Consider the following 121,896-nt stretch of genomic DNA (forward strand, 5'->3'; position numbering starts at 1 on the left):
TTCCATTCTTTCCCAGAACCCCAGGTTTGGACCCCTTCAAGCAGGCTTCTGTCTCTAATATCAAAATGGCTCTTAAAAAATCACAAGTGACACCCTGCTTGACTGAGCTTCTGAAGAAGGGTTGCTGGGCTCAAAATGTTAACTCTGTTTTCTTTCCACAGATGCTGCCAGACCTGCTGAGTTTCTCCAGCTATTTCTGTTTTCATTTTCTTTCTGTTTGTCCTTCCCAATTTGTCCACAGTCTTTGACATAGTAGACCACACCAGTCACCCACAACACTTCTACACTGTTATCCAGTGGGACTTCTCTCACATGGTTCCATTTTAACCTACTGAACTACAGTCATACAGCATGCAAACAGACCGTTCGGTCCAATAGTCTGTGCTGACCCTAATCCCAAAGTAAACTTGTCCAACCTGCCTGCGCTTGGCCTATATCCCTCCAAGTATTACTTATTCATTACAGCGGCACAGTGACTCAGTGATTAGCTCTGCAGCCTCACAGCGCCAGGGACCCAGGTTCAATTCCAGCCTCAGGTAACTGTCCGTGTGGAGTTTGCACATTCTCCCCGTGTCTGCGTGGGTTTCCTCCGGGTGCTCCGGTTTCCTCCCACAGTCCAAAGATGTACAGGCTACGGGCCATGCTAAATTTCCAGTAGTGTTCAGGATTGTGTGGGTTATAGGGAAACCGTCTGGGTGGGATGCTTCAAGAGGCGGTGTGGACTTGTTGGGCCAAAGGGCTTGTTTCCACACTAGAGGGATTGTAATCTTATCCAAACGTTGTAACTGTACCTGCATCAATCACTTCCTCTGGAAGTTTATTCCACATGTGAACTACTGTCTGTGCAAAAAAACAAAATTGCCCCTCATGTCCTTTTAAAATCTTTCTCTTCTCACCTTAAAAATATGGTCCCGAGCCCTGAAATTCCCAATCCGAGGGATTTCTTCAGGTGTTGGTTAAGAAGTTAAAAAAGAACTAGCCAGCACGTCAAGCAGAGCTCCCCTGCTCATTTCATAACAAAAATGCAAAAAAATTTCGTGCATCTGCCTGTGACAGTGAACAGGGTTCAGTTTAATGTCTCACCTGGAAGGCATCCATCCTAACACAGCAGCAGTCCTACAGGACCGCATGACGATGCTCTTAAGCATTTTAAGAAGGTTTTGAAGCTACAACTATTTCCCTCAGAAGTATGAGTGGACCGCTTCAGATTCCAGCATGCTCTAACATCCACCTATTCTCCAACTTGAGGGAATAGGGCTCTGGCTTATTCACAAGACCATAACAAATGGGAACAGGAGTTGGCCATTCGGCCCCTCAAGCCTGCTCCCCCATTTCTATAGAATAATGGCTGATCTGACATTTCTCACTTGCACTTTCTTGCCTTTTCCCCACAATCCTTGATTCCCCTATTGATCAAGAATCTGCTTGTTATAGCCTTAGACATATAGCCTTAAATACATATCATCTCTTTACAATTTTGGTTGCAACTGAACCTCAGCAACATTAGGTTTTGATAATCTGTTTGCATTCTAAGCCAGAATCTCATCAAATTCTAAATTTTATGGCTGACTATTGAATAAATTACAGTAACTCCACTTTAGTCCATCACTTTGCCATCAAAATTCCATTATTAACTTAAAGATATTCCTGCTTATGATTATAGCCATTGTCCAATGGACGATACTATTGACCAGGTATTAAGCACCTTTTCTTCACATGTTACTCAGAGAGGCTTTCTTCACAAGCAAAGCTAAAATGACACATCTAATCGATTTTCATGTGGCCCTCTTGCATTTCAGCAATGAATAATGGTAATTTTTATCTTTACAAACAAAAAAGAAACTCTCATGATGCTATGGGTTAAGATGAAGGTTCCGTTGCTGCTGCGCAGGGAATGGATTATTGTACAAAGGTTGAAATGTGTCATCACTCATCAACATCCTTTTTTGCCCTTAACTTTAACAATGATGGATGGCCCTACATTTAAGTGTGCTTCTTAACACAAAGATTGGAAATCCCCCATCCATTTACTGCAGCCCTTTAAAATTTTACTGCTGATGAGTACACTGCGGTCTTAGGCTATGGAAATACCAATAAAACTGTTAAAAGAGATTGGACAACTTGGTATTGTTTCCTTGGAGCAGAGGAGGCCGAGGTGGGGTGTGATTGAGATGCATAAAATTATAAGGGGCGAAGGTATGGTAGGCAAGGAGGAGCTTATCCCCTTAGTAGAGCTATGAATGGCTAGGGGCAGCGTAGATTTAAGATGAGGGGCAAAAGGCTTAGGGGAGATGTAAGAAAAATTGTTTTTTACCCAGAGGACGATGGGAATCTGAACTAAACAGCCGGAAAGGGTTTTTGATGCAGAAATCCTCCTAACATTTAATAAGTATTTAAATAGGCATGCAAAACCATAGATAATGGGAACTGCAGATGCTGGAGAATCCAAGATAACAAAGTGTGGAGCTGGATGAACACAGCAGGCCAAGCAGCATCTTAGGAGCAAGAAAACTGACATTTTGAGCCTAGACCCTTTATCAGAAAAGCTTGTTGTTTTTTGCACAAGAAAAGTGTTGTTGGATTACAAGCCTTGGGCAGATAACCATGCAGTGATAGTGTTACCTGATGGGCCAAATGGCCTTACTTCCACTCCTATGTCTTACTGGACTAATAACCCAGTCAATGAAGGTTCATGAAAAACCCAAAGAACTGCAGAAATCAGAAAAAACAACTGAGATTGCTGGAAAAACTCAGCAGGTCTTGAAGTGAAAACAGAGTTAATGTTTTGGAAAGTTCTGAAGAAAGGTGACTTCACCCAAAATATTAATTCTTTCTCTCCAATGAAGGTTCTGAAGTAGTGGATTCAAATATTGATGTGGTAACAGGGAGGGGGTTTTAAACATCACTAACATCTGTAAATAGGAGCTCACGAAGCTGTTTTGTTTTGTCACAAAATCCCCCATGTTTGATTAATGTCTTTTAGGGAAGGAAATCTGCTGTACTTCAGTTTTCTGACCTACAGATGACTCCAAGCCCATAGCAATGCATTTGACTCTTAATTGCCCTTTGAAATCGCTAAACAAGCCATTCCACACCAGACCAACTGAGAGGAGCAACAAATGCAGACCTTGGCAGAAATGCCCACATCCCAGCAATGAGTAAACAAAAAAACCTGAATGAGTGAAAAAAACCTGAGTGAGGCGGGTGAAAGTGCATTAAAAAAGTGGACTAAGAAATTTTGAATTAAGAGACGCAGACTATACATATCGTAGCAAATATGTTGCCTTGAATATGTCTGGGAATTCTGTGATAGAGTCGAACAGTTTTGTTGCTAATATCAATGTATCATCCATACCATCAGTTTGAAGGCAGTTGCAAAAATTAGATGTCAGAGCAGGCTCTTTCTTGAATACAGTAATGAAAATCTACAATAAAAAATAAAAGTTTTTGGAAAGCACCTTGCACAAAGTAATTTGCATTCAAAAAAATTATCAGGCGCCGCTTGGCACAACATGTCAGACATCTTTTGTGGTGCTTGGTGAAACCAGTTATCCGTGGTGGCTTGGACTTATCTCCGAAGGGAAGCCGCGTGCATTTTAATAATAAATGGTAGATGCCAGATGGACAGACAGCAGAACTTCCTGCAATACCAGAGGGCTGATCATTAATCTCTGATATTCAGCTGAATCTACTGCAAGTCTAGCTCAAAGTGATGAAGAGGAATAATACTTTTTCAGGATAAACTGAAGGTAATACATACAAATCGTGGCTGTATGGATGTAAGCTACTGCCATTGCAAGATATTAAAGTTCTTATCATCCTTCATTAATTAACTAGCTCTTTGATATTGATTCATTTATGTCAGCATTTATCTCGTCCAAAGCACCACCTTGATGAAAAATAATCGGATAAATATACAACAAGATTATCTTTCGTTATTTATAAATAACACTATCCACTTTTTAGTCTCAACCATTAAAACTGTTTGACAATTTGCAGGCACATGAAGCCTTCTCTAAGTACAAGTCCATTCCACATTAAAAAAAAATTCATTTGCAGGACATGGGCATAGCTGGTTGGGTCAGCCCTTACTGCTCAATGCAGTTTCACTTGAAATATAGAATCCCAATGGTGTGGAAGTTGGTCATTCAGCCCACCATGTCTATACTGACCCACTAAAGAGCATCCCACCACCTCTCTGCCCTTCCTATGGCTAATCCACATAACCTACACATCCCTGGATACTGTGGGGCAATTTAACATGGCCAGTCCACCTAACCTGTGCATCTTTGGACTGTGGGAGGTAACCAAAGCACCCAGAGGGAACCCACACAGGCACAGGGAGTGTGTGCAAACTCCACACAGACAGTTGCCTCGGTCCCTGGTGGTGGGAGGGTAGCAGTGCTGACTACTCAGCCGCCATAACACCCCAGTGAGAAGGTGGTGGTGAGCTGTCTTCTTCTACCGCTGCAATCAATGCTCTGTAGGTAGATCCACAATGCCCTTAGGGAGGGAGTTCCAGGATTTGTACTCAGCAACACTGAGGGAACAGTGATATATTTCAAAGTCAGAATGGTGAGTGACATGGATGGGATTGGCAGGTGGATGCGTTCCTATATTTTTGTTGTCCTTGTCCTTTTGGAAAGGGAAAAATCAGTTAAACTAAAAATGTAAATAACCTTAAGCATCTAGAGCAGTAATTTAGGTTAGGATACAGCTAGAAATGCAGGTTCATTCCAGGATATCTGACCAGCGGCGAGTTCTTCTGGCTATGAAATGTGGGAGAATCAGGTTGACTTCAGACAAGAGGAGAACCATAAGGGTAGGGCAGGTAGTTCATGAGGTGAGTTTGGGATAAACGCTCAAGAAAGCTTGCTCGGCCCCACGGAAGGAAACCCTTTATGAAATCCGACAAAAATGACACTTTGGCCTGAATCTTCCCAAAATGTAACATTGTGCAAAAAAGTTCCACAGGTATTTCCATGTGCTGTTCCCAATGGTGATATTCAAACTCATCCTTGCCTTTACAGCCATCAATTAAGGTAAAATATCTTCATAATTTTCACTTCAAGTGTTGTTGACAGTTAGAGTGTGCATGCAGTGTAAAAATAAGCTCCCGATAAATTGTCATCATTATGTCGCTCAAGGTTTATGGAACTGTTTGTTATCGCCTTTTGTTAGAGAGAGATAATTGGCAATATAACAAGAAAGACACCATTCTACATTAAACATGGGGCAAGGAGGCATGTATGGATTGTCCCTATAAAAGATCATTTCATTACAGTCTTACCAGACCATAGGGCTGCTCTCCCATTACAGAGAGACAACTGGCTAAACCTGTCGTTTAATCTGAGACTCAGCATGTCTTAGATAAGGGGAGAGATAGAGAAGGAGAATTCTTTGTGATAAAACCTCAGCTGGTACAGGAATCGAAGCCACTTTGTTAGCATTACTCTGTCTCAAGAATAATGTCCAGCCACCTGAGTACTAGCCCACTTTTTGAATAACCTAACAGCGAGCGTGAAATTACATTTAAGAAAGACAACATTCCCCGTGTTGTCTGAGGGTGCAGTATGATGTCAGTGGGAAACTAATTAATATATTTTAATAGAGTCAAGGCAACTTAAAAAGAAGACATGTTTTTAAAAAATAAGGAAATGAGACATTTGTCTCGAGTGAGCTGTTCAGGAATCATACTGTGTTACACACTTAACACAGACCAGAGAACGGGCCAGGTTTTCCCTTAATTCTCCTGCTCATGGAGATGAATTACACTCAGTCATGGATACACAGAAATTGGGAGGTGTCCCTCAGCCAAACATGTCAGCGAACATCAGCAATAACATCCTAATCTTATACATTCAGCACACATACTCCAGCAGAGAACAGGAATATGGTTGATCTTAAATTCTACTTTCCCTCCCTCATTGCTGAGACTGGAGATATAATGTTCCCAGTTGATGCTTGAACAGAAATCGACAAAGACAAGGGTTTGAAGCCAGAACTCTTAGCCTGTAAGTCATTCAAAATCAAATCAGGTGAGATACATAAACCTACAAACCACCAGAGGTTCTCTGAGATGCACTTCATCTAGCTAACAATGCCTCCTTAGATGTGTACCCTGAGGAAAGTCAAAAATAATCAGGGAATGCCAGCCACACATATATTGTGGGTGAACTATTCTACTCTTCTTCTATTCTTATTACTGAGAAATGGATAGGGCAATAGGTTTATTGGGCTTTACTTATAATAGCCCATTATATGCATGTGAGCAGAAATGTACAAGTCTCAAACTTAATCTAGATGTTCTTTTAAAGAGCCACAGAGTCATAGAGTCATACAGCACGGAAACAGAGCCTTCGGTCCAACTAGTCCATGCCAAACATAATCCCAAACTAAGCTAGTCCCATCTGCCCCTGGTCCATATCCCTCCAAACCTTTCCTATACATGTACCTACCCAGAAATCTTATAAATGTTGTAATTGTACCCACATCCACCGTTTTCATTCCACACTGAACTGCGCTCTATATAAAAGAAGCCCCTCATGTCTTTTTTAAATCTCTCTCCTCTCACCTTAAAAATGTGGCTTAGAGTTTTAAAACCCTCCATCCTAAGGGAAAAGACAACCATCATTAACTCTATTTATACCCCTCATTATTTTATAAACTTCTGTAAGATCGCCACTCAACCTCCTACACTGCAGTGAAAAAACGTCCCAGCCTATGCAGCCTTTCTTTATAACTCAAACCTTCCAATATGCAGCAACATCCTAGTCAATCTCTTCTGGACCCTCTCCAGCTTGATAACATCCTTCCTGCAACTGGGTGACCAGAACTGGACACAGTATCCTGAACAATAAAACCTTGTTTGCTAAATGTTGCTGTGCTGAAGTGGGATACTATTGAAGGCAGGTGAACAGGTTGAGGTCAGCATCCTTTTTAAACATACAAACTGAGATCTAAGTTTTGAACATCTGCAATGTGAGTTCGCCTCAAGATTCCTGATGATAACAAAAAAAATCGCTTTCTCCAATGTATCATTAGCCAAGCATATGCTGAAGTAACAGCAGATGATATTTTGAAATTACATGGGTGAATAGCAACTTAGAAAATTATTCAATGCAGCTCAAGTAGAAACTTAAATGTAATCAAGTGGGGAAACAAAAAAACACCATCTGTGACATAATTAGCATTTGCTGCACTGACAAGGGGAAGTCGTTCTGAGCAAACTCCATTCTGTCACCTGTAACTGTTGCCTGGGGAATTTGGAGCTTAGAGACTTGAGTTCAATATTTTATTAGTTTGTAATTATGTATGCTGGAAGGAGAAACATCTCTCTCTCTCTACTTCGCTATCACAATACAGTTAGGCTCTTTCCTGCAATCCTTGTCACATAATTTACAACAAATACCATTTGGGGCTTTCCAGGAAGATTCAGGAAGGCATGACTCAACTAGATGATGTCAACTGTTTCTTTCTCATCCCTTGAAAGAGATTTTAATTTGATATCCTGCTGCAATAACTTGGCTCAGAAACAAGGAGACAAACTTTGCTGAGCAAAATAACATCCACTAACCGGAAACAAGGGGATTTAAACTTGCCACATTCTTGTTTGGTACTCAAGTCTTTAAGTTACTATATCTGTTTATTCTTAAAGCCTGTCATGGCCTGAAGTAGTTAGTCTAGATAAAGGAAGACAATTGATTCAATGAATTGTTCCTCCAATTTTAAAAGTCTCATCTTAGGTTTCAAATCCCTTAGAAGCCATAGCCCTCCTTATCTCTCTAATCGCTAACATTCGGAATGATATTGCATTCCACCAATTCAGGCCTCATGTCCCTTATTTTAAATGTACTCCTGTCATCTACAAGCTTTGGTTCTCTCAGCCTCAAGCTCTGGAATTGCCTCCTGCAATTCTGCACCTCTCTTTCCTCCTTTAATGCCTATCTCTTTGTCCAGACTTGTGGTCAGAGAAGTTAATATCTGCAAATGTGACTCAATGCCATAGTCCATTTTATAATGCTCCCATGAAACGCCTTGGGACATTTCATTCTGTCAAAATTGCTATATAAATATAAGTTGTGTTCAATTTAGAAGCGCAAATTTCCTAACGATTATGAAACGGAGGGGTCATATATCAATTTATATTTTCAATACCATATGTGATCTGCTTGATTGTCTTGCTGGAGATGAGATCATAATGAAAAGAATACTAAGTGCATTAGGTTAAGACATTATCCTGACACCTTTGGGATTTAGATGCTCATTGGTGAAATAAAAGTGTTGGTGCTCCACTGAATGTAAAGGTCTTAAATGAAATGATTTGTGGACATGTCATGGACTGCTCTGTGGATAAACATTCACATCATTTCAGTGCATTCAGCTTTGAATGCCAGAACTACACAATCCTATGTTTGGGCAACTGTTGTCACCTCAATCATACTAGCCAGGTTTTCTCCAAATTTTAGAAAACCACCCTGTATACATCATGATGTAGCTGACACTGGACACAGTGCATGCGGTGTTGTGGAGAAACCCAGAACACACGGTGCAAATGTGATCAGTTTAATCCAATATTTATGACTGGTGACATTGCCTTTTCTAATATGCTTCAGGAATCCATATTTATACACAAACAACATTGCTGGAAAAGCTCAGTAGGTTCTGAGGAACCTGAGGAAGGCTTACCAGACCCAAAACGTTAACTCTTTTTATTTCCTTCACAGATGCTGCCAGACCTGCTGAGCTTTTCGAGCAACTTTGTTTTTATTCCTGATTTATGGCATCTGCATTTTTTTTTGATTTTTATCCATATTAATTCCTTGGATCTATCTTGTGTGTGACAGCTATTTGAAACCTCAATTCAATTAATTCACTATCCCCTACTCCTTCACCTCAGCTACCCAAATGGTTCCTTTACAAATAACTATCCAACTAACCTTTTTTTGAAAGCTATTAAATCTGCTTCTATCACCCTCTTACACAATCGCAACCCACTCTGCAATAATATATTTCCTCATCTCCCCATGGTTAGGCAATAATTAGGGGTGGCCAATTAATTTTGGTTCAGCCAAAATTCCATTAACAAAAAAAATTCTATGCATATGCACGCGCACACACACAGACACACATACAAACATACACACACCTACACATATACGTACTCACAAACACACACACACACATATACATGCAGATACACATAAACACACACATACACATAAACACACTCACAAACACACACACATACATATACGCTTGTACACACATAAACACATACACAGATATACACTCAAAAACGGACACTCACAAACATACACACACATATACACAGATATATATACACACACAAACACTTATATACACACACATGAACACCCAGACATATCCACACACACACACACACACACACACACACACACACACACACACACACACACACACACAAACACACACACAAGTAACAGTCTAATTCCCACCAGGGGTCACATGGTGACTCAGTGGCTAGCATCACTACCTCACAGCGCCAGGAACCTGGGTTTGATTCCAGCCTGGGGCAACTGTCTGTGTGAAGTTTGCGCATTTTCCCTGTATCTGTGTGGGCTCCATTCGGGTGCCCCAGTTTCCTCCCACAGTCCAAAGACATGCAGGTTAGGTGGATTGTCCATGCTAAATTGTCTGTGGTGTCCAGGGAACAAATTAGCCATTGTAATACGTGGGGTTACAGGGCTAGGGTGTGGTGCTAGGTGGGATGTTCTTCAGAGGGTCAGTGTGGACCTGATGGACAGAATAACCTCTTTCCACACTGTAGGGATTCTACGATGTGATTCTAACAGTTGGCTATTCTGAAATGATCCATTTATCCTGACTGTTGGTGTTCTGTTAGCAAGTCAAACCTCTAAACATGCTAAAATAGCATGACAAAAACTATGAGCCTGTCCTTCTAGAGTAAATGTTTCATGAAGAACCTAATCAAATCCCTTTGGAAATTCAAATACATTACATTTACAGGTATTCCCTCATCCACCTTGTTATATCCTCGAGGAGCTTTAATGAGTTGGTCGAACATGATTCCCATTTTACAAAGCCATGTTAATGCAGCCTGAATGCTGCATAAAATGTCCTGCTACAGCCTCCTTGACAATGGATTGGGATACTTTTCCAATGAAGTAATGTCAATTTATCATTTTCTACTTGCTGTTCTGCTCTCTTCTTGACCATTGGTGTTATATGGCCAGTTTTCCAGTCTAGCTGAACCATTCTAGAGCCCAGGAAATATGGGTAGATTATATCTGTTGAGATTGCAACTAAGCCAGCCAGCTTGACTTCACAGAATGTAAGTTCCTTGAGTGGGGCTGTTAGTCTGGTCCAATCAGGAAGCCCTGGCTGAAAGATAAAAATGAGTGTGCCACTCTCAAAGTTGACTGTGAATAAGGCAGTATTAAATTCAAGGACTGTTCATGTCTAAATCAAGGGTGATTTGGTGATGAATTATCAGTTTCTGTTGAGTTATTTCAGTCTCCACTATCTCTACAGCTAGGTCTTTTAAGGCCCTAGCATTCAGGTCATCAGATCCAGGTTTGGTTTGTTTGGTATTTATTTTTCTGACATTCATGATAGTTCTAAGTTTCTCACATTCTTTTCTCTTGTTCTTGGGAGGCTTTATGGGTCTGAAGTCATGTATAAAATCATATAACTACATGGGAAGAGGCAACGGCCTAGTGGTATTATTGACTGACAATCAATCAACAGGCCCAGAAATGTTCTGGGAACCTTAGTTCAAATCCTGCCACAGCAGATGGTGGAATTTGAATTGAAAATGTTTCAAAAAATCAAGAATTAAGAGTCAAATGATGTCCATGAATCCATTGTCAATTCTCATAAAAACCTACCTGGTTCACTAATGTCCTAAGGGAATGACATCGTCTGCCATCCTTACCTGGTCTGGCCTACACATGACTCCAGGCCCACTGCACTGTGGTTGACACTTAACTGCCCTCAGGGCAACTAGGGATGGGCAGCAAATACTGGCCTAACCAGTAACATCCTCATCCCATGATTGAATTTTTAAAAATTAAAGTTTCTGCCATTTCCTAGCTTTCCATTAGCAACTGTTCAGTCTTGTACTTTCATGCTCCAATGCACATTTCAGTTATCTTTGTCATTTTTGTGTACTGGTATAAGTTTTCACCGTTTTTATGTATCTTGCTATTGTTGAAGCTTTCACTGGTTTTCTATTTCTGTTTTTAAAACCTGGAATTGAGCTAGCCAAAGTGCGACCATGCTGATTGTCTTAAAAACCTGTCGATTGACTGAGGTCCTTTGGAGAATGAAATCTATCATCTTTTCCTGGTGTAGCCAACATGTGACTCCAGACCCACAGCAATGTGCTTGGCTCTTAATTCTGTTTTGAAATGGACCTAGCATACCACTCAGATCGGGGGCAATTAGGGATGACAATAAATGCTGGCCTAGCCCATGACACCCATATCCCACGAACCAACTCTTAGAGAAAAAAAGACCCTCTATCGTAATTAATATTTTCTCATGACACATTATCAGGTCTGAAATAACTTCTTGCTTGCTTAGTTCTGGAGCAGATAATGCCCATACCACACACTATGTATTCATCCTCTAGGCTACATTTTCCAAATTAATTCATCCAATCGATATAAAAATTAAGTTCACTCCCATTGCTGGACCTTCTTCACAAGAATGATGTTTTTTCTGGATGTATACTGCAGTAGCATTAGTAAAGTCACCATAGCCCACTCTCTCATCAGGCAGAATTGACTGGTAGTGAGTTTAGCCTGAAGGTTAGCACACCTCGAGCAAGAGACAAAGCTGAGAAGTTGGGGTGCTCATGGTAACCTCAGCCAGGAGCTGAACCTGCGCTATTGGTGTCACTCTGCATTGCAAACTACCTAACCAACCCCAAAGTGTCCAGGGCTGTAACTGCAATTCCCAGATAATTTATTGCTTGTGATGCCATTTGCAGGGTCCTATTTTCTTGCCATTCATTCATGCCAATTGTAACTGTGCACCATCAGTGATCATGCTTTAGCAACTCAAGCCCTAATCTCTGGAATTCTTTTCTTAATACTCGCTCATCTCTCTCTCTCTCTCTCCCCCTTTAGGCTACTTGAAACATGCCTTCGACCTTGTTTTTGACCATCATGCTAGAACCTCTTTGTGAGAATCCAAATTTCTTATTGTTAGTTGCATCTATTAGGTGCCTTACAAAGTTGAATTATGTCAAAGGTACTCTGGGAAGGCAAGTTGCAGTTGTATGCAAATACAAATCCTTTCAATCTTCTCTTAGGCATTCTAAGAATTCCATTTCCAATATCCCTGTCTTCCAGTTCCAAAGTAATCCTTTGCTCCCTGGATATATTGAGTCTATTTTTGGGTGGGCCACACAAATAAAGCAGCAGCCCCATCTGCTGGCCAAAGGTATGAACATCATTTGCATTGGATTTTTCAGAATCGATGGTGCTCCATTGACCTTTTTGGCACAGCCTGCTTTTGGTGCCCATCTGCCCACAGTGGCCCCATTTGTTGTCTTCCTGAGACCAGAAAGTAAAGCAAAAATGTTAGAAAACAGCATTGCCAGCACTGATTAAATTGGGTACCATTTGCTGTCAGCAGCTCTTTAAGTTTTCTGACTGACTTTAATGCATTCAGAGACAATAATATTTACACTAATCACGCTTTGAGCACTTTCATTAAGATTAAAACAAATTTTCTGGCACTACTTTAACCAGCATTTTCCAGACTTTCTGCCACAGTACAATTATAATGATGGAAAAATAGAATGAATCCCACAGAAAAACAAATGATAAAACAGTTTGTATCGCAATTTAAAGCCGCTTTGCCCCCCCCAATCTTGTCTGTTTCTTTCGAGTGTGTATAGTCTGAATTTCTGCGCCATTGAGTTTGATTACATTATATTCTTTAAACTACGCCTCAAATGTGGAAATGCTAAAATCAATGAAAAGTGACAGGCTAAAGGCAAAAGCAGGATGATTTCCAAGTTCACAGAATCTGTATTTGTGTCTTAGGAAGACAGGGGTATGCAGGAATGAAAAGGATGACTGCGACGAATCAGCTGGCAGGTCAAAGCACCTTAGAACTATCACGTCCTGCATCATTGATCATTACAGTCTATCAAATGATTCCCCAGGCCCTTATCCAACTCACTCTTGAATTTCTGATGCAATCAGCCCCCTGCAATCTGCCTTTGGCAGTCCATTTCAGATGTGCACCACCTTCTATGCAGTTAAATGGAAACTGTCTCTTTACCCTCTCTCTTCGGAGCTTGATGATACACCCTCAAACTGTTTGTAACAATTAAAATTATTGTATTCTGGGATTGTTATGTTCTGTCCAAGTTATCATATAAATCAGCCATGTTGCACAGTTCAGTACCTGGATCAATGTGAACAGGTCCAGAAAGGCAGACTATTGCAGTACTGAGCTTGTGGACACTTGTCAGAAATAAGGAGACACCATACCATTAAGAATCTACTGAGCGAGTTATACATTAGATGGATCATTTTGCTGATCAAACATTGTGGAATCAAAGATTCATAAAACTGGAGAAGGCCATTCAATCCATCATGTTTGTTCTCACTCTTTGGAAGAGATGTTAGAATTAGCCCCAACCCCCCTGCTGCCCTACAATTATTTCATTTCAAGCACGCATCCAAATTCTTCTTGACATTTATAATTGATTCCACTATCATTGCCCTTTCAGGCAGTGCATTCCACATCACAGTTATTCATTTTGTAGAGTGAATTCATGGGCTTCTTAGCTTTCCCAAATATTCTCAATTTCCATGCCTGGAAAAGCTAATGCAGGTTCTTTGTTCAATGATGGATGCATATTTCACAGCTTTGTGTGCACTTGCAATGTCAAAACAGCTTCAGCAAATGTGAAATGTGGAGCCTTATTCGACAGTCAAGTCCAATCAGAATCTAAAGACCTAGAGAAAGTGCCTCAGCTAAGGAGTCTCAGACATTTAACTGTTGTCAAGTTCAGACTCTGGATTCAGACAGTATTCCATGAATTGTCACAAAGATAGTAGGAAATGCTGATGCTGGAGAATCTGAGATAACACGGTGTGAAGCTAGATGAACACAGCGGGCCAAGCAGCATCAGAGGAGCAGGAAAGCTTAACGTTTCGGGTCGGGACCCTTCTTCTTCTCTGATGTTGCATGGCCCGCTGTGTTCATCCAGCTTCACACCGTGTTATCTCGGCATTCAATGAATAGAAGTATTGACAAAAGTAAAACAGCTGTGTAGCACTGTAGTGAGAATTTACCATTAGTGAGCTACAAATTTTTCCCCCTTCTCATGGCCTTTCTTTCTCAATGGAATTTATCTTTGCTCACAGTTATGAAACATCTCCTTAAACATCTGCAGCTGCTTCTCTATTACTTTGCCTTTTAATGCATTATCCCATCTCCATTAGCTGTCTCCATACATTTGTAGTTACCTGTATTTAAGTTTAAGGCACCAGTCTGGGACCCACATTTCTCACCATCAGACAGAGTGTGAAGTTTGATCATTTATGATCATTCATACCAAGAAGGTTCTTCTACTAAGAGGATGCACTCTAACGCTGATGATTCACTAAGCAGCAATTTGACACTTTAAAAAGGCTCCTCAAATGCTTCTAAGTTACTTTTGATTGTTTCTTTAAGGTACGTATGTAAAACCTGTTCAATGCTGCTGTTAATTAATTTCCAGATACACTGAAATCTTCTGTTTTATTATTCATCACAATGGATTTTATCGTTCCTATCAATTTTCTAACATACCTGGAGCCGTCCTTGTAAGTCTTTTCTGCATCATTGTTGAGGCTTTCACATTCAGTGGCCAGAATTCTTGAGGAATCACTGGCCAGAAGGCATGTTGAATGCACAGAATAATGTAATTTAGCCCTCCAGGATGAGAAATGTATCTACAGCTAAATGCTCTGACACTGTAGCTACATAATTTCCGGGCATTTCATAGACAATATCTGTCCAGGAGCCCTGCAATATCTCTCATGTCATCTTACACTCATGGGCTTGTTAAATACACCATTGGTCTCCACAGCACCCTTCTCATGGAGCTGCGCACTAACAGAAGCAGACTGTTTCTGCTGCTGGGACCATCTGGTGTAGATGCTGTGTGAATGCCATACTTAAAGATAAGCTGCATATCATTTCAGACATCACCTTCCAAACCCACAAACACTTCCATCTAGAAGGAAAAGGACAGCAGATACATGGGAACACCATTCCCTGAAAGTTCCCCTCCAAGCCACTCACCATTCTGACTTGGAAATATATTGCTGGTCCTTCATTGTCGCTGAGTTAAAATCCTGGAATTCCCTCCCTATCAGCATTGTGAGTCAACCCACAGCAGGTGGGCTCATCACCACCTTTTCTAGGGGCAACTAGGGGCAGACAATAAATGCTGGGCCCAGCCAGTGACACCCACATTCCACAAATGAATAAATTAATTAATTAATTTCAAATGTCATGAGCAAGAACCTACCATTTGATGCCTTCTGCGACATTGCATTTCTCAAAGAAATGGCGGAGATAGGAAGACCGTTTTGCCATCAAGGGCTTGGAGTTCCTGGTAAGCATGTGGAGTGATGGGTTGTATATTTCCCTCAGGATCCCAGATCAGGTGACGATGACAGCAAATGCTGCCTGCCTGGCTAGAGAATGCAGGGGGTAACCAGTCCATGGAATATGCAGCAATACCACATGAAGGTGAATGGTCTTCTGTATTTCACAAGAGAAATGCCAGCATCTTTATTCTGCTATGCCACACTCTCTCTAACACTGCCATATTACACACCTGTCACCAAGTCCAATGGTCTCCACATTGGGCTCACCATCTTCCTTCAGGGACTCTCACCCACCTCATCTGTTTGAACTACTAACCCCTGAACCTTCAGACTCACAATTTCTTCTCTTCGCTTCTCCAGATACCAATGGCACCTACAATGGCACCTGAAACAGACCAGTCACCCGCTCCCCCACCCCCGGTTATCAGCTCCTTGTCCAAGGATGAATCCACAGATTCCTCAGAAGATGCACCAGCAAGGCTGTCTCCCAAACCAGCTCTGATACTTTCACCTCAGTAAGCACTTTATCTAGATCCAGATCTAGCTCAAAGTCATCATTGCTGCCCTCCAAAGTTTCCTATCCCTCTCTGCCAGCTTCTCAGCATTCATAACATCCTCTCTTTGTCCGTACCAGTTGTGCAGGGCACAGTTTGTCCAGGATTGTGCAGTACACTTTTATTTGAACTTTTGTGACCTTAAGATGCTGCTTGGCCTGCTGTGTTCATATAGCTTCACACTTTGTTATCTCTGACTGTAAAAGCCCTTTGGTTTGAGCCAAGCATTAGAATCTAATCTTGTGCAGTCCCATTATCTGTTCCACGATGACCCTGAAAAATACAGTCGCTACATTTTAATTGCCTTCTGCTTCAGTCATGGCTTTCCTCGAAGGCTCATCAACTATGGTTGGTGAGAGTAGGCCTTGTCTTCCAGCAACCATCCTCACATGGCAATCAGCCCTTTGAATGAGATAGAAGCTCCAGAATTAGCAAGAATATCGACAACACGACACTGCCAGAATAGATTGTTATGGTAACGATGATGGTAATGGAGTGGAACTCTCTACTATTAGTGAATTTGACAGCGTTACAATATCACACACACACGGTATGATGTGTCTGTAGTGCCCTGACCCATGAGGAAGAAACAGATGTTTGCAAATCCCAATGCCCATGTTTAAGCCCTGGCCTCAAGGCAGGTGAAAGAGGTAATAATGTGATCTTGCACAAATTACATTGGTAACATAGAATCCATACAGTGCATAAAGAGGCTAATCAGCCCATTGAATCACCAATCCTCCAAACAGCAACACATCCAAACCCTGACCACACATGCAATTCCTGAAACGCCACATTTTCCAGGGTTAATCCACCTGGCCTACTCATCCCTGAACTGTTAGAGCAATTAACATGGCCAATCCGCGTAGCCTGTGCATCTTTGGACTGTGGGAGGAAACAGGAACACCCAGAGGAAACCCATGCAGACACAGGGAGAATGTGCAAACTCCACACCGTCAGTTGCCCGAGGTTGGAATTGAGCCCAGGTCCCTGGCGCTGTGAGGCAGCAGTGCCAACCACTGAGCCACCGTGCAGCCCTTTGACCCATTTTTGATATAGTTATGAGTTGGGGTTTGGGAGATGCCATGTAAGTTGTTCATGGATGATTGGAATAAGCCAGTATCCTACAATGTAACAGCTGCTGGGATAGGATGACCATTGCCCACAGGTTGCACAGCTCCATTGAAATGTCCGGACTGTGCTCGCACTGAGTTTCTGGTGGAAATGATAGCAAGCTTGGTAGACTCTTGTCTGGCTAAGCCTCCTCTGCATCCCAGGAGGATATTTTGCTGTGTCTCCTTCATTTGGAGGATGTTCAGTATCTGTTGGCGGTTGTTGCTAGTCCTGGGCTTTAATTCTCTTCAATGCCTTGACCATATCTTTGTTTTGTTGCAACAGCTGGCTATAGCACTTCCTGAGGCTGGATCCATGTGGCATGGATCAAAGAACCCAATGTGGGCACTATCAGAAATGTAGCATCTTGTGAGATCAGTGAGCAGTCACATCAAACACAGGCACAGGCTAGGTCACAGTGGGATACGAAGCCCCCTCAGAGAGGGGACCCTGAAAGTCTGTAAATCAACCTCTCAGATATTACACACTTGGCAACATAAACCTTGTTACACATTTGGATCCTGTGTCTGCGCAGCAGTACTATTTCTTTGTCTGCAGGCATTAAATGCAACATTTAAGGTTATGTTATAAGGAAAGATTGTATAAGTCAGGCCTGTTTTCTCTAGAATAGAAGGGTAAGGGTGACCTGAGAGAAATCTTCAAGATGTTAACAGGAAAGGCAGGGTAGGTTTAAATAAACTGGTTTGGGATTCTAGAACTAGGGAGCGTATTCTGAGAATTAGGGGTGGATTTTTTCATTACAAGAGCTGCTACCACATCCAACCCATTGTCAGCCATTAATGCTCCCCATTAGCAGATAGTCATTTTCCCAAGCTGACCTTTTCTGCTTTTCTCTCTTGCTGAGCTCCACCTCCATGTATCATTTACTCCGCCCCCCACCCCATCCCACCTGGAAGTACATATGCCAACCTCTCGCTGGCTACAATCAGTTCTGAAGAAGGGTTGCTGGACCTGAAATGTTAACTCTGCTTTCTCTCCACAGATGCTACCAGACTTGCTAAGTTATTTTTCTGCAATTTCTGATTTTCTTTCGGATTCCGTGCATCTGCAGCTTTTTTATAATTTTAAAGACATTTTTCATCAACTCTCTTTTAAATTTGGTTAGCAGAGTAATGGTGGAACAGGCTCTAAGTGCCAAATGGCCCACTCCTACTCTCTATGTTCCTATGCAATATGCGTGGTTGCATTATTCAAAGAACCAGCACAGATATGACGGGCCAAATGGCCTCCTTATGTATTTTAACTCATTACAGCTCTGATTGAGAATGATATTTAAGTCAAAGGATTTGCTGAAGAGAGAAATCTGCCTGGTTCTAATGGATATAAATTAGCATGACACACAAATAGTACGAGCTGCTGCACGTTTCATTCCACACATCATTTATTATCGTTTATTATTTGCCAGACGTATATTAACTATTTGATGTGTATAGCCGTGCATGGGCCACAAAACTCTGACACTGCTAACCTTCCAATCAGTTGCTGAATTAAAGTTTCAGTATTCAATGTAACTGCTTGTTTGGATAATTTTTTCAGTATGACTCAGTTTTGAGCTCCAGTCTGAGCTACTGCTGCCTGAAAAAGACATAAACTACAAAATAATGCTGTCCTGCCAAAAGATAATTCATAGGATCTTTAGCTTCTTCTATTTGATTGTGAGGACGTTATTCGGTAAAGGAAACGAGCAGGTGTGGAATGATCGAGGTATATTCAGTTTAAAGTTTCAGTGAAGTTTGGTAACAAGTTAAGTCAATTGCCAGGAGCGGATTCAAGCCATGTTCATTGTGTTTCTTTGTAGCATAATGCAGTAATCTGCCATTTTAATCGCGGCAAGCAGAATATTCTGATTAAGGGCCACACCTTTTTCCTTTTGTCAATTGAGGAATGCAAGATGCTAAAGGGGATTGGCACAGGATTGTGCTTTGTTAAGAAGTGATGGAAACATAGAAATATAGAAAATTGGAGCAGGAATAAGCCATTCAGCCCACTGATTCTGCTGTACCATTCATTATAATTGATCATCCAAATCAATAACCTGTTTCACCATTTCCACCATTCCCTTTGACCCCTTTAGCCCCAAGAGCCGTATTCTACTGTACAATGTTTTGCTCTCGGCTTCTTGCTGCGGCTGTGAATTCCACAGGCTCACCAGTCTAACCATCTCAATCCTAAATGGCTTGTCCTTAGACTGTTATCCCTGGTTCTGGACTCTTTGGTCATCAGGAACAACCTTCCCATGTCTATCCTGTTGAGTCCTGTTAGAATTTTACAGGTTTTAGGAAACCACCTGCCCTTCATTCTTCTGAACTCAACAAACGTAATTCTAACTGATTCACCCTGTCCTCATACATCAGTCCTGCCATCCCAGGACACAGTCCAAGCCATCGCTGCTGACCTCTATAGCAAGAGCATGTTTCCTCAGATAAGGAGATGAAAACTGCACACGACATTCCAGGTGTGGTCACACTAAGGCTCTGTATAATGGCAGCAAGACAGTCCTCTGACTTGAGCTCAAATCCTTTTATCATGAAAGGCAATACACTATTTGCCTTCTTCACTGTCTAGGTTCACAGTTCCTTAAAAGTGGTAGGCAGTGTAATGAGGAAGGTGTTTGGTATGCTTACCATTATTGGTCAGTGCATTGAGTTTAGGTGTTGGCAGGATCATATTGCAGCTGTGCAGGACATTGGTTAGGCCTCTTATGGAATACAGCGTTCAATTCTGATCTCCTTGCTATTAAAAGGATGTTGTGAAGTTTGAAAAAATTCAGAAAAGATTTAGAACGTAGAACATTACAGCACAGTACAGGCCCTTCGGCCCTCGATGTTGTGCCGACCTGTCATACCGATCTCAAGCCCATCTAACCTACACTATTCCATGTACGTCCATATGCTTGTCCAACGATGACTTAAATGTACCTAAAGTTGGCGAATCTACTACCGTTGCAGGCAAAGCATTCCATTCCCTTACTACTCACTGAGTAAAGAAACTACCTCTGACATCTGTCATATATTTTTCACCCTTCAACTTAAAGCTATGCCCCCTCGTGCTCGCCGTCACCATCCTAGGAAAAAGGCTCTCCCTATCCACCCTATCTAACCCTCTGATTATTTTATATGTTTCAATTAAGTCACCTCTCAACATTCTTCTCTCTAATGAAAACAGCCTCAAGTCCCTCAGCCTTTCCTCGTAAGACCTTCCGTCCATACCAGGCAACATCCTAGTAAATCTCCTCTGCACCCTTTCCAAAGCTTCCACATCCTTCTTATATTGTGGTGACCAGAACTGCACACAACACTCCAAGTGCGGCCGCACCAGAGTTTTGTACAGCTTCACCATAACCTCTTTGTTCCGGAACTCGATCCCTCTATTAATAAAAGCTAAAACACTGTATGCCTTCTTAACAGCCCTGTCAACCTGGGTGGCAACTTTCAAGGATCTGTATACATGGACACCAAGATCTCTCTGCTCATCTACACTGCTAAGAATCCTACTATTAGCCCTGTACTTTGCCTTCCGGTTACTCCTACCAAAGTGCATCACCTCACACTTGTCTGCATTAAACTCCATTTGCCACCTTTCAGCCCAGCTCTGCAGCTTATCTATGTCTCTCCGCAAACTACAGCATCCTTCGTCACTATCCACAACTCCACCGACCTTAGCGTCGTCTGCAAAGGATGTTAACAGGATTGGAGAGCTTGAATTATAGGGAGCGGTTGAATAGGCTGAGGCTATTTTCTCTGGAATGCCACAGGCTGACAAGTGACCTTATAGAGGTTAACAAAATCATGAAAGGCATGAATAGGGTGAATAGTCAAGACCTTTTCCCCAGGACAGGGGGGAGTCCAAAACTAGAGGACATAGTTTTAAGGTGAGAAGAGCAAGATTTAAAAGGGATCTATGGGACACCTTTTTTCAGGCAGAGAGTGGTGGGTGTATGGAATGAGCTGCCAGAGGAAGTGGTGGAGGCTGATACAGTGATAACATTGGAAAGGTATCTGGATGGGCATATGAATAGAAAGGGTTTTGAGGGAATATGGGCCAAATGCTGGCAAATAGGGCTAAGTTAATTTAGGATATTTGGTTGGCATGGAAGAGTTGGGCTGAATGGTCTGTTTCAGTGCTGCATATCTCTAGGATTCCACAGCGCAACCTGCAATCTTACCGTCAGAGAGTGGTGTACAAAGGCTCACAGGACCCATTACATATTCCCATTTTTCAATTAATCGCCATTCACATAATAATCTTCCTTGTTGTTGCTACCATAGTGGACAACCTCAGCATTTCTCCACATTATAGTGCATCTGCCATTGGATTGGGAATAACACTACTTACTGTATATCATCAACTCAAGCACGAGAATAACAAATAATATAATGACTAATATATCTGTAATTTGGTCACGTACTGTAAAGTAAATGAGCCCCAGCAAACCAAGTTCCAATGGAGTGTGTGGACTAAATATCAGATTTAAATTGTTGGCTGAATTCTACCTTTTGAAATATCACCAATATTATTATCTAAAGAGATGGATTCTATTGGCTCCTTTCTAATTTTCCGCAGTTCACAGTGAGCGGCTTTAAAAGTAAAACTTTGCAGAGATAATACAGTGAAAAAAACAAGTGGTTTATATTTCAGTTGGCTGTATCAAAATGAAAATCCAGTGAATGAACTGAAAATGAAAAACTCATTCAAAGCATTTTTCATTCAAGTTCTTTGTGTTCTAAACCTCATCACAGTGTGACTCGCTTTTAATGCGTCAGATTTCAATAAACCCCCAGAGTCAAAATTTGACTGAGGCCAAGTTTAGACATAAGGAAGCCATTCTTCCACTACGGCCTTGTCAACAATGATAGATGTCCTGAAGGTGGCATTCCAATGCTTGGACTAGTCTCAGGGTACCTTGCAGCAGGAGTTGGGACGTCATGTTGAGGCTGTACAGGACGATAACGAGGCCAGTTTTGTAATACTGTCTCTCAATGCTAGTCTCCCTGCTATAGGCAAGATGGCATCAAACCTTAAAGGGTGCAGGAGAGATTTACAAGAATGTTGTTGGGGTTGAAAGGTCTGAGCTACAGGGAGAGGCTGAAGAGGCTGTGATTATTTTTCCTGAATTGCTGGGAACTGAGGGCTGACTGTAAAGAAGTTTATAAAATCATGAGGGGAATGGATAGGGTGAATAGCCAAGGTTTTTTTTCTCAGGATAGGGGAGTCCAAAACTAGACAGCATAGGTTTAAGGTAGGAAGGGACTGATTTAAAAGGGATCTAAGGGCAACAGAGGGTGGCGCATGTATGGAATGAGCTGCCAGGGGAAGCAGTGGAAGCTGGTACAGTTACAACATGTAAAAGGCATTTGGATGGGCACATGAATATGTAGGGTTTGGAGGGATATGGACTAAATGCTGACAAATGGGACGAGATTAATTCAGAATATCTGGTCAGCATGGATGTGTTAGGCCGAAGGGTCTGTTTCCATGCTGTACAACTCTATGGCTCTATTAAACACTGACACTGTGGGGTTCTCTTGTACCAAGGGCTGAGAAATCCTCTGACTGCCAGTGGTCTGGGGTTTCCTTAGCTAGCTGTGGAGATGCGCTGACTAGAAATGTGTTCCCCACTCTAATCTAACTAAAGTACCTACTGAGTGGAAATGACCTGAGCTTCGGGACGATGCACAAGGCAAACTTCCTCTTGCTTCGTCTAGAGGATTATGGCCTCTTTCTCAGAGGTGAAGGAGGAGATGATGTCTGGAGAGGCTGATCTTTTCCAGTGAGAAGATGGTGTGGTCCCATGTGAATGAATAGGAAATACAGGTGGGCAGAATGGGTTTGCAGTTTTGAGGGATGGGACAGTTAAGGACCATTTAGAGAAGATGCAATAGTGTGATCGGTAGACCACTTGCCTTGATAGGAAGTGGGTGAATTTGTGTAGCTAGCCTGAGTGTAAGCCTGCGTGCATAGCTTAGAGAGAATATTGCCAGAGCCCAAGTCAATATTTATCTCTCAACCAATATTACTAAAAAACAAACATTTAGACTGAATTGTATACAAATTAGCTAGGTGGCACATTTCATGGAGGTTTTCCCTTCACTAAATGTGGGAATAGGACCCAAAACCCAGAATTTTATGACTTGGGTAGAAGTGCTACCAACCAGCCATATAACAGCAGAATCAAGAACAGCTTCTTCCCCGCTGTTATTACACTTCTGAATGGGCCTCTCCAATTTTAAATCTAATGCTGATCTTGCTCTTTGTGCACCTTCTCTGCAGCTGTAACGTTCTATTCCCCGCTCTGTTCCATTACTCTCAGACTCTTTGTATAGTGTGATCTGCCTGTACAGTATGCAAAACAAAACTTTTCACTGTACCTAGGTACATGTGGCACTAATAAATCAAACTTCTAAAACTGGCCACTATTCACTGGCTAAATTTCAATTCCATCTATATCTATGATGGGTTTTGTATCCATAGCCCCAAGCAGTGATCTGGGTTTCTGAATTAACAGCCTAGTGACATTAACACTACACTATGACCTCTTCTCACTTTGTTCTATTACCCTAGTGTACATTGTATGTTTTGAGCAGACACATAAAGAACATTTCACTCTACCTAGCTACACAAGATGATAATAATTCCAATCAAATCAAAAATTATTTTGACAGATCCTATCGGAATCTAGGAAGTTGAGAGTGACTTTTGATATGGTTGGGTTTGCAAGTGCTGACAAGAAGTTCTGTTCTTCAGCCGGTCAAACAGGTCAATCAATCAGTTATGTAATAGTGCACACAAGTTGTAGAGTCATAGAAACAGACCCTTCAGCCCAACTCATTCATGCTGACCAGATATCTTAACTTAGTCTAGTCCCATTTGCCAGCATTTGGCCCATTTCCCTCTAAACCCTTCCTATTCATGTACTCATCCAGATGCCTTTTAAATGTTGTACCAGCCTCCATCACTTCCTCTGGCAGCTCATTCCACACACACCTACCACCCACTGTGTGTAAAAGTTGCCCCTCAGGTCCCTTTTAAATATTTCTCCTCTCATCTTAAACCTATACCCTCTAATTTTGGACTCCCCCACTCTGGGAAAAAATCTTGACTATTCACCCTATCCATGTTCCTTGTGATTGAATATACCTCTGTGAGGTCACCGCTCAGCTCCTGACACTCTAGAGAAGACAGCCCCAGACAATTCAGCCTCTCCCTATAACTCAAACCCTCCAACCCAGGCAACATTCTTGTAATTTTATTCTGAACCCTTTCAGGATTAAATATACCTTTCCTATAGCAAGAAGACCAGAAAGTAAATGCAATATTCCAAGAGGCTGAACCAATGTCCTTTACAGGCATATGACCTCCCAACTCCTATATTCAATGCAATGACCAGTAAAGGCAAGCATACCAAATATCTGAGATAACAAAGTGTGGAGCTGGATGAACACAGCAGGCCAAGCAGCATCTTAGGAGCAGGAAAGCTGACGTTTCAGGCCTGGACCTTTCATACCAAATACCAGTCCTTGTCTTTTTCAGAGCAATCTTGTCTGGACTCCTACCAGTGTTACTACAGAAATCAAGCAAAATACCCAAAGAAAATCATTGCCAATTTAGCCTGTAAGTATGAAGCTACAAATGTAATCTTCATTGTGATGTTCAGAAGCAATAATTCGACTTTGAGCTTATTTGATCTGTCTCACAATGTGCTTGAGCTCCATGCTTTAGAAAATTACTCATTTAGCAATCTGGCTTCTTCTAACAGATCACTTTGAGTAGGACTTAGATATTGGATTCCTACCCACCAAAGTTTATTATTATCATCTCATTTCTAGCTCCTCTCATCCAGAGACCAACATTAGGTCTGTGAGGGGAGCAATAGTTCATGGTGTATTCAGACCATATCATTAATAGTGCATTTAATTACTAATGGCTCTTCGACTTTGGTGCATCATTTAACAGCTGAATCCCTTTCAGGTATTTAAATTGTATCATTTCTCAGCTCCATCATGTAACATTTCCCAGAGATCTCTTTGGCGATGGTACATAATCAGATTCCTTGGTGCAAAATTGAATCTTCAAGCTTTGCTGCCTTCTCTGTCATACTGAAAATAATGGAACAGCCAGTGTGGGAGGACAATTGGTTAACTTCTTCAAGACACATGAGGTTATTGCTTTTACAGCTTCTTTTTGACCTCAGGAAAGATGAGAGTTTATTGAAGTAGTCTATTCTTATTGAAATGAAAAACTGTTTTCTAATGTGGTCATTTGATCTGAACGAGAATGCTGCCCAATTGATTTCTATCCTGCCCTCTAGCATCTACTGGTCTCCTTTATTTTATTTGCCAATCTTTCCTTATCGGGTTGCCTTAGCAATAGTTCTCTCACTGTTGCAGTTTGAAGGCCTAATTCCAGTTTCCAAGCCTTATGTGGGCTGGCACTTTGTTGCGAATGTAGAGGGAGCACTCCATTGTTGGAAACGCTGCCCTTTGGATGAGATGAGGCGCTGAGGTCTTGGCTGTCCATTTAGTTGAAAACAGCAGGTCCCAAACAACCTTTGCTGTGGAAAGCACACATGACACACTAGCCAACATTCACCTCCCATGTTTCACCTCCAAAATAGACAAACAGGCTACTTACTTAAGTTCACCAGACCCGAAACCTTAACTCTGGTTGCTCTTCACAGTTGTTGCAAGACCTGCCTGGCTATTCCAAGCAAATTCTGCTTTTGTTTCTGACTTACAGTGTCCACAGGTTCAAGGTTTCCACTTATTTAATTGCTTGTAGTGGGATTTTTGCAGAGTGCCAATGGACTGTTGATTTTGCCAAAAAATTGCAACAGTTATCTACAGCTTAAAAGTGATATATTTACAGGGGTAATATGGGAGGACGTGAAAGGTGTTTTAAAAATGCAAGTACTTTTATTAAAGAGGATGCTGACTGGAAATGACTGAATTAAATGTTTGTATCAACCCGAAAGGAAGCTCAAACAGTACATGATATCTTGCCAGGAGAAGAGGCGTATCCAAAGATGTGCAGGTAAGATGGTTTGGCCTTGCGAAGTTGCCCTGCAGTGTCTGGGGATATGCAGGCTAGGTAGGTTAGCCATTGTAAATATGTGCTTATGGGGATAGGGCAGATCTGGTCTTACTGGAATGCCCTGAGACGGTTGGTGTAGGACTGGATAGTCTGAACGGCCTCATTGTGAACCCTACGGATTCTATTAATCTGCCCCGTAGCAACATTAGAGCCTAGGACAACTTGCTCTTTCCTGAATTTGAACAAATACTTTGGTTGGGGGGGGGGAAATAACTGTTCCCTGGCTCAATCTCCATGGTAATGCCTCAATCATTTTCCACATGCCAACTAATCATGTAACAAAGGTTGTTATTCCCATTGAAAATTGGCATTCTTGCATCTGTCCTGATGAATGCAAAATGGAAACCTTCAACATTTTTTTTCCAAACAATAATTGAGCTCAATAAGTTATATCTTTTCTCCTGTTCACAATTGTGGTAATTGAACAACCTATCTTTGTTGAGTGAGCCTTCAGCTTTATGGTACTTCCTCAGAATCTAAACAGACTAGCTTTTTAGTCCAGACAATAGTAGACCAGATATTTGGCTCTGAACTCTACAACGATAGCACAAAGAATACTCACCCAAACGAATATGGGGACCATACCCCATTCCCTCACTATTGTCTGAGCTTTAGGAGCCCATTAATTCTTGCAGACATATTTACCCAACTGCTAATGGGAAGTTGGTCACATCCACAGAAATGGTATTCATGTCATGGCCTGTGAAACTGTTATTCTGTATCCAAATATTTCTGCTAGGTCATACCCCTCTCCTAGGAAGGAATGTGGAATCACCAAACAACTTTTGTGTCCATAGGAATTCATCCATACTGTTTCCAGGCCAGCCATAATATAATGGATCACCTTCTCCTATGATTCTCTATGGAGGAGGCATGTTATAGCTCACTCAGTGTCCACTTTGTTGCATTAACATGCAGTTTTACTGGTGTACTATAGCCTGGAGTAATCAATAACAGTGGTAGAGACTCCACCTCTCTTTCCATCACCCAGCTGACCATAGGAATACCTCCCCTGCCATTGGCAAATGTTGGAAGGATGTACAAACCAACATAAAAGTTAAGAGCTTGTACGCCACTAAGTCCCTTGAGCTCTCCTAGTCAATAAGATCAAGGTTGATCTACTTATCTCTGTAAAGCAACATTTTCACCTCCCCTTGATATTTATCCCCCCTCCCCATGGTTATTAAGAATAGGCAGCACAGTCGCTCAGAAATTAGCACTACTACCCCACAGCACCAGGGGCCTGGGTTTGATTCCTGCCTTGGTGACTGTCTGTGTGGGGTTTGAGTGTTCACCCCATGACTGCGTGGGTGACCTGCCACAGTCCAAAGATGCACAGGTGAAGTGCATTGGCCATGCTAAATTGCCCCACAGTGTCCAGGGATGTACAGGATCAGTGGGTTGGCTATTGGATATGCAGAACTGCAAGGCAGGGGGCTGGGTTGTCCTTCGGAGAGTCGGTGCGGAATCAATGGGCCAAGTGACCAGCTTCCACACTGTGGGAATTCTACGATTCTAACAACCTATCAATCTTTTCCTCAAAAATGTTCAAACCCTATCCTGACACCATTGCTCTTTTTTTTAAAACAGAAGGGAGCCCCAAAGACATAAACCCCTCAAAGAGGAAAAAAAATGAAGTAGCCTCATATCTACTTCAAATGGATCATCATTTATTGTTAAACAGTGTCCAGTGGTTCAAGGGGAGGCAATGGCCTAGTGAAATTATCATTGGACTGTTAATCGAAGTGACCAGGATAACAAGCTGGGGACCTGGGTTTGAATCCCACCATGGCAGATAGTGGAGTTTGAATTCAATACGAAGTACCTGGATTTAAGAATCTAGTGATGATCATGAATCGATTGTCAAGGAAAAACCCATCTGCTTCACTATTGTCCTTTAGGGAAGGAAACTGCCATCCTTGCCTGGTCTGGCCTACATGCGACTCCAGACCATCAGCAATGGGAGCGACTCTGAACTGCCATCTCGTTCATGCTGCCTACCAGTGATGTCCTCATCCTGTTAATGAATAAAAAAAAACTGATTGTCCCACAACAGGAAACATCCTCTCCACATTCACCCTTTCAAAATTTTGAGTGTTTCAATCAAGTCACCTTGTTCTCTGCTAAACTCCAATGAATAAAAGCACACTGACACTTAACTGGCTCAGCTGTCTTATGATCATCTTTGGCCACCGAAACCCAAGATGGGATCTAAACCCTGAGCTTTTGGCCCAGAGGTAGATGACTTACCACCGTGTCACAAATATCCCTCGTGGGATGACGCCTGCTCTCAATCTCCATCTCTGCCTGACAGCCCATTTAGCATTTTTAATTATTGCACAGTAGATGCTATCCACCCCAACAGAGCACTCACCACTTTGTAAGAGACAAACTCTCTGCAGGCACTCATGACAAGCCAACACAAAGAGCAGGCCAAGGAGCAGATACTGTCAGCACTGTGGAAACAGGGTCTGTGCAATCCTAGAACCAGGCAGTAGCAAAAACTGCAAGGCAGGTTATTATTGGAATGACAATATACTGGCAAAGTGGAAGGTACAACAAGACTTGGGTATCTTTGTACACCAGTCACTGAAAGGAAGCATCAGAGATAGTAAGAACCGCAGATGCTGGAGTCTGAGATAACATGGTGTGGAGCTGGAGGAACACAGCAGGCCAGGAAGCATCAGAGGAGCAGGAAAGCTGACATTTCGGGTCAGAGCCCATCTTCAGAAAATTTTCTGAAGGGTCCCGACCTGAAAAATCAGCTTTTGTCCTTCTCCAATGCTGTCTGGCCTGCTGTGTTCCTCCAGCTCCACAATGAAAGGAAGCATATAGTTGCAGCAGGTGGTGAAGGAAGCAAATGGTATGTTGGCCTTCATAGTGAGAGGCTGAGTGTATAGGAGCTGGCATATTTTGTTGCAATTGGACAGGCCCTTGGTGACACTATACCTAAAATAGTGCAGACGATTTTGGTTCCCTTATCTGAGGAGGGGATTCTGGCTATGAATCATGTGCAACATTGTCTTACCAGGCTGATTCCTGGAATATGTGAGAGGGGTTAGATCAGTTAGGACTGTATTGGCCAGATTTAAAAAGAATGAGGGGAGGTCAAAGAAACCTATATAATCCCAACTGTAATATATGGGTAAACACAGGAAGGATGTTCCTGATGATTAGGGAGTCACAGTCCAAAGACAGAGTAGGCCATTTAGGCCAGAGATGAAGATAAACTTCTTCACACAGAGAGTGGTGAGCCCGTGGAAATCTGTCTCAGAAAGCATTTGAGGCCATAACATTTCAAAGAGGAGAGCGAAATGATTCTTAAGGCTAAGAAGGATCAACCGTTATGCAGTGAAAGCAGAAGCAGAGTACTGAGTTGGTTGATTAGTCAGGATCATTTTAACTGGTAGAGAGGCTCAAAGGGACAAACAATGTATCCCAGATCCTATTTTTTGTTTCTGTTTCAGGAAACACTGAGTCAAACCATTTATTGTATTGTGCTTGTGCTGTCTCCTTTACCGTGATATCTAATTATTTTCATTCCCTTAATCTTTCTCTGCAGCCCTGCAGGTTTTTCATATTCATGTATATATTTAATTGCCTATTGTAAATTACTAATATTCTCATGCCGCCTTCCAGATCATAACAATATCCTATATTTTTAAAAAAATGCCTGCCTCATTTCCATCCTCTGGCTTTTTTTGCAAATTACCTTGCCTTTGTATCTATACTTACCAGACCACCCTGATTGTTTAAACAAAGTGCCTCTATCTGTTCAAGAAAGACCATTTAGAGTTATAGTCATAGAGATGTACAGCACAGAAACAAGCCCTTTGGTCCAACCTGTCTATGCTGACCAGATATTCTGGATAAATCTAGTCCCAGTTTTTAGCATTTGGACTATATCCCTCTAAATCCTTCCTATTTATATAGTCATCCATTATCTGCTAAATGTAATTGTACCAGCCTCCACCACTTCCTCTGGCAACTCATTCCACACACGCACCACCCTCTGTGTGAAAACATTGCTACTTAGGTCCCTTTTAAATCTTTCCCTTCTCACCTTAAACCTATGCCCTCTAGTTTTGGACTCCCACCCCCTCCAAACATCACCAAACCAGGGAAAAGGCCTTATATATTTATCCTACCCATGCTCCTCGTGATTTTATAAATCTCTGTGAGGTCGTTACTCAGCCTCTGACACTCCGGGGAAAATAGCCATAGCTTGTTCAGACTCTCCCTATAGCTCAAACCCTTCAATCCCAGCAACATCCTTGTAAATCTCTTCTGAACCCTTCCATGTTTCACCACTTACAACTTCCTGAACTCCTCCAGTAAATATTCTCTTATCGTAAGGAGTTTGTTTCTGAAAGAATTAATGTTGAAGTTGCATTAGACTTCACCCAATCTGATAATGTCTAGCTTTTCCACCTTATAAACATTCCCCTCCATGTCAACTAGCTGTTACCTCCGTCCTTCCTCGTTTTAATCAGAAAGGATCACACATTCAAAACCAGTAATCAATCCATTGTATGTATGCAACTCGAAGAGTCCATGTCTATTTTTGTGATACGTTGATTGCATTTATCATGTTCTATTTGATATCAGTGCTTCACACTATGAAAATTTGTACTTAAAGCCTGCATACCTGTAACTCAGTTTTTGCGGGGCTTTGGATGCCTTCAAGGCAGCGATCGACAAATTCTTGATCTCACAAGGAATCAAGGGCTACGGGGAGAGTGCAGGGAAGTGGTGTTGAAATGCCCATCAGCCATGATTTAAATGGTGGAGTGGGCTTGATGGGCCGAATGGCCTTACTTCCACTCCTATGTCTTATGGTTTTATGGTCACACAGTGAGTAGAAAATCAGGCAGTAGAACACAAGGTTTCTACGGAGACAGATGCATCATCTCTGGCTCCTGATAATAATTGTGTAATTATGCTTAGCTGGTTGATGTAACTTGTAGCTATTGACATCATACAATAAACTACATTTCTGCTGTTAAAGTATGCTCCTCTTCGTGTCAAGGTTCAAGAATAGTATATCCTCTGTCACTACTAATTAGATAGGCTCTTAGACTCAGCACAAAAAGACTAGTGGCAACACTGTATCCCAAACTCAAGCAAACAGCGCTTGGGAAAACATACTACGTGCATAAATACCGTGGGATAACAATGGTGAAATAATCCATTCAACCAGAACAAAAACATTTCAGGAGTGAAAGAGAGTTTACTAAATCTTAGAACGTTACCATTTTAAGTAGGTGCAGTTAGTGATCAGCTACAAGGAAGGGACAATCGGCAGCAAACATGAGAGCTGCAGCATGGCTAAAGGCAACACTCCCAATGGGCAAAGAGGAAATGCTTGCAATAATGGCACAAGAGGTATAGGCCAAGAAGAATAGGCAGGGAAAAGGGACATTTCCCCTTTGATACTTGTATCACTACTATTGAAGTGGGTGACTCTAGGCACAACTTCAAATGATGTAGACTCAATTCCCACTGGGTCTACAGTATTGGAAAAACGCAGATAATATTTGAGGTGGCTAAACAGTAATTTAAAATATCTTGAACAAAGACGCTAACAAAAAATATAATAAATTGCAATATGACTGGGGTATTCATAATTTAAACATTAATTTCATCAGAAAGATTTATTAAGGTTGCAGACACAGATTTATTTTAGAACATTATGCGGAGGATGAGTGTTGTGTGCCAGACTGTAAAAGTCAGAAAAATATCAATTTTCCCCCTTAAGGGGGTTTGGAAACTTCCATGTTGCTGAAGAATGTTGGAAAAGTTTCAGAAGATGGGACACCACCATTTTATTTGTAAAATGCAGAAATATATGCAGTAAGCTGTTCAGAGATACAGTATTACAGAATTTAAAGCTTTATTGAAATTATATACCACAACAGTATCTTAAATACAGTTTCAAAGCTGCAGGCAATGTAAATACAGAAATAATATAAAAAGCTTGCAAACAAAGAATAATTCAATATGGCTACTATACAGCATTTAAAAGTTTGAAGTTACTTTGAGGAAATGTAATTAAACAGTACCAATTTAATGCAATATTACAAGCATTGAAGTTATCAGAATCTATCCTTGGCAGATTAATTAAATCTCAGGAGGAGACAGAGCAAATGGCATGGAGACGCTACAGGTTTAAAAGATGTTTATAATATTAAGAATAAATGTGTACATTAAAGAAGAAATAGCAAGACAAACAGCACTACCATATAGATTCCATGTCAGAAATAAACCAAAAAATAATACAGGATTGGAAACTCTGAGAAAACAGTTCATAAGATGCAAAACAGAATTAGGCCCGAAATCTCAAATTGAACAAAAACATTATATTATTCAGTAGGACCTGCAGCAGATAATGTTATAAATCAACAAAGTATAAAAGAAAGCACAAATACTTTAAGAAATTACTAAAGCTTCTTATGATAACAAGTAACATAAAACAAAAGGAATAAATATTTATTTATTTAAAAGCAAAAGTCAAGAAAGAGACTGGAATAATAGAAGAGGTCAACACCAAGAAAATTCTTTATATAATGTCAATAATGACCTCCACTGATTAGTGGAAAACTGTGAAAATGGAGCTTTGAAATCAGAATACGTAAGAAACAAGCCCGAAGCATCAGCCTTCCTGCTCCTCTGATACCGCTTGGCCTGCTGTGTTCATCCAGCTCTACACCTTGTTAGTTCTTGCTGTTGGAATTATCGGCAAGTCTTTGTCAGATTTATTAAAGTTCAAGGAACATTTGGAGAAGGCTAATCAAATTGTGCTGGAAATGTAAACCAGAAATACAGGACAATGTGGGATGCTGGATCATTTATGATTATTGAATGGTGGAACGGACTCGAGCAGCCAAATGGACTACTGCATTCCTTTTCTCTATGGTCTTAAATCTTTACAGGAGAAAGACACCCTTACTACAGAATAGAACCTATCCGTTTTATAGTATATACATCTTTACAGGTAGAGAAGACAAGCCAAAACAAAGGATAGAACTAAAGGTCACTTCCTGAAAATGCGTAGGCATGAAGGATACAGTTTCATGGCAGCAAAAAAAATTGGCAGGAAAAACCCATCTGGTTCACTTATGTCCATTAGGGAAGGAAACTGCTGTCATTACCTGGTCTGGCCTACATGTGGCTCCAGTCCCACAGCAATATAGTTGACTCTTAACTACCATCTGGGCAATTCGAGATGGGCAATAAATGTTGGCCTAGCCAGTAATACTGTCATTCTGTGAATAAGCAAAAAAAAAGACACTTATACATATAAAGAGATTAAAGCAGTAGAAGGTTGTCCTTTAGGAAACAATACCTGCATTAGTTAACGAAGCTCTGTTTGAAAAGGTACCTGAGAAATTCCTGGGAGAATTGGTGATCCAATTGATTTGATACTAACAAAATTCATACATGTCAATGGACATCTGTCAATTTTAAGTTTGAAATGGGTGCGAATGACACCGTCCTACCAGATCAAATACAATGGTTGATGTAACAGAAGCTACAGCCTACAGAGATAAAATAACATTATGCAAAAATAATTCCTTCATTTAACAAGGAAAATGTTATATAAATGCAAGTCATTCTTCGCTTTCCTATTAACATAAAAATGCTACCATAGTGCAAGCCACATTCTGCAGCAGTCGCTTACAAGCTGCCAAGTCTCGCCTGAAACAAAACAGTTCCCTGTTCAACACTAACATCTAAGCAGCTATCATTTTAAATCTTTTATTTGCTGTACCAATGTTGCTGAACTCACTCCCCCTGAAACTACTCATTACAGTCCCTTGTTAGTTCTATTGAAAGACTGACAGCTGGCTTCTATTTGAGCAGAAACAAAGTGTGGGAGTTAGTGGAAACCTATTTAATAATTTTCCGTGTTAAGTATTATAATTTCCATACAAATTTATCCATATTGAGAGGTATAATTTACTATTTGTTCCCAAATACCCTTATCAAAAAAAAATCCTCTCTAGTTTAATTACACAAGTCAGTCTTTAGTTCAGGCTATTAAACATATAATCTACTCACTATGGAATTCCCAATTTCATTTTTTTAAATTAAATCTGTTTTTCTGTTCTACAAGAAATAATTGTCTATAATTTTTCAGCAAAATCAACCTCACCATTTGGTCGTTATGTATAATTACATCCCTCAGAGAGCCCAGGGTAAAAAAAACGTCTTCAGTACTATATCTCCCAGATTCTGATTATCACCTTTTTAAATGTCACTTACAAAATCAACATCACATTCCAAAATGCATAAGCAATCGAGTTCCTACCGCATTCTTGCATCAAACTATTGGTCAAGTTCACAGAAATTGAGTTGTTCTTAATATTTTGCTGTATGCATAAAACATTAACTAGTGTGTTCAAGACAGTAAGAGAAAGCTAACATTGGCAGATTGAGGATTTGATTAGTGTGGGCTTTAAGGTATTGAACGTAGGTAGAAAAAGCATTGAATCCAGAGAAAAATGCCTTCTCTTTCTGCCTCAAAACAGCAACTCCTAAAACATTTTTCACGGTTCAGTCATACCACTGGATTACATTAGACTCAATTCATTGAGGTATTCAAGAGGGCATTGGATGGTCTTTCGGATGGCAATGGTGTGCAGAAATATGGAGAACAGGCTGGAGATTGGCACTAGATATTAAAATCAAACTAGATGATGAAGCCAGACTAGATAACTTCAGGCTCTACATTCATGGGGAAGGAACTGGCCTTGTGTTGTTATTGCTGAAAACTCAGCTAATGCTGTTAGGAATAATGGGAACTGCAGATGCTGGAGAATCCAAGATAACAAAGTGTGAAGCTGGATGAACACAGCAGGCCAAACAGCATCTCAGGAGCACAATGCTGTTAGGACCCAGGTTTGAATCCCACCATGGCAGATGGTGGAATTTGAATTCAGCAATGAATCTGGAATCATGGATCTAATAATGACTAATGAAACCATTGTCAATTGTCAGAAAAACCCACCCGGTTCACTATTGCCCTTTGGGGAAGGAAGGATCCTTACCTGATCTGGCCAACATGACCCACAACAATATGGTTGATTCTTAACTGGCCTCTGGATGGGTTAGGGATGGGTAATAAACAGTGCTCTGGCCAGTGATTCCCACATCCTGTGACCGAATTTTTAAAAAAAGTACACAGTGGGCCAAAGAGCCTCCTTCTGAACCATAATAATTCTATGATTCTGTTGTCATGGGTTCAAAGCTCATCCCAGAAACTACAGCACCTAATTTAGGGAACAAGACTCCAGGTCTAAGTGCTTACACTGGGAGGTGCTAGTTTCTGAATTAATAGTTAAATTGAGGTGCAGTTTGTTGTAAAGATCACATCTCTTTTTAAAAATTCTTTACTTTTCAATTATGGGCCAAAATGGGAAAACAACACTACTTTAAACACAGGAAACTGTAGTTTGAGGTGGTGAAGTTTTAAAACTAGTGACTGAAACTCACAGAGTTGTATTTCCACAGTTCCCTGTTCAAGCAGTGTCAGGGAGTGGCGGTTGGAGGGGAGATGCTGAACACTGATTAGCACAGTGTATATTCAGAGCAGTTTTGTCTAGAAATAGGGTGGTGATCGGTTTCTCGGTCAGGACAGTTGTGTGGGTCAAGAGTCAACAGCATGGTAACATTTCTCTGATTGGCTCCTGGGTAGGCGAACAGCTTGTGTGTCAAAATACAACAGTACCAAGGCTATGGGCTCTGAAAAGATAGCAATTCCCTATTCTTGTGGAAAAGTAACGAAGAATTGGAAATACTCTCACTCACCATTTGCTTATTAGCTGCTATGTTTAACCAGTGACAAAGACTGAGTAATTGGTGTGCTGACTGTCTTGAGTCTGCTGAAAGAACTAAATAGACTTGGAAAGAAGAGAAGGAAAATTGAAGATCAGAAGGACTCAGAAGAACAAACAAAAACTTCATTGAATTCTGTGAACTGTGTTTCCCTAGCATTTTTTTTTCCCCAAACCAAAGTACACCATGTAAATTGGTTACTGGGTTTCCTATCTTACAAAAGTGACAAAATGCTAAGAAGTAGATAATTGGCTGTAAGACATTTTGGGAAGTCAGGGAAATTAATTATGTAAATTTAATTTCTTTCACTTTACTTTCACCATACCAACTTGGAAATATATCGCTGTTCTTTCAGTATCATTGAGTCAAAATCCTGGAACTCCCTCCCTAACTGCAGCTCACCCACAAGTTCTTAAGGGGAAAGAGGGATGGATAAAAAGTGCCCACATCCCGTGACTGAATAAAAATGAATCCTGACTTTAACTTGTGACTAATGGATGTAATGATCCCACAGTACTTTATATCACTAATTGATAATGCAATGGAGTCAAACACTGTTAGCACTGCAGCCTCACAGCACCAGGGACCCGTGTTCGATTCCAGCCTCGGGCAACTGTCTGTGTGGAGTTTGCACATTCCCCATGTGTCTGCGTGGGTTTCCTCCGGATGCTCTGGTTTCCTCCCACAACCCAAAGATGTGCAGGCTAGGTGGATTGGCCATGCTAAGTTTCCCATAGTGTTCAGGGGAGTGTGGGTTTTAGGGGGATGGGTCTGGGTGGGATGCTCCAAGAGATGGGGTGGACTTGTTGGGCCGAAGGGCCTGTTTCCACGCTGTAGGGAATCTACTAATTAGACAAGAGTTGTTAGCCCTGTTGTGTCTTCCAATTACTGGCATTCAACTCGAAATCTTGTTTATGTCACCATAATGTAAGGATAGAATTGGGATCATCTGTGACAGCATTCATACATTAAATGCCCTTCTCAACTGAGATTAGCAAGCCATACAGTTGGACAAAGTACAATAAGGTTGACTTTGAAGCTGTATCTAAATCTGATTGTATTGTGTGAGGGCTTAATCCAAATGGATTATTTTCTTCATGGAATAAGGGAGGAACCATAGCTGTTGCCCATCCTTTGTTGGCCTGGAACTGATAGACCTGCTAAATCCATTCCAGAGAGCAGTTGAGTCAACCACATCACTGTGGATATGGACTCATGTCGATCAGAACAGTTAAAGATGGCAGATTTCTTTCTCTAAAAGACACGAGTGAAGCAAGTAATTTTTAACAATAAAGATAGTTTTAAAATAAAAACAAAAAAAGGTGCTGGAGAAACTCAGCAGGTCTAGCAATACCTATATAGAGAGAAGCAGAGGTAATGTTTCAAGTGTAATATTACTTCTTGAGAACTAAAACAGAATGGCACTTAAGCTGTTGTGAAAGAGGGAATTGATACACATCATTAATGAGAACCAAAAGAACGGCAGAAACAAAAACAAAATTGTTGGAGGGGCTCAGCATCTGTGAAGGAAAAAACAGAGTTAACATTTCAGGTCCAGTGAACCATCCTCAGAATATATAATTAAAGGAGACTAGCTTTCCATTCCAGATTTTATTCATTAAATTCAAATCCCATGCACTCCTGAACTGGAGTTTGAACCTATGACCACTGGACACTAGCTTGGTCCTCTGGATTACTAGTCCAGTGGGATTACCAAATACACCACAATGAAATTTGCACATGCTTAGCCCATCTCAATGCACTTTGCAGGTAATCAAATGGCTTTATAAGTATGAGACAAAGTGTGGAGCTGGATGAACACAGCAGGCCAAGCAGCATCTTAGGATCAGAAAAGCTGACGTTTCGGGCCTAGGCCATTCAGTATTGTAATGCAGGGAACCACTGCTGTATGAAAGTAGCACTTTGGCCTTTACATTGCATTTATAAAGTAAGGAAATGTTCAGTTAAAGAAAACAGAAGCAAATTAATAGTCCTTTTGCTCAAGCCTATTATCTCAATCCAAAGAACAAAAGTGGCTTTAATTAAATTAGCATGGTTCCACTACATTACTAGCAGAGGACTGTATGCATCATTTGATTTTAATAAGTAAACATTCTTCACAGCATGGGAGCTCTGCTTATTATATTAGTCATGCAAAACTAGCCACAAGGGATAATTATTAAAAGTCATTGCAAAATCCCTTTAGCTATCTCCTCCAAGATGAAAGATTCTCTTACCTGCCTTAATTATAATTGCTTCACAAATTTGCATTTCATTTATTTCAAGTCAAAGTGATTAACAACTCAAATTGCATTAACCCCACAATAAATTGTCAATAGGCACACCTCAAGTAGCCCATTCAGTCCCCCAGGCTTGTTCTGCCATTCAGTGGGATCATAGCCAAATGTGTATCATGCCTCCATTATTCTATTACCATCCATCATTATTGTCCCTGGTCCCGTTAAACAAGCAGAGGTAACATGGTGTAGAGCTGGAGGAACACAGCAAGTGAAGCAAATCAAAGGAGCAGGAAGGCTGTTGTTTCGGGCCTAGACATTTCTTCATTTTCTGAAGAAGGGTCAAGGCCCAAAATGTCAGCTTTCTTGCTCCTATGATGCTGCTTGGCCTGCTGTACACCTTGTTATCTCAGATTCTCCAGCATCTGCAGTTCCTGTTATCTCTTAAACAAACAAATGTTTTGGAGCCATACGACTGTGGAGATGTACAGCATGGAAACAGATCCTTTGGTTCAACTCATCCATGCCAACCAGATACCCTAAATTAATCTAGTCCCACTTGCCAGCATTTGGCCCATATCCCTCTGAGCTTCTCCTATTAATGCACCCATCCAGATGGCTTTTAAATACTGTAATTGTACTATCTTCTACTTTCTGAATGAAAATGTTGCCTCTCAGGTCCCCTTTAAATCTCTCCCCTCAAACCTATGCCCTCTAGTTTTGGACTCCCCCTACCCTGGGAAAAAGACCTGGATTATTCACCCCATCCAAGCCACTCATGATTTTATAAAGCTCTATATAGGTCACCCTTCAACCTCCGATGCCCCAGAAAAAGTGGCCACAGCCTATTTAGCCTCTCCTTATACCTCAAACCCTCCAAATTTCCGATGAAGGGTCTAGGCCCGAAACGTCAGCTTTTGTGCTCCTCAGATGCTGCTTGGTCTGTTGTGTTCATCCAGATTCACACTTTGTTATCTTGGATTCTCCAGCATCTGCAGTTCCCATTATCTCTAATCAGAATACAGGACATTGAGTAGGGCAAGATACCAAAACCTACAATGGATTCTGTGTTTCATTTCCCTGCAACACAATCACTGTGTTTATGGAAGAGCTCCGCTACTTCTTAGAGCCTATTTATAGTTCTATATAAATGCAAATGCTTCTTTCATGCCGCATTAACTCCATGGTGACAATATCATTGATGCTTTTTTTACCTCTGGTTTGTTATACCTACACAAATCTAAACTATCCAAGATAATTAGATAATCAAACAGCCTTGAAAGAAAGCAGAGGATAAATACCAAACATCCGTGGAAATGTCCCTACATCTGAACCAGGAGGCCCAGATTCGACTCCTACCTGCCATATCTCCAAACAGGTTGAAATTTTCTTTCAGGAGTAGAGAAGGTTCTCTAGCTGGTTTGTTAAATTGTCGCTCATGTTTTCTTTCCAAGCTCCGACATTGTGCCTATTTTGATTTTCGTGGGTGGGACACTGTTGGGAAGATCGATAGAGACAGGATGGGCTAAATGAGAGGTTCTATGATTGTGATTCTAGGGCAGGGCCAGAGAGCGAGAGAAACAATCAGAGCCCAATAATTACAGCCTAGAGGCCCCTAGTGTGCCCACTGTTTGGATCAAGGGTGGGGCCTCTGCCCGGCGTCAAGGCCTGGACCCTCTGCCCCAGCCAGGAGCCACTGTCCTGTGTGTTGCGTGTTGTCCGTGGTATGAGGGCAGGGGATGGTGTCCAGACCCTGATCAGAACCTGGACCCAAGATGTCATACCCTGTCCCTACTGTTAGCCATCAATACACCACTGTGCAATCTCTGAGCACTGAATAAAGCAAAGCCTTGCTCTGTAAATATGGAAGAACTGGTACCCAAAACAAGGACAGAGATCAATGTTGTCAATGATGCATCCACTGATGTAGGCTCAATCTTGCACGCATTTCTTTGAGCTCTTTCCCACAGGTATGAATATCACTACGAAGGTCAGTATTTATTTCCCTCCAAGGCAAACAGCACCACCCCACCCCCGCGACCTTAGAACAATATTACCGCTCCTTCACAGTCACTGCATAGAAATTCAAACTCTTTTTGTTCACCAGCACCTGGTTATGGACAGTTAATGATGGGATGCTAACCCATTAACAACACCTACATTCTGCAAAACGATTGAATGGAAAACTTTGTTGTCCATCCCTAGTTGCCTTTGAGAATGTGGGAGCAAGCTGCTTTGTTGAACTGCAAAAGACCTTGTGTGTTGGCAGGCCCACAGTGCTGTTAGGGAGTCCTAGGATTTTACCCCAGCAACTGTGAATGATGATATACTTCCAAATCAGGATGGAGTGTGCTTTAATGGGGAACTTGCATGGTGTGGTGCTCACCTGCCCTTGTCCTTCTGGATAGAAGTGGTTGCTATCAGGAATAGACTTGGCAGATGCTGCAGTGCACTTTGTACATGGTACAGATTGCTGTCACAATACAACATCGATGGGAAAGTGAAAAAGCAGATAAACTGGTGGATGCCTTGTATCAAGATTCCTCTGGACAGTGTTCCATCATACTTCTGACTTTGTGGATAGGAGAAAGGCCTTTGCGAGATGGCAGATGAGTTACTCACCATGGAATTCCCAAACTGTTTGAAATCAAAAGGAAGTGAAGAAAGAGATAACAAAGTGTGGAGCTGGATGGACACAGCAGGCCAAGCAGCATCTTAGGAGCACAAAAGCTGATGTTTCGGGCCTAGACCCTTCATCAGAGCAAGAGAGAGTTTACCTATTAGGACTTTTATCGAAGGCCTCTGCACCAAATTTATATTCACTTGGCTGAAATGACAGCACAGATGATCAGATCACTGTAGATGATGATTTAAATAATCCTAATTGGTTGCATAACACTACGGCTGTTTAACTGGCTAGGCCAGCATTTATTGCCCAACCCTAATTGACCAGGGGACAGTTCAGAGGACAGTTAAGAGTCAACCACATTGCTGAGGGTCTGGAGTCACAAGTCGGCCAGACCAGGTATGAATGGACAACCATGTTGAATGTAACTGTCTGATAAACAAGTCTTCATAAGGTAGGTCATACCGAAAATTGAGCTTTTGACGGGCTTTGTCAATAGAGGCATAGAGTCCAAAATATGCAATTTCATTAAATCTACAAAAAATACTCTGACCTCACTGTATCCATCGTTTCCAACTCTGGGAACCCAAATGTGAAGGAAAGGGCTAAAGTGTGGCTGGGGAAACATTAGGTTATACACATTTGTGCCAAAAAGCTGATTTGCCCCAGTCAGGAACATTACCATTGCAAACAAGGTCCCAACTGAATCTCTGGCTGAAAGGGATAATTTTCTGAAGAATGGTCTAGGCCTGCAACGTCAGCCTTCCCGCTCCTCTGAAGCTGCTTGGCCTGCTTTGTTCATCCAGCTCTACACCTTGCTTTATCAGGGATAATTTTCATGCTTTCAACACTTATTTGCCTAAACCTCCTCGAAAACACAAGGCAGTTGAATAATGATTTCTTTTTCATTAGATGCTTGACATTACTGCCCTCATTAATGCACTGTTCTTTACTAACATGGAAATCAGATATGTACGTTTTTCATTGTACTTGTGAGTTAACCAGTGCTCTTATTACAAAGGCTTTAATTAATGATCATGGAATTAGATTGTTCATTTTAGAGGCCTGTTCTCCCTCCCTCATTCATTCATTGTCAAGAACAGAGTGCCACTATCACTGCAAATAAACATTATTATTGATGGTTCAGCCTTATTTATTGATCCTGTTTCATTACCCACTGGCAATAGCAGTTAATACAAGATAACTGAAAACTCCAGCCACATTTTTCATTCAAAGTGCTCCAACATTTTAGGAGCAAAGAAACTAGAACAAGGCCATTTCTGGCAGTTTTTGTTTTATAAACCGTATCACTGACAGGATCCTTTCAGCACGTCACTTTCCCCGGCTCGAGCTGCAGATCAGGCATGGAGATTCAAAAATAGCACTGACAGAAAGGTATTAAAATACACAGATATAATATTTGTTCTCTGCAGTAGAAGCATTTTAACCAAAAGTTAATGATGTGCAAAGTGGGGCTTTGGAACAAGAACTGAAACAGGTGAGTAAATAGTGAAGGGAGAGGGGAAGACGGAAACGGGGGAAGTGGGGGAAAAACAGGCAGCGCAAGAGTTATACGTGAAAGGAATAGACAGACAAGAGGGTGACTGATGGCTGGTCGGGACAGAAGAGAAGCTTTGATTACTAGCATGGAGAGAAGAGGAGGATGGGTTGGCTATGCTGAGAAAGTAATCTATTTCAATGACAAAAACAGAAATTGCTGGAAAACATCCACAGCATCTGTGGACAGAAATCAGGGTTAACATTTTGAGTGAGTGACCCTTCCTCAGAACTCAATGTCATGACAGGACCAGGGTTTTGGGGGTGTTGCGTTGGGGGAAGGGGGAATGTTAAGCACATGGGTGTTGAGAATTAACACGGAAGGGTGGAATGAGATGTTCTTCAAATTTGTGCTAAGGTTCGCTGGAACATTACAGCAGGATTGCAGGAAAAAGGTTGGTGTGGGAGTATGGTGGTGTGTTGAAATGGCAGGTGACTGGAAGCGCATGAGGGTCTTTGGCACCATTCATTCACTTTTTGTGGACATGTATATCAATGTCCTTTTGATCCTCTGAACTTCGTAGGGTTCAATCATACTCTGTGCTCCATTGCCTTGTTAGTTCTCCCAAAATCCATCACGTCTCACTTTTCAGGACTAACTCTATTTGCCACTGTTCCAGCCCATTGATATTGTCCTACATTTAAAGGTTTTCCACCTAGTTATTTACCACGCCACCAATTTTCCAATTTGTGGTCATCAATGATAGAATCCATGTTTACAACCACATCTACCTACAAGATGAGTCACAAGCTAGGGGAATCATAGAATCCCTTCAGTGTGGAAGCAGACCATTTGGCCCATAGAGTCCACCCACACCCACTTCCCTACCCTATCCCATGGCTAATGCACCCAGCCTGCACATTCCTAGGCACTGCAGGGCAATATAGCACAGCCACTACACCTAAGGTGTACATCTTTGAACTGTGGGAGGAAACCTATGCAGACAAGGAGAGAACCTGCAAACCCACACTATTGCCCGAGGGTGGAATCAAACCAAGGTTGCTAGCGCTGAGAGGCAGAAGCGGTAACCCCTGATCAGAAGTACATAGGGAAGAATTGGAGAAAATTCACAGATTTGAGTGAGACTCAAACCTACCAGTTATAGGGCGGGAGGCCTTCTGGCCCATCGTGCCTGTTCTGACTCTTTAAAGGAGTTATTCACCTCTCTTTTCCTTTTTCTCTTGTAGTTCTGCACATTCATCCTCTGCAAATGATAAGGGCTGGAAGAAGTCAAGGAGAAGATTTCCTGGATGTACTTTATATTACAGCAACTGTACTAGATAGATGACTGTTTAGTGAGACAAGCCTTTGAAAAGGAATGTGTGGCAGTGAAGCATTGCTTGGATAGTTCCTATTAGCACTTCCCTCTTCCACTATGGGAAAACAAATTGTGTCTGTCTCATGATCATCTCACTCCACTTTAGTGATTGAAAATCTATATGTTGAAATGCAGTTGCTATTGTAGCAGACCAGAACGTACAGGTCAAGTCCAAGTCTCCTAGGAATAGATACTTCTAAAAATGAAAACATTGTTACTTAATATAATACCTTTCCCAATGTCTGTCTATTGTGGTTTTCCTTCAAAAGAAAGTTAACGTACCAAGTGCTACCCCTGTAGTGTACTGAAAGTTGCAATGTGCATACACACACGTACACAGCACCAAAATGCTGCTCCGAAAAGATAATGGATCTCTGTTTACCAGCTTGAGCATTTCTAACTAAGGATGTTGCCAGGGTTGGAAGGTTTGAGCTACAGGAAGTGGCTGAATTGGCTGGGGCTATTTTCCCTGGAGCATCTGAGGCTATAGGGTTACGTTACAGTAGTTTATTAAACCATAAGGGGCATGGGGTGAATAGGCAAGGTCTTTTTCCCCCGGGTAGGGGAGTCCAAAACTAGAGGGCATAAGTATAAGGCGAGACAGGAAAGATTTTTTAAAAAAGGAGCAACTTTTTCATGTAGTTGGTGTTACATACATGGAATAAGCTGCCAGAGGAAGTGGTGGAGGCTGGTACAATTACAGCATTTAAAAGGCACCTAGATGGGTAAGTGAATAGGAAGGGTTTAGAGGGATATATGCCAGATACTGACAAATGGGACTAGATGAATTTAGGATTTCTGGTCAGCTTGGACGAGTTGGACCAAAACGGTTTGTTTCAGTGGAGTGCAGCTGTAATGACTCAATGATAATTCTAAAAATCTCTGGATGAGCTTAGCGCTATTTCTGTCCCGAGTTCTTCACATCTCTTCATGCCAGTGACCACACCCGAGATTCAGTTGATGGTACATTTAATGGTGTGGAGCTTGTCAACCTCTGGACTTCGTGTTCATCTTGTCCATTATCAACTCCAATTAGGGAATTTAATCGCACACTATTTTTTGCTGTGGACCTGTATTTTTTTGGGTGGGGGGGTATTAATGTCCAACTCTGCCATCATAAATACAAGATAGCCACTCGTGATCCAAAACAGGATTTAAAGGGGGATATCTTCAGCCAGTGTGCTTAGAAAGTGAAGCCTGCTACGTCTGAGTATTTGGGATGAATAACATCGACACACTGAAGTGGGAGAACATATGAATTAGAAGCAGAAGAAGCTGCTGCTCAGAGATAAATCTCCTGTAAAGACTAGGCCCAAATCCACACCACGCTAGATTTATAGGCTTACCAGTCACTTCGTCCCTTCCGGCTGTTGCTCCTCCAAGACAAGTGCCCTGTAAAGACTAGCAAATATGATAGATACAGGTAGTTACAACATTGAAAAGACATTTGGATAAGTGCATGAATAGGAAATGTTTGGAGAGACGAGTCAAGTGGGTCTTGAAGTTTGGAAATATGGTTGATGTTGACCAGTTGGACCGAAGGGTCGGTTGTTCATACTCTATGACTCAGTAGGCCTAGGCAAGGACAGATTGGAGAGAGTGAAGCATAACCACCAGTTTGTACAGTTAGCCTATTTCTATACTGTAAATTCGAGGTACCTTTACATCCATGTAACTGTTTCTGCAAGAATAAAAATCCGAGTGTAGTTGTCAGCTTTTTTTGGAAAGAATACATAGCTGTTAAAATAAATCAAACACATTTTATACATTAAGATTGTTTTGATAGTTATGTGCTGTGTCTGTTAAATTGGCAATCTACAGGCTATGGTAACCATCTCTGGCTATCTCTAATTCAAGAAAACATCTTGATCCATTGTGGGAATAAGTGCAGAAAAATTGCACATAAAAAATCCTACTCCCACAACTAGCAGTTTCTATTCCTATATCAGAATGTCTATGAAAGATATATACATGCAAAGTAATGGGATTAAATAATAGTAAAAATTGAGATGGAAGGAAGGTTGAACATTAATATAAAGAATCAGTTTAAGATGAGGTTTCAAGTTTCCTATTTTCCAACCTGAGGTTTTGAAATAACAAATGGTGCTGCCTTTGTAACTGTGTTAGCAGGAGAGGATAAAGAGGTCATGAAATAATCGGTCCATTTCAGAACATTTGTCATTTTGTGGATCATTCTTGCACTGGTCTGTCAGGCAATCAGCAGCTGCTAGACAGAAACAGTTAGGTTGAATGGCAATTTGATGGAAAGCTTCATTTCCTGAACCATCTGAAAATGAAACTGTTGGAAGCACTAAGCCACAATGGGGGCTGCTGGGCACCAATACTGGGGTACCAGTGGACATTTCCACTCCACTTTGTAAAAACAACAAAGTGCTTTGCTGTAAAAATAGATAATGATCGGGCACTGAACAACATTCATATGGTCAATTTGAAATGAAGGATACTTTCAACACCTCTGCAGAAACTCTCATGCTTTGAATACTGGAGAATCTCAACAGGAGTATGACTGTGATTTGTATATAGAGGGTGCGCATGAGCAAAGAGGAAGTCAGCATCATTGACAAGTGACGGAAAGAAACAACTGGTTTCAAAGGGACAAGAAGAGTGCATTTAGAAAAGGTTCCTGATATTTTTAAAATATTTTTTTCCCCCATTTATGTCTAGTTTGGTAAAATAGGAAACTGAAGGCAGGCTGTGCTGTTAATAAGGCTATAATCCTCTTTCACTGGCAACTCAATTACCTGGCAAGAATTCACCTCAAGCTTAACAGATGTATAGAGAGTGCAGCATAGAGATGGACCTCATTAAACTCATCATCCGATTCTGACAAATCCTGCCAATGTCACTGCTGCTCGGGCACGATAAGATGCCATGCAGTGATACCAGGGCTTTATAGGCAACTTACCATGTTACACTGCATAAAAATAGCTGGCACTTAAAGGGCGAAGGATTGAACTAACTGAAGTATCGAGAGGCTGAACAGGCTGGTGCTACTTTCTCTGGATCTTCAGAGGCTAAGGGGTGATCTTATAGAGGTCTGTACTATCATGAGGGGCATGAATTGGGTGAATAGTCAAGATCTTTTCCCCAGGATAAGGGAGTCCAAAACTAGAGGGCATAGATTTAAGGTGAGAGGGGAAAAGATTTAAAAGATACCTAAGGGGCAACTTTTTCACACAGAGGGTGGTGCGTGTATGGAATGACCTGCCAGAGGACGTGGTGGAGGCTCGTACAATCACAACATTTAAAAGGTATTTGGATGGGTATATGAATAGGAAAGGTTGAGAGGGATGTGGGCCCAATGCTGGAAAATGGGGCTAGATTAATTTGAGGGTATCTAGTTAGCATGGAGGAGTTGGACTGAGGCATCTGTTTCTGTGCTGTACACCTCTGACTCTACAAGCGAGGCAAATGCAGAGGAAGATGACCACAAAAGGCAGAGGGATTGATAGCAGTAGAGGAAAGCCAGGTGTGAAGAATAGGTGTTAATGCTAATGAGAAATAACAGAATATAGGTCAAGTCTGCTGAGAGAAAAATTGCATAAACAAGATACTGGAGAAGGTATTACAATCATGATGGGGATGATGGGAAGTTGTTTTAACTCAACATTGAGTCCATATCCAAGCAGAAAAGAGGAATTCTTCCTTTTGCATTGTGCTTCCCTGGAACCCTGCACCAGATCCAGGAAAGGAACGCGAGTACAGGAGTGAGATGGGGTATCCAATTAACAAGCAACTGGAAGACTGCGGATACGGCAAATATGTTCCATAGTCATCACCCAGTTTGCAATTGGTCTCCGTAATGTAGAGAAGACTGCATTGTAAGCAAACACAGTAGAGACTAGATTGGAAGTAGTGTAAGTAACTCACTGTTTTACCTGGAACAGGTGTTTGGTGGCTTGAATAATGTGAAAGGAGAACAGAAAGGCAAATATTTTACTTTCTGCATTTGTATGACCATTGAAGAATGAAGAAACATTAGGACTGCTTAAGGTGTGAACCAGTAATGTTGTTAGAACAGTCCCTGTGGAATGTTGACAAGGGACAACAGGGAAAGATGTGCTTGGCATTGCCATCATTGCAGAAATGGTGGAAAAAGGTGGAGGACAATCCCAGGAACACAGAGGCTGCAAAGTGGGGTCAAGAGGAAACCTAATGTTTTTCCTGGAAGGGAAGGGGTAAGGTGAGGACAGAAGTGCGAGGAATTGGTCAGATGCCATTGAGGGCCCCATAAACCAGCGAAAAGGGGACTGGCAGGTGCATCCTTGATTGAGCAAAGCAGAAGCACCCCTACAGGAGGTAGCATCATCAGAACAGACGGACGTATTGGGAAAAAGCACCTTTCATTCTTCATCAGTTACCGGGTAACACAGTCCGATATATCCATTCGCCAAGTCAATGCCTGGAAATGGACTGTGAATGCTGATCTGCCATGGAAACAAATAATTATGTGCACCTTAGATCCATTTAACATTAAAGCGCACCATTATTGCAGACAGTGAAATCAACTTCAGAATTCTGAGGGATGAAATGCAAAAGACTTACCAGATAGAATCTTTTAGATAAGTAGCTAACTTCTTTTAGTGTGACAGCTAACAGGAAATATTGAACCATTGCTTCGCATCCACACTCTCCACTTAAGAGTGCTGAATAACACATGCCACTGCCAGATGAGTTTTGGGCCGAAGGTGGCATACAATTTAGGTTCTGCGGGTAATACCCTGCCAAGAGCTCACATACAATATACAAGCATCAAAACTTGCATCCTGCCCACCATATGTACGTAAATAAAGGATCAAGTTGAGCGTATTAGTTCAGTGAACCCCATCATTACACTGCCCAAGTCATAATACAGTTAGTTTGGGAGGAGGGATCACATTCCACCTGCTCCAGAGATGCATTGTAACAATGCCTGAAAAAAGTTGTTGACAAATATATACACATTTGATGCGGATGTTTGGGTGGGAATGAGAGCCAAAACATTTTCATTAAAAACACTTAAAATAGTGGGGAAGGAGGGGAGTCTATCATTGCAGGGTACCCCTTGAAAAGTGGATATTGGAGAAGGTAGCAATCCCCTTTCTTTCCCACCTTCACATTCTTTAAAACTCACCGCCCCAACTTCCTTGAGTTGCCCACTTCCACCCCTCTAAAGAGAAAAGCCCCGCTCATACACCCCCAGAGTGGCCGGGTCATGGGAGTCAATGTCCATGTGGAGAGGAAACGGCTTAGTGGTATTATTACAGGACCGTTAATCCAGTGCCCGGGCAATGTTCTCAGGACCTGGGTTCAAATCCTGCCGCAGTAGACAGTGGAATTTGAATTCAATTGAAACAAAAATAAAATCTGGAATTTAAAAATCGATGGTCAGGAAAAATCCATCTGGTTCATTAATGCCCTTTAAGAAAGGAAACTGCCATCTTTACCTGGTCAGACCTAGATGTGACTACAGACCCATAGCAATGTGGTTGATTCTTAAATGCCTGATAGGCAATTAGGGGTGGGCAATAAATGCTGCCGTAGCCATCAATGCTGCCCTAGCCATCAATGCTCTTATCCCATGATTGAACAAACAAAAAAAAGTCTTGCCTGAAATCCAGGCAACTCCACTACAAACCTCTGGCATTGCCAAGTCTGTTGGAGCTGCTGGCCTGGTCAGCTGGCAGCTCCCACGAGTGGGACTTCTGCCAAGCGAGGGACAGAGTTCCCAGGAGGTGTCAGCCCAGATGGTTACAGGTAAAAGACCTAAACACTGGTCAGCTGGCCACTGATTTTTCTTCTGGAGCCAGCGTCAGCCATTCAACACCCCTGCTCTTAAGTTGCCACACACTGAGGGGATGTTGAAATTACTTAAGTACATAAACTCTTGCAGATGTATGCATCGAGATGCCCAGAGTACCAATCTGGAAGGTGATAAATTTCCCAGGGTTGAGAGATAGATGTCTGTCAACATTGCTTTATGAAAAATGCTCCAGTCATAACAATCTTTGGAGAAGTTTTAAGCGTTAGTGACCTGATCGGGACAGCATCAGTTTTGATTACAATGCATCAGAGTACCATAATTACCAGGAAATCTGCTGTTGTAAAAGTTGAGTTAGGAACAATTTTGTCTCAGTCAAAAGATAGCACACCTAACTTGTTATTAGACCTGTAGGGTCTCGTTACCTGGTACTACATTTAGTGAAATGTCTGCAGGCATAGCGTATTATAAAATAAGGTGTGACAACAAACCACAAGGAACTATGAGAAGCACTGGATTAAAAGTCTGATCAGACATAGGTTTTAAGAAGCATCTTAAGGGTAGAGGGGTAAAAGAGTGGCAAGGTTTAGCAAGGGAACTTTAGAACTTGGCACCCAGAATGCTGGCAGCACAGCCTCTTACTGTGAGGGAATTAAAAACTGGAGATGGGAATCGGAGCACAAATATCTCAGAGGAATGGGTTGGAGGAAATCACAGAGATAACTGGAGCAAGGACACAGAGATTTGAAAACATGGGCGAGAATTTTTAAAAATGCTGCTTCACCATGAGCTAACACAAGCTTTCAGCCTGGGTATCTGATCCCAGAACCACGCTTGGAATAGAAAAGGGTGAGTTAAGATGGCGATTTTCTTCCTTGATAATTTATAATTTCAGCTTCTCACATCTGTCTGAAGCAGTTTGCATTCTTTAAAATCACATCTCGTGTAAATTTCAAAGCATCAGACTGTTACAGTGAACAGCAGGAAGTGAAAGGATTTGGAAACTGTTGAGGGCTTGGAATGGTCAAGTTTAGACATTATGTAGGAGCAAAATACTGCAGATGCTGGAATCTATACTGAAAACAACCTATGCTGGAGACCAGAGTGAGTAAGGCAGTATACATGGAGAGAAAGCAAGTAAACATTTTGAACCTGGATGACTGTTCATCAGAGCTGATGTTAGAGTTTAGATTGGAGTGGTTCCTTGTTTCAGTGAATGGAAATACCTCAACACCTGATTCAGCTTGAAGTTGTTGGCATGGAGAAAGAAGAAACAATTCAAGAACAAAGGGCAGCAAAACGGTAGAAGCAGCAAAACATCCCTCTTCTGTTTTTGAGGAATTCCCCAGCTGTGTTACAATGGAGGAACCAAACAAGATAAATATCTTCAGCAACATTGTCCCTGTACATCATCTGGCAAGAATCCAGTGGAATTGGAATAGGATTATTTTCTTTTTCTTGAGAGGAGATACAATTGATTCTGCTTTGGAAGGAAATAAGACTAAATAGCTGATTTCAGTGAAGAGCATTGGTTGAGAGAAGATTGAGCAGGTTAGAGTTATGTTTATTACAGTTTAGAAGAACGAGCGCTGAAGGGAGGTGATGGCCAAGTGATATTAAAATCGCTAGACTGTTAATCTGGAGACCCAGTTAACGTTCGGAGAATCTAGGTTCAAATCCCACAATGGCAGATAATGGAATAAGTATTCAATAAAACATCTGGAATTAAAAGTCTCATAATGGTTGCAAAACTATTGTCAACTAAAGAAAAACCTATCTGGTTCACTAATGCCCTTCAAGGAAAGCAAACTGCCATTCTTAGCAGGTCTCGTCTAAATGTGGCTTCAAACTCCATAGCAATATAGTTGACTCAATAGACCTCTGGGCAATTAGGGATGGACATTAAGTGGTGGCCTCGCCAGTGATGCCTACATCATGTGAATGAATAAAAAAAGAAACCTTACTGAAAGAAACGTTTCTCAGCAGACTTGGCAGGGTAGATACTCAGTCTTCTTGAGATACCTAGAACTAGGAGACACAATCTAGTTCAAAAAAAGTCTATCCCTCTCCCCACCACCCCCACAGGACTGAGGTATTTTGGAGTTCTCATTCCAATTCAGCAGTGGAGGATCATTGATGCATCATGGCTTGGTATGGCAATTGCTCTGCCCAGGATCATAAGAAGCTACAGAAAGTTGTGAACACCGCCCAGACCGTCACGCAAGCCAACCATCCATCCATTGGTTCCATTTACACTTCTCAACGCCATAGAAAGGCAGCCAACATCAAAGACCCCTCTCACCCAGTTAGATTGTCTTCCAACTCTTTAGTCAGGCTGAAAATAATAAAGCTTAAACACACGGACCAACAAGTTCAAGAATAGCTTCTTCCCCACTGTTATTTTGCGTCTGAACGGACCTCTCAAAATTTCAAAATGGAATACTGATCTTGTTTTTTATGTACCTTCTTTGTAGCAGTAACGGTGTATTCCTCACTCTGTTCAATTACTCTATGATCTTTGTATGTTACGATCTGCCTACACTGCATGTAAAACTTTGTCACGTACCTAAGTACAGTGAAATCATAATCAAATCAAAGGATTGACAGTTACATATATTGAACTGAAAGTTGGATATTTGATTAAATTAAGGGAAGTGAAAGGTGATGGGAGTCTACGCAGAAAGTGGAGATAAGGCCACGATCAAATCAGCTGTGATCTGAGAGAAAGCTAGTGTCGGCTCAAAAAGGACCAAATGGCCTAACCCTAAACCCTTATGACTTCATTGGTTCCATATCACTGAAGTAGATGGCTTGAATTTTTAAAACTATCATATGTTGCATTGGCCAGGCACATAAAAAAATTACTTGTATTGAGTGGTTTAAAGCCTGTTGATGAGAAAATGCTGCACACTGTATCATATCTTTCTGACATGTCTAAATTGAAAACCCAGGGGATCCACAATGAAGTTATAAATTGGATTATTAATTGCCTAGATAAATGGAAAGCAATGCTGCTGTCAATGGTAATTGATCTAACTGGGCTATAGTGATCATCTGAACCCGGAGGGACTACACATCTTATCCTCACTTTTCAGAATATTTTCGAACTGAATGATAATATAGAAAAATGTCAGCATTGGTCAAATTAAATCAAATTGAAAAGTTGAATGTTGAGAATAAGGATTTCATTAAAACAAATCTACAGGAATCCAATAACTGTATAAAACTGAAGTTCTTGTCAACATCTACACAACAATTAAGGAAAAATTCACAAGTAAAATTACATCATTTCTCTATCCAATGAAGTACCATCTTGCCAGCCGAAGTATTATATTATAAATACAATTTCAGTCACTTATGTAGATGTATAGTAACATTTATGCTGTAACTTCAATTACCTTAGGAAACACCCAAGCACTTTTTAGCCAATGATGGAATTTTAAGTACAGTCACTATAGCGCAAGTCTATATATTTCAATAGTTATGCCTGCTTCCAATGAAATCATTCAAAATCATATTCCACCAATAACATGCCTACTTATCATAACAAGATGTGGCTTTTGAGGTGTTGTTTTAAATGTAATTTGGGTAGATCACACTTGAAATACTTTGTGGTAGTTGCAAGATTTGCATCAAGAGGACCCTGGTTAAGATGGTTACCCTTGTTTTGTTGCCAATCCAAAGCTTGACAAACAGTTCTGATTGTAGGACGGAGCCAAGTTCTTCAGTATGAAGGTGTTGTTTTAACAACAGCTCTGGTTATTAGAGCAACGTGAGTTTATAATGCTGCTCATGTTTGACAGGGCAATGTAATTTGATTTCATCTGGTCCTGGTCAAAAGAATACCAACGGCAGATCTCAGGAGACTCCAGTTCTGGTCGTACTGTTATAGAAAGGATATTACTAAGCTGGAGAGGATTCAGAAAAGACCTCAAGATATTGACAGGAATGAAAGATTTGAGTTATAAGGAGAGGCTTTTTTCACTGGAGTGTAGGAAGTTGATGGGTGACTTTACAGAGACTTATAAAATCATGAGGGGTACAGATAAAGTGAATGGCAGGCGTCTTTTCTTTATGGATGGGGATTTTAAGATTAGGGAGGAGATTTTTAAGGTGACAGGAGAGAGATTTAAAAGCATGAGGGGCACTTTTCTTCTCTTAAAAAGAAAAAAAAAGTTTACTGGTGTGGAATGAACTTCCAGAGGAAGTGATGGATGTGGGTACAGGTGGAATGTTTAAAACATATTTGGATAAGTGCATGAATAAAAAAGGCTTGGAGGGATGTGGGCCAAGTGCAGGCAGGTGGGACTAATTTCGTTTGGGATTATGGTCAGCAGGGCCGAGTTGGACCAAACGGGTCTGTTTCTATGCTGTATGAAGAAGTAGCTGTGAAGTAAATTAAACAAGGACCCTCATTAAGTTACCCTTAAGGGTTCTCAAGACAATTTTCTCTAAAGATTATTAGCATAGCGTATTTTATTTTTATATTAAAATGAGGCCTACGTTTTGCACCAATTTGAATTTGCTGTATTACCTTTGCTAATAAGCTTATTGCTAAAATAAAAGGGATTTTATGTGAAACAATTATGAAGGAGAACTGAAATCAAGACCTTGTGACTGTTCAAAGAGGCATGAAATCAAATTCATCATTTCAGAACTTCAATATTTACTATGCAAGTTACAACAACATTCAGCATCCATTTGTAAACATGCACTAAATATTTCCACTCAAGCAGAGTTTCCTCACAAAGGCTAACTGGTTCTGACAGGCAAGTTCTTTGATCTTCCTTGAAAAAAATTCACCACAAAGGCATCACTCTCTCCACAAAGGCATCACTCTCTCTCTCTCCCTCCCCCACATCTTTAACTTTGAAAGATATCAGCAAGGGATTTAAGAGTATTTGCTACATTTTCAACACTGTCACTCTTTTGGGTTGGCAGACCAATCTGTCTGCTCGTAATTAGAAATCACTCCTGAAGGAACATCAATTTTCACAGCTTAGAAATTGGGGCCTTTTTCTCTCCCAAAGTTTGTTCCATTATTTGGAATTCCAAAATGATATCCCAACCTAGGAATACCTGGTAACGGTGCAATTCTTAATTAGTTGATGCAGCAATAAGTACTATTTTGTTTTTAAAACAGAGACAGAAATGTGTGTTTGCATTGATGAGATGGGAGTTGGGATTGGCAGAACAACTTCAGAGACAGTTCAAGATAACACAGGTTTTATTATTTATTTGTCCAGAATGACACTGACACATTGATGTACTGAAATGACAATGATATAATTTCTCAATAGGAAAAAAAAGACAGGCATGATTTAGAAGAATTACTGTACTGTACAAAGTAATAAAATAATGCAGACAACACTTTATATCTATATAGCATATATATCAGCAGAGGAGCTATTAAACACACAGTAACAATTCTTCAGCTGTTTTTGTAGAAATGCCCTTATGTTGCAGAGAGTTAACAAATTGCACTGTGCAGTTAGAATGACAGTAACTTAGGAGTTAAACAATAAACCTGCAACTGACTGAACATCAGTACCAAATTAATAGGGGTAAACCACGCATCTATGTTTTGCGTAAGATTATGACTCAAATACAATAATACAGGTTCACTCAGCAATAGTACAATCTGGTTCAAACCATAATTCATAATTAAAAATTAAACACTGAATTAATCTCAATGCCTTGACTGTATCACCAAATTCCAGAAGTCACCACAGATACAAATTTCTATATAACCATAGTACACATCAAATTCTTAATAAAGCACAATTAATATCTTGCTACTTTTAAAATATATTTACAAATATTCAAGTGTTTTTGGATGGTGAAAATTATATAGCTGAATGGTCAACATTATTCACTGGAAACCTAAATATGGCAGCTCCAAGGTTTTAAAAAACAGCAACTAAATTTTTCATATTGTGTCATGATTTCTTAAGTTTACTTAGTTTATCTTGATCCTCTGCCTGGGGTCAACCCAGATTTAGAGTTCAATTGCTCAAATTGAGTTTTCCATAATATCCAAGATTTGACTAGTAGTTACAAGCATGCCAGTATTTGCAGGTAACCAGCGGGGAGAGGAAAATAGGAACCTCGATCCTGGCTATCAGGCTATCAATTCCAATTGATTCTATCAAAAAAGCCTTTACAATGACAAGTTTAGACTGTTTAGGAATGCAATGCTTATTTTAGAAAGAACTGAATGCCATTGGATTTGAAAGTCAGTTTAAAAAACAAAAAATAAACTCAATAAAATGGAAAAAAATTCTAGCAAGGCAAGTTAAATGATCATTTAATCTGGTTTCCTAAAAGTAGGAAAAACAAAACTTCTAAGTAGCTTCACTAACCTCAATATCATTGTATAGCATACACAATGCTGGAACTGCTGAGAGGGGAAAAAACGCTATGCTTGGATGAAACAAATTTATTTTAATTCTTCAAAAACAAAAATCTATTGCTGAGGTGCTGAAGATTCATGTCTGGGCAGCACTTTAAGCTGAAGTATACACCAAAGAAAAGACTGGTAAATAAGTTACTTGCAAATAAACAAAATCAGGCAGCTAGGCAAATTAAACAAAAAAAGTGATTCAATTTCCTTAAAAAAAAATGCTTTAGAAGTACAAAAAATCCAATTAATCCTATGTACCTATAATACAACAGAAATAAAAGTTCTTTATCAAACTGCCAGGAACTTCAGATTTTGGATTAATCACCTTGTTTTAATGAATAGGACCGGATCAATAAAGTGTCAACACAAACTTATTGTATTGTCATGGCTGTGTCAGGAAAGAAAATTGGCATTACAGTAACTGTGATACAGAGTTTATTTCAACAGTTTTTTTAAATCATGCATTAAAAAAAGTAAGTAACAACATAGGGACAAACTGGTTGGCTGAATATTCAGAGACCGGGGTAGCAAACACCAATAATGTTTAAATTGGAAAATTCCAGCTCTGTTATTTAATTAATTCAGTCAGTTTTGGGGCAAGAATATATACTTGGCTGACACATTGGTGATTTTCGGATGTCAACTGGCAATAAAAATGATGCCTCTCATCTGTATTTAATTGTGAGAAATTTGACCCCGTTGTACCTACCATCAGACAGCTAACTTAGGGCTGAATAGAAATATTCTTGGGTCTGGGCATACTTCCACTGCATGAAAAATAGCCACCATCAGCAATCTCCATCAAAACCTCTTTCACCTCGAACTAATTGTTTTAAATACTAAAACAAAAAAAGCACAAATTAATGTTTACTTTATGATCAATTTGCCTCAAGGCAGGTACAAAGACTTGATGAGAAAACACAAAAATAACAGTTTTGCTTACAGTCAATTGAGCTAGCCAATAACTCCTGCACAATCGGAAGATATTGAGGTGCCAGAATACAACTGCCAATTAGTCCGAGTGTTAGATAAAAATCAACAAACCATTTTATACAAGCAAACGCCTTGTGTATTGGTTATGTATGGACTTTAAGAGTCTGCAGCATTGTAATTCCCCTACATTAAAAGGGACAACAATAGAGGAAAAGTGCATTAATTTTTGGTTAGTACATAGCACAATGTTTTCTGCGTGGGACAGAATGAAGTACCTGAAATAATTCTGAGGTACATTAAGAGGGCAGTCAACTATTTTAAAGCAGGATTCTCACATAGAATCAATCAGCAGTTAGAATAGTGTTCCCAAAAGATGACCAGTCACCTTGAAGTCTCTTCACAATAAAGAATTGCTTTTAAAGTAACTTCAACTATTTACAGCAAATCATTAAGGAAACTACTCAAAGATATTTTATTGTGAAACATAAAGGGCAGAACTTGTAGAATGAACATGCAAGGGTTTCTGCTTTGTGAGCAAGAAATGTTCAGCATTCACTTAACTGCTATTGTGCAATAGAGAACGTATTTCACTTAAATAGAGTTTCAAAGTGCTACAACTGCTTGGGCCAAATGGCATAACATTTCCTCAAAAGTACAATTCGACTTCTTAATCTAGATAGAACATTTTCTAAGTGCTAGTATCTGCAAAATATAATCTGATCATCATTTTAGCATCAAGAATGCCAAATGCCATCATGTCTTTAAAAACACTGGCTTCAGAATAAAATGAGCTAAATCCAAAATTTGGGGATCATGACAAAAACAGCTAGAAAATGTTAATTTTGCAAATGCACTTTTTAAAAGGAAATGCATATTGACAGGTTATGCACTGCTTGTACCATGTGGAGCACTTTTTCTACAGCAATCAGTCAAAACAGCCACTATGTGTAAACCAAAGGCAAACCAGCTAGAACAGATGCAGTTAATGACGATTTCTACTAAATCCATACTAATACCACAAATTTCAAATGTACAGATTAAATAGTCTTATGTACACTTATGCTTAATCTTAGTTCACAGATTTTTAATTTCTTCTAATTTGTCATTATATTTATTATATAAAATTAATTTATTTTATGCTTCTCCCCAAGCATGAATGTTATAGATTGAACACTGCAGCAGCTATGCAAATAAGAATGGATTAAAGTTAAAAAAATCTATTCTGAGCAAATTGTCCCCATTTTTCCCCTACTGTGCCGTACAAATACAAATCTCAAATCTCATCAACTTAAAGATTTGACCAGAGGCCCGACAATTCGGAATCATTTCAGGAAGAGATAATAAGCAGCAAAAAAAAATTCTTCTTCTGATTTGGCTTGGTAGGACAACATTAACTGGCCACATCCCTGCATTTGATTCTATGGGAAAGTGCCACAGGCGTTCTCTTGCACTGTGGTTCAATTCGTGACCCTTAACCCATCCATCCATGCACGATTCAAGTTTTGTAATGGGTCAACAAAATTTAAAGCAGATCTTAAATTAAACTATGGATTATAAAATATATTTCACATACCAAGACAGAGATTTTGAAAATAAGTCACAAACAGAATCTTTTGTCATCAGGAATGTATATAATACAGCAATGTGGATGCAAATAAAGTTACTGCTTATTGCTTGCAGTTATATATTCAATTCCCAAACCTAGCAGCCCTATGTTTAAGTGCATTAGTTTTGTGGTCATGTGTTACTTCACAGTATCAATTTTCAGGGGCACTCTTTTAGCCCTATCTGACAACATTATGCGAGAGGATGCAAAGTACCTGGGAAGCGACCACTAATAGTGTTAGGGATATAAAGCAATATTATTGACACACTTCCTGACATTTTAGTAGCATTGTGTTACTATACCTGATTTTCCTTTCAGAATCAAAGGCTAATACAATTTCAATTCTTTCAAGTGAAATAAACCAAAAACAAACTCAGAACAGTTTAAAAATTAAATGACAAGAAATAAATTACAGCTGCCAACTTAAAACAAATCATACTTGCGCATTATGACAAGATCTTTACAATTATTAGTGTTCCAGCCTTCAAAGTCCACAAGAGACAAAGCATGACTGCATTGCAAAGATATGGTTCACTTAAAACGCAAACCAAATAGCAGAGAAGTTCAACCAATTTAGTGTTTAACAAAAAGTACATGCAATATTTGCATGTGAACATTGCAAGAATCAACCAACCAGTCTTTTTCAGCATATAAGCCGTTTCAATAATCAAAGCTTATTAAATAAACAGGTCTACCCCTCAATTACAAACATTGCAAAATAAACCTCACTTTAGGAAGTGTGCACAGTCAGTAAGCAAAATGGAAAATAAGCAAATTAAACATGTTTTCCTATGTGTTGTCCAGTCCTCAGCAGGTACTGCAGGAGTACTGAAGCTTCCAAACAGAATGATTACAAATTATGTTGTCTATTCCACATAAAGTGAACTTAAAACATTCTGTATTAGCTTTAAGTCACAACAATCAGTACCAGAAATTTCTTTTGAAAATTCAGTGTGTGCTTACTGAAGGGTCCAATTAGGTACCGGGGTAAAAAGCATGTCTTTTCAAAAGTGAGAGAAGTAATCCCCCAACTCAAAGACCCTCATGTATTTATTAAATCACAATCCCTTACAGGTACAGATTTGATCACTGTACAGCTACAAGTCATGACTAATCTAGGGTCTTTTGTTATTTAGTGCCATTATATTATCTCTACAAACTGGATTAGACAATAAGCGTTTCACAGAACAGCTCTGCAGGTACACTCAACGTTGCTCTAAGTTACATCAAAACTAACAATACTGAGTGGGAGTGCAATGTAATACAAGGGCAAGGAGTTCTGCACCCATCCAGAAAATACCTGATTATTCCTAGCAATATGGTCAGGAGTGTTATTAAAATACCAGATATTATCCTGTGCATGTAGAGTTTTTTTTAAAAAAAACCTTTTTGCTAAGTTGAAAGTGACCTATTTCCTCACAAATACTTTCAATACCAATAAGATCACATCTTTTAAAAGGTATTTGCACATTGTTCTACAGCCACCACAGTTCTGTTTTTTTTTTAAAAAAAGAGTACACCACAAATAGCCATTTTTGGAGAATAGGGGGCTCTCTGAATCATACATACGGGGGAAAGAGGGGAAGGAAAGAAAAAATTTTTGCATGTCCCAACCGAACCCAGGAGAGGCTCTGTAAACTGGTGAGGGTGCATTAATGCAGTAGGCTTACATCTGATTGTTGTACGCGTAGTTGGGAGTGTCCGAATACTCATTGTACTGTGGGCTTTGCATGGTCCCTTGCACTGCACCCACAGCAGCCTGCTGGGCTGCTTGCTGCACATGTGGGTTCTTCCACGCACCCGTGGTCCATTCCTCTTGTGCCTTGCTCATGCTGCCACCACTGCCACGGTAATAGTTGTGAACCTGCAGTTGGCGATAAAATTATGGAATTCAGTCTTCAAAAAGACAACAAGCACTTCAGGAGGGGGGAGGAAAAAACCAAATTTAAAAAGAAACCAAAGCACACAAAACCATGCAAGTGAACAGGTTGGTGTTTGTACTCCACTAAAGCTTCCTCCTCCAAAACTTCATCTCACCCCAACCTTCTCAAAAATAAACTACAGATGCTGGGAATCAGGAAAGAAAGCTCTCCCTGCAGATTCTACATAGACCTACCGAGCTTCTCTAGTGCATTCTGGTTTGGTTCCCGTTATTTTCTATACGTTTCTCCCTCACGTTTTACCCAACTTCTCCTTGAATGCATCCATGCTGTTTGCCTCAAATGTTAATTGATAGCAAGATCCCTACTATAGCCACTCTGAGGGAAATGTTTCCTCTGAATTCCTCACTGGTTTCTTTCATGAGGATTACCTCTTTGATGGCCCCCTTTTAGTTTCAGAATTCCTACTAAGATAAAATGAAAGGGCAGAAATAAAGTTGGGGACAAAAACAGGAACAGAAATTAGCTACCAAAATGAATTGTTCATACTGCATCACTAGCCAGCTCAGGAATAGTTGAGGAGGACAATTAAAATGGCCAGAGTCTGGGGCTTCAATATCTTGCCTCTCAAACATGGGTTGCAGCTGATCCACAGCACAGTAATACTGATCTTGAGCAAAAAACAAAATTAAAAAACCACTAAAAAGAGCAGCCTTGGTGAGATCATATCTGATATATGGAGGTGGTGATGCCTTAACGGCAGGCCTAGAAAGTTAGTCCAGAGACCTGGGTTTGTACAGCAGGTGGTGGAATTTGAATTCATAAATATCTGGAATGAAGAGTCTGATGACGACCATACTGTGTCAAAAGAAACCCTTCAGGTTCACTAATGTCCTTTAGGGAAGGAAATCTGCTGTTCCTAAAGGGTCTTGCCTACATGTGACTCCAGACCCAGAGCACTGTGATTTGACTTTCAATTCACTCCAAGCAGCTTGGGTTTTGGCACAACTAGTGATACCAATATCATATGAAGGAATTTTTTAAAAAGTATTGTAGAGAGATTTTAGCCATCTTCCTTGAAAGTGGATAGAATTGTGAGGCAACTATTTAGGGAAGGATCATTCGACTTATTCCTGGGAAGAAATGTTACATTATGAAAGGTTAGGCCTACCCATTGGAAATTAGAAAAACAAGTGGCGATCTTACAAGGTCGCGATCGGGCTTGACTAGGATACCAGGTTGTTTCCTTTCTATTTCAAGATGGAGCCTAGAACCACGGGAAGGTTTAAAAATAAGGGATCTCCCTTTTAAACCAATTTTGAAAACCTTTCAGTGGGTTGTCAGTCCGTCTGTGGAATGCTGGTCAGCTGGCTGTTTGTGATAGAGTAGAGTAATGCCATAGCATGGGTTTTATTCCCACGGCAGCTGAGGCTACTATGAAGGACTTTCCTCTCAACCTCTCCCCTTGCCAGTGGTATGACAACCCTCAGGTTAAACCACCACCAATCATTTTTCTCTCTCTCGCTCTCTCTACTGAGACAGCAGTCCTACAGTTTGGTAGGACTGTGGCTACTTTAATCTGTGAAATTCTCTTTCCCAGAGTGCAGTGAAGGGTGGGGCTTTGACAATTAGATTAGATTAGATTAGATTCCCTACAGTGTGGAAACAGGCCCTTCGGCCCAACAAGTCCACACTGCCCCTTGAAGCATCGCACCCAAACCCATCCCCCATAACCCACACACCTCTGAACACTACAGGCAATTTAGTATGGCCAATCCACCTAACCTGCACATCTTTGGACTGTGGGAGGAACCAGAGAGCACCCAGAGGAAACCCACGCCGATATGGGGAGAACGTGAAAGCTCCACACAGACAGTCGCCTGAGGCTGAAATTGAACCCAGGTCCCTGGCGCTGTGAGGCTGCAGTGCTAACCACTGAGCCACCATGCTGCCCCACGGATATTCAAGGGTGAATTAGTCAGATTTGACCATCAAGGAATTTGGGCAAAAGTGGGAGTTCAGGTGAGATCACAATCAGTCATGATCTTGTTGAATAGCAAAACAGGCTCAAAGCAACAAGAAAAAAAAAGCACCTACTCCAGGTCCTCTGATTTTAGAGGTACCCCCACTTCCAAAATGCACAGCAAGAGCTAAGAGGTTAAAACATACAATATTCAAAACATACCATAACACTTTCTGTTAGTGAAACCATGAGATAAATAACTTGAGCTATAGTCAAAAGAAATGAATAACTTTTAAGATGAAATAGAAAGAGAGGATAAAGAAATATCTGGAAGACAGATGTAGCAGCCAGAACTACTTACTGCTAAAGGTTTCTCAATTTGATAAATGTGTTACAGTAATAATGGTACATTTGGATAATTTTAATGCATTTTATTCAGCTTCACGGGGTGCCAACATGTCTCTGGACATGTTGACTGTCTAAGTGATAACACAGCAGTTTGCGAAAGCATGATTAAATATTTGCAAGACAACAAAGGTGAAGAAGGGTCTAGGCCTGAAACGTCAGCTTTCCTGCTCCTAAAGATGCTGCTTGGCCTGCTGTGTTCATCCAGCTCAACACCTTGTTGTCTTGGATTCTTCAGCATCTGCAGTTCCTATTATGTCTGATACAATTAAATATTTGCACTATATTTTGCATTTATTATGTAGAGCTCATTTCTTCCAATTACAGGTACATGGGAGCAAAACCCAGTTTGCTATCCAAATTAATACAAATGTTTATTGAACACAGTACTTTATCATCAATACCACCATTTCACAATGCCAACACATAGACATGGAAGGACGGAATACAAACACCAAACAAAGCAAGACTAAAGAAACACAAAGCTCAGCAGCCACCATTTAAGGCTACTCAATTCGTGCACTTGTCAGATGAACATAAAAACCCAAACCATGGGCACATGTGGTAGCCGTCAGCCTATGGTTTCTTACATTGGTTGCACTTTTATTAAATAGAAAACTGCTTAACAATTTCTGAAAACACACAAAAAGTTAGGCCATTAAGACAGAGACAAGAAGGAATTTCTTCACTCAGACTGTGGTGAATCTTTGAAATTCTCTACTTAAGGGCTGTGGAATCAAATCATTAAGCATGGCCAAGACAGAAATCACAACGTTTCAGGTTGCAATCATCAGGTAATCTGCAGATAATAGGTAGATGATCAGTTCCAAATTGCACCCTCCATGTGATCAACATTAAGTCTAAGGCCACCCTTCTGGAAACTCTTGATAACCATGAAACTCCTAAAAATGAGCGCACCCAATCAAATACAGGCAGGCAACACAGCACAATATTAAATCATTACATTTAAATCCTCAACTATTATTCAACAGTACTAGATAAATCAGCATTTAAAAATGAGGCAGTGGAATAAATAAGGACCCATTGTATCAAAAACAACACAGGATGGCTCATTAATTGCTAGAAAGTATCACAATGCGCACATCAGAAAGCTATAGGCAGAACCCGGAACATGCAGCTTTACAGTATGTGGACTTTACACTGAAAATTAATTATAGGACAAGGCATTTGTTTACAGTGGCAATATACACTAATGGTATCTTAAGTGAATCCAAAAAGTGGCAGCTGAACTCATTCAGAGTTTCGCAGTGTACGGTTTATTCTAATAAAGCAGGATGCAAAAAAAGACCCTGACAAAATAACGCAGTGAGTGTTTTGTTTCCTCCTTTTCTGGTACTTCCATCAAAGGTTCAATACCCTCACCCTTTATTAGATGACTTAACACATGACGTTGAATTGATTCTTTCCCCAGATATTTTATACTGAAACTAGGGTTCATGAAGGCGGTCACGCACGATGCTCTTCCACTTATTCAAACCCAAATGACAGAACCCAACACTACATCTAGGCAATTGGAAACAAACAATAAAAATTCACATCTCTGATGCCATCAGCATTATGGGGGCCCTCTGCTTTATATCCACACATGCCAACAGCAAGTTTTCAATTCTCAGACTGAAAGTTCAAATGGGCTGCTAATCTCAGATCAGATTGACTCATGGATTTAATTAGCAGCTGTTTCCTAAGATAAAAGGGTTCTGGTTTATTCCATTATAAATCAGCACTGATTCAATTAATTAACAAATCCAGCTCCTGGAAGATTTTTTTGGATTCTCAATAGAGCGTATTTTGTCTTGGTGGGTGTGCAGATCACAGACTTCTGGATTAATGGTTTTTTTCAGCATAAATGTGATTCATTATCACAATCTCATGAATGAAAATAGTGAAACTGCAGGACATATTATTTGATTTGGAAGAGGAACGGAAGTATGTAGCTTGCCAGGAGCGCACATTTTGAAGCTGAGAGAGAACAGAGGGAGAAATGCATTCAAAGACTGTTGAGAAAACTCAGGTTATGCATTAACCTATTGAACCTGTTCAAACAACACGCTTGTTAAAACTCAAAACTAATCCAACAGAAGGTGCTTAATCGGTTCATATGTCCGTTGCTTTCACTAGCAAACAAATCAATCAAAGGATTAACAGCTGTATCTTAAAAATAAAAAGGATACTCTTCAAATATCTCAAAAAACAGATCAGTATAGAATAACAACGCAATGCAAAATGAATCAAGCAACTCCTAAACCATAAACCAATTTTATGGTTGGCAGTCTTGGAATGCATCTCTGCAAGAAGAAAATAAAGAAGATGCTTTTTACAGTTAGAGGATAAAGATGAACACATAGAAACAGTAGTAAGACCTTGCCAAAGATGATACAAATAAAAAGGTTTAAACAACAAAATAATTAGGCTTTAATATATTTCACCCCTTCTACGTGTGAATGTTTACATTAATAGATTGCTGAAAGGGAACATTTGGTACAGATGATTTACTATCAGACAGTGGAAGTAAGTTGAATGAACGCTCTGAGATACAGCCAACAATTCTGAAAACTTCAGGTGACCCTTTTTTCAGTTTTGTTCATTAATTCAGCTTCGTCACACTGCCACAGTCACTAATTTTTCCAAGTCACTTCCTTACTATTTAAACCAAATAGGAAAACGGATACCACTCATATCAAATCCACTTATCTAACATCTCATCAATAAAGCCATGAGCAAGGTAACCAGGCGCCAGGATATTCAACCTTACCTTAGGCCACCTTTGCTGAAATCCTCATACTTTTGTCATCTCCTGAGAAGCCTTCCATAAATCACCCATTTTTTTCAACTCTTTTAAAAAATTTGCAGCCTAAATGCTATTCTGCATCAGTATCTATTCACCCATCACTCCAGCCTGTGTTAACTCATAGTAGATTCTCTGTCCTTAGCAAGTTCTCAAATTTTACCATTCTCATCCTGATCTGTAAATCCTTTCCCAGGCTCTATTCACTTTAACCACAGTCTAACAAATAATCATTTATATAAATGTCATTAATAAATTTTAGAAACCAATCTGCATGCTGTGAAAAAATCTCCTGTACAACTCACACCCTCATCTTATCCCCAAGTTCTTTTCCTTTTGAGCACAGTATTTGCTAGAAATAGCCAGAAAAGTAACCTGACACCATTCAATTATGAAACATAGGATGACCCTAATTGTTAACAGGATAAATGTAGACAAAAGGGAATACATCCTATGCAATTCAGGCAGGAAAGGCCAAAAACAAACTAAAACACTCTCTTGGCATGGACCAACTTGAACTAAACCATTACCAGGGTTAGGGTTAAGAGTTAACTCTAACCCTAACCCTAAGCCAAACCAGGGCCTAATGCAAACACCAGTGCAAACGTCCACCTCAGGGCAACAAAGAAACAGGAGCTTCAGAACAACATTGTATTTCTGCAGCCTATACTCTGATAGATCTTCCTATTGCTAATGGCTTCTCTTGCACAAGAGTAGAGAAGGAAAAAAAATGAAAAGAACACTATGTAAGAAAATAAAAATCAAAAACAAACTGAGGAAGAGGTTTTGCCACCCACTTCTAAATTGGATATCTCAAATTCAAATCGTCAAATACTAATTATTGCTTGTGCAATTTGATAGCAACCTGTCAGCTGAAATCTTCGTGAGATCTTTGCCAGCTGGGACTGTGCTTTCCCAGTTGACTCAGGAATAGGACTGCACAATGCCCCACTAGATTTGGTTCAAGGATTTCATGATTGGTTGGGTATAACAGGAATTATTTATCAATAATTGCAAGCTTTTTCCATGGACATTCAAGGAGCCACGATACTTTCAACAAAATAGACAACAGTTCAAACGTGCTACCATCCCAAGAAGATCCTCTGTTACTACCCCATGACAAACCCCACTTCTTACAGAGATGGTAAGAACTGCCGATGCTGGAGAATCTGCGATAACACGGTGTGAAGGGTGAACACAGCAGGCTAAGCAGCAGAGGAGCTGGAAAGTTTGATGTTTCGGATCGAGGCTCTTCTTCAGAAACGTCAAACTTTCCTGCTCCTCTGAAGTTGCTCGGCCTGTTGTGTTCATGCAGCTTCACAGAGTATTATCCCTCTTCTTACATGCTGTTTTCACCTGCATTTGGGTTTGTACCTGTACCTAGGTATTTCCAGTCAATTCAGCTGCCTAAAGCTGCTGATGGAGCTCCTGTAGAAATTCCAGCCACATGAAGCTCAGAGGCAGAAGGATGTTATGGAACAAAAACAAGCTGAAGTGTTTGCATCTTCTTTTGAAGTTTATATAAGAATGCAAAATGTTGTTCCTGGTAAAGCAGCAACTGGGAAATCGCCCACATTTATTAAGCACTGTGGTGGTAAGGCCTGAATATCAGTATTGAAATTTAAGTCACAATGTGGCACTGCTGAGAAGTACTCCCAAAATCAGGGATAAATAAAAAGTGGTTTAAAAATTTGAGCTGGTCAAATAACTTACTTTTTAAGAAACTTCAGATTCGTTAAAACTTACTTTGTTTTTGCTGTGAATACATAGCTGTGAGAGCAGCAGGTATGCAGACTATAACCCAAACAAATGAACTTTACCTTAGTTAGTGCGACAAAAGACAACACAGCCACTGCTGTGAACATCACAGTTGGGATGAGCATCACAACCGCTGAGCCTGCATTTGTCCCAAAGAAGGTAATTGTAGCTATCCAGCCACTGTAAGGCACAATAAAAGAAAAAGATGCATATATTAGGCTCAATCAAGGACTAGTATTTTTATTTTTAAGATTGCTGGTGTAACCTGAACACCACCACATATTAAATCAATGCAGATATTATATACCTTTTACAAACTACCTTTGTAACTTCGATCACAACATTAATTCACTGATTGAAGGGCATTTTGTATTCATGTACAGTTCAAGGTGTTGCAGGAATGCAAGCGCTTTCTACGTCAAGCAGATGTTTACCACAACCCTTGCAACTATTCTTATTAAAAACCTTTCTAATGATTTTCCAACATCTTCCATAATAAGTTATGTTACAAGCTTTGAGAATGGACTTCCTTCAACTGTTAAAACTACACAGTTGGACAGAAAACATGTTTTAGCAAAATGATAAAACGTTATGAAATCATGCAGAAGATGGGATGGAGTTGGAAGAGACAGAGGCAAAGCTACCAATACTATTAACATTGTTAATTGTGGACAATGCGAATAAAATTGTATGATTTAAAATAAACTTTACCTGAAATTCCAAAAAGGAAAATAAACTGCAAAATTTTGGAGAACAAGAGAAGGTGGATCAAGAATTTGGACAGGAGACCCATTCTGCTAGCTCCATGGAATCTGCTATAACTTCAGAGGTTTCATGCCAGAAAAGGATATTGTATGTCTTACCTCTTATTTTTATTGATGATCTGCATTTGATGTTCATAGGGGAAAACAGATCACCTGGTGTGTTTCCTATCACAGAAATCTTAGGCAAGTCCAGTACTGTGTCAATTAATGTGCCTTAGTGATCAGAACACCTGTTCATTCTTAGCATTTACAATTACCAATGTGGTAAAATAGGTGTAAGTTCATAGACTCACAGGACACCTTCCAACGTTAGAAGATTTTGTTTTACCTTTACAAAAGGTGTCACTCACACTATACCACAGCAGGTATGACAGCCATTTTTCACTCTTTGCAATACAGGTGAGTGAGGCACATTAGCAATGCTAGTGACCCAAATGATGCTCGATTCCAGACTCCTACGATATCAGGAAATCAAGCCTTCCATAAAATGACAGGATAGAACAAGAACATGCCTTGGCATTCAAAACATTCTCCTGATCAAACTATTCCCATTCACCAAGTATGATGCACATTGTTCGTTCACTCATGCTTTTTCCTGAAAACAGATCCTTGGCGCATTGTCAGATGTTTCATCCCGAGCCATTTTCATGTCTACCTCAGTTGGAAGTGGAATTGAACTTGTTGTGTTAACATGATTGTGAACCACATGCTATCCCCTAGCCAAGAGAATTAACACATCCCAGGCCGTGCAGTTACTGGAAAATAAATTACTGTGCACATGAACAAGTACAATCAAAAATTGTACTTTGCTAATCAATCTATATATATTTGCAAAACTTCCTATTTATTAGAAACAGAATGTTTGTAGTTAGCGTTTCTCCTACAAACAGGATGTTTTCCAGTAAGTTATACTACAACCCACTGCAGTCAAAAATCGACTCAATTTCCTCTCCATTCCTTACGAAGCAGAGTGGTCAATACTTCATTTACTGCAACAACCTCTCAAGGAGCAAAATACATGACACTTGCTTGTGGTTTACTAAATAAAATTTACACAGTCTTTCACACTCTATTAGGACTTGCTGATTGTTAAGACTGGTCCCAGTAGTAAAAAAGCAAAAATTTACATCGGATTCCTTTTTCTTCTACAGCCAGGAGGCCTTCAATGATAGCTGACACTTATGTACTAGGACAGCGTTTATATTTATTAGCCCTAAGAACTCATTAAAATATAGTTGACAATAGATTGGAGGTATCAAAAGGTCCAGGGAGTAGTGTACACATAGGACCAAAGGAACGGAACAGAACCGAAGAGAACAGAACAAAAAGTTAGTGCACAAAGCTTGCTGATTGATGGACAAGTCTTAGATCTCACAGTTTATGCTTTAAGTAAAAATTTAAAAGGTGAAATGGTTTTCCATTTAATTGAAACAGATTTTTTTGCGAAGCCAGACATGGGCGAGGTTCAGCATACCCTATTCATACTACACAGCCTTAAAAATCACTTCCATTCAAAAACTTCTAATTTGCCAGTGATAGAATGGAAGCGAATTTAAGAATGTAGGAACTAAGAGGAGGACTGAGCAAACTCAGCCCCTCAAACCTGCTCTGCAATTGACATGATCACGTCTGATCTCATCTTGGTCTCAACTCGACTTTCGTGTCCAATCCCCATAACCCATCATCCCATCACTAATTTAAAAAAATCTATCGCCTCAAATTTATTGAATATACCAGCAACCATTGCATTTTTGGAAGGGAAAGTGTCTGTGGGGAGTGGTGATTCCACAGATTCATGACCCTTCAAGAAGTAATTTCTCCCCATCTGTTTTAACCCCTGATCATAAAACTATGACCTGTCAGTCTAGATTGCCCCATATGAGGAAACATCCTTTCCATATCTACTTTGTCAATCCCCTTTGGCATTCTTATATATCTCAATTATATCTCCTGAACTCCAGAGAATATAGGCCTAAACTACTCAATCTTTCAAGACAAACCCCTCATCTCTGGAATCAATCTGACCAACTTTCTCCAACACAATTTCATCTGTCAAGTGGGGGAATGAAAGCATATGCATCTGGTGTATTGCAGTCTCGATAATGCCTTGCACAATTTCAACTACAAGTGATCAACGAAGGGACAAATGGGATAGAAATAACTCGATTTCTCAGAAGTGGAGAAAAACCATCAGTGCTTTGGGGTAGGGTCTACTCAATGGATCATGGGTTTTCTATATAGGATTTATTATTTTTAATATCAAAACTTGCAGAAGTGGGCAACCAAAATAAATTAACATGAAATATTGGACAGATTGAGATTCTTTTAAAGTCTACCATCTTGTATTTTGTTTAGAACTGCAACTAATTTTCAGAGTGCCATGCATTTATTTACAGCAACTTTTATCACTTTGGGATAAACTTTCAATGAACTCAATATAACACAAACAGCTGGATGTTTGGTTCTTCGATGTTTTGCAAGGAACACCAACACCAGCGTCTGAATTTAATGTGCTGGATAAAGCCCTAAATCAACAGGCCAATAGCTAATGTTGATAATGCTCTCTGAACAGGCCTTCTGAAATGACAAATTCAGGATAAAATGGTAAACAAATACTGTGAACAGAAACATCATTCCAAATCATCCACCCATTTCAATAAACTTACTTGGGGTTCATGAAATCAAAACATGATTACATAGTGACATTTTACTCATTATGATTATTCAGCTGTTCAACACGTATTCTTCCTATGACTTGTCCTCACAGTACTTATTCTGAAGGAAATGGAAAATAAATACCATTCCAAGGTTTACATTGGAATGTTCGTTACAGCACTGTTAACTGAAGCCCCAAAACTATGCTGATTAACAGTCTAGAATACAAACTACAACTCCACATAACCACTAAAATTTGATTACATTTAAAAAATGAGTTCGATTTCACTTATGAATATATTTGTAAATCATTTTGATATAAATTAAACTTACTGAAGCCTACATATTACTTAATTCAGAATGTATAAATCAAACCAGCTGAATTAAACTGCAGTCAATTTATATTTGTTTAATTATTAAAATATTTTTCAGACAAGCATGCTTCCATACTTTGTACACATTACTAGATTCACAGATATGAAATCTAGAGTCTAATTTTCTTAAAAAGAGGCTTAAAAAGTTAGAAGGAAACTTAAATGTTAAGCTGAGATAACACGATGTGGCGCTGGATGAACACAGCAGGCCAAGCAGCATCTCAGGATCAGGAAAGCTGACGTTTCAGGTCGAACCCTCCTTCTGAATGAGAGTCTAGGCTCGAAACATCAGCTTTTCTGCTCCTCTGATGCTGCTTGGCCTGTTGTGTTCATCCAGCTCTACACCATGTTGCCTCAGATTCTCCAGCAACAGCAGTTCCTACCATCCTACCTTAAATGTTATCCAAAGCACAAAAGAGAACAAAGAAAATTACAGCACAGAAACAGGCCCTTCAAGCCTGCATCGATCGAGATCCTGTGTCTGAACCTGTCATCTATTTTCTAAGGGTCTGCATCCCTTTGCTCCCTGCCCATCCATGCATCTGTCCAGATACATCTTAAAAGACACTATCATGTCTGCGTCTACCACCTCTGCTGGTAACACGTTCCAGGCACTGACCATCCGCTGCGTAAAGAGCTTTCCACATATCTCCCATAAACTTTCCTCCTCTCACTTTGAACTCATGACCCCAAGTAACTGAGTCCCCTACTCTGGGGGAAAAAGCTTCTTGCTATCCACCCTGTCTATACCCCTCATGATTTTGTAGACCTCAATCAGGTCCCCCCCTCAATCTCCGGCTTTTCTAAATGAAAATAATCCTAATCTATTCAACTTTTCTTCATAGCTCCATACCAGGCAACATCCTAGTGAACCTCCTCTGCACCCGCTCCAAAGCATTCACATCCTATTGGTAATGTGGTGACCAGAACTGAACTCTAAATGTGTCCGAACCAAAGCCTTATACAACTGCAACATGACCTGCCAACTCTTGTACTCCGTATCCCTTCCGATGAAGGAAGTCATGCCGTATGCCTTCTTGACCACCCTATTGACCTGCGTTGCCACCTTCAGGGAACAATGGACCTGAACACCCAGATCTCTCTGTACATTAATGTTCCCCAGGACTTTTCCATTTACTGTATAGTTTGCTCTTAAATTAGATCTTCCAAAATGCATCACCTCACATTTGCCCAGATTGAACTCCATCTGCCATTTATCTGCTCAACTCTCCAATCTATCTATATTCTGCTGTAATCTCTGACAGTCCCCTTCACTATCTGCTGCTCCACCGATCATGTCATCTGCAAACTTGCTAATCATACCACCTATACCTTCCTCCAAATCATTTATGTATTTCACAAACAATAGTGGTCCCAGCACAGATCCCTGTGGAACACCACTGGTCACAGGTCTCCAATTTGAGAAACCCCCCCCCCCACCCTTCCACTACTTCTGTCTACAGTTGCCTAGCCAGTTTTTTAAATCCATCTAGCTAGCACACCCTTGACCCCATGCGACTTCACTTTCTCCAGCCTATGGGGAACCTTATCAAACGCCTTACTGAAGTCCATGTATATGACGTCTACAGTCTTTCCCCTCAATCAACCAACTTTATCACGTCCGCAAAGAATTCTATTAAGTTGATAAGACATAGCCTTCCCTGCACAAAACCATGTTGTCTAACACTGATAAGTTAACTTTTTGTAATTCATGGTCAGCATGTAGGCACAGCAAGCAATTAGGAAGGTAAACAGAATATTGGAATGGAGTATATAAGGAAGGAAGTCGAGTCACAACTGTATAGGGCACTGAAACTGTGCACAGTGCTCACCAGTCTCCTTACTTAAGCAGGATTATATTTACATTAGAAGCAGTTCGGAGAAGCTTCAAACTGATTCTGGGAAAGAAGCAATTAGCCTACGTGGAAAGGTTGAACCAGTACTCACTGAAGTTTGGAGGGACAAGAGATGATCTTATTAAAAGAAAGTCTGACAGATTGACTGGATAAATGTTGGGTGTAGATGCATATAGATTTGTGTGAGAAAGAGAAAAATCTGGAACTAAGCAGAAATTTAAAATACGGAAATGTTCCAGCAACGTTCTCTCCAAGCTGTGCTACCACTCTAAAGGTTTTGCACATGCCAACAAATTCACCTACCAGCTGTAGAAGTCATTGCTGTGCCCGGACTGCAGAGGTTCAAGCACCAAAAAGAAAAATTAGAGGGAACACTGTCACCTAGCCAGGTTGGAATTTCTTTCGGGGAGTGGGGTTCAAGGCTTCAGATGGACTGAGCGAAGAGTAAAGTGGTATATTGACGGTTGGGTTAGATTCTTGGTCAATAAGGGAATCAGAAGCTATGTGAGGCAAGTAGGTTCAGGAAGTTAAATGGCTTACTCCAGCACTATTTGTCATATTCTTTTTGATCCATTGTTTTGTATCTTGTCATAACCCTGAATCCAGTTTACCATATAAAGTTGACAATAGCCACCTATTGACATGCACTTTGAATTCTTGAAAAAAAAACGCCCAAAAGATGAAATTTTGCAGATCACAAAGTTTGAACACCATTAAACATTCTCCAAATGCCATGTTTTCCTCTTTACTTATGATAAACGTGAAGCAACCCAGCCAACACACAGGATCTTGGGGTAAGTCCTTGCCATGACTGCAAAACAGCCAAAAGTCACTGGACAGTCACATTCAGCAGGTTGCAATTGTTAGTCTGGGTACCAAGGTCTTCAGAAATTTGTTTAAACTGAATAGGCACAGTTCGAGTTCCCAAATATCAAATTTCTGGTTCACAATAGAAGTAATACCTTGAAAGGTTTTTTGATAACAGCTTGGTCTTCTTAATATTTTTAGTCAAAGCTTCCAAATTTGAGAACAGGATTGACTTAACAGCAGCTCCACAACCTGCAATATCAACAATTCCGGTGATAAAGTCAGAAAGATGAGCTGCTGAAAACTGATATATCCAAGGTATCCCTAGTGGACTTTAGAATCACAGTCAACTTGGTGTTTTATTATGGATAAAACATTGTTGCAGGTGATCACTGGAAAGGAGATGGAGGACACCAGAACTACACGAAACATCCTTTGCAGGGAAGAAACGTTTCTAGGTTGAATAAATTCTTACCATGTGAACAATCAAGAAATTTAAAATCTAATCATTAATGTCATAATTAACAATGCATGAATTAGCATTATTCTAATATACTTTGGTTTCATAATGAGAAGTCATATGGGACCATTGATAAACATAGCAAACAGAACAGAGCTAGATGAGGAAGTATGGAGGTAGCTTGCTTGCAGCACAAGAATTGGCAAGAATCATTTGGGCTGAATGGCCTGTTTCTGTACTATCCACTCTATGGAAAGTATTGAACATCCCAAGGTAATTCACAAACAAGGTCAGGTACACATAAAAGTAAGGTACATGGCTGGGGAAGTGAACATTTGCATGGTCTACATAAAACTAGTTTGAGGATACTTCTGAAATTTAAGAAATTTGGAGAATTCTAGAATGTGCAAAGAAAGTCTGAACATGCACTGGAAATAAGGGCTGCTAAACCAAAGAGCTCCACCTCTAACATTCAGAAATAGCCATCTAAGATTGAAACTTCACAGCTCGCTACGAATTGGGTTAACCGGTTACTTAACTCTGACGAGAACCTTGTGATGAACTTGTTTCAGATGAGACACAGATTAATGTGAGAGAGGTAATAAATGCCAACAATATTCTAATCTTAATTTTTCAATATACTATAGTTAGTACACAGAAATTGATTCTTACCAGACTCCCCAACCAGGGATTCCCACTGCTTGAATAATGCTGATTACCAGCTGGGCCATAAACGTGAAGAAGAACGCCATAAAATTGAATGAGCTGTCTGACCTAGAAGTGCAGGCATAGGACAGAAGACATTTTCAAGAGCTTTTGTCAAAGTGGCTTCTTCATGCCTAGATACATAAGTCTCCAATGACATCAAAGATTAAACTATAAATTAAAATCTCCAAAAGCTAGCTGGAGAAATTAACAGTGGTCAGAAAGCTGTGAAAGGACATAACTTTAAAAAGCATCTCAAAGCAAAGCTGCACATCAACTTAATTATTAAAATGGAGGTTGTCTTGCACAATTAAATCCAACTGCACCTGGGAAATCTTTAAAAAAGAATGTTAATGAATATGAAGGATATTAAATGAATAGCGTAGGTGATACATAAAAAGGTTGGTTTTGCTGGCAGAGATTTCACTCAAAATCTGTATTCTACACAGCCTGAAAGTCTCTCGCATACAGGCTTTATACACATTTTCCTGAGGGTACTCAATAACAAAATAACCTAGCTTCCTTTCAAATTAAAAAAATAAACAAACTTTACCTCTTCCCAGGTATGTTAAGAGTTAGCAAAAATGCAAGCAGTGCTTATAACAAAGGTTTCAATTAAAACTGAACTACGCAAAGTTAGTACAGTCAAATCAAAGCCAAGAACAGTAACTCCACTAGATTAGCAAGATGATGGCTTGCAGATTGACTCTGAGGAGGAAGAACGGAGAGAGAAAAAAAATAAAAGAAATGTGAGGATCAGTCCCACCTAGCAGAACCACTGAGGATTAGAGTGTGGGACTGTTCAAGTCAGCGTTACAGCTTAAAGAGGAAGTGCAGCAGCATGAGTGGAAAATAAGAAAAGAAAATTTTGCCTGCAAACACTCACTAAACAAGCTAAAATTGGTTTGGGACTTTGATGCTTTGTCATATTGATTCTATTTGTTTCATATGCTAAGAGTCTTCATTCAGATTACATTTTGGCATGAGAACGAGTGCACCAACAACAGTTCTGGCATCTCCAACATGATTTCAGGCAAAGGAATAATCCCACTGCATGACTCAAGATAAGAAAAATTGGATTCAATTAATATGGATTTTTTTGTGTCCTCAGCCAAATAAAAATGGAAATAGAAAGCACACAGCAATAGAATTAGACATGAATCAGAAGCCCCACTGACATGGAGGTTTCAATAAGCAGTACAGAAAATTACACTGAAAAGTAATTTAGTCAGCCCAGCACTGTAGTAAATTTTCCACTCGCTGCATTTGCCCTATGCGAGTAGCTTTCAAAATGCCATTAGAAATCCTCAAGACTTTTTTTTTGCGCCCCCCCCGCCCGGCCCAATGAAATTGTACTGCTTGCACTAGAGTGGATGCCTGCACTGTTAAGCATAACCTGATGCATAGCGTATGGAGTTACCAGCATACTGGGCCTCTTCATCTGCAAATCAGCACTGTCTCAGCACACTGTGGGCAATCTTCAGACATTTCAGTGTTGCTAACGCTGTAACACTGGTGTTTGTATCTGGAGAAATCTATTCTGTGGCACCAGGTACATTCCCCCTCAACACCATAAACTGACAACTATAATCTTTCTTCCCTGCGCCCCTGCCCCCAAAAAAAAAACACCACAGAAAGGAGGAAGGTGGGTTTCAAAACTCCACTGTGTTAGTGCCAAATTGCTCTAACAGTCATTAATTGTCCTATTTACCCCTCTGTCGTTGACAAATTTTGATTCATTGTCCTTCTGAGATAGTTTATTATTTCAGATGAGGCATTCCACATCTTTACAACCCTCTACAAAATTAAGTGTTCTAAATACCTCCTTTTGTTTTCTCTTGAAGAGAAGTCTGTAAGCCAGTGGAAAGAGTTTTCCCCAATTTCCTTCAAGCAACCCTCGACGAAATCTAGACAGTGTTTTCAATGAAAGTGTCCTAACCTTCTCATCCATGTGAATGGGGCTGAGGAAAAATGAGCGACAGCTCAAGAGTACTTACTTGAAGGCCTTGTAGATTGGTCTAAACCAGCAAACATAAGAGCATGGCGTGAACAGTATCAGCCAGAGAAAGGCCAGTCCAAAGTTGACAGCTCCACCTCCTCCAATCAACCAAGCTAGACAGCCAATCAGATTCACTGCAAGTGTGATGCTGTTCACTGCAATAAAGTATCAATAGCACACAACAGCCAATGATCATTCACATTGCAGGCAACTAACATGGAGGTCAGCATTTCCACAGGTAAGGCAATAAGCCATTTAGCAAAGCTGTGATATAAGCCAATGCCCTGCAAGGTGCTATGCTTGAGAAGTTGCTTAATGAAACTGCACAGGGTACAACTGTTCTGACATCAGGACAATTGAGGATGGGAATAGGCAATCTACTTTTAGGTCAACTCAATCTTTAGATGATTGACATTCTTCCTTTGCTACTTTTCACAAGTTATACAGAAGTCACAATCTGAGCACACTTATGAAAATTTCACTGCTATGGTCACCGGCTATTTAGACATTACGCAAAGCCTTATACAAAGCCCTAGGATGTCCAGTACTATACTAGTTACTTTTTATTGCCCCCAACCCTTGTGTACAACAGTAGACCATTCAGAATTTATGGAGGTGTCAGTTTGTGATGCAGAAAACGTATCCATACTGTAATGTCAGAATGCATTTGGAGTATTGAAAGCAGTTCTGAGTTCTGTATCAAAGGAGGGATGTGCTGGCATTGGAGGGGATTCAAAGATGTTTCTTAGAATGATCCCAAGAGGAAGGGCTTGTCATGAGGAGCTGTTGAGGATTCTGGGTTCATACTCAATGGAGTTTAGAAGGGTGAGAGTGGGATCTGACTGAAATCTATTCAATATTGAGGTACCTGTAATAGAATGGACACAGAGGTAATATTTCTTCTAGAAGAGACTAGGATCCCAGTGTGTATCTTCACAGCGAAGAGCAACCCTTTAGAATGGAGATGGAAAGGAATTTCTTCAGCCAGAAAGTGGTGAATCTGTGGTACTAATTGTCGCAGAGGGCTGTGGAGGCTAAGTCACTAAGTGCATTTAAGGTTTTTAAAATAGGTTCTTGATTAGTAAGGTGATCAAGGGTCATGGGGCAAAGGTAGGAGAATGGGGTCGAGAAACATACAAGCCATGATCAAATAATGGCGAAGTCTTGATGGATCTAATTCAGTTCCTATGTCTAATGGCCAGATGAAATGAAAAGCTATGCTCAATGGTTGATCAACACAATGACTGCTTCATCATATAACATAGTTAAACACAGACTACAGCATCTAGAAGATCTTTGAAACTGCTCCACATGGAATCTCCTGATAATGTGATCAATTACAATCTGGATGAGAGCTGCCCTAAGACTATATGGATGCAATGATACCCAAATTCCTCTTAAGCTGATCAATTGCAGGAAAAGTAGCATTGATCTTAGCAATCTCTCTGCTTGCTATTTCACTAGTGAAATAGAAACATACAGGCAAATTAGTTCGATCATCCCATAATTTCCTGACAGACTGAAAAATGCAGTTCTTCAGATAATCTTGGAAGGAACATGTTCGCAATAACAATGCTTTAACACCCGAGAGGGCCCCACGTACTGTACTTACATTTAAGTACAAATGGCTCATCTAGGCTGGTATTTATGATGGTTATGCTAATGCACAAGAGCAAGATGCTGATACATGGAGAAGATTTTCCCGAAGTGCTCCGAGTCACCAAGAAACAGCTACATTGTTCAAGGCATTCCATGGCCTATTGGGTAAAGGAACGGGGGAGATTTTTCAATAACCATTGCTACAAAGTTGTGTAGATTAATTGTGAATTGGAAAGCAGAATTTGTTTTTTTTAAAAAAGGGAGAACTGTGCATGGTCCGTTTAAGACGTCAAGTGCTTTGCCAAGCTTCGAGACTTGTGTACAGAAAAAAATCCATCTATTAGGTGACGATTGCAGCTAGTTCTAAAATGGAGACATGTGTCAATTGGCTGTGAGATTGGAAACCTGTGTCGTGTTTTGAAGTTTTGGCAAGAGTTGGAATTAGCCAATTAATTGAAACTAAGCACTTAGCAATCGAAAGCCAATTGAATTCAAATCTGATGGTCCGAGGTTGTCAAAACCAGTGTTATTGTACGACAATTGTATGCGTCATCCAAGGTATACAAGGACGGGGATTTTGAAAAAAGGGAAATACAGTGGAAGAGTGAACTGCTGAGAAATAAGCATTTAGCTCTCACAAAAAATCACTAATCACTAAATTATAGACCGGTGAGTCTGACGTCAGTGGTGGAGAAGCTGCTGGAGAAGATTCGAGGGATAGGATCCATTTACATTTGGAAGAAAATGGGCTTATTAGTAATAGGCAGCATGGTTTTGTGCAGGGAAGGTCATGTCTTAGCAACTTGATTGTCACTTCCTCAAAGAATTCTAAGTTGATAGATGAGGGAAGGGCTGTAGACGTCATATACATGGACTTCAGTAAGGCATTTGATAAGGTTCCCCACGGTAGGCTGATGGAGAAAGTGAAGTTGTATGGGGTCCAGGGCATACTAGTTAGGTGGATAGAGAACTGGCTGGGCAACAGCAGACAGAAGGTTGTAGTGGAAGGGAGTTTCTCAAAATGGAGACTGTGACCAGTGGTATTCCACAGGGATCAGTGTTGGGACCACTGTTGTTTGTGTAATACGTAGATGAGGAAGGTATAGATGGTCTCATTAGTAAGTTTGCAGATGACACTAAGATTTGGTGGAGTAGCAGATAGTAAAGGGGACTATTGGAGGATGCAGCAGAATTTAGATAGATTGGAGAGTTGGGCAGAGAAATGGCAGATGGAGTGCTACTTGATGTGCTCGGCATTTGCAGTATTCATTTCAGAATTCCAGCGTACATGGTGATTTGCTTTAATCTTTATACAGAATGAGGCAGCATGGTTGGTTTTGCTTTTCCCATTAAGAAATGCACCACTTGTTTTGTTTGTTTCATTCTCAACATTACATAGCTGCAATAGCTGGATTTTTCATATTCCAAAAGGAACAATGTGGGTCACAGCCCTGCTAAGGAGCAATGTATCAAGGTTTCACTGTCCAGATAAAACAATAAGCGTTCAATACGTTAACACCTCATTAATCTAACCTTGCCTCTGTGGAGAAGCTACAGACATACATCAAACTGCAGATGGTTAAAAAAAGGTCCCAGAAAAAGCAGTCTTCTAAAGGAGGCAAAAATAAAATGAATTTCTACAACAAAGCATGCCCTGGACGCATGATCAGGGGTCATTCTTGCCTTGTGCACACAGTTGTTGACATTCAGCTATATGGCTTCTTCAAGGTAGAAGCTGGGTGATGTCGCTAAAACATAATGTGGAGCATCATAATGATGGAGCAGCTACCTTTCATCAGTATTGCCACAGAAAAACAAAGCAATTTTTAAAGAGATAGCTTGTTTTAGTCTCATCTGCGAGAGGGCTTCACATGGACATCTGATTCACATCAGGTGTACTTTATACTAATTTACACCATGGCTTTTTGTTATTTTCTGATCATCTGACAAGGTATCCAGAGCAACATGTGGGAACAGCAACCAACTTGATTTTTTAAAATAAGCACAAGTTGTTCCTTTCTTCACCAATATTAAATCCACCACTGCCGCACCATAAAAGAACTAACTTTAGAACTAACTAATCTCACTGTGTACAATGATTTAAGCGATTCACACATCGGCAGTTTTTCAGTTTTCAAGCACATCGAAAAGGCCACTGTTAAAACCGTTAAGCCATGGCTTTGTCTGACCATAATTTTAATTCAGACACTCTAGAAGCTCAGTATAAATTCAATGCAAATTTGCAACACACTGTCCAATAGACTTTCCCTTGGGCACAGGAGATGCTTCCTCTCATGAAGCAAGAAGGAACTGCAACACTTATGCTTCAAGAAAAATGGCTGGGTTTCAAGCTACTCGCCCTTCACGGGAGTTAAAACTATTTAGCAGAGACAAAGTGAGAAACAGAATAAAATAAAACAGGTTGTCAGGATGCAAGCAATTTAAGGCAATAATCAGGATGGACAGCTAACTAAAGCACAAGATCAATGACACAGTCTCAGTTAGTTGAGAGCTACTAAGTTAAGAGATATGCTTGCACAGTCCATAATGGACAGTTTTGTGCACCAACACTTCCAGAATTTAATTTAAGGTTTTGCAATGTAGGATTCATGTACGTGCAAATTAGGAGAATAGGGTCTGTTTACTGTGAGAATCTATTCCAGTACGACCTTAGGGAGGAAACTTGTTACATTTCCCTGAACTGACAACATTCAACAATGGTGCAGCTTCCTGTAAAAACCAACGCACTTCAGCAATTGTCAATCTGAAAGAAAAGGATGGCTCTGCAAAGGCTTGAATGAAAAAGAAAGTGAGTGTGTTGCCATGTTAGGACAGGAATAATGACTCATAGGTGAAGAAGCAAATCAAAACAGCAAGCAACAAGGAACTTTTCTCACCAAAGTGGATTGAAGCCTGGTCTAAGAAGCATGAAGCTACTTCAGACCATAAGGAAGCCATGTGGCCCATTATGCCTATTAAGAGCTCTCAAAGAAATCCACATCGTTCACAGTCTCTAGCATTTATGATTTTATCAATCAAAAATCTCAATTTTGAAGATGTGCAGGGGTTAAATGGTTTTATTTGATGAACAGAGAATATCACAACATAGTGAGAGTTTAGAGGAATTATTTTTAAAGACTATTAGAATAGAGAAGTACTCCTTAAATTTGGGAGAAAATAAATCAGTTCAAAATAGGATTTAAAAGGGAAGTAGATTAAAATTTGAGAGAGATAGCAAGAGCTGCAGATGCTGGAGTCAAATATAACACAGTTGGGAGCTGGAGAAGCACAGCAGGCCAGGCAACAGCAGAGGAGTAAGGCGGCTGGCGTTTTCGGTCAATACCCTTTTAAAAAAAAAATGGGGAGAGGGAATGGAGCTCAAATAAGGAGAGAGAGGAGGGGCGGGGCCAGGAAAGATAGGTGGGGTGGTGATAGGTGAGTGCAGGTAGAGTGTGGTGGGGATTGGTGACTGCAGGAAGGGAATGGTGGGAGAGATGATGAACAGCTTGTGTCAGGTCAAGGTGGTGGGGATGAGGAGGGGGGCTGGACAGGGGATGAGGCCGGTGGTGGGGAGATTTTAAAACTGGCCAATTCCATGTTTAGGCCATCGGGCTGTAGGCTCCTGATGCGGAATGAGGTGCAGTTTGCAGGTGGTGTCATTGTGACCGTGGAGGCAGTCTTGTATGATAGACATGTCACCTAGGGAAGTTAAAATAGTTCAGTACGTGAAGGTGTTGTTTGTCATGGACAGAGTGCAGAAGCTCTACAAAATGATCTGAGTTTACAGTCAAAGAAATGGCTGGACTAAATTCATACTCTGCTAGTCCTTACACAAATAGTGTAGCAGAAATTATAGGGAACACAGATTTCAGTGACAGGGAGGAACTGAAACAAATCTATATTAGTGGAGAAATTGATGGGATTGAAGGGTAATAAATCACCAGGGCCAGGTAATCTACATCCTGGAATATTTGAGGAAATGGCCCTAGCAATAGTAAATGCATTTGTGGTCAACTTCCAAGATTCTTTAGACTGTGGAACAGTAACCACATTACTTACAAGTGAGATAGAGCGAAAGCTGGTAATTATAGGCCAACAAGTCTGATGTCAGAAGATGTTGCACTGCATTATTAAGGATTTTAGAGCAGAGCACTCAGAAAACAATGGTAGAATCAATCAGCCAGCATGGATTTACGAAAGGGGAATAATGCTTGACAAATCTACTAAAATTCATGGAGGCTGCAACTAGTAGAGTTGATCGGGGGTGGGGAGGGGGAGCCAATGAATGTGGTTTATTTGAACTTCAGAAATTTGACAATTCAGATTGACAATTGCTGAAAGCATTTGGCTCATCCCTCATAACAGGTTAAAGCACATGGGATTAGGATTAGTATACTTAAATGTTAGAAAATTGGTTAGAGGCAGGAAACAGTAGAAATAAATGAGCCTTTTTCTGAATGGCAAGTAATGACGAGAGGAATATCTTCATCTACACTAGGACCCGAGCTATTCACTTTATACCTTAACGATTTAAAATGAAAGAACTAGATATGATCTCTCAGAAGTTGCAGATGATAAAGTTGGAAGGAAGGATGAGCTGAGAGGAGGATGCAGGGATGTTGCAATGTCATTTGAACAGCTGAGTAAAATGCATAAATATAATGTGGATAATGCTATAGAATGTGGATAAGTAAGAGGTTATCCACATTGGTACCAAAAATAGAAAGACAGATTATTTGAATGGCTGTAAATTGAGAAGTGGAATATTCAATGAGACCAGGGTGCCTTTATACACCAGTCACTGAAAGTAGGCAGCAAACTGTGTGTTAGTCTTCACAGCGAGAGGATTCAAAAATTTGACGTATAAAGATGTGTTACTGCAATCATTCGGGCATTGGTTTGGTCTCCTTTTAGGAGGAAGGCTATTCCTTCTGTTGAGAAAGTATAGTGAAGGTTTACCAGGCTGATTCCTGGAGTGGCAGGACTGGCATGAAAGAGATTGAGTGTTAAGACTGTATTTACTGGTGTTTCGACAAATGAGGGGAATCTCATAAAAACCAATGAAATTCTAACAGGACTAAACAGGTTAGATGCAGGATGGAAGTTTCTGATGGTCAGACATTCCAAAACCATGAGTAATAGTTTAAAGGATAAGAGATTAAGCAGAGGAGAAATCTTCTCACCAGAGTGGTGGGCCTGTGGAAATCATTGCCACAAAATGGTTGAGGCCAAAACATTGTGTTTTCAATGAGGAGGCAGACATAGATCTTGTAGGTAAAGGGATCAAGGGGAGGGGGTTTAGGGTGTGATTATAGTACTGGAGGTTCACGATCATATTGATTGGCAGAGTATGCTTGAGGGACCAAATAGCCTATTACTGTTCCCATCTTCTACGTTTCTATGTTTCACTCTCCCTTTGTCCTTATGATCATGCCTATGTCAATTTAGCAAATGGGAATTAGTAGCAGGATAGGTCATTTGGGCTCTCAAGGCTACTGTCATTCAAAAGATTTCTTTTTCTATTCATTTGTGGGATGTGGGTATTGCTGACTGGCCAGTATTTCTTGCCCATCCCCAGTAGCCCTTGAGAAGGTAGGGGTGAGCTGTCTTCTTGAACCGCTGCAGTCCTCCTACTGCAAGTTGACCCACAATGATGTTAGGGAGGGATTGCGAGGATTTTGACCCAGTGACAGCGAAGGAACAGCGATATATTTCCAAGTCAGGATGGTGAGTGACTTGGAGGGGAACTTGGAGGTAATGGTGTTCCCATGTATCTGATGCCCTTATCCTTCTAGATGGAAGTGGTTGTGGGTTTGGAAGATGCTGCCAGAGGATCTTTGGTAAATTTCTGATCAGTTGATTCCCCAATTTAGCAAGGATACATCTACACTCCCCTTCAGAATATTCAAATGAGACCACCTTCACCACCTTGAGCTAGTGTTCCAAGTCAAAAAAAACCTTAAAACTTGTCACCTCTGCCCTAAGACAACCATCCTTCCTAGCTCTGGACTGACTCACATGAACAAACATCCTTTCTACATCCATCTCGTCGAGGTCATTCAAAAAGCTCATGTACTTGCAATCAAGCAATTCAAAACTCTAGTGAAAACAAGTTCCAATCTGTCCAATATTTTGTCATAAGTCAACTCATTCCTTCCAGGTATCAATCTAGCATATATGCTCTGAACCCCCGCCAATGCATTTACATCTTCTCAAACAAAACTGCACATTGAATTTGAGATGCCCTCTACAACAGAAGCATAAAATCCTTTATGTTAATTTCTCTCTTGATTACTTCTAAAATGGTTTCTACTTGTGCTTCATTACCAACCACCTCCTAAGTCTCGATATCTTGAACAAATGCCCAAATAACTTTGTTAAAACTTTAGCTCCAACTTCCGATAGTTCTTTGGAACTCCTGGGTTAAACCCAGTTTGAAAGCCTTAGCACTCAACTTGAAGGTTATACTTATCATACAGTAGGTCACAAAAACAGCATTGCGAATGTTGCAGAGGACATTCAACGCTTAAAGGAATGAACCATTCTCTATTTTGATAATATCTGACTGCTGTGATCGAGTTTAGTGAACATCTGTGCAGAATTGCACTTTGGAGATTAACTTGCAAAGGACGATTTTTTTAAAAAAAATCTAAAAGCTAACCTTAGAAAACTTTAATTTGTCAGCTGACCTCCATGCCAAAAAAGTTCTCAATAATTAGGGAGTCAGTATTAGATGCGACAGAACACACACACCCAAAACAAAAGCAAACATTGTTACAACACCCTTTCAATTATAATCCGAGTCAGAAATAGACCTCAAACATTACATATCTTGGCTCCACTTTGTTCATCAGTAGACATGATATCTACGTATCACTTTTCTTATAATACAGGGACAGTCTATTATTATGAGAAGTCCTTGCAGTGGTTTTTAAAAAGTGCATAGCATTAGCCTTAAAATGATATTTTAAAAGATGCATTGTTTGAATTTTTTATCCGGTACTGATCAGGAATGCTAAATCTCAAACGATTGCAATAATTTATACTAGAAAAGGGTGCCGACTGGTTAACAAGTCAATTTACTGTTGAAGGCATTGCCATAGATTAAGCAACAGGGAACTTTCAGCTCCCCCTGCTCCCTCACTTCCTGTAGTAGAAATAATCGCAATTGTTTGAAATTTGGCTTTCTTACATTTGCCCTGGCAAGTACAAGACAAAATACTTTGAGAGAATGACTCTTTTGTCATCAACATCCAAGTTGCATGTTTGACCGTAAATAAATTAACTGTAAATAATGGGATGAAAAGGTCTGTGCAAATCACGTGGGTAATTCCTATTCATGTACCCATGTACTGCGAGGGAAGTTATTCAACTCAGTAGAAATCTAATTTCAGAGAAAACACTTTCCAAAAGACTGGGGGGGGGGGGGGGAAGAGAGAATGAAAGATCAGTGTAATGATTAACAGGGTTACTATCAAATATTAAGAACTTTTCTGGAATACATCATGAATCAAGATTTTCCAAAGAACTGGTCAATGAATGGCAACAGACTGCAAGTCTGGATTTGTACTCCTAGGTGGACATGTGTTCAGAGCTCAACAGTCAGAACAGGTTATGAAAGCACGCAAAATACAGGGTGCCATCTGCCATTATCCTCTGCCTACCAGCATTTTGAAATCTGCCCAAAATACTTCACAGAGATGCAGAGGCACAGTGGAATCAGTTGTTTAGCTGTCCAACAGCACCCTTTGCAAGCTACGCTAAACGTGAAAGTAAATATTTTGCCTCCCATAGACAAAGATACCACACAATTCAGTTAATATACACTCCTTAACGCTACCGTATCAGATGTGCATTTTGCTCTGGCCAAAGTAAACCTTCCTTTACATAATGGGTAAAAAAGATGAATAGGTAGGAAAGCCAATGACTGACAATTGTAGAGGAATTCAATTCCAGATAGTACGTTTGGAGTCACAGCTACTAACGCATGAAATGAAGGGAGTGAAAGTTTCACATGAAACCAGACCTGCAGAGGTCCACAGAACGTAGAGAAGGTTTGAGAGAGATGGAGGGAGCTTTCGTTCCAATTAGTGATACTGCCAAATCAAAATGAAATGAAAAACTCAACTTTTAATAATTATCACATGCTGAAATCAAATTTTTAAAGTGAAGGTCACAGTAAGAATTTTTGAATTTCAAAAAATTTGCTCAAGTTCAGTACTCATGTAATTCCTGACAGTGCAGTTAATCAGTCGCTGTCAGTTGTTTAAAATGGTGAAGTACTGCCATCTGCTGGGAATCACTTGTTGTGTAACTTGCGCTGTTAACACGAGTGAGATTCGATATGCAATGTTGCATTTGCAGAAACCAAGTTTAACACATTTAAACTGGACAACGGCAACCTGTTCAAAAGGTCAATGAATGTGGAGGCCGTTAACCCTACTGAAAGGCAATATATTTCTTTAGGCAAAATACCAAATGAAACAGTATACACTTCTGCAAACCCAAGAAGTAGAAATTACTGTTCAAAAGCAAGAATATGCCTTCTAACACCACCAGTGCCTTTGACCGCTCTGTATCAGAACTATAAACATTTACTGGGAACGGAAAAAACAATCATGAGCTATATTTCAGCTGAATAAATAGGACTTGAGGAGAATTGTGACAGTCTGTTTGGAAATAGATAGCTTCCTTTTATGCAGTAAACAAAAAAAGTACTTATTTCTTAACATGTTCCAATAATACACATTTCATATTGTACAGCACAGAGGTACAACCTTTGGCTACCTCGGTTGCGAGCAAGCATTGTATCTGGCCTAATGATTCTCTGTGGGTATTTCTGCCTTTGGTTGTGTGTAGTTTACAGTAGTTCACATTTCAGAATACAATTTATTCTCCTTACAACAGAATTAAAAATAGGAGCTGACCAAAATGTGAGAAAAGGGGATTGTTTTCTGATAAGGATTTAATTAAGGTGAAGCCCCTTTGGTAAGTGACACCTCAAGTTTACAATGTATAATTACACTGCAGAAAACCCTACTGTGGCACAGTGGTACTGTCCTTACCCTGGACCCAGAGGCCTAAGTTCAAGTCCCACCTGTTCTGGAGGTGCGTAATAACATCTGAATGGATAGATTATCTGAATGAACGAACTGTTCGGAAGGACAGACAGGAAGGTGGTGTTGCCCCGACTTTCAAAAGGATTATATCAGGGCAGTAGTGAGAGACGATATAGGTTCTACTGAACAAAACGTTGAATCCATTTGGGTGGAAATTAGGAATAGCAGGGAGAACTCACTGATAGGTGTGGTCTATAAGTTACCAAATAATGACATCATGGTGGGGCAGGCAATAAACATAGAAATAGCTAATGCATGTAAAAATGGTACAGCAATTATCATGGGGGGGGTTTAATCTACAGAATCGATTGGTCAAACCAGGTCGGTCATGGCAGCCTTGAGGAGAGGTTCATAGAATGCATCCGCGATAACTTCCTTGAACAATATGTAATGGAACTTCCAAGGGAGCAAGCTATCCTAGGTCTAGTCCTGTGTAATGAGGCAGGAAAAATGAATGATCTCACAGTTAGGGATCCTCTTGGAAGGAGCGATCACAGTATGGCGCCAATTTAAAATACTGATGGAGCATGAGAAGGTTAAATCCAGTAGCTGTGTCCTGTGCTTAAATAAAAGAGACTATGAAGAAATGAGGAAGGAGTTAGCTAAGGCAGAATGGGAGCAAAAACTTAATGGTGGGTCAATTGAGGAACAGTGGAGGACTTTAAAAACAATTTTTCACAGTGCTCAGCAGAAGTATATTCCAGTGATAAGGAAGAACTGTAGGAGGAAAAAAAAAGACAGCCAGCCATGGATGTCTAAGGAAATAAAGGAAAGTATCACATTGAAAGAAAAAACATACAAAAAAGCAAAGAGCAGTGGGAAACTAGTAGACTGGGAAATCTTTAAAGGCCAACAGAAAGCCACACAAAAAAAAAGATAGATTATGAGAGTAAACTAGCTCAGAATATAAAATCAGGCAGTAATCGTTTCTATAAATATATAAATCACAAAAGAGTGACTAAGGTAAACATTGGTCCTTTAGAGGATGAGAAGGCCAACTTAATAACTGGGAATAAAGGAAATAGCAGACATTAAACAGTTATTTTGTGTCGGTCTTCACAGTGGAAGACACAAATAACATGCCGAAAACTAATATCAAGGAGGTTATAGCTGGTGAGGACCTAAAAACTATTATCAATAAGGAGGCAGTGCTGGGCAAGCTAATGGGACTAAAGCTAGACAAGTCTCTTGGCCCAAATGAAATGCATTCCAGGTCCTAAAAGTAGTGATGGGGGAAAATAGCAAATGCACTAGCAATTATTTACCAAAATTCATTGAACTCTGGGGTGGTTCCCGCAGATTGGAAAACAGCCAATGTGATGCCACTGTTTAAAAAAGGAAGTAGACAAAAAGCAGGTAACTACAGGCCAGTTAGCTTAACTTCGGTCGTGGGGGGAAAATGCTTGAATCTACCATTATGGAAGAAATAGCAAGACATCCGGATATAAATTGTCCCACTGGGAACACCCAGCATGGGTTCATGAAGGGTAGGTCACGTTTAACTAATTTGGTGGAACTCTTTGAGGACATTACTTGCATGGTGGACAATGGGGAACCTGTGGATGTGGTGCATCTGGATTTCCAGAAGGCATGAGGCAAGGTGCCACACCAAAGGCTGCTACATAAAATAAAGTTGCACAGTATTACAGTAATGTATTGGTATGGATAGAGGATTAGTTGACAGTAGAAAGCAAAAAGTAGGGGTGAATGGGTGTTTTTCTGGTTGGTGGTCAGTGGCGAGTGGTGTGCCTCAGGGATCAATGTTAGGATCTCAATTGTTTACAATTTACATAGTCCCCAACTCCAAATCATCTAAGTGTGGTGTGTCAAAATTTGCAGATGACACTAAGGTGAGTGGTAGAGCAAAAAGTGTGCAGAAGACACAAAGTCTGCAGAGGAATATAGATAATCTCAGTGAGTGGGCAAAGGTCTGGCAGATAGAGTACAATGTTAATAAGTGTGAGGTCATCCATTTTGGTAGGAATAACAGCAAAAAGGACTTTAAATGGTAAAAAACTGCAGCATGCTGCTGTGTAAAGGGATTAGGTGTCCTTGTGCATGAATCGTTGAAAGTAGGATTGTAGGTGCAGCGGACAATTAAAAAGGCAAATGGAATTTTGTCTGCCATTGCTCAAGGGATGGAGTTTAAAAACAGGGAGACTATGCTGCAGCAGTATAGGGTCCTGGTGAGGCCACACCTGGAGTACTGTGTGCAGTTTTGGTCTCCTTACTTGAGAAGGGATATACTAGCGCTGGAGGGGGTGCAGAGGAGATTCACTCGGTTGAGTCCAAAGTTGAGAGAGATGAATTATGAGGAGAGACAGAGTAGACTGGGATTATACTCATTGGAATTCAGAAGAATGAGGGGAGATCTTATAGAAACATAAAAGATTATGAAGGGAATAAATAAGGTGGAGGCAGGGAGGTTGTTTCCTAGCAGGTGAAACTAGGGCCAGAGGGCATAGAACATAGAACAATACAGCACAGAACAGGCCCTTCAGCCCTCAATGTTGCGCCAACCTATGAACTAATCTAAGCCCCTCCCCCACACTATCCCATCATTATCCATATGCTTATCCAAGGACTGTTTAAATGTCCCTAATGTGGCCGAGTTAACTACATTGGTAGGCAGGGCGTTCAACGTCTTTACCACTCTCTGAGTAAAGAACCTGCCTCTGATATCTATCACTCCTCAATTTGTAGCTATGCCCCCTTGTACAAGCTGAAGTCATCATCCTCAGAAAAAGACTCTCACTGTCCACCCTATCTAATCCTCTGATCATCTTGTATGTCTCTATTAAATCCCCTCTTAGCCTCCTTCTCTCCAATGAGAACAGACCCAAGTCCCTCAACCTTTCTTCATAGGGCCTGCGCTGCAGACCAGGCAACATCCTGGTAAATCTCCTCTGCACCTTTTCCAATGCTTCCACATCCTTCCTGTACGGGACAAACAGAACTGCACGTAATATTCCAAACGAGGCCGCACTAGCGTTTTGTACAATTGCATCATGACATCACGGCTCTGGAACTCAATCCCTCTACCAGTAAAACCTAACACACCGTAAGCCTTCTTAACAGCACTATCCACCTGGGTGGCAACCTTCAGGGATCTATGTACACGGACATCAAGATCCCTCTGCACATCTACACTACCAAGAATCTTTCCACTGACCCGGTATTCTGCCTTCCTATTATTCCTCCCAAAGTGAATCACCTCACATTTATCCGTATTAAACTCCATTTGCCACCTTTCAGCCCAATTTGGCAGTTTATCCAAGTCTCCCTGTAAGCTGCAACATTCTTCCACACTGTCCACCACTTCACCGACTTTAGTGTCATCCGCAAACTTACTAACCCATCCACCTACGCCTGCACCCAAGTCATTTATAAAAATGACAAACAGCAGTGGTCCCAAAACAGATCCTTGAGGCACACCACTAGTAACCGGACTCCAAGCTGAATATTTTCCATCAACCACCACTCATTGCCTTCTTACAGAAAGCCAGTTTTTAATCCAAACTGCTAAATCTCCCTCAATCCCGTGCCTCTGTATTTTCTCCAATAGCCTACCATGTGGAACCTTATCAAAGGCTTTACTGAAGTCCATGTACACCACGTCAACTGCCCTACCCTCATCCAAACGCTTGGTCACCTCCTCAAAAAAACTCAACGAGGTTTGAGGTGCACGGCCTGCCCTTGATGAATCCATGCTATCGCCAATCAAATTGTCGCGTGCTAGATGATTATAAATCCTATCTCTTATAATCGTTTACAAAATTTTTCCTACAACAGACGTAAGGCTCACAGGTCTGCAATTACCAGGGTCATCCCTACTGCCCTTCTTGAACAAGGGCACAACATTTGCAATCCTCCAGTCATCTGGTACTAAACCTGTAGACAATGAGGACTTAAGGATCAAGGCCAAAGGCTCCGCCATCTCCTCTCTTGCTTCCCAGACAATCCTCGGAAAAATCCCATCCGGCCCAGGGGATTTATCTACCTTTACACCTTATGGAATTGATAACACCTCCTCCTTACTAACCTTAATCCTTTCAATTCTAGTAGCCCATAACTCTGTCACCTCCTCTATAATACTCTCCTGTTCCTCAGTGAAAACAAATGAGAAATAATCATTTAGCACCTCTCCAATCTCCACAGAATCCATACACAACTTCCCACTTCTGTCTTTGACTGGCCCTATTCCTACCCTAGTCATCCTCTTATTCCTCACATATCTATAGAAAGCTTTAGGGTTCTCCTTTATTCTACCTGCTAATGTCTGCTCAAATTTTGGAAAGGATTATAAGAGACAGGACTTATAATCATCTAGCAAGCGACAATTTGATTGGAGATAGTCAGCATGGATTCGTCAAGGGCAGGCCGTGTCCCTCAAACCTCATTGCTCTTCTTAACTCTCTAAATCCTTCTTAATCTGTAACTCTCCATCGCCTCATCTGAACTATCTCGTCTCATCGTCACATAAGCCTCCCTCTTTGACTTAACAAGAGATACAATTTCTTTAGTAAACCACAGTTCCCTTACCTTATCGCTTCCTCCCTGCCTGACAGGGACATACCTATCAAGGACACACAATATCTGTTCCTTAAACCAGCTTCACATTTTGATTGTCCCCATCCCCTGCATTTTGCTAACCCATTCTATGGCTCCTAAGTCTTGCCTAATCGCATTATAATTGCCCTTCCCCCATCTATAACTCTTGCCCTGTGGCATGTTCGTATCCTTTTCCATTGCTAAAGTAAACATAACCAAATTATGGTCACTGTCTCCAAAGTGCTCACCTGCCACTAAATCAAACACCTGGCCTGGTTCATTACCAAGTACCAGATCCAGTGTGACCTCCCCTCTTGTCGGCCCTTCGACATACTGAGTCAGGAAACCTTCCTGCACACAATGGACAAAAGCTGATCCATCCGACATACTAGAGTTGTAGCATTTCCAGTCAATGTTAGGGAAGTTAAAGTCTCCCATAATGACCACCCTGTTCTTTTCACTCCTGCCCAGAATAGTTTTGCCGATCCTCTCCTCCACATCCCTGGAACTTTGTGGGGGCCTGTAAAAAACTCCCAGCAGTGTTACCTCTCCTCTCCTGTTTCTGACCTCAGCCCATACCACCTCAGTAGACGAGTCCTCATCAAAAGTTCTTTCAGCCGTTATACTGTCCTTGACTAACAAAGCCACACCTCCCCCTCTTTTACCACCTTCCCTGACCTTAATGAAAGATCTAAACTTTGGAACTTACAACATCCATTCCTGACCCTGTTCTATCCAGGTCTCCGAAATGGCCACAAGATTGAAGTCCCAGGTACCTATCCAACCTGCAAGCTCACCTACCTTATTCCGGATACTCCTGGCATTAAAGCAGACACACTTCAATCCAGCTTGCTGTCTACCAGCACACTTCTTTGACAGTGGGTCCTGTCCATGTTCTCCCTACGATCATCTTCCTGCGTACGAGGACTACACCTCTGTTTCCAATCCCCCTTCTGAGCTAGTTTAAATCCACCCGAATAGCAGTAGCAAATTTCCCACCCAGGATATTAATGCCCCTCTGGTTCAAGTGGAGACTGTCCTGTTTGTAGAGGTCCCACCTTCCCCAGAATGAACCTCAATCGTCCATGAACCTGAAGCCCTCCCTCCTGCACCATCCCTGCAGCCAGATGTTCAGGCGAAATCGCTCCCTGTTCTTTGCCTCGTTATCACGTGGCACGGGTAAGAAACCAGAGATAATCACTCTGTTTGTTCTAGCTCTCAGCTTCCACCCTAGCTCCCCGAAATCCTGCCTGACATCCCTATCCCTCTTTCAACCTATGTTGTTGGTGCCTATGTGGACCACGACTTTGGGACTGGTCACCCTCTCCCTTCAGGGCCCCAAAGACACGATCCGAAACATCACGGACCCTGGCACCTGGGCTCAAAATAAAGAGAAGCAGATGTAGGACTGAGGTCAGGAGGAACTTCTTCACCCAAAGGGTTGTGAATCTGTGGAATTCCCTGCCCAGTGAAACAGTTGAAGCTACCTCACTGAATGTTTTTAAGGCAAGACAGGATAATTCCTTTACTGTTAAAAAATTTAAGGGTTATGGTGAGTGGGCAGGTAAGTGGAGCTGAGTCTCAAAAAGGTCAGCCATGATCTTATTAAATGGCGGGGCAGGCTCAAGGGGCCAGATGGCCTACTCCTGCTCCTAGTTCTTATGTTCTTATTAGGGAAAATAGGTAAAGAAATAAAAGTTCCTGGGCTCAACTGCAAAAGCAAATGCAACAGGATTGTGAAAAATTGCATTTGTCTTTCAATCAGGTTTTAATGGGACATGGTTGTGAGCAGAATAGATAAAGTGTTAAAGGCTATAGGTTTATATCAGCCAGACCACAATTTCTGAGCCTTGTCAGGTGTGAAAAGGGATTCCTGTTGGGAGAACTACTAATTAGAAACTATTGTACTTTGTCTACTAACGGTGCTAAAATAGGCAAAGCATCTAGTAAGAAATTGTTTTATGGAATTAAAAAGGACAGTTGTGACCAGCAGAAACAGTTTCTGCTTGAGATGTTTACAGAGACTTGGTTCATGCACCTGTCATCACATGACCATCTGGAAAGACTAGTGATGATTGTTCAAAGGGAAGTAAAGGCTTAACTTAAATACAAGGGAGCATGAGAAGCTGCAATCGGTCAAGTTTCCAGAGAGGAATAGAAATGTTTATTTCTTCATTCTTTGGTTTGGGCTATTGCTGGGAAGAGGACAAATTATTCATCTTTAATTGCCTTTGAATTCAATAACAGCCAAGCCATTATAGATGGCAGTGAAGAGTTAACCACATGGCTGTGGATCAGGAGTGAAACATAGACCACACCAATAAGTATGGCAGATGTGAGTTTGCATGCTGAGCTGCAAGGTTAGTTTTCAGACGTTCCATCACCATTCTAGGTAACATCAGTGAGCCTCCGACGAAGCGCTGGTGTTATGTCCCGCTTTCTATTGATATGTTTAGGTTTCCTTGGGTTGGTGATGTCACTTCCTGCGTTGCTGATGTCATTTCCAGTTCTTTTTCTCAGGGGATGGTAGATTGGCTCCAAATCAATGTGTTTGTTGATGGAGTTCCGGTTGGCATGCCATGCTTCTAGGAATTCCTAGAAGCATGGCATGCCAACCGGAACTCCATCAACAAACACACTGGCTCCAAATCAATCTACCATCCCCTGAGGAAAAGAACTGGAAATGACATCACCAACCCAAGGAAACCTAAACATATAAACAGAAAGCAGGACATAACACCGGCGCTTCGTCGGAGGCTCAGTGATGTTACCTAGAATGGTGATGAAACGTCTGAAAACTAACCTTCCGGCTCAGCGAGCAAACTTACATCCAGAACCTCAACCTGAGCTACAAATCTTCTCAAAACTCGCAAGTATGGCAGACTTCCTTCCTGTAAAAGGCATTAAAGAACCAGATTGGTTTTTAACAATTGATGAGCATTACTGAGATAGCTTACATTCCAAGTTCATTAATTGAATTTGAAGTCTATCATCTCCTATGGTGGGATCTGAACCAGAATCTCTGGAGTACTAATCCAATGACATGACCTTTACATTACTCTCTCCTCAGCATGATGGAAATTTCTATTAATTTTGTGCTAACACCCAGTTTCTTTACATCTGTTTCGTATCTTTTCAAAACTTCTGTGCATTCTTTATTTAAAAAAACCTCAACACTTAAAGATTGAATACATCAATCATTTAATATCTTTTCAGTTAGAAGCTTCCCACAGAGTTAATTGTTAGGCCAGTGATACTTAGGCAGAAATGTATTAACTAGCATTTAAGTGACTTTTACACTTTCTAATCATTCTGAAACACTTCGGTGAAGTACTTTTGAAGTGCAGTGCCTTCTACAACATGGAGAAACTCACGGACACTGATTCATGAACTGAAGCCTGTATTTAATCTGTTATGGAAAGTGCTGTGAAGCTCATTAAAATCAGTAGACATTGACAAGAAGCTTGAACTGTAACAGATGTCTCATTCCTCAGACAAGTCTCTGGGAGGTTTACGGCACAGGAATCAAAGATTTGACACCCCAAGGGAATAAACGCTGGCTCAGCCAGCAGCGTGCACACCCTGGGAAAAAATAAATACACCCTTCATCTGTGGCAGCTTTCTGATAGAGAAATCTTCAGGTCAACCCACATTCCTGTCTTCTCTCCATTACCTTACAAATTCTCTATTTAGATTTAGCAATTTTTCCTTTTAAAGAGGCTGTAGTCTACTTCATGTGAGCTGCAGATTCAAGCTCTGAAAAGATCCTTCATCTAAAACAATTTCTAAATCTTACTTTCAACCTCAAAAAACAATTTTAAATTGACCTTTTAACTCACAAGTAGTAGAGGTATTTTACATATGGTGTGAGTGAATCTTACAAGTTCTCTTTACATCACTCACAAAAAAAAATCAGTGGAGCTTTTCCTTTACAGGTGTTATTCTTTGCAACATCTGAAATAGTGATAAAATTAAATTCAAAAGAAGCATTCCAAAAAGAAGAATTGGTCAAATACATGAAAGGGAAAAGAATGTAAGTACATGAGGAAGGAGCAAAGGACTGGTCTAATTAGAAAGCTTTGTAGAGGCAGTACAGTGCAGAAGTGATGGGCTAAATAGCCTCCTTGTGCTGTTTGATTTGGTAACTTCCCAACCAGAGGAATAAAGTTTCCTGTTAATCCCTTTAAAAGGTTAAGCATTTCTATTAAATCTCCACTTAGCTAGGAATTCAGCTGAAATCTGTTTCTCACGTACACCATCCGGTGCTCAATCTATCACTGCAGTGTTGTTTCAGAATTTTGATGTCATGTTTCAGGAAAATAAAAATCCTACTACAGGGAGGCTTGTCCAACTCCAGAGAACCAGAAATGCAAAAAGATCATATGGAAAACTTCAGCTTCACAACTTGCCAATTTAGCAGAAATGAAAAGGTACGGGGCTCCATCATTCAGAGAATTATTTTTAATCCATTATTGAAAAGTGAACAGCTACATTCAACAAATGTAAATCAGATGTTTTTGGCAAAATTTTAAACATTTGATTTTTGAATTCCTGTTAAAATTTACCAAGTTAATAAATGCTGTCTCATCAGGGTCAAAAATCAAGGGAGGCTAAACTAAGTTTAAAAAAAAATTAGGGGTCAGTCATTATAGGAGCAACATGCTGAAGGAGTTGAAATCCACCTCATCCGAACTTACCACAGCCGGTTCAATGAGGACTGTTCTTACCAACCCCATAACCAAAAGGGGCACAAACATGCGTGTGCAGTCACAGAAGGATGAACAACCATCTTCAGTGCTACGTTATGATTCATAAATAGCAACCAGTAAGAACAGACAAGGGGAACTTGGATCAGAAGCAAATGCAGATAAAAAAAATTGACCTATCTACATTAGGTTGATAAAAAGTGATCAATTACTTGGCCAAAAGTTGGGAGTCAATGTTTACACAAGGTTGACCGTTATCAAAAATATGGGGTAAATCTCCTCAAGCATATTCACGACATTCAAAAAATCTAATTAGTGCTAGTATTGTCTATATTCTTTCACGTTTTACTACTGTAGTTTAGATTTGAAGTTCTGAACATTTCTCAACTTCACAATTGGATTCTGAAGGAAAAAAAGCAACATAAGTAGAACGTGCGGACTTTCAACAATTAAGCTCTACAGTAAGACTGCTATTACCAGAAATATTCAAAATCTTGGCTCTGAATCACTTGAGAACACACTGGGTCATGTTATTTTCCATGTGAAATGACAACCACTCAATTTCTAAGTGAGATTTTTGGCATGCTGACAAGATTAGCTACCTGACACATAGTTCTAAACTGCACTGTATCCCACACCTTACTTGCAAAATCCAAACTCAAACCTCTCACAGTCCAAAGTATCCCTCAATTGATATTAAAAGAACTTTTTCTTGGGTTATTTCCAGATCTTCTTCATTGCATAATCCATAGTGACTTCACCTGTCCTGGAATCAGTTTAAGCTAGTAGCTATGTTACAAACTGTCAACTCCTTCATGCATATGAAGTTACTTTTGCGCATTAATTATTAAGTGCTCCTCACCAGTATTCAAGGTTTTGGTACACGGAGGCTCAACATCCAAATATAGACTGGGACTGCCACAGCATTAAGTGCTTGGATGGAGAGGGGTTTGTTAAGTGTGTGAGGAGTTTGTTAATTCTGATTCATTATGTGGATGGGCCTACTAGAGAAGAAGCAAACCTTGATATACTCTTGTGAAATAAGGGCAGGGCAGGTGACAGAGGTGTCAGTGGGAAGCACTTTGGGGCCAAGGGCCATAATTTATTTAGCTTTAAAATAGTAATGCAAAAGGTTAGGCTAGATCTAGAAGTTCTAAATTGGAGGAAGGCCAATTTTGATTGTTAGGCAAGAACTTTCAAAAGTTGACTGGGGGCAGATGTTTATAGGTAAAAGGATGTCTGGAAAATTGGAAGCCTTCAAAAATGAGATGAGTGTCCAGAGGCTGTATCCTCCTGTTAGGGTGAAAGGCAAGGCTGATAGGTACGGGAAATGCTGGATGACTAGAGAAATTGGATGTTTCAGTCAAGAATAAGGAGGAAGCACATGTCAGGTATAGACAGCAGGGATTGACTGAAACCCAAGAGTGTAAAGTATACTTGAGAGAAATCAGGAGGGCAAAAAGGGGACAGAGATAGCTTTAGCAAATAGGGTTAGGGAGAACCAAAAAGATTCTACAAATACATTAAGGACAAAAGAGTAACTATGGAGAAAATAGGTTCCTTAAAGTTCAGCATGGAACCGGAAGACACCAGAAGATATTAAACAATGTTTATTGTGGAGGACATGGAAGATAAAGGAACATGGAGGAAAAAAAAAGCGATATCTTGAAAAATGTCCACATTACAGAGCTGGTGTGCTGGATGTCTTAAAAATGCATAAAGGTGGATATAGCTCCAGGATCTGATCGACTGTACCCTGGAATTCTGTGGGAAGTTATGGAAGTGACTGCGAGGCCCCTTGCTGAGGTATTTGTATCACCGATAGCCACAGGTGAGATGCCAGAACTGGAGAGTGGCCAACGTGGTGCCACTATTGAAGAAAGGTTGTAAGAAAAAGCCAGGGAACTACAGACTGGTGACCTGACATTAGTGGTGGGCAAGTTTTTGGAGGGAATCCTGAGGGATAGGATTTACATGTATTCGGAAAGGCAAGGACCGATTAGGGATCATTAACATGACTGTGTGGGAAACCATGTCTCTCAAACTTGATCCAGTCTTTTGAGAAAGTAACCAAGAGGACTGATGAGGGCAGAGCGGTGGGCATGATGCATATGAATTTCAGTAAGGCACCTGACATGGTAGACAGGTTAGCAAGGTTACACCACATGGAATACATGGGGAACTAGCCATTTGGATACAGAACTGGGTCGAAGATAGAAGACAGAGGGAGGAGGGTTGCTTTCCAGACTGGAGGTTGTGACCAGCAGTGGGCCACAAGGAAAGGTGCTAGGTCCACAGTTTTCATCATTTCCATAAGAGATCTGGATGTGAACACAGGAGGTATGTTAGCAAGTTTGCAGATGACACCAAATTTGGTGATGTAGTAGACAGTGAAGGTGACCTCACAGTACAACAGGGCTTGATCAGATGGGCCAATGGCAGATGGATTTCATTCAGATCAATGCGAATTGCTGCATTTTGGAAAGGAAAATCAGGGAAGGGCTTATACAATGTAATGGCCAGGTCCTGGGGAGTTGCTGAGCAAATAACTTGGGAGTTTAAATTTATTTGAAAGTGGAGCACCAGGTAGACAGGATAGTGAAGAAGGCATTTGATATGCTTGCCTTCTTAGGTCAGTGCACGAAGTATGGGAGTTGGGATGTCAGTGCAGACACTGGTGAGGCCACTTATGCAATACTGCATGCATTTCTGGGTTCCCTGCTTAAGGAAGGATGTTGTGAAACTTGAGTGGGTTCAGAAAAATAATCACAAGAATGTTGCCAAGGTTGGAGGACATGAGCTATAGGAAAAGACTGAATAGTCTGGGGCTAAGTACCCTGGGGCATCAGAGGCTGAGCGTTAACCTTATAAAGGTCTATGAAATCATGAGTGGCACGGGTAGGGTGAATACACAGCTCTTTTCTCCAGGGTGGGTAAGTCCAAAACCAGAGGGCAGAGGGCATAGGTTTAAGGTGAGAGAGCAAAGATTTAAAAGTGATCTAAGAGGCAGTTTTTTCCACAAGGACAGTGGTACTTCTATGGAGTCTGGTACAATTACAGCATTTAAAGAAGTTATCTGGTAAGTGAATAGAAAAAGTGTGTTTAGTTGGCAAGTGGGGCCAGATCAGTTTAGGACATCTGGTTGGCATGGACAAATTAGACCAAAGGGTCTGTTGCTATGCTGTGAGACTCTGACTACGAGCCTACATGTGGAGCACCACATGCAGTTTTCTTTCACTTCTTTCAGGGAGGATGCAATTGTACTGGAAGCAGTTCAGAGAAGATTCACTTGATTAATTCGAGAGGTGAAAGGTCGGTCTTATGAGGACAGGTAGGGCAGTTTGGGCCTATATTTGCTGGAGTTTAGAAGGGTGGGAGGAGATCTATTTGAGATATAATAGAAGATGCTACAGAGGGTTGACAAAGTAGACGTAGAGCAAGTGTTCCCACTTACAAGAACGAGGTCTTAGTTTTAGGCTAAGAGGTGGCAAATTTAAACGGCCGAGGAAGGCTTTTGTCTTTCAGAAAGGGTCGTGAATCTGAAATTTGCTACCCCAGAGTGCACTGGACATCAGGACACTGAATAAATTTGAGGATACGCAGATTTTTAATTCAAATGCTTCAAAGGAAAGTAGAGTTGAGGTCATGAGATCAGCCATGATTGTATTCAATAGTGCATTAGGCCAGAGGGCTGAATTGCCTACTCCTGCTCCCGGTGTTGTTCGACACCCATAACATGACCTTGGTACTGCCTCTTAAATTTGGCTGACAGCGCCAGACAGCCAATGGAAATCAAACACTGCCAAAAAAAATCACCAGCATAATGCAATTTTAAACAGCAATAGGTTGTATTCAGAAATCAGGTTTGCTTGGAACATATTTAAAAAGTCACTTGAAAGCTCATGCATTGGGATCATAATTTCTTTTATAAAAGGTTACAGATATAAATAATCTAAACAAGGAACAAGCCTAACGTCTGACACATTTTACTGCAGTGTACCATAAATCCTTCCATCTTCAGGGAGTTAAAAACCTCTTAACTTAAAGCATTGAAATCATAAAAATGCACTGTAGCTTGCTGTAACCTTGTTGCCAGGTGTCCCAATCCTTAAAAAATTACTTTGAGGCCAAGCATCTTAAATTACAGCTATGAAATTAAGATAAACATAAATACTGGACAGCAAAACAGGCCAAGAACCAATGGAACAGAATTTAGAATTGACCAGATTCAAATTAGCTACATTTCCCTCCTTCAAATTACATCTCACATACTGCAATTAACCTGATTACCGCACCTCTGCTTGTAAAACTAACAGCAATAAACACAATTAACTCAGCATTTCCAGCTCATCTTTTAGCCTTTGCATCAAAAGATAAATAAATATAAGATGGTAAGTATCAACATTAAACCCAGGACAGTTACTGAGGGTTTCTTCAGTGAGACAAAATGTAGCTGTCATGCAGAGTACAGGTTCCGATAATCTAAACTAGGAACAAGCTCGACAGTCAAAAGAAGTGAACTTGCTGAACCTCCCAAGTTAGTGTCATTGTGTGCCAGATAAACACAGATATGGCAGCATTTGCAGAGAGCAAAAGATAGAGTTACCGTTGAGTCCAGTGACCCTTTGTCAGAACTGTTCTAATGGAGGGTCACTGTACTTAAAGTGTTAACTATTTTTTCCCCTGTACAGATGCTGCCAGGCCTGCTGAGTTTCTTCAGCACTTTGTTTCCTTGTTTTAAATTTCCAACACCCACAGCTCTTTGTTTTTAAATATTTGAAGTTTCACTGTTGGCTCCATGGTAGTCTTCCCATCTCAGAGCCCGAAGGTTGTGAGCTCAAGTCCCATTTTGGGTATCTAAGCACGTTATTTTCATTGCCAGAGATGCTGTGTTTGTTTTGAGACTTAGGCTAGCCATTCCTCTAAGCAAACTTAAAAGAAACAATGGTACTATTCAAAGAAAAGTGCAGACATTCATCCTAGCCCCCGGTTAAAATTTATCCCTCATTCAACATTCAAACCCCAGAATTTGTCTCATTCCTACTTATGGGAATTTGCTACGCACAAACTAAATCCCGCATTGCCTTACATTACGATACCCACTACACTTTGGAAGTACTTTATTTGGGATTGCTGTTAATGTAACTTTATACCTAATATTACCATATGGTACAGCACTTAAATAGAAGTATGAAACCTATTTAAAAATATTCAGAATATTTATTACTTCAAAGCATCCTCTAAACTATATTAACACAGTAGAGGACAATTGGATAAAAACATTGATTTTATATAAGTTCACAGAATTATTGAATCTTCACAGTGTTGAAGCAAGACGTTCCACCATTCGAGTCCACACACCTTCCAAACAGCTTCACATCCAGACCCACACGTCACACCCTATCCCTGTACTTCTGCATTTCTCATGGCGAATCCATCTAACCTGCACATCTCTAGACCACGGCAGGAAACCAGAGCATCTGGAGGAAATACAAGCAGAATGTGCTAACTCCACACAAAGCTGCCTGATGGTGGAATCGAACCTGGAACCATGGCGCTATGATGCAGCTGTGCTAACCACTGATCCACTGTGCTGCTGTTATGACAGAAATTTTCTGGCAAATGGTTGAAGAGCTAAGATAACTTGAATAGATTAAATTCTGCATGTTAGCTTTGATCGCATGTGACAATTCTTTTCTTAAAATATTTGTTCAGTGTCATCAAAACTTAAGTAACAATAACCAGACAAATTTACAATGTAGAACCGTTGGCGAATTCAAAATTCTTTACACAAAAATTCGCATTATTTCATCCTTTTTTCAAAAGGAAAATCTGAGAAAACTGCAACTTATTGGTCCAACATTCAATATCTGAATGGTCACAGTGCCAGAGTAAGAAGGGAGCAATGTCAAAACATTGCACTACTTTATTTGATATGGTATCTATTAAATGGCAATATGAATTAGCAAGCAAATAGCTCCATCCAGCAGCAAATATCAAGTACTGCAGCACGTCTTGCGTCTACTCCTCCATTGTCTTTTGCCATTACACTGCTGCCTTAACACTGAAATAAACTGCTTATCGACACAGGAGGTTCACACGAGCAATTTAATCAAGTATTTTTAAACTAGAATGTGGTAGCCCTATCCTATACTGCTGTAGCACCAATGAATAAATGTCATTCCAGACCCCCTGTAATGTTTTCAAGTAGCTTCTGAATCACATGGACGTTAAGGAAAAACTGAGGTTTGTCCAGCTCCCTCATAACTTTCAAAATCAATGGGCTGGCAGTCAATAGTTGGGATCTACAACCTTCAAGCGGTAAAATGGATCTCAATTTGTTTCTACCCATCCACCTTTGCTTCAAGTATCTGGGTGGCCTAATGAGCAAATCTATAGCAATTTCAGTCATGGAAATCTGAATTCACTCTGAGCAACCACAGCCCTTTGTCAGAGTTCCAAACTTTTACTGAGTAAACAGGTACTTCTTGAGTTAATTGTTGAATAGCACATCTCCAATTTTAAGATTTTACATTGTTTTGCATTCTCCTTTCTCAGGAAATAACTGTACAATCAAAACTAATTACACATTGTAAATGGTGGAATTAGATGGTTTCCCAACTCATTAAATGTAGAGGGATACTGGCAATGTTGACGCTAGCTTTCTACATAATACAAGGGCTTAAGTAGTTGTATCCTTCTGGCAATGGGCGCTAAACTGCCTTAAGGGCCTTTTGGGAGTGGGTATCCAGAACAGAACGTAATTACCCAGAATGGATCAAACCAAAATTTCACGTAATTTGTGATCTGTTGCATTCTTGGCCTCAGAAGATTAAGCCCAGCAGGGCTAATTTTTTGTAACTGCCTATTAGCTGCTTCTAAATGAAGCAGCACCTTCGATAGAAAGCTACAATCCAAACCACATCCATTTATCAAATTATACATTCTATTCAGTTTTATCCTGATCTGACTAGTGTTGTATATAGAACTGTCTTGTGCACGGTCTTCTAAATTGGAAGTAGTTATGGAATTTGCTTACTGTAGTTTTTATTCTTAAATATAAATAAAACTGCTGATCCTGTTTGTATTTATACATACAAACAAACAGACAAACTTGAAAGCAAAACTCAAGAATACTACAAAGGCTGAAACTCAATTAATTAATTCTTGATTTACATTGCAGGGCAGTGAAAATGAACAAGCAAATACTGAGGCTTAAGAAATAGCAGCTGTCTATGTTGGGAGGAGACTGCAGTAAATAAAAGCAATACCTATCTCACAGTCAACTTCCAAACCTTTGAAGAATTATCAAAAAGATCATGTCTTAGGGGAACAGCACAGCTGAAGGAAGAGAAATGTAATTGCTGATTAAAGTAGATATATTGATCACTTTTCTGAACTTTATGGATAATTGATTTATGCTAGGTAAGCTGTTTGGTAGTCTGGCAGGTAATGAAAGTCAGAATTCATTTAATCTGCGATGTTGAGAGATCCTCTATTTTAACTTGACAACTTTTAAATTGATTATTTCAAATGAAAATTTTTCATTGAACAATCATGGTTCAAAACAATTAAAGACAATTGTGCAATGCCAGGTTAACAAATCTGTCTTGATAAAGAAACGTATTGTAAAGAACAATTGGGGATGAGGGTTCACAGCAGTGGTCTTATTCTATAATTGACACAAATTGAATTTTCAACGGGAGAAGGTAAACAGTGCATCAATAAATCACATCTCTCAGAACTCACTGCAACTTGCAGAATTAGAATCCCTACAATGTGGGAGTAGGCCATTCAGCCCAGAGTCCACACTCTCCCTCTGATGAGCATCCCACCCACTATCCTTGTAACCTTGCATTTCCCATAGCTAACCTACACATCCCTGGACACTATGGGGCAATGTAGCATGGCCAATCCACCTGAACTGCATGTCTTTAGACCATGGGAGGAAGCTGCAGCACACAGGGGAGAACCATGCAGACATGGGGGAAGAATGTCTGTGACGTTTGTACAGTCACTTGAGGGTAGAATCAAACCCAGGTCATTGGTACTGAAACACAGCAGTGCTAACCACTGAGCCACAGTGCCGCCTCGGAAATTTCTCACCCAATACTTTGGTCAAACAGGCTAAATGTCCTTCTGCTAAATCTAAAATCATCTAGTCTTACAAGAACTTGTTTGGCAAGATTACTGAAGTATACATTAAAGGTGAGTTTTTATTATGTATAGGAAGGCAGCCAGAGGCCATACAGTAGTTGGTTACAAAGATATAAAGTGATCTATACCAGCAGAAGGGCAGTTTTAGTGTTCCGGGCCATTGGAACTAGAAAGGAATCATAAGCTGTTTTAGCAGTCCAAAATAGCAAGTTTGGAAAAATTTCCTGAGCATTTCTTAAGAGTTCAGTAAAAAGGTCAATCAGCAAGCCTTCTCGTGTGTCTCTGGGATAGATGGGGAGAATCACTTCCAGTGAAATGTGTAGAAAGTCACCAAAACGCAATGTTTACAACCTGTGCAGTTTAGTAGGAGATTTTACAGTGAAGATAAGAGATATTTCACTGGGGTTGGGAAACTTGGAAAAAGTTGAGTCTTTCTTTGTGCAGTTCCTAAGATCTTTCTAATTTATCAAAATTTTGTTTGTTCTTGTACAATAAACTAACATAGCTCCGTTAAAAATACATTGACTGCCTTGTGTCAATTTCTTCAGTGACTGCTCAAAGTCAAAACTAAAATATGATCTATCAAGCGAGGTTTAATTCTGGAATCTGATTGGTCCAGTATTATCATCAGCTGGGATTACAATAAATGGAACAACCCTTCCAGCTTCCTAAAGACTACTAGCGTCAAGTTCTTTAGGTCAGAAGCAGAGAAATGCACCTCCTGCAATGCTTTAAAAACCAACTTGGACATTACTATAGCAACACTAGTTATTCAGCTTGCTGCACCAGTTATAATTGATAAAAATAACATATATGGAGTTTTTAGTGAACTTACTGAGTCAGAAGCTAAAAACAGCTCACATCAATTTCAAGAGGCCTAAAACTTTACAAAGATTGGGATTCCACTTAGAGGATGGATTTGTACCTGGATTCCAGAAGTCAAATGGCATGCTTACAGTTCACTGTTCGACTTCTGCTCATTATTTGAAAACATAATTGCAAATACTTTTATTAAATGTAGAATTCAGTTTGCAAGCAGGGAAGATTAAACTATTTAACTGGTTCAACCAACTTGCACTAATTCTATGATACACAGAATTGAAATTTAAAATAGTTTTGAAATATAGACATAAATCAATAGGAATGTCATTGCATATGTCCTTGTGAAAGAAAAGGGCCTGTAACAATGTTTGGAAGGTTAGACCGATGTTATTGGGATCTATGGCACATCTAGGATGCATTCACATTACTTGCAGTTTAGTTCTCATACTCACACATCCAAAGGTAGTAAATGCGTTTTGCCAGGACTTTGTGGGGTTCTGGGATCTCATTAAAATCCTGGTAAAAACATGGTTTCAACGGAATGAACTTTGGGAGCGGTGGAAAATTGTTTTCTACAAAACAAAACAAGAGCATCATGTTTGTAGTAAATCTACAAGTGGTAAGGTTTAAACAATTAAAAATTGTCAGTTTATTAATGGTGGCGAGTATTGGGTGCTATTGCAAAGTTAAAAAGTATGCTGTTATATACTGCACCTACTTTTTGACAGGAGCAAATCCTCCAACTCATCCTTTTCTCTTCCTACAACGTATCAAGAAGGGTTCCTCACTTTCCCAAGTCCTTAGATGGTGCTTTCAAAACACATTCAGATAATTCGGTTGCATTTCCTTCTTTATCCTCCCACCATTATGAATGGTCTTCTCCTACTTGCTCAGTCTCATGAATCTAGACACTCAAACCCATAAGCTGAACATGCTAGGGCCCACACTATTTCCAAGATGGCTGAAAATACTCTCTCTCCTGTCAGGTAGAGGGCACACACAGGAGTGTCTCCTCCATTCCTTTTATTCGTTACTACTTACCGGGCTTCTGTATATATCTATAAATTTTTTCCCCTGATCCATGTCTAATATTTCCGTTCTCTCCCTGTTGAAATAATGTTCTTTAGCATCATCTCTTGCTCTCCTGTGATTTTCCTCTTTCTCCAAGTATCTTTATAGATTGCTAATGCTTTCCCTTCATATTTGTGTAAGATTCATTATTCCTACTCTAAACCTTCTCCTTCAACTTTCTAGATTTTCAATTACCATGTTTTGCTCAGTTACTCTGCATAATTTCTACTCATCAAGCAAATCCTACCCACCTACCTTAATATTAAATGCTTTTTCTCATTTGCCAGATGCACACATTTGGGCAGTTGCTCGATTTTCATTTTGGCTGGCAAACTGAGGACATGTGCACTCCTGCACATGTATAACTGTCTCTATCACAGCCATTGCTGGATCTCAAACTATCATAGATGGTCCCAGCAAAACACTTGATACTCGTCCATTTAACAGGGCGCTGATAGCCGGTAAATCCGAACAGAAAAGTCTGTCACTTCTATCACATCCATCTTTTACTTACACCCCTACAGTTCCAATGTGCAGTCCACCTGGCATTCCAACATATCAAGAGTCACAGGTTGTGCCAGGAAGGTCCCAAAGTAGGGAGCAGGGAGATGTTGGAGAAATGCTGTAATTTTCCATAGCAGATTGCGTGTCAAACAGCTTTAGGCAAGTTGTTCCAATTATGCAATAGCATTTAAATAACCCTTCACTGTATTTTATTGTGAATGTCGCATTGCCCATGGAAAAATATTCTCTTAGAACACAGAATATCAATTAGCTTTAACTAGCCAAAATATCACTTCTCGCAATGCAAACCCCTTGCATTTAAGGGGTCATGGTACTCAAACTTCCAAAACTCAAAATGAACAGTTCACAGCAGATAATTGTTTGTAGCTTACACCAACTAATACTTTATGTCAGAGATCATAAGGTAATTATGAATAAGAGAAGCCATTTCTCCATTCAGCCTTCCAATAACTTCAAGCTGCTTGGCCTGCTGTGTTCATCCAGCGCCACACTTTGTTAACTTCAAGGTCTCGTCACTGTTTGATCAACAGAACGTGTAAGATCCAAGTATTTGGTGTGCTTTTACATTGACAAATACAGCGAAAGAATACTGATCACTTTTACAAAGGGCCAGGTTCTGACGATTCAACTTCGCTTAAGAAATATGCAGCACCCAGGAGCTGGCTTTGGACCTTTCAAAGTGCTTACTATCTTGCCTTCATCTTTTGTCATTCACAAAGACAGGAAGAGCACAAATACGTGTTCTCACTCGAAATCAGGTTCTGTCTGGTCAGTCAGTAGCACGCCAACCTGTCAGACAGAGCTTCATGCAGGATTGGAAACAAGTAGTTGGATTAGGTATTCAGAGGTTTCAGGAGGCTGAGATGGTTGACACAGAACACTGACACACTGGCAGAATTAGCTGCAATTGGAAGAAAATGGGCTTTAAAAAACCTCAAACATCATTGAAATTATTACTGATATCACATTTACAGCTATCTGAAAAGGACGTCTGCACATTGTCCTTTCTGATCCAGGAAATGCTCAGCAGAAACTCAGCTGTACAAACTAAATGACATCCGTCCTTACCTGTCATATTTAAGGTGGAGTCTACTGCCTCAAATGAGCAACACGATCTAACCTGCAAAACAAAGACAGTAGGATTTTAAATATCGACTATAGTTCAGCTGAAATGCCGATATGCAAACATGAATTTCCAACTTTAGCAACTTACTTCAACACAAACGACCACTAATCCTTTGGAGCTAATATCTGAAGTTGAACTTCACCAATTTTACAATTAGCTGCCCCAAACGGAAATCAAATAGTTCGGATTAGATGGTTCCTTTCAGGTCCTGGAGCTCCCTTCCCTACAATGCTCTCTGCAGTGGCTCTATCACCACCATGAAGAACAATTCCGGATGGATAACAAATGCTGGCCCAGCCAGCTACACCCAAGTCCCTTGAAAGGATTTTAACAATTTTAAACAAAACACCTCCACTGTAAGGCGACAGCCAAACTGAAGCATACCTCTTGAACAATGTGAAGTCAGTCACCGCAGAAGCATCTTTTCCTCTGTCACACATCCACACATAAATGCATGAAAATACAACTAAATATGCTACTGGAGAATTCTTCCGCACATTCATTAACATCTTTCATGTGCCCTCATGTAGCCGATGCTTTCTTTCTGATAGTGGCCAGTAGAGCATTCCAGCAAAAAAATTTTAAAAAGATACATCAGCAAACCTGCAATCTGACTTACTGCAGAGGAAATGCAATTCACATATTTGTCACTCCTCTGCTATTTCCTGTTTCTGTGGAACACAAAGGAATTACAACTGTACTGAAACTCTAGGTGGCTCACATGATGCAGAAATACCACTTCTGTTAAGCTCAAAGCTGGCTATTCGGCCCATGTTCAACACAATGCGTTTTGCCCGAACCTGTTGGTAGTTATCGTCCATCTAAGCATAATAGCCCTAAATATAGTTGCTTGACCTGTTTGTGCTTCACTCCTTCAGTCTTCTGTTGCAGCCTTCCAAAGCCTCCCAAATAACTCAAGCTATCTAGCCGAGCTTCTTTTCATTTCTCCTTCCTGCCAGTTCACTATTGACAATAAGGCAGCCATTCTCTCTCCCTACTGCTTCTTCAGCCAGCTCAGATTTCTTACACTGCCTGTTTCCTCCACTTGACTTTCAAAGAATTGCTCACAAGCGTTCCAAGTACAAAACACAATTAACTTAACTAGTTTTAACTCCTATAGGGTGAACTCATATGGAAGATTTTCTGGTATTAACCACTTTTAGCTGAAGTGGCATATTGAACATATCACGATTATCCAGCTTAGTGGGTTGAACAGATTGAGACAATGCAAGCTACGCTATCAATCCACGAAAGGGCTTAAGTTTAATTTCTCATAACACAATGTCAAGCTAGTCATTACGTGAAAGCGTTTTTTTAAAACTGTTTAATCATCTTTTTGATTACACAAATACGAGGCCAAGGTAGGGGTTCCCTGGAATATTTCCTTAAAAACTCACTTGCAACCCAGGAAGTCAAAATTAGCTTGCTTTTACTTATAATAAATCCTTATTTCACCTATATAAAACGTAGCATCAAGATCAACTAAAAATATACAGGAACAAACAATGCTTTTTCTTTCTCTTTCCCAAGCCCTCATGCTTGAGACATTAAGCAACTAAGCAAAAATGACATATTTTCTTAAGGTTCACAAGCTGTTCTACTTCATATTTATAATTTCTGACATCAGTTGGTGATGGTTTTTGCTAAGTGTAGAAACTTATTCAATTGTCCTTTTTTGTAATTGAGTTCTAATGGATGTGAAAAAGATGGGCTATTCAGCACAGATACAGACCGATGAGTAATTAATATTGGCCACAATAAAAGATCAAATTGAATTGAGTCAAATCTATGAAAGTAAAAGGCTGTGAACTGAACATATAATTCAGCCTACAGTACAGCCAGCTGTTGATATTCATTACACAAATAATTGTTATTTCAAAATAACGTTAAGTTTTTCATAAAACAAAAAGAAAAGTAGATGACAAGAGGGAGCAGCAAAAGGAAAAAGCGCATTAAGCTGGAAGAAAAGTCATTCAGTGTAGGGGAAAAAAGTTAGGAAAAGCTTGGAGGCAAAGATGACTTTAAAGAGAGTAATGTGTGGACAGAAAACTTGCTTCAACTCAGTGACACCTTATTATGCTTTGGGGAAGTCCAGGTGACTATGCTGAAATAGCACTCAATTGAGTCAGTGCTTAGAAGCCGACTTTCAAACAAAAGCTGGTGCGTAGGGGGTGCACAATTATAGCACTAATAAAAGCCATACAGCCCTTTCAATCTGCTCCACATTTCAGTAAGAGGATTGCTAACTTTCTGACTCTACTCCTCATAAACCTGTTTCCTGACAGATCAAAGATCGGCCTATCTACACATTACATCAGTCAGCAATTGAGCATCCACAACTGAGTTTGAAAATTCATCTCTCCGTGAGGAAATTTATTGTCACAATCCTAAGTGACTGACTACTTATCCTGAGTCAATGCCCACTTACATCCAGGCAGCCCAAACATTTACAGTACAAAAACTTAAGTATAAATGTTAAAAGTAAACCAGTGAAATGGTTAGCTCTTAGCTGCCCTTTGGAATGGTCCAGCAAGTCACTCAGTTCAAAGGCAAAAGCAGTTAGGGATGAGCAAAATATCTGGCCCTGTTTATTGTGAGCTCTAAATATTTAACTGCATCTGAAATTACAGTCATGGGTTTTCCTCTGCTAAGTTACTCACTTTACAAATGTATATCTACAAACGTATTAATATTAAAATAAAAGACTAAAATCTTAGCCAATAAACAAAGTGCAGCTTGTGTATGAGTTAATTTATCAGTTCGCTGCAAAAGTAGATGGACTGTAGCGAATTCCTTACAGAATGGATTGTTAACAACTGTCTATGCAGAAAGTTCCAACTCTACCTCTCTTTTGCATTTTGCAATTCTCACCATTTGTTTTGATATTCAACAGCTTTAAAGCGGAGTGTTTCATGTTTTAGAAGTAAAGGAGACCTTTTTGAGTCAACACAGGGCGGAGCTGGAAGAACACAGCAGGTCAAGCAGCAGAGTAGCAGCAAACTAGACGTTTTGGGTTGGAACCCCTTTTCTGTTCTAAAGACTCCTCTGATGCTGCCTGGCCTGCTGTGTTCCTCCAGCTCAACACCGTTGACTCTGACTCTAGTATCTGCAATTCTTGCTATCTCTGGAAACCTTTCCAAGGTGCTTTTAGCTTTACACCAACTTTAGAAGCATTCAATTTTATTCTACAACTGTACCAGTTATCGTTATTCACTTCAGTATATTGACTACTTACAAACCACAGTTCTAAGTTTTACTTCAATCTGCTTTATGTAAAGAAAAACCTTCAGTTAACAAGCAATCTGACTTCCAACTTTGCCAAGTACTTTCTTTCAGTTGTTAAGGTGCATTTTTAATCCAAGATGTGAAAACGCATGATGGACCAGGGCCACTCAAGGTCCTTTAGAAAGCACAATAAGGACTTCTGTATCTCAGAATTAAACACAGCAATAATGGCTTAATTCCAGGCTTCAAGGTTCAGAGTTTTTAGGATTGCAGCATTGGTAAGACAAAGTGCACACAAGTAACCAGAATATCAAAATATGATTTAGTGGAATTTCTGACATCTCCCACTGCTGAGTAATTTGCTTGATAGATAACTAGCACTGATTTTTTAAATGTTTGAAAGTGCTGAAAAAGGGCAAGGGTAATCCAATAATAGAGATCTGTAACACACTGAAGGGACTTCAGGTTGGTTTTGAGGTGATGTTAAGGTTGGGTGGCTCACTGAGCTGGTTTGTTGTTCTGCAGACGTTTTGTTACCATGCTTGGTAACATCATCAATGCAGCCCCTGATGAAGCACTGTTGTGTTTCCTCGCCTGTTTTTTAAACTTTGGAGTCCTTTGAGCTGATTGTCTCACTTCTGGTTTTCCTTCATAGTGTAGTGTATATGGAGTCCAGTTCTATGTTATTTATATGACACTATTTATCAGAGTTCAAAACAGGGGATAATTATAAAGAATGAAAGAAAAAGGACATCACATGAAGCATCTCTACCTGATAAGTGTAGAAGGTTTTGTTTTAAGAAACTCACTCATGGATTGTGGGCATTGTAGGATGCACCAGCATTACCTATCCTTATCTGCCCTCGAGAAGATGGTGGTAAGCTGCTTTATTGAACTATTGCACTCCACATGGTGTAGATAAACCCATGATGCTGTTAGGGAGTTTCAGAATTTTGACCCAACAATGGAGGAACAGTGATATATTTCTAAGTCAGGATGGTGAGTGGCTTGGATAGCAGTTGCTAGCCCTCCTATGTAGCTTTTGCCCTTGTCCTGAAGCGTAGTGACATGGGTTTGGAGCTGCTGTTTATAAAAACTCGGTGAGAGATTCAAGCAGGTTGCTTCGTCCTTGATGATATCAAGTTTCTTGAGTATTACTGAAGACACATCTAGGCAAAAGGGGAGTATCCCATCACAATCCTGATTTCTGTCTTGTTGCTCAGGTGGCAGGTTACTCAGCACAGGATTCCTAACTTCTGACTTGCTCTTGAAGCCACACTATTAAATAGTAGGATATTCAGTGGTGCTACCATTTGTGACGATACATGGCTTTATCAAGTGCATTTTGTCTTTTTCAAAAAAAAATGAAGAGAGGTTGAAACAGAGATGTGCAGTGGTATGTTCCAAGCCAATAAACAGCCTGTGGGGCCTTGGGTATTTTTTAAAATGTTTTAAATAGATTTAAAAGTTACTCCCATTCTTGATGCATTGTTTGCATTTTTGCTATAGGGCAAGAATGGGTTTTTAAAGGAAAGCCAGATTGCACAAAATAAAACAGAAGTCCATGTTAACAAAATTAACCTGCTTGGAGCACAAATGTTTGCACTGGCCTGTTGGATCCAATGACCTATAAATCCCATGCAAATCAGATGAATTGGTGATCACAGGGAAAGAGGCATAGAATGAACAGGTTTTGTTAAACACTACTGCCAGCTGCAACTGAAGGAGGCTGCTACAGGTACAAAATTCAAGCGTGAGAGTCATAAGCAACAAAAAATACACTCGGAACCCAACAACTTGAATCAATGGAATAAAATAATTCTTCAGAACAGAACAGAACCTTAAGCACAAAAACAGGTTGTTGGTAAAGCTCAGCAGATCAGACAGCATCTGTGAAGAAAAAAAATCAGAGTTAACGTTTCAGCTCCAGTGACCCTTCCTCAGAACCTCAAGTTATCTTGCAAAACAGTTAGCATGTCATCAACTACTAAAGTTTAGCAGTGATGCTCAGCAGGTGTTTCCAGACATATCTTAAGGCAAAGCAATACAATACTGACCCAAGGAAAAGAACAAGCAATATTAAGCATGATCATATCTTTTTAGGACAGCAACAGGACTGAAATTCAGTCTAATCTCTACAGCACATATGTGCTAGTCATGGGTCAGGTGGCAGCACTTTGACCTTAGTCAAAAGGTTGTGAGTTCAAGTTATATTCCAGGACTTGAGCATAAAAACCCATGACCAGAACTGCAACTCAATACATATGGACTGTTGCATTATGTGATGTTACCTTTTGATGAGGTGACACATTAGAGGTCCCATTTGTCTGTATGCCCTAAGAGCTCCTGTGGCACTATTTTCAAAAGCAGAACAGCATGTTGCGTTGGGAAATATAGTGAACCCCTCCCTCCATATCCCTCAATCAGCAGTGCAAAAGAAAATTCTGATCATTAGTTTGTTGTTTGCTGTTCACAAATTGGCTGCCGTGTTTCCAAATTCCAAATGTGATTTGCATTCAAAAGTACGACGTCAGCTTAAAGCACTTTAGAGATACTGGTGGTTGTGAACAGCACTAGATGAACGCAGGTCATTCTTTCAGATAATGATTACATACATGACAGGGAGAAATGGTTTTCCATACAACAAGAGAGTGTGTGGTAGCATGATAAATAATGCATCAAGAAACCAACCCAAGCAGTTCTGTAAAGCACAAGAGGCTGACAGAGTAATACAGCACAGTAACAGACCCTTCGGTATAACCAGTCCATACTGAACATAATACCAAGCTAAACTAGCGTCACCTGCTGTTCCTGGTCCATATCCCTCCAAATCTTAAGTTTATTAAAACAAAGAACTCCAGCATATACTACGTTGCACGTGAACATAAGCGTTCAGCACGTAAGAAATAGCAGTTGGAGGAGGTCATTTAACTCTTCCAGCCTATACTGCCATTCACCAACTTTTGCTGATCTTTAACCTCAACACTATCTTCCTGTATCGTGCTATGTCACTTACTTCCCTTGTGGGATGAAAGGTCTATAAAATATTATGATTCTTTGGAACTTGCATCAGAAAGAGGTATATAGGTAGATTAGTACTGTGTAGGAAAGGACAGAAAGTCATTCTGGAACTGTGATTGAAACATACCAATTCACCAATTCCAAGAAGACATGTAACTGCCGAGAAGGGCTTGAGAGAATCATGAACTTTTAACACAATCAGTTCCGAGGAAAATTTAAAATTTGAGAAAGGAGTATAATTTCTTTGGACTTTCTGTAATAGATAGTGTTGTCAAACACTAGGCTCTGCTTCTGCATAAATTAAAATACCTTTGTGACGGCTGAGATTATATACTGGGAACAAACTGTTCTAGTAGCTGGAAAGTCATATACTTACAGATAACAGACAGTTAACAATAGGATGCGGTCAGTGTGTCTGTAATTAGACCTTGCTACATTGGATATAATTATAGGGCAGGTAGTTGAGTTTTGAGGACTCGGGAATCTGTGATGAAGGCAGAGTCTGGTCACCTTCAGTTTGCAGAAAACCAAGTTATATGAAGGCTCATCAGTTAAAACATTAATAATCACATCTACTTGAAAACTGCACCAAGACCAAATTTAAACTTGTGGCTGAACAAACCACATGTGTCCGAGCCAAACAGAAGCTATTCTTGTAAGCTAAACAGCTCTTTGGTGCGACATTAACCACTGAATAGCATCCTCTTACATAGATCAACTCAATACTGCAGTACTCTGGTGAAAAAGAACAAGATTCACTCCATGTGCATAAGATCCACTTGACAGTGCTGGGATTAACAGCTATAATTTGGTCCTGCCCAATACTTCATTACTAAATTGCCAAAGGATCCAACTTCACTGACAATGGGATTAAAGTGGTTTCAGAAATCAGACTACAACTTTCATAAATAAGTCATTACCTCTGTCACAACTTACATTAAGAGGTCACTAGTGTCTTTTCTGTTCCCTCCTTTCTTGCTGATCAGCTTCCAACTTCTTCAGTCCTACAGTTTTAAAAACACAAAAGAAAAGGTTTCAAATTCAAGCTCAGCATGAATGCTGTTCTGCTATGGTTCAAGAACGTTGTGTGCACACAATTAATGGCTTTCAAAATGATGTACTGCAATTTCCATAATACTAATTACAGTCAGCACCAGCACCACCACAGAAAGCTAGCCAATCCACAAGCATAAACTCTAAAGACCTCAAATGTGCATTAAGCCAAAATATTATGAGTTCAAGAAATGGTTTCTTTGAGCAAAACAGGTGTTTGCTTACATTGTACTAAGATGACTGCCATGAGCAGAATCACTCCCTGCTGTTACCTACTGGTGACATTTACGCAACAAAACAAAAAGGCCAAAAGCCCTTCATAATAGCAATCAAACCAAATTCATACAACAAACTAAATCAATGCTAAGTGCAACACTTTCTCCTATCTCTCCGTGCTGACAAAAATTCAATTGTTAAAAACACAGTATTATTGGGCTTATTGTGAGTAGCACTATGGGTTATCTAATCATGAAAACAGGGCATCCATTGTAAGTAACAAATGCTAGATACACAAAATGCTTAGCTGGGTTAGAACTGCCATTCAGCCATTAATAAAAATGGATATTCTAGTATGAACAGATATTTAAACTATGAATTGCAGTAAAGAACAAATTATTTTCGCCCTCCTTAAATCAAACAAGATCTGATTTGCTTTATGAATTGGGAGCAGAAGTAAGCCACTTGTCCTTCAATAAGATCATGTCTGATCATATTTTAGGACAACACTTAAGTTGCTCTTAAGAAGATGATGGTGAGCTGCATTCTTAGGTACAGCCACAGCAATGTGAGGGAAGAAGTTCCAGGGTTTTCAAACAGCGACAAAGGAACAACAATATTGTTCCAAATCAGGATGGCGTGTAGTTTAGAGGAGAACTTCCAATTGATGGTGTTCCCAAGAATCTATTGCACCCATCCTTCCAGTCAAACATCACAGTCTTGCAAAGTGCAGCTCGTAAAAGGTGCATGTTGCTGACACCGGACATGGATAGTGGAGTGACCTAATGGTTGAAGATGTCAGATGAGATGCCAATCAGATAGCTGCAACTGCATCGCACTTGTGCTGAATACTGTTGCATCTGCACTCCTCCTGGCAAGTTGAAAAGAAGTATTCAGTTCTAATTAGATTCCAAAAGAAAGTTAGGCTCTTTAGGATATGCGGTTTAGCTTTAGCCCTCAATGATAAAACAAAGAATTTCTTGCTTGTACTTCACCCGGAAGTAGTTAATGGACAACCTCGAAAAGGCAGAAGCAGGAATATGACTCCCGTTAGATCATAGCCAAATCTGTGCCCTCACTCTATCGAGCTGTTTTTAAACTCATATGGCTAGGAAGAAAATCCAAAGTAGTTTTTTAAGAATTGGTAAATAAATTACTTATTACCATTTGCAAAAAAGTGCCAAACTTATTGCAAGTGTTTTCTTATGTTCACTTCTGCAAAGTCTGAATTTGTAAATTAATCTATCTCTCACTCCTTAACCAGTCTCTAATTAGCAAAGTAATTTTTCCCTATCTGTTCTTTCTGTTCTTCATTATCTAGAAAACGGCAATTAAATCACTCTCTGACCTTCTAAACTCCAGACATACAATCCTAGTTTTAGGCTAATCTGAGTGATTAGTTGTATACAAAGGATGCAAGATTAGTGCTCGTGGTGAAGTGGGATGACACTTTCTCTGAGGTGGAAAGCCGAAGTTGAACAGCTACCCACTCCAAACCATATCTCATAACATGTCTGAAATTACTGAATAAAGATAATCTACAATCCTGATTTGATTGCTCCTTTGTAGCTCAACCCTTGCAACCTCGATATCATTTCAATTTACGTATAATGCAGGCTCAAATGCCAATGTATCCTGTGGTGTCAACGCAAAACTGCTCACTACACTGGTTGTGGGGTCGATGTGGTTCTGTGTGTACCTAAAGCATAATTTGTACCAGCTCAGAGTCTATCACTCTAGCATTCTGTGTGCTTTCTTCAATTATATAAAATAATCAAAAGTTACTGGGGTGGGGGTGGTCAACCTGCTGCGTTCACAGCTTTCTTCAACAGCAATTCCACCCTAACTACATCCTCACCCTCTTCTCCTAAAGCCTGCAAAATCTTCTTCAGGTAATGATTTAATTCTTTCCTGAATCAACATCACACTCAGTTGATGCACCCCAGATCTTTAACCACACCTCATGCACAACTGTTTTATCTCAAATCACCACTGTTTCTTTTGCAAATCACTTCAAACCTCTATCCTCTGCTTTGTGCAAAACAGATGCTCATTCTCTACTCAGTCCAGATCCTCATAATTTTGAATACCTCTACCAACTTCTGCCTCTCCAAGGAGGACAGCCTCAGCATTGACAATGAAACTGATGTTACAATGTGGCTAGACAGGAACCAACAATAGGATTAACAAATAATAAACTATACAGTATTAGAACAACCTGCATGTACAAGTTAATTTTAGATTAGAATGTAACATGGTGAAAGAGTAAAAGACTGCGATGGAACAAATTATAGCACAAAACATAAAGCATACGCAATGAAAACAAAGCCCAGTGATCACTCAGCAAATCTCCCAAAACGTGAGGCATTGGGTCACGTATCTTTTCAAAACTTCACAAGAATTGTAATTCTTCACTTTTACAAGTTTGCCTTGAAACTCACTGAGTAAGTTCATGACAAAGATCCTCAATGCCGAATCACATTCTGATTGATCGCTCTTCCTCCCTGGGTCTATGCTATCTTAGAATCTGAAAAATATACTCCAGCATTTAACAGGCAACTCCAGCTTTTCAGTTCTAGCAAGATCCAAGTTAGAGCTAACCCTGGGAATGTACCCTTCTATTCCTCCTTTATAATTTACATTTCCCTACTCATTGTTTACTACCAAAACAAATCACGTCACACTTTTCTGCATTTAGTTTCATCTACTACTCATCTGGCTTACATCTTTTGTAATGCACATTATTTTGAATCAACATGTTATGACCACACCTCTAGTACAGTTAGGACCCACACATTCCAGCCTAATAGAATAACACTACCACTATGCCACAAAACCCTTTTGAAATGTAACACTATCCTCCTTAATTTTCAATGTTTCCAATTTTATAACCTTGTTTGAGGCATCTTAATGATCTTTGCACTTAGATCTCCACCCCTTCTTTCTTTTCAGTCAGAAAGTACCCTGCATTCCCACAGAGCTCTGCTATGGATGTTGCTGGCAAGACAAGGCAATGATTTGTTGCCACTGAACTCAGCAGCCTGTTAAGTCATTTCAAAGGGCAGTTGAGAGACAACCATATTGCTGTGGGTCTGGGATCATACGTAGGCCAGACCAGGTAATGACAACAGATTTCTTTGCTAAAGGGCTATGAAGTGAGCCACAGTTTTGTTTTAAAGCAATTGATAAGACTTTTGAGGTCACAAATTATGAAACGAGCTTTCAAGAGCAAATTTTCTTAATTGTATTTAAATTCCACTTGCTGCCATGATGGAATTTGAATCCACACTCCCAGAACATTAGCCTGGACCTCTGGATTACTGACAGAGTGAATACAACCATTACGGCAATTCACCTGAGCGTTTGCAACAATTTGATTTTTAAGGAGATTCCCTTGAATAATTAGTTTGCAAAAACTGAAGAAAGAAAAAAGAAACAATAAGCCAGGAGTGAATTTGAAAGCAGCAGTGCAAACCAGTCAACCCGCTGAGATTACATCATGCAACATGAAGGCAAACAGTTTCATCAGTAACCAGTCACCATATTCGTACACACACGCAATACATACAAGTGATACATAGGGAGTACATCATTCAGTCCCTCGCACCTGTTTCATCAACTAAACAAATTACGGCTGATCTGTGGCCTAATTCCACATGTCTGTCTTTGGCCCATATCCCATAATACTATGGATACATTTTTGTTAAAATCAAAGTTCAGTAACATACACAACATACCATGTAGATTTAATCCCAGCAGCAGCAAGCATTCAATACTGCACCCAAGGAATCAATCACTTAAAATAATGCATAAGGTGACACGCAATTTGCAAACGATATACGAGATTTTCCCTTCCCCCTGCTTCAACAGTATCAAAACAGCGATTTTATTCTAAATATACTGCATAGACTTTTATGTCGATGTGATGTGCACTTTTGTTAATGCAAGGTCGCCCCCACCGTGCAATGCACATGCCCTGAGCTGGATGGTGCATTTGCCCTCCGTGTCAATGCCTGCCCTGTGCACCCGTGCTGCACAAACCCAGCTTCCCCTGCTGTAATGCCAGGCCTAGGCCGACCTGCCCCAGCCTGCCCTGCCCTTACCGTTCCAGCGGGCTGCTACTGCCGCTGTGTCTCTGCCAGGCCCGGCCTGCCTACCTGTGTGTGGAAAAGGAGATTTAATTTGCTGATTTCATTCTACCCTCTTTACTCCAATCCCTCCCCGCCCCCGAGTGTAGGAGTCAAATGTCGAGGCGGTTGGCTTTTTTTCCTCCCCCACCGCAGACGCTTCCTTCACCTTCTCCCGGACGCCGCCTCTCGCGAGAAAGGGTCCTGAACTCGCCCCCTCACCGTCTGTCACTCAAACACATCTCCCGTAGCAATGCCCCACCCCCTCACCGTCGCCCTCTCATTTCAGCGGCTGCTGCCCCTATCATTGCAATGGGGCTCCTGCGGAAAAGCCCCACCCCTTTCACGCAAAGCAGTCCCCAATGGCAACACACAGCCGCCTCAGAAACAGGATCTCTCTCCATTGGCTGGAACTTCCGTCACTCCAATCAGTCACCAATAGCAACGCCCACGCCTCAAGGAGCGAACGTCAGCGTGTGCTCTCCTGTCACTCAAATCGGTGTCCTATGGCAACCACCTCCCCCTCCTCACGAGGCTTTCGCTACAGTGGCCCCTGTCACTCAGGTCGGTCTCCAATAGTAACGCCCCGCGCCCTCACCACCAGGGGATCTCGCAAGCGTGTGCGGCCCTGTCATTCAAACCGGTCACGTGCTGAAACACCCCGCCCCTACAGCCCACGGAGCTGACTCCAGTGGCTGATGCCCCGTCACTCAAGTCGGTCTCCCATAGCAACGACCCAGCAAGCTCTCATTCCAGTGGCTGATGATCCTGTCACTCAAACCGAACTGGAATAGCAACGCCCCGCCTACTCAATCAGGGATGTTCTGTGGGGACAAGACGACGCCAAATCCTCCAACGTAAAGGGGTCTCAAGGTTGTGTTCAAATGTGGCTCACAGGGGAAAACCACTAGAGAAATACAACAAAGGACAAAGCCAACTTCATAAGTAACAATAATTATCCCTTCCCTCTCGGGTGATGATGCTATAATGGAAATGTCAAGGGTTCTTGTGCTGCAGTGGTAGTCACCCTGCCTGTGAGGGAGGAGGCCTGGGTTCATGTCACCACCTGTTCTAGAGGTGCGTAATAATATCTCCAAACAGGGTGATAAAAATAGCTAGAGGAATTCGTTGATAATAAAACGTGAGGCTGGATGAACACAGCAGGCCAAGCAGCATCTCAGGAGCACAAAAGCTGACGTTTCGGGCCTAGACCCTTCATCAGAGAGGAATTCGTTAATGGCTCCTGGGTTGCAGAGGTAGTGTCCATGCCTCTAAGCTAACAGGTCCAGGTTGAAGGGCCTCCTTCTCCAGAGGGGTATAATAACACCCCCCCAAAAGGAAAATAACTGAATGGTAATGTCAGAGTTAATTAATCCAAGGTCCCAGGCTAATGAATGGGTTCAAATCCCACATGGCAACTGACAGATATTAGGTTTTGTCTCATGAACCAGTTCAGGGAC

The 121,896-nt window shown here is 40.5% G+C and overlaps 1 protein-coding gene across 7 annotated transcripts; it reads right to left on the reverse strand.

Annotated features, from left to right (window-relative positions):
- Nucleotides 1-54,953: 54,953 nt before the first annotated feature.
- On the reverse strand, nt 54,954-120,706 carry LOC125446782 (secretory carrier-associated membrane protein 5-like). Of its 7 annotated transcripts, none has more exons than XM_059640215.1 (9): nt 120,606-120,706; nt 115,977-116,044; nt 113,860-113,909; nt 108,737-108,788; nt 106,525-106,644; nt 77,117-77,273; nt 75,087-75,188; nt 67,561-67,678; nt 54,954-60,550 (listed from the first exon to the last, which is right to left on the reverse strand). In XM_059640215.1, the coding sequence occupies exons 4-9, from the start codon at nt 108,741-108,743 to the stop codon at nt 60,353-60,355; spliced, it is 702 nt and encodes a 233-aa protein (XP_059496198.1). In that variant the 5' UTR covers nt 108,744-108,788; nt 113,860-113,909; nt 115,977-116,044; nt 120,606-120,706; the 3' UTR covers nt 54,954-60,352. The 7 variants fall into 7 exon arrangements, with proteins under 7 accessions (XP_059496198.1, XP_048376548.1, XP_059496197.1 ...); XM_048520591.2 differs by lacking the exon at nt 113,860-113,909 and adding an exon at nt 120,413-120,466 and having other exon boundaries at nt 120,606-120,623; XM_059640214.1 differs by lacking the exon at nt 120,606-120,706 and adding an exon at nt 120,413-120,599.
- Nucleotides 120,707-121,896: the final 1,190 nt, after the last annotated feature.

The sequence above is a fragment of the Stegostoma tigrinum genome, chromosome 36 (genome assembly GCF_030684315.1).
Source record: "Stegostoma tigrinum isolate sSteTig4 chromosome 36, sSteTig4.hap1, whole genome shotgun sequence".
In the NCBI taxonomy this organism is placed as follows: domain Eukaryota; kingdom Metazoa; phylum Chordata; class Chondrichthyes; order Orectolobiformes; family Stegostomatidae; genus Stegostoma; species Stegostoma tigrinum.

Coding starts and splice junctions, on each gene's coding strand:
- LOC125446782 (XM_059640215.1), bottom strand. Junction 75,189..77,116: donor CCAATCTACAAGGCCTTCAA/GTAAGTACTCTT, acceptor CTGCACTTCTAG/GTCAGACAGCTCATTCAATT. Junction 60,551..67,560: donor CTTTTGTCGCACTAACTAAG/GTAAAGTTCATT, acceptor CGCCAACTGCAG/GTTCACAACTATTACCGTGG.